This window comes from Canis lupus, chromosome 32 (genome assembly GCF_003254725.2).
Source record: "Canis lupus dingo isolate Sandy chromosome 32, ASM325472v2, whole genome shotgun sequence".
Classification (NCBI taxonomy): Eukaryota; Metazoa; Chordata; class Mammalia; order Carnivora; family Canidae; genus Canis; species Canis lupus.
Window position 1 is genome coordinate 3,460,096 of NC_064274.1, and position 144,179 is coordinate 3,604,274.

Below are 144,179 nucleotides of genomic sequence, written 5' to 3' on the forward strand. Positions count from 1 at the left end.
CATGGCCCTCACTATGTGCCATGGCCTGGAAATTTTCTCCAGGTGGTATGCTGGGGCAAATTATAGGGCTAATCTTATTAAATTAGCTGATCTCTCACTGCTTGATTTCCAATATATTGAGAACCATTGTTTTACATATTTATCCAGTTTTTTAGTTGTTCAGAATCTTTTCTCTATAACTCCATCTTGACCAAAAGCATAAGTTGTGTTTATCATATTTTCATGCCCTTATTTGTCATTCATATATCTACTTTATGAAATGTCATTTTTTGCCCATTTAAAAAATTAAGTAACTCATTTTCTTAATATTGTGCTGTAAGAATTTTATTTATATTTTGGGAAACTTTTGATGCCCACAGTTTTAATTAAGTCCAGCTTAGCAAGGTTTTCTTTAATAATACTTTAGGTCCTATCTAAGAAAACCTGGTATAAACTTCATCCTTAAGCAGACTCCCTGCTGACATTGGAGCCCAACATGGGCTTTCACCCCAGGATCCTGGTATTATAACTTGAGCCAAAATCAAGAGTTAACTGCTTAACTGACTGAGATACTCTGTAATATAATTATTAATATGGTTGAGTTTAGTTTTACCATCATCCTATTTGTTTTTTTTATCTTATATATTTTCTTTTCCTCTTTCTTCTGTTTAAGTTTCCATATGAATTACTTTAGTTTCTTGTAGTATTTATTTTAGCTATATATTTTTATTATTAGAAATATATCTGTTTTATTTTAGTTTGTGCATTATTTACCTTATAATCTACTTTCAAATAATTCTACACTTTTTTATATATTGTAATAATCTTAGAGTTGTATACTTCCATTCCCCCTCTAATCTTTTGTCCTATTATTGTGCATATTTTCCCATGTTTTAAACCTCAAAATACTGTTATTATTACTTTTAAATATTCACTTATTTTTTGAAGAAACTTTACACATGACTAAAGTATTTACTATATTTGCTACATATTTACCATATTAGCATGTATAGATTTTTTTGTGTATATTGAATTTTCCATATGGTTTTATTTTTCTTTAGCCTGAAGAATTACTTTTAACATTTCTTTAATTAACATTTGATGGAAGAAAATTATCTGAGGTGTAGTTTTTTTTTTCTAAAATATACTTCTTTGCTTTCATTTTTGAAGATATATTTTCCAGATATAGAATTCCAGTTTTACCATTTTTTTTCAGTGCTTTAAAAATGTCATTGCACTGTCTTTTGGATAGCATTGCTTTTTGACATTTGAAGTTATTCTTATTTTTGTTTTCCTATTTTATGTAACATGTCCTTTTCACTGGTTTCATTTACATTTTTCCCTCTATTATTAGCTTTTCAGCAATTTAATAATGATGTGCCTTGATGGGGTTTTATTTGTGTTTATTTTGCTTGTGTTTGATTCTCTCAGAATGTAAGGTGTAGAATTTTATAAAATTTTGAAAGGTTTCACCATTATTCTTCAAATATTTTATCCCACATCCCCTCTGGTTTCTAGATTAGACACAAAGAAATATCTATGATATGTTATGATATATTGTTTGTTCTGAGAAATACTAATAACAAAAGAACTTCAATTTTAATATTGGATTATCATTTGCTAATTTTTTGACCTATAGTTAATATATTAATTCAAACAATTATAAAAATTAGTCCACTCTGTTAACTGTCATGTAATTGAGGGTGATAGACACAAAGAAAACATTACAACAAATATGTTTTGATATGTTATTACAATGGAGGTTTGCATTCTGCACAATGAGAAAGGAGAAAAGCTCAATAATGAAGCTCTAATCATCTGTTTTGGGGTGGCTGGACAGACAAGGATGGTGACACTTCAGCTGGGTATTAAAGAATGAATTTAAATATACCAGCTGGAGAAGAAGGGAGGAATAATATGTAGCTAGAGAGAAAATTTGAAAAGTCTTGGATCTTTCAACAATTTTTTCTTTGAGGAATGATGAAGCATTTGTTGTTGCAGAAGCTGGAGTACAAGAGCTGTGCAGAAAGCCATGTTAAATAGTTGGCTTCAGATTGTGAAGGTCCTTGAGGGCTATGTTAGCAAATTTGGATTTTGAACTAGAGGTAGTATATTGTGCTTCCTTTTTATGGTAGTTTATTTTATACATATATCAAGGAAATGGCGAGTTGATCAAAACAGCAAGTAATAGTCACATTTTTAGCAACTTTGATACTGATGTATTCACAGGAGTTCTCTAGCTCCCAAATCCATCTCAATTTTATATAAACAGATGACAATATATTAGGCTTTCATTTACTTATTTCAAGAGTCCCCTAAGTAAGAAACTGGCAGAAAAGCTAGAAAACGGCCTTAGTCTTATTCTCATGGGACAGAACTCTTTCCCAGCATTTTGAGTTTGGGATACTTAGGATGTTGGTAATTTTTTTAGTTCAATGATTTAATTGACTAAGCTAGGAAGGAAATATCTGAAACTGACATGGAGTCTTGCCAGAAGATTAGTGAGGGAAATAGAAGATTTCCCAAAACTAGTGTCTATCTCTTTAAAGCAGATAATTTAGAGGAGAATAAAGAATCTTGAAAATTAATGGCAATTTTGAAAAAGAATATTTTGTCAAAATCAAATTCATTTCATTAAATGCTTGAGGAGAATGCAAAGAGTAAATGAGGTATGAATAACTGTAAGATGGGACAATTACCACCTCAGAAACAATATATTTATAAAGTTAATTCTTCTTGAACATGAACAATCCCCTTACACTTGACCCCTTTCTATTGCCTCTTCCATGCTTGAACTCTCCTTGAACTTTGAAGATCCATCTTGAGAGTATGATCCAGCCATCTCTTTTGCATCTGGTTATTTTAGCTCCAATTTGCAGCCCTAAAATGGCAATTATGGTGATATATTGCTCAAGTCACCCGACATGGATTAGTATCGGGATCAGCACATTTATGCACAGGAGTAGTGAATGGAGACTGCAGCTATGATTTTAAATGACTTGATTAATTCTGAAACAACATTTCAGAGTCCATTAGGTCCAGCAGGTGTTGGGGTGCAGACTGCTTTTTCCCTAAGCAGCATATTCGATTAAAATGCCAAAGTATTTTGGATTCACGTTTTATCTTTCCCAGAATAGTTTCCTTTCACTCTGTTAAATCCTCTTAACGCTCACTATACTCCTCCTGAAAGATCCTCTCTCTCCCAGTTCTGTCTCTCCAAGTTCTCTTTGTGTCAGTTACTGATCACCAGTTCTGTTTGAGCAACTGGAACAATGTGTTCTGTTCAGGAGGGCATTTACATGACGGAACTCCTTCTAAAAGCTCCTGCTGACTCAGGTCAAGATAAGGCCAATTGTGTTGTTTATTCTAAGAGCCATTTCATCCTGCAACCCTCTTGTCAAGGTTAGAAATGTGTCTGGTTAATGCCTTGGTTCAATGCTTTTTTTTACTACTAAATATACACGTACATGACATTATGCGTCTCCCCTCTGCCCTCGAACCCATCTAGGTCACTGCTCTATAAAAATGTGTAGGGCTGGGTTTTTCATTTAAGTTCTTTGGGGTTTCAAATTCCTCTATTCTTTGTTGATTTCATGGATTCTAAGGTATTTTCTTTGAAAAATTCTGACAATGGGCCCTTCATGCTTCATTACTTCGAGTTCTTTTCTTTATGACATAAAGAGCATTTCAATGGGTGTATGGTACAACATTTGTAGAATAATCTCAGAATGTAGCACCATGAATTGTTCTGTCGTCTGTTGCCCTGGTACAATGTACCTGTCTCTATTATTGCACAAATCATATGTATTCTAGCTATTTGTGTGTTATTACACTTATCCTTCTTACAGGTTATATCTTATTCTTCTGTTTTCGTGCCTATCACATATCCATCTCTCCATCCATCCATCCATCCATCCATTTATCCATTTACTTAACACATTTAGAGCCCTCTGTTATTATTGTTGGCATTTGCTAAACTTAATGCTGGATACCCAATAAATATATTTAATTATGTTTAATTAATATGCTCTTAGAAGTCACACTAAACACAGGTCATACAGTTTTAGTCACTTGCAATTAATAGTTCCTTGAAAGTGTGTAATATAAAGAGAATATAATAAATATATAAAAATTGTGTTGGAATAGGAGGCCAGACACTAATAGCAGCCTTTTTACTACTGGCTGAGTAACTTCGAGTCGTCACATAATATCTCTTTGTGAACTGTTTCCTATTAAAATATAGATAAAACTATTTGCTCTACCCAATTTATGGTACTGTTGGAAGGGTTGAATAAAAGAATGGAAGTGAATATTGTGAAAGCCATCCCAAAATACTATTTGATAAAGATAATGAAGATGATAGTTGAAAGTATACAGTTCTATTTGAAATGTGGTGTGCCTGGGAATAATGTCTCCCATAGCAAAAGAATAAATGTTCATTCTGAGGCTAGCTTAAATAAGCTGGTAAAAATATTTTATTTTCCAAAGCCCCAAATTATAAATATATGTATACAGTTAATGTACTGGCCAATACAAATTTCCTTCATAAAAATGGATACCAAGTTTAGCAATAACAATTTGAATTCTTATGTTTTACTAAAAGAAACATAGTATAAAAATGAAATACAGATTATTTTAATGTTGAAAACTTGGAGGCTGAGTTACCAAATAATTTTCTATATTGCTTTTAAAATCATTGTAATTTCAAAGGATAGTTTATAATCTAGAATTATTCAATACATAAGCTTAAAAATTGAGACTTCCTGTTCTGTTCATCTTTTTGTTGCAAATTTTGGAACAACGATGAGATAGGACACAGGAGTCAGACAAATAGAAATCCTTATTACTCATAAGAATTAAATTAGTGAACCTTACTTTATATTTATGGCCAAAAAGGGCTTGCTAATATATTACCTGATTTAAATCATTCTTCTCTCCTCAGAACTATAGGCTCCCCCTTGCAGACGTAGGTCTTGATCTGCTAGGCAGATCATGGGAGAATAGGCTTAAAAGTTTGTATTCTTCAGGCAAGCTGGCTCTCAAAGTGAGGGACTCAGAAGATTCGGAGCCAAATGTACTTAGTTACTTCAACTAAGTAACTGCATCAGTTACTCTTCTCAGGAGAGGAATGAGTTGAGGAAGAGGCTGAGTAGCTCTTCCTGGCTTTATTCCCTAAGGAATAGAGTGGAAATGCCCTCTTCTAAATGGAAACATGAGGAGGAGGAGGAATGTCCTCCATAGTTCATTACCATCTGCTACCCACTGAGTAAACTCTACCACTGAAATTCAGGCTGTGCTACTGGCAGTTCTCAACATTGACTAACATTCGAAGGAAAAGAGGAAAGGCCTTACTCCTTAATCCCTCTTCCCCAACTCCTGGACCCCTGCCCAAGCTTTGCTTTTTAAAAATCTAGATAAGAGTTTGGTCCTTTGTTTAGGAACAAAACAAAAACCCAAATCATTTCCTTAGCATATAATAATCTATCTCTCACTTCAGGAAGTTGGAACTTGTTAGTTGCTAAGAACTCTTTCTGTTGAAAATATTTAGTGACTCAGCAATTATAGATTTCATATAGGGAAATCATGAAGTTGCTAAAAAAACAATTTTATTTTTTTCAGTCAGGCTTTCTTCTTTCTTTTTTCATTCCAGAAAACGAAGATAGTTGGTTTTAAATGGTAGTTGATCAGATACTACAAATATCTTAATAGTTGTCAATCAATAGTGAATTGGTCAGTCACTATTAAAATGAATGAAAAATAGAAAAAGATTATTTCAGTGCATAATATTTTATGACTGTCATTATTTCAGCATTGTTTTACTTTTTTTACTTTTTACTTTTTTTAGGCAATACTTTCTTAGGTAGTTTTCCTAAGACTAATTAATTTTCACATACCTTAGTTGAACATCTATCATGTGCAAGGCATGGTTTCAAGTGCTGAAGAAAATAGAAAAAGACTAAAACATAATCAGTTCCTACCCACCATATATGAATAATTTTACCCACAAAATACATTTTATTCTATTAGGAATTATGTTTATAGAGTAGAATTATTTATAGAATATAGTTTATACTTATATTCTAGTTGAAATATACTGAAATAAATCCTGATACTGTAGGCCAAGAACACAATACACTTTTTAAAACAAAATAGAACAAACTATGAACTGCCTGGATTAAAAATAATGCAAAAGAGACTCTAACGCTAAAGATATGCATTCCATCTGGTGGGAGGTTATTAGAACAGATTGAACCACAGAATCCACCAGAGTATTAGATAGCTGGGTAATAGCACAAAGCCCTAAGTGCCTGGGAGGGAGCTTTGAATAGCTCAGTTAGTCTTTCAATTTGAATAGACAGTTTGGGACAGAAGCTTCTCAGGCCTTGGAAGAGTGGGAGGGAAGACGAGAATATATTATGAATATCTCATCCCTAGACTTTAAAATGAGAACAATGGGCTTCTTATCCCAACTAAATTGACATGACCACCCTATTCCAAACAGCCAAGAAACTGTATAACTTAGACCTGGACATCTTAATGTCCCAGGGAGTTTGCATAGATAGAATCACTTTACAGAGTAGTACACTGTAATTTCTTGACTTTTTTTCAAGTTTCTTTAAACAAAATTACTTAAAGTTTATGAAATTAAAGTTCACCTCTTCTTCCTGGTTAAGAGTTCACCTGATATGCCTTACTGAAAATGTCCAATAGGACTTAAGTTGGCCTTGAAGATGATCTTAGAGAAGTAAAAAATGCTTGTTAAATATCTCATTTGTTTGCTTACTTCATAAAATTTTTTAGCTTTTGCCTTGTTATAGAGTACAGAACTCTTAAAGTTTGAAGTAGTTTCAGAAATCATCTAAAAGTAATTTCTCACCCATTTCAGTAATGCCTTCTCCTAAAGCATCTTTCATAGCTGGTCATGGGAAGCACAGCACTTTCTGAGCAAGCAATAGTTTCATAGTTTTAGTGATTCAAAAGTTATTTTTTTAGGTTGAGACAAAATCTACTACTTTATGACTTCCACCTATTAATCCCATTTCTGACCTTTAGACAAAAAGAGCAAATTCTACATTCCCAATCTGTAGGTAATCTTCAAATGTTTGAGTGTAACTCTAATGTCTTTTTTCAGTTTCTCCTCTGAGCCAGTCATACCGAGGTCCTTTGGTTATTCATTGTCTGCTGTCTTTTCCAGGAGGATGTCTCAGGAATAATATATCTCTGTAATTTTTATTTCATTACCATTGAACTTGACACATCCTCTCCCTCTCCACTTTTTTTGGGACCTTTTCTACATTTCTTTTCCCATACAAAATTATTGCAAGGTGACTTGAGAGGCATAAACAAGAGCTAGGCTTGGCATGAACAGATAGAGTTTTAGGAGTCTGAGAGAGATTCAGAAAAGAAAGCTGTTTGCTTACAAAAAAGAGCCCCTCTGCAGACCACTGCCATGTGCAAGTTGCTCATTGGTCAACTTTTGAATGGGCAGGAAAATTTGGTAGCCCATTTTCTTAGCATTTAGTAGAAATTAGCACAAAACAACTGGTCTATTATATTCTACATGGCCATGTATGTGTACAACAGACCTTATGTCTACTTTTTATGGGCCAAATCAGGAAAAATATTTCCAAATGATTGAAGATAAAAATTTCTCTCTAAAGGTGTTTTATTTTGGACCTAATTTATCTAAGTTTTGTGAATGTGTTTATTTATTTCACAGAATAATTTCTCCTTTGTTGATTGTTTTTGTTATTCTTTATTTTTTTAAATTGAGATATAATTGACATACACACAATGGTCTAAACTTTATGTACTGCAATGATCACCACAATAAGTCTAATTAATATTCATCACCACACATAGTTACAATGTTTTTCTCATAATGAGAACTTTTAAGACCTAGTCTCAGCAACTTCCAAATATGTGTACAGTATACATATACTATCGTTAGCTATAGTTACTATGCTGTACATTACATCTCCCTGACTCAGTTATTTAATAACTGGAAGTTTGTACCTTTTGATCAACTTCACCTGTTTCACTCACCTCCACTGCCGCACCTCTGCAACCACTCTACTCTGTTCTCTGTATCAATAAGCATTTTTTCTTTTTCTTTTTTTTAAGATTACACGTATAAGTGAGGTCATATGGTGTTTGTCTTTCTCTATCTGACTTATTTAATTTAGCAGAATGCCTTAAAGTCCATCCATATTGTTGCAAATGGCAAGATTTTCTTCTTTGTTTTGACTAAATAATATTCTATTGTGTATGGAATATTTTCTTTATGCATTCATTCATCAGTGGACACTTAGGTCATTTACATATCTTGGCTATTGTAAATAATGCTGCAGTGAACATGAGGGTGCATATAACTTTTGAGTTCGTGTTTTTTTTTTTTTTTTTTTGAGTTCATGTTTTTGTTTTCTTTGGGCAAATATCCAGAAAATGAATTGCTAAATCATATAATAGTTCTATGTTTAAATTTTTAAAAAGATTTTTTTTATTTATTCATGAGAGATACACACAGAGAGAGGCAGAGACATAGGCAGAAACAGAAGCAGGCTCCGTGCAGGGAGCCTGTTGTGGGACTCGATCCTGGGGCGCCAGGATCACACCCTGGGCTGAAGGCAGATGCTCAACTTCTGAGCCACCCAGGCATCCCTATTTTTAAATTTTTGAGGAACCTCCATCATCTATTTTCCATAGTGGCTGCAAGAATTTACATTTCCACCAATAATGCTGAAGGGTTTCCTTACTTTCATTTTTCTTGAATGGATACTGCCTTAGAGTTGTAGTTAAAATACCAATTATTATCCAGAAATGGCCATTTAGTTGAATTTGAAGGAACCAAAACTTGGACTAGAAATATTTTGTCATTCAAAACTTCATTTCCCTGTGAGTTTCAAGGCAAAGCAGTCCCTAGTTTTAAGGGAGAGGATTATAAAAGTAAAAGTAAAAGTGAATGGGTATTCTAAATAGCTAGAGAAACTAATATGTGTAGTTGGAGTAATGCCAAGGGTAAATAGTGGAGTGTGAATTAGGGTGAGGAACTTTGAGTAAGAAGGTGACACGCAGGGGACTGTCTTGGATGACCATCCCTTAATAGAATGTCTGTGGCTGAAACTTTTCCCAAACAACAGTGACTTGTAACATGTTTTGTCTGAGGAAATGGGTAACCAAAACTTCACACCCTTCCAGAGACTGGAGAGTGGGAAGACTTCACGCCCTGATTCACCACAGAGGGGCCCAATCTTCAAGTCCACACTGAACTCTCCTGCAGCCTCCTCCAAAGCTTTGAGACACCAGCCTAACACCAGTTGTGTCTGTAATGAATGAGGAAGAGTGGAAACACCCCTTTCCCTGTTGCGGCCCTGAAAAATTCTACCGAAATATTTCATTGAAAGCAAAATCTGCTGCAGGCACACAGCATCCTTTGTTCACATTTCTCACTCTGCTCCCCCACCAAAGTGGATTTTAACACTAAAAACTGAAGAAAGATGTGCAAAACAGAGCATAGGGATATACACATCTTTATTTTATCAACACTGTAAATTCCATTTTCTCAGAATGGCCAGGTTTTTTTTTTTTGTTTTTTTTTGTTTTTTTTTTTTCCTGCCTAGCAGCAAAAATACAGTTAAAGGGACTTTTGGTGACATTCCCTTTGTTTAATGAAGCTTGGAGTTACGGGCAAGTGCCTTGAACTGCCGTTATTATCTGCATGACTGAGTAAGGGCTGAGGGTCCAGATCTGAGCAAAGAGTTTTATTGCAAATAGGGACATTGATCAGTCATAATCAGACCTACCAGGTCAGCAGTGCTCAGTGCCAGCAAGCCCTGAAAAAGCTGACCAAGGGAGCACCAGTGCTCACAGGTTAATGCAATATTCAAGCAGAATGAGATCTTTCTCTTCTTACATGCTTGTCTCTTGGCTTTCTTCTGACAGAGTAGAAATGAGAATCAAAACACATTTGAACCGTATCCCATATAACCAATCATTGAGTCATCCTCTCTTCCTCTGAGAGCTCTACATGTTTCCAGAGACTTTCCTTTAGGGGTATATTCCTTCTGTGTAAAGGTTTGAGCTTTAGATCTATCATTATCATACAATTTAAGGTATTATGGAGCTGCTTCACTGTAAATCATTGCTTTCTGATTTACTCACATTAGAGATAATATTCAGAAGAGAGCATTTCAAAGAGATTACTAGTTGAAGATTCAGAGTGAATGTCAAACCACATGTTTGTTTCTTTATCATTCCTTAGGTTAGTAAGCTTTTAAAATATATTTTTGTGTACACAAACATCCTATTTAAAAATTCAGCTTTGTGTAAGTTATTGCACTTGTGGAAAGGGATGAACATATTACTAACGTGATCAGTCAGAGAGGTATTTATTTCACAGCAGTGTCTTTGCATATTGGATCACTGACAATAACACAGGGACAACTGAAAAGGTGAGTGCCTTCTATTAGGTACAAATTTGGAAGAACTAGAAGCAAATGCATTTTAGATTTTATGCCTCCCAATTCTGCACAAAAGAGTAAAAAAGCTAAGGAGGTATTAATCACTAAGGGGCACAACCGTAGGTGACAGGGATGTAAAATTTGAGCAGAGTCTAAATCAAAGAGGAGGATTTTGAGATTAATAGCATATGGCAAAAGCATCAGAAACTTAATTTGATGTCCTGTGTTCACACAGAAAAATGATGTTGCTAGCCCTTTGTGAATTATTTTTCTATTGGTGATGAATTTGCAATGGTATATCCACATACAATCACTCAACTGACCTTGTGACCAATGACAAGCATATGTCAGATAGCTGGCCAGGGTGAGAGGTTTACTTAGCCATCTGAATGATGAACTCATGAGCTTGTTAGCTAATCAGCTATGTTTAGTGAACACAGAGTGCACCAGAGGGTTAAGAAGGAAAATGTGACCAACTTGATAATCACCTCTTCAGGGACTTGATTCAGGCTATCCTTGGAATTCAACTTAGGGCATGATTATTCCATCAGGTGTTGAGAAATAAAGAAGAATTTTTTTTTTTTTTTTTTTGAGAGAGAGAGAACACAAGCATGTAAGGGGGGGGGGGTGGAAGGGAGACAGAGAGGGAGAGAGAGAGAGAGAGAGAGAGAGGAGAGAGACAGAATCTTGAACAGGTTCTACACTCAGCATGGAGCCCAAAGCTAGGTGTGATCTCATGACCCTGAGATCATGACCTGAGCCAAAACCAAGAGTCCGATGCTTCACTGACTGAGCCACTCTGGTGTCCTGAGAAACAAAGAACTTTTAACCTAAAACAGCCAAATATATAGAGTTACAGATGAAAGTATTTTTAGATTTTTTTTCCATTTTGTCAAATAAACTTGAGATCATCACAAAAATTCAACTAACTTTATCATTGATTTGTGTTTAGTGAAATATTTAGTTATTATTTGGGCATGAGTAATTTGATTTAAACAATTAATTGTAGGAAGTTGAATCAGAATTTTAGAAATAGAAGGGACTTTATTGTTTAATCACTCACTTTATGACTAAGTAACCTTGAGGGTCAGGAAAGTGGGTTACTATTCTGAGGCTAGTAGGCTAGAGATTGTCAGACCTCAGGGTCCCAGTTTCTAGCTCAATGCTCTTACCTTATACTTTGTAATAATTTGTATTTTTTAAGTTTTGCACAAATTAATATTCATTTCTGATGCCAAAAAACCTTGAAGAATACAACTATTCTGGTAACCATGGTAATTTTGTATGAGACTTCTCATTTCTATGTCTTGTCATTTATTTGGCTAGTAAGCTTTTATAATGTATTTTTCAATACGTTCAACATATACTGTATTCTTTTAAAAATATTTTATTTGGAATTTATTTCATACTCAGAAAAATTGGAAGAAAAGCACAACAAACTCCTTTACCCAACTTTCATAAGTTTTAATATTTTATCATATTGCCTCATTCTCTATAATATATATTTATTACTTATTTCTAAACCATTTGAAATTGTTGCAGATATAGCTGCTTAGTATTCAGTGTATATTTCTTAAAAGCAAAGACACTTTCCTACGTGATCACAGTATAAGCATTAAAAAAAATCAGGAAATGGGCAGCTCTGGTGGCGCAGCGGTTTAGCGCCGCCTGCAGCCCAGGGTGTGATCCTGGAGACCTGGAATCGAGTCCCACGTCAGGCTCTGCATCTCTCTCTCTCTCTCTGTGTCTCTCATGAATAAATAAATAAAATATTAAAAAAAAAAGATTTAAAAAAATCAGGAAATTAGCAGTGACATAATTTCACCATCTAATCTACAGATGCCATTCAAATTTCATCTTTTGTTCCAATTATATTTTTTAGAGTTTCAGGATCCAATTGAGAATTATAGGTTGCATTTAGTTTTTATGTCTCTTAAGTCTTCTTCAGTCTGGAACAGTTCCTCAGTCTTTTCTGGTCTTTTACAACCTTGATGTTTGAAAAATATGGGCCAGTTACTTTGTGGAATGTCCCTCATTGGGGTTATTTTGAGATTTCATTATGATTAAGTTTAAGTTATGGGTACTAAGCAGGAATGCAACAGAAATGATGCTGTTTTATTTTCTGCATATCATACCAAGAGGTACATTCTTCCAAGTTTTCCCACTACTGGTGATATACACTTGAATCACTTGGTTAGAGTGTTATCTTCCAAGCTTCTCCATTGTAAAAGTATTTTGGACTTAGTAAAAGATAAGTAATAAGTATTTATGGGATGTTTGAGACCATGTAAGTATCCTGTTCCTCATAAAACTTTCATCCATTAATATAGTATCTATTGATGGTGTTTTGTCTGAAATTATATTTTTTCATAGTTACCAAATAACTATTTTCTAATTAAGATTTCTTCTACATTGTTCACTGGCATTTTACTAAGACCTTTCTAATCTCCCTCATTTATTTATTTAATCATCTATTTATATAAGTATGAATTCAAAGATATCAGTTTTGTCTACTGGAATATATTTTTATGATTATGATTTATTTTGTTATTCTATCACATATTCGACCAGTGGGAGTTCCTTCAAACAGAATTCCATGTCTTCTTGAAATGTGCCCTTCATTTTTTGGATACTCCATTAATTTCTGGCAAGCCATGACATTCTAGAATTATCATAGACTTTTTCTACCCCAGCCCAGAAATCAGCCAATTCTCTAAGGAACCCTGTTTTTTCAGTGGAGAGTGGTATTTAGAAACCAAGATCTGTGTACTAGGTGTGTTCATTGCTGTGTGGTATTAATGTTCCTAGGTCCTCTCAGCAGGTAAACCTAGGGGAATGTGTGTATGTGTGTGTGTACATATGCATATGTTTGTATATATGTGTGTGTATGTGTGTATGTATATATGTTATATATGTATATATATATACCCACACACACTCACATACATATTTATCTCTATTTTTTATCTTTGTATCTGCCTATCATCTGTATTACCTATCTTCAAAAAGAAACGTGAATTTACATTGATATCCTCAATTCCATTCTAAAACAACAGGTTTTTTTCTATCCTCCCTTTTTATACTTAAAAATTCCTTTTCTGACTACAAGAAAATTGGCTTTCATCAGCCACAGTATGTTTACTCATTTACTTAATCCCCTTACCAGTCTGAGAGACAGGTAAACCACCTCCTTGGACCTGACACCATGGTCTTCAATCAAATAGGATTCCTCCTTAGCCCTGGCCCCAGAAAATATACTAGTTAAGTCTCTTAATATGCTAGGAGAATCCCCCACTGGAATGTAATTTCCTGTCCCTCCCATCCCTTAACCTTTTCAAAATTCTGGTGGAGTCCACAACCAAGCCCTCTCTGACCCTGATCCTGGCTTAATGCAGTATATACCAGATGAATTCTCCTCAAAAAACCCCATAATTCTGGCAATATACATTTATAAATAATTCAAGTCCACTTTCAAGTAACACTATACCATTTCACAGGTAGAGTTCCTTATAACAACAAAATAATAACAAAACAATTCTAATTTCTCCATCTTATCTCTTATTCATTCATTTCACTTACACATAAGTTTTTAATATATATGCAAATGCATATATATGTAAATATATAAGCATAAATAATACAATACATTGTAACTGTTACTATTTGGAACAAACTGTTGTCTGTTAAATAAATTAAAAATAAGAATAAAAGTTTTTATTCTACCTTCATTTATTCCTTCTGAAGCTCTTAATGTAGTTCCAAGTTTCTTGCTTATATCATTTTCATTCTCTCTAAAGATCTTTTAATATTTCTTATAAGGTCGGTCTACTGGCAATAAATTCTCTTAATTTTTATCTAAGAAGGTCTTTTTTTTTTCAACACTATTGAATGATAATTTTGCAGGTTACCAAATTCTAGGTCAGCGATTTTTTTTTTCTCAACACTTAGTTCATTTTCCCTCTTCTTGTTTGCATTGTTTCTGAGGAGAAGCTGGGTATAATTCTTACTTTTACTTCTCTAGAGGCAAGGTGATTTTTTTCCTCTGCTTTCTTTTGAAAAATTTTTCTTTATCTTTTGACCTTCTTTGTTTTTTCTAAATTACATGCTTAGGTGTAGATTTTTGTTGGATTGTTGGATTGTTTGGTGTTTATTCTGCTTGGTATTCTCTGAGCATGTTGCATCTGTGATTTAGTGTCTGACATTAATTTAGCAAAATTGTTAGTCATTATTGTTTCAAATACTTCTTTTCTTTCTTTCTTCTCCTTCTGGCATCCCATTTGTGTACGTTACAATCTTTGTAGTTGTCCCACTATTCTTGGATATTGTTTCTTTTTTTTTTTTCTGCAGGTTTTTGTATGTGTGTATATGTGTGTGTGCGCACACTTTTCATTTTTGCAGTTTTTACTGAGATATGCTCAAGCTCAGAGATCCTTTCCTCAGCCATGTCTAGTATGCTAACAAAGTCCATCAAAGGCTTTCTTTCTGTTACAGTGTTTTTGATCTGTCATTTTTTTTTTTGGTTCCTTAAAATTTCCTTCTCTCTGCTTACATTGCCCATCTTTTCTTGTTTGCTGTCTACTTTATCCATTAGAGCACTTATCATATTAACCATATATTTTAAATTTCCAGTCTGAGAATTCCAGAACTTATGCTGTATCTGAGATTGGTTCTGATACTTGCTCTGTCACTTCAAACTTTCAGTATGTCTTGTAATTTTTTTCTTGATAGCCAGGCATGATATACAGGGTAAAAGGAGGTGTTCTAAATAGGTCTCTGTAATGTGGTGGTGAGGTTTGGGGAAGGGGAAGTGTTTTAAAGTTTATGATTAAGTCTCAGTCTTTTAGGGATCCTTTGCCTCTGGACTGTGAACTTCACAAGTGCTTCTCATTTCCCTCACCCAAACCTTAGGAGAAACAGGAAGGGAGAGTGGACTGGTCTTGGTTATTTCCTTTCCCCCAGGTCAGCTGGACTCTGATAAAACCTCAGCTTATTAGGCTATGGTTAACTAGTTTCTCCTGAGTTCAGGTCTTTTTAAGAATAGGGTGTAATGATGTATTTTAAAGTGGTTCCTTTCCCCCTCCACCTGCCTCAGTATTTGTTTTGAGGACCTGGTAGGGCTCCTATGTACAATTCACAAAAGCATGCACCTTCACCGTGATGGTTTCCTCTGGAGTTTTTGTCAGACTGAGCCTCTAGCAATTTGTCAATGACACCTCAGCTTTTCACATCCCAGCAATTGTTCCTGTGGAGGTTTTAGCTCAGCGGTTCTGCTCTGGTATGTTGTGATTCTCTCTGCTTACCTGTTGGTCTCTCCAATTTGGGGGACAGTAGTTTGTCCTGTGATCTCTTTTTCTTAATAAGAAGAGTTGTTGATTTTTCACTTTGTTTAGATTTTTGCTTGTTAGGAAGGAGTGGTGACTTCTAAACTTCTTAAAAACTGGGCTGAAAAAAACAGAAGTCTTTATTTGAGCTTTTAAAAATTTCTCTTGATGATGTTTTGTAGTTTCAAGTGGATAAGTCTTGCACACATTTTGTTAAATTTATCTCAAGGTATTTCACATTTCGCAAAGGGCTTTTTTTTACGATGTTAATTTGTAATAGTTTATTGATACTAAATGAAAATACAATGGTTTTTATATATTGAACTCGTGTGCTGCATTCTTGCTAGTGTCAAAAATCCAGAAATAGCTGAATTAAAATCACCAAATCAATAAATAGTATTTAGTAAGAGTATATTGTGCATATAAGAACAGTTCATGAACTGGGAGCTTTTAAAAATAAAAACTGATATGAAGCTCAGAGGCAGTTACAGAATCGCTTATAAAGTGACAATGAGGAAGTTTTTTACCCTATAAAATGGTTATCACTGTGGTGGTTTCCAAATAGCAGGGGATTGGTTTAAAATGATTATCTCATACCAGTTTTAGAAAGGTGGTGTTTTAGGAAGGTAGTTTCTTTTTGACTGTCAGAAGCATTTACAATAAATAACCTAAGTTAAGTTTTGTTTATGTTCATGAAATAAGATGTAGGTTTTGTCTTTTCAGGAAGTTCTCAGGTCCAGCCTCCATTTTGCTTTTAAATTTAACACTAGAAAGTAGCTTTATGTACATTCTTTAAGATTTAAGATTTTCTTCATTGATGATCATGTTATCTGAACAGAGACAAATTTTATTTTCTTCTTTTCCAACTCACATGCCTTCAATTTCTTTTTTCTTATAGTAGCTAGCACCTCCAAAGCAGTACTGGGAAGAATTGATGAGAGCAAACATTTTTGCTTTATTTCTGATATTAGGGGAAGTAGTCAGTCTTTTATCCTTAATTTTGACATTGGCTGTGAATTTTTGTATATGCTCATTATATTGATGAAGTTGCCTTTTTCCCTTGGTTTCCTGAGAGTTTTTAATCATGAATAGGTGTTCAATTTTAGCAGATGCTTTTTTTTTTCATCCCCTTTAAATGTGGCAATATATTGAATTATATGAACAGATTCTCAAATGTTAACCCAACCTTGTTTTCTTGGAATAAACTCTGCATAGTCCTGATTTATATATTCCTGGACTTGATTTGCTAAACTTTTAAAAGAATTTTTACATCTCTTTTTATGAGTATTGGATTGTAATTTTCTTATAATGTCTTTATCTGGTTTTGTTATCAGGATAATGCTGGCTTCATAAAATGGGTTAGGAAAAGCCCTGCCCCCCTTCTATTTTCTGGAAGCATTTGTGTATGTTTGGTATGTTAAAATTTTTTTTAAAGTGTTAGGTAGAATTGACCCAGGAAGCTATGTATTTTCTGGAATGGTTTGAATATGTTTGGTCTGTTTATTTTTTTCCTAAGTTTTGTTAAGACTTACCCAAGAAGCTATATGGGCCTATTGTTTTCATTGTGGAAAGATTATTCAAATTTTTTTTATAGATCCAGATGTCTCAGGTTATTTATTTACTCTTAAATAGTGCTTTCAAACTGTGTCCATTTTATTTAAGTTGTTGAATTTATTAGGATAAAGTTGACCTTAAAATTCCCTTATTACTCTGTTACTGTTGATGATAAGGTATTTAGTGATGACCCATCTTTTATTTTTGATATTGGTAATTTTTTTCAGTCATTTATTGGCAATCACTACAATAGTTATGATCTAAATTACAAGATATTATCTCATATAAGCATAAATATTTGATTAGTACTTTTTAAAATTAAGGTATTGTGAGGTTTAATCCGATTGGAAGTGAAATGAAATAGAGAGGCCAGGCAAAACTTGGTCAAAACAGGCTTTTAATGGGATGCACTCTCAGGGGGAGCCCTTATATAGGGTCTGGGTAAAGTATGGTTCAGGTTTCCTGCATATATCCAGTCTCCCCCTGATGATGTGTCTTCGGGTGGTCTGCGGGTGATGGGAAAGTTCTGAGGTGAAAGCAACAAAGTGGAGGATCCACCACCATTTTGTTGATGCCTCCGGATCCCCCTTGATCCCACCGGCCCAACAGGTGTAGTTGACACGTTATATTAGTTTCAGGTGTACAACATAGTGATTAGACGATTATGTATTATGAAATGCTCACCATCTAAGTGTAGTCACCATCTGTCCCCACACAAAACTATTACAATATTATTGACTCTATTCCCTACGCTGTACTTTTCATTCCTGTGACTTATTTATTTTATAGCTGTAAGTTTGTTCCTCTTAACACCTTTCACCTATTTTGCCTATCACCCACTCCCATCCCTTCTGGCAACCACTAGTTTGTTCTTTGTATTTATGAGCTATTTCTCTTTTATTGTTGTTATTTGTTCATTTGTTTTTTTTATATTCCACATATAAGTGAAATCATATAATATTTGTCTTTGACTTATTTCACTTAGCATAATACCTCTGGGTTCATCTATGTTGTCACAAATAGCAAGATCTTCTTTTTTATGGCTAATATTTTATTGTATATATACCACATCTTTGCCCATTTATCTGTTAGTGGACATTTGGGTTGCTTCTATATCTTAGCTAGTAGAAGTAATGCTGCAAAAAATTAGGGGTACATATATTTTTTTTAATATTTTCATCTTTTAAATTATGTTGGGACTAATTTATGGTCCAACATTGGATCAATTGTGGTTTCTATTCCATGTGTACTTGAATACATGGTGTAATCTGAGGTGGTGACATTACAATGTTCTTTAAATGTGAAATAGTTTAAGGTATTGTTGTTCAGGTCTATATTATTATAGATGGTTTTGTCTGGCTGGTTTATTAATTGTAGAGAAAGGTGAATTAAAGTCTGCGACTAAGATTGTAGATTTGCTGTTTTTTCCCTGTTTTTGCTCTATATATTTTGATGTTCTTTTATTGAGTCAAGTATATTATATTCATTTTATCTTCTTGATACATTGATTTTTATAGTGATCAAATATCCATCTCTATTTCTAAAAATCCTCTTTTTTCAAGTTTCTTATTATTTCAATATTCAGTTGTTCTTATTGTTAGCAAATAAATAGACAGCTTTTACTTTCAGCATTTGTGTCTTATTTTTAAAATATTAGCTCAATCAAGGCTTTTCTTTTTAATGTAAATGTTGACATAATTGCATTTTGACCAGCTTTTTTACTATTTGTGTTAAATTTTTGGATTGAGTTTTTTCTTCTCTCATCTTTCTTGCTTTTTAAAATTTTAATCAAATTTTCAAATGCTATTTTCATATTTGTGCTTGCTTTCTATTTATAACTGCTTATTTTTAGTGGTTGCTGCAGAGGTTGAAAGAAGTACTTTAAACCTGTTCAATCTATACTTATTTTATCTTTATCCAGTTACTCTAATTACAATAGATGAAGAGAGGTCAATTCACTTACTATTCTTAAACCTGAGTTTTTCGTTTGATGTAAATTTGATAAGGAGACTGTTTATAAAGGTATAGATATTTTATTACTTTTACAGCAGTTAGCTAGATATGTAATACCCACATTTTATTTGTTTTTTTAAAGATTTATTTATTTATTCATGAGAGACACAGAAAGAGAAGCAGAGACACAGGCAGAGGGAGAAGCAGGCTTCCTGTATGGAGCCACATGTGGGAATCAATCCTGGAATCTTGAGCTAACAGCACATAATCAACCATTGAGCCACCCAGGTGTTGTTTTTGAAGGAAATTAGGCAGTATTGCTTGAAATCTTTCCCTTGCTTAAATATTTTTTATTTAAACTTTTTAAGGTGTATATAGTTTAAAAATTTTAAAAGGCTCTAATATATTTATTTTTAAAAAATTTTTACTTAAATTTCAGGCAATAAGCATATAATGTATATTAGTTTTCAGGTGTACAATTAAGATATTATACCTTTTATAGAGGTCCTGTTCTTTAATCGTATTTTTTAGAAATTCAATATATTTTTAAAGTAAGACTTGTAAGATATGATCATATATGATTTTAAAAGAATTTTAAGTTTTTGTTTATTTCATGTAAGTATGGTATGCCTCATTGTTTCAAAGGCCAGTAGATCAAATAGGTAAATGATTTATTGCCACTAATATCCATTAAAAGTGATACAATGAGGAGCCCTCAAAAATTTGAGATTAATTAGTTGCATACTTTGCTTTGTTTATGAATTATAATCACAGAAATAGATAAAAGATATATATAAGCAATTACTACCCTGTACAGTATTTTATTTATGAAAACATTAAAAAAATATGCCTATATATTTGTAATTAAGTTACTGATTGAATGCTGTGGAAATAGTAATATATTATCTGAAGGTTTTCTAAATAAAAAGTATTTGAAAGAATTATATAGAAACAATCCACCTCATCTTTGTTCAGCAAATAATTTGATATATTTTATCATTAGATATCATTATGTTTTAGAGCTGAAAGGACATTAATAATTTTAAAAAACCTTTGAAATTAAGTTTGCTGTTCATTGCTTTCAATTTGTGATTTGATCTGACAATTCAAGTTAATAACTTAGGCATTTTACACTGGATATACATGCCTTTTTTGAGGAATTCGGTACTGTTTTTGCCATTTTACTTCTTTTATATTCACATCCTTTGTATTACAAGCATTTAGCAAAATTACAATAATAAAGGAAGGAAACAGTTTTTTAATGCTGCCCCCCTTTCAAATGCTGTGGAAATTATTGTTCATCACCAGATATTTCTAGCTCCCTTCCTTCTGCTTGCATACCAAGAAAGCACTTACCTGCCCCCTTTGATATTAGGTATGACTTAATATCTTGTAGGTTAGTGATGTGTATCATTTCCGTGTGAAAACCTTGAGAACCTGTGCATGTGTTGCCATGTTACTTTTTCCCTGTTGTAGAAGTTTTTATGTCAAGAATAAATCTTTATCATTCTGGGTCCTTGAAGGACTATGATGAGCATAGGTATTGCTGACCCCCACCTTGGACATGAAATAGACGTTTATGTGATAATCCATGAGATTTTTGTTTGTTACTCTGGTGTATTCCAGTTTATTCTGACAGATACAAAAATTATTACCAAAAGGAGATGTCATAAAGTCTAAAATATGTGACATTGGCTTAGATTTCTGGTAAGAGGCAACAGATGCTGCCTCTGGATGCTGGAATGATGGCAATCTATGTTATATGGTAACATAATATTTAATAAAATTGTGAAGATGTATCTAATGAACTTTTATCTCTAGGGTAGGAAGTTAAAAAACAGTCTTGTTAGTATGCATTGGGTGATGGCTGCATTTGATGAGAAATTATATGAAATGGACAAGTCAGAAAAGAATTCCCTTGAAAATAGAAATGAATGGAAGTCGAGTGTTTGAACTCAAGGTGTTGTAGAATTGAATAAGCAACTATTTCTGAATTCCCAATTAGTAAAACATAAAACTGAGAAGGATTTTGAGTCACAGAGGCTGACTAAAACTGGTTTAGTGAGAACAGTCAAATTAAGGTGTATGGTTTAACTTGTTTAGAACCTCTGGATAAAATGTCTTGGAATAAACTTCCAACTGAGGATGCAATACTCTTTAATTGTTACAAATGGACAAAATGACTCAAAGCTTTATAGATTACAGATGCCAATAATTAAGTTGCAAGACTACAGTAACACAAAGAAATATACCAATGTTATAAAATAGGACTAAAAAGAGTGTGATTATGGCTACTGGCACAGGAGGCTTGATGAAATTGATTAGATAAAAAAACTTACCAAGTTTTTTTTTTTTTTTCCTATGAGTTTTACTGAAAGTGGAAAGCCATGGCTTGCTGTTGTCAGAGAAGCCTTGTGGATTTAGATAACCTAATGGACAAATCTGATTTATTAACAATTGATACAATTCAACACTATTCACCTTGAATTTGCAAAAAGATTCATAATAAAATTCTTTACTATTAAGGATTTTTTATAGACATTATTTCTACCTGTGTTGCATTGGTAGGTATTTTATAACAGAACTGAAGTAATGACAAATTATTTATAAAAAATGCACAGTATGAAGAAAGAACTTATCAAGTGAATCAGAGGCTAATTTTTAAAAAGATTTTATTTATTTATTTATTTATTTATTTATTTATTTATTTATTTAAGAGAGAGAATGTGAGCAGGGAGAGGGGAAAGAGGAGAGGCAGGGAATGAGAGCAGAAGGAGGGGATGGGGGAACAGACAAGGGTAGATGGAGAAGCAGACCCCCTTGCTGAGCTGGGAACCTGATGTGAGACTCCATCCCAGGACCCTGAGATAATGACCTGAACCAAAGGCAGATGCTCAACCAACTGAGCCACCTAGGTGTCCCAAAGGCTGTGTTTTAAAAGCATGTAAAATCTGTATACTGTATATTTTTCTGTAACATCAATAATAATTATACTGCAACACTTTCAAAACATCCAATGATAGCTAATAAAACTCTACCAATAATGACTAATATAATTTTCAACTAACATAAAGATTATATGCAATATGAAGACTTGATTTTTAGATTTACATATTTCCTTATTCTGTTTCAATATTAAGAGAAGAAACACTTAAAACTATCAAGATAGTTTTATTCTTATTTCAGGATTCACAGAGCTACTAGTCTAGAATTCTGGTTGCTGATCTAGTTGTAGAAATCATGTTCTCTATGACAGTTGTGGAAATTAAGTATAACTTTTAATTATTCTCAAGTGAGGTTATTCAACCAAGGGCCAACGTTTTATGCACTGACAAATAAAATGTGTCCTAACAAAATGTGCTTCTGTGGTCCTTCTTAAAACATAATCAGGAATCTAAAAGTAGTCTTACTCTGATAAAATCCATATAAATACTTTTAGGAACCATAAATAAAAGCGTGGATATGTTTAGTCTTATTTATTTGGTTGATTTCCTCCCTTCCCTCCCTATCTTCTGCTACTTCTTGATCTTCCTCCTCCTCCTTCATTGCAAAAAAAAATAATAATTAGGCAACATTTACAAATTGAATAACAGTACTTATCACATTATTACTGCAAATAAGTCTATTATCTTTTTTTAAAAAAATTATGATCAGAGGTGTTAGGACAAAAAAGTTCATAATAATTTTGTAATAACATTTCCTTTATGAAAAATAAAAGGCTTTCCTGTGAAATAATGCTGGGGTCTAGTCATGCAAATCAAAGGACATTTAGACAACAATTGAACTCTCTATCTTCAACATGCTGCAATGAACTCATGAATATGTATGTGTCTAGTGGTAAGCACTATGACTTATAGGTTACTAAGTAGACCTCATTCTTAAAATAATATTTTAAAAATATGTTTGTATGTGTGAAACAGCCTTCAAGTAACAATTAATGAACTCCTAGTCCAACAAAGTTTGTAAGGCAAGATATTGTCATGTAGGTGCAGAGAAGGGGGAGAATATAGTAAGACTCGGTAAAGGTAGGTTGTGTCTCACTATTCTAACACAGTTGTAACAATAAGGCAATCTTACTTCTCAGATGAAACATCGACAGGGTCAGCTAAAGAAAGAGTGGATGCTGAGCAATGACAAATCATCCAAGGATGTTCAAACTGACCAATAATTATATAAAAAAATAGTGGATTATTCATAATTGACAAAAACTGGAGCTAACCAGAATGCTCATTAACTGATGAATATAAACAAAATGTGGTACATTTATAAATATTTATACAATAGAATATTATTCAGCCATCACAATTAATGAAATACTGATTTGTTACAACATGGGTAGATTTTAAAAACTTTATGCTAAGTGAAGGAAGTCAGACAAAAGGCCATACATTGTATGATTTCATTTATATACATAGTCCACAAAAGGTGAATCCTTATAAACAAAATAGATTGTTTGCCAGAATCTAGGTAGAGGGGAAATAGAAGTGAGTGTTAACAAGTAAAGGGTTTCTTTTGGGGTTAATGAAAATGTCCTAAAATTAGATAATGGTGATGGTTGTACATATTTGCAAGTATATTAAAAACCACTAAATGTACACTTTAAAGGTAAATTTTGTAGAATGTAAAGTATATCTCAACGAAAAGAGAAAGGAGTGGAATGAATGTGAGCCCTCATTGAACAGGTAACCCTTGAACCAACAATCTGGAGGTGACTATCTTTTAATCATCATAAGTACTATAGGCATCAGTTTTGATGATTTGTGAGTTTGTTTTATTGCTTTACTTTTCTCCCTTAAACAGTCATATTGATGTATTTATGGTTAAGATTGGACCACTGAAATAAAACTATTAACAGTGGTAGATTTTGTGATAGTCAGAAATGACTTGAAAATTTATGTCATCTTTCAGACACAACCGTGTTTAACTACACACTAGCTGTAGGTACTGAGGAGAGATTTACGATTTGGGCAATAATGGTTTACATCTTGAAGGATACAAAAATGAATTGAGTAGCTGAGTATACATCTAGGAATCATGGAATTACACAGAAGTTTTAAGTCAGAGCCCCTGCATTATAGGTTCCCATATCATCATCATTAACAATAACAGCAACAGCAGCAACAACAATAACTGCTGCAAGTACACAATCTAACCTCTAACAGAATTAGTGTGGGATGTGCAAAGGCTGGGTCCTATTCATGAGTCTGATATGAGCACTAGGGCTAGTCAAGAAATAAGGATTAGAGAAATGGAGAAAACAATTGTTAATGACCACAGTGTCTATATAGAAAAGGGGGAAATTTGGCAAGGAAGAAGGCCAAGAGACTGTTAAGATTATCTTAAAGCTTACATTTAAGTGCCCCCATCCAATGCACAAGTTGAACTGGGTTCCTACTAAATTGTTAATTATATTGACAAAACACCATAAATTCTGACTTAAAAAAATCTATGACTGATACTTAAAATAACCCTTGCTCTCTCAGCTTTCAGGAACCATCTGAAAAACTGTCTTAAACTCCAAGAAGGGAATATTCTTCAGTGCTTACTTTGTATGTGACCTAGTAGGATAATTGAAAAGGAAGGACCTCCCATTGAATAGAAGCAGAAGTCACAGAGAACAGTGGATTGGGGAAACCTTCTGTTTGACCAGATTGAAGTCTAGTCCAGAAACATTTCTTGGTTTAAGGGAGGGGATGTACAAAATCTCTAGATCTTCTTCTGATATTCTGAATGACCATATTTATTTGATGACCAGAGGGCAGAACATGAGTAGTTATTTTACTTTTCACTAAATATTTCCTCCTCTAAAACTTTTGGGCATATAAAATTATACTTCCTGTCTACTTTAGATAAGCAGAGTCATCCAATTTTATTTGATTAATAAAATGAGAATAGAAGTGATATATGTAACTTCCAGATGAAAATGATATAAACCAGTATGTGATTTTTATCAATATGCCAGTGTGTGATTTTTAAATATAGAACTTCAGTGTCTCTACACTCTCCATAATTTTAGTAAGTGCCTATTGTGACTTCTGGATTAATTTTCTAAAATATGTAGGTAATATTTCCAACAGAATCAATTGTCCATTTACTGACAAGAGCTTTCTGTTTTGCTTTTGCATAGAAACTATTTGCTATGGTCTAAAGAGGTCTCCTTAAAATGAATATGTTAACTAACATTGTAACTCCCAACAAGCTTGTATAAGGAGCTGGGCCTTTGGGAGGTGATTAGGTCATGAGGATAGAGCACTCATGAATAGGATAGAGCATCCTTATATGTAAGAGATCTCAGAGAGCTCCCTTGGCCCTTCTGCCATCGAAGAATATAATGAAAAGCCTACAACACAGAAGAGGGACCTCACTTGACCATGCTAACATGCAAACTTCAGACTTCCAGCCTCCAGAACTATGAGAAATAAATTTCTGTACCAAAATCTGTGTCAGGTTTCTTCAGAGACATGCAACTAGTAGGATATATATGTGGATATATATAAAAGGAGATTTAGTATAGGAATTGACTCATGTGGTTATAGAGGCTCAGAAGTCCCATGATCTGCTGTGTACAATGGAGACCAGAAAAGCCAGTATTATTCAGTCCATCTGAAGGACTTACCTAATAAAAGTAAAAACTGTAAGATTTATTAAAATAATAAAATTAGTTTATTACCTGAGTTACTTAGAAAAGATCAACCCAGACAAAAAATACTGAATGAAGAGGTAGAAAAATTATACTATGCAAAAGAAATGAGGCAATATTATTTCAAACAAAAGAATTTAAGGTAAAAGCTTTAGTAGGAATTAAGAAACATGCAACATAAATGATGAAAAAGAAAATCCACAATGAAAATATAATAATTGAGAATTTGCAAATCTCCAAGTACCTAAGAGGTAAACTCAAAATGTGCAAAGCAACAATTGATAGATCAAAAATTTGACATGAAAAGGTCAACAGTCACAGTGGGAGATTTCAACAAACTTCTTTTGGAATTTGATAGGTTGGAGGGAAAAGTGAGATTCAAAGAATACAGAAGACATAAGCAACAAAAACCTGCACTAAATACAGAATATACATTGATTTCAAGCCTACATGGAATATTTACTAAAGAAAAAATGACTACTTACAAGATTGTAAAGAACTCTCACTTCCAAGTAAGCAATAGGTTAATGAAAAAAATCCAGTGCATCTAACAAGAATGAAAATACCATGAATCAAATTTGTGGTTTGAAACTAAATAAAATACTTGTAGATTTATAGCCTCGTGTACATTTCTTAAAACCCAAGAAAGACAGAAAATAAATAAGTTCAGATTTCAAGCCAGGAAGCAAAGCAGGAGAAAATAGAATAATCTCTAAGAAAGTTGGAGGGAATAAATTATAAACAAAGTGGCAGAAATTAATTAAATAGAAACCAAGGAAATGAACTAGCTTTATGTGTCAAATAGCTCTTTAAAAATCCCCAAACCTCAGTGTTGAGTGAGAAAAACCTTAGCACAATATGCATGGAATATTATTTATGTTATTTAAACATCAAATATATATACCATTTATTGTTACATATGTAATATAGTCAGAAAAAATAAAAGAATACCAGTACAACATAATGAAGGTAGTTGTCACCAATGAGAGAGAAAGAAAGGAATGAGAATGTGAAGTGAATTAAATAGGCCTTAACTTTATCGATATTGCTATATTCCTTGAAGCAAAAATGGAATGATATTAACAATAATTAACTTGGGGCAGTGAGTTTGTCATATTTTCTATATACATTTTACATAAATTTTTATGAACACATTTATATTTTAAAATTCAGAATATATGTAAAATATATATTAAAATTGCACATATATATAAAACAGTGCAAAATAAGAAAAGAATGCAATTTAAGATCACTCTAGAGATGTTGTAACAGAACAACTGGGAAGACGTAAATAATATATTTTGAATGCCAATAATAATGAGAATGAGAATAAGAGGATATAGAATGTTGTGGGGCACCTAGATGGCTCAGTTGGTTTAGCATCTGCTTTCAGCTTAGGTTCTGATCCCAGAGTCCCCACATGGGACTCTCTGCTCAGCAGGGACTCTTTCTCCCTCTCCCTTTGACACTCCCCACCCAACCTCCCCCCAGCATACTCCTCTCTCTCTCTCTCTCTCTCTCTCTCAAATGAATAAAGTCTTGAAAAAAAAAAAGGAAGATATAGGATGTTGTTACTGACTTTATCTTATACCCTATATCCAACCACCTCATATTTCCAAATTTCATTGATTCTGTTGTATTCTTTTCCATTGATTTTATTGCCATCTAACAACTATATATTTTACTCCCCCCACCCCCCACCCCCAATTATCCATCTCTTCCACTTAGAATGTCCTCCTTGAGGAAAGCTATTTTTGACTGTTTGGTAACTATTATAATCTTCAGCACTAGAACATTTCACAAACATGGCAGGTATTAGTAAATATCTGGAGATTGAACGCATGAATTATCAAGATCAAATTCTGAATGCTAATGACAGAGTTGAGAAGGGAGAGGAGAGGAATAGGGAAGATGAAGTGATAACTTGAAATTTCAAACCTGGGTAACCAGAGAGTAGACCACCATCACTGAAATAGGGAGCTGACTCTTCTTTACAATGCTTTTACTTCTAATGATATAACTAATATTTGCTCATTGTAGAAAATTCAGTAGAGTGTAAGAAAGGAGAAAATAATCATCACTCAGAGATGCTCATTATTGAGGACCCCTACTCTACTGCCATCTTGCCCCCTCCTCAAAGTGCTCATTATTGATCTTTGATCTATTGCAGTAAGATTGAGATTATATGTATTCATTTTATGGATTTGTTTTTGGCTTTGTGTATTGGCAATCTACCCTAAACATTTTTTCATACAATTATTTTTGAGATTCTACATATAAAGATAGCATATTTTCCATTTTGTAAAATTAAAATTTACACACTTTTTTAGTAGATGTGTGTTGTGTCTATTTATCCACTATCCCAACTAATGCTATACTGAATGTCTTTGTTTCTATAATTAAGTTTTTATTCCTAGAAATAAAATTACTAGTGAGAAGATAAAGGTATTTCTAAGCCTCTTGAAGTAGGTTGTAAAACTATTTTCCAGAAAAGTTTTATCATTTCATTCTGACAGAATACCTTTTTCTCTCATAGTCTCTAATATTGACTACTATTCTTTTTAACTCTTTGTTAACTTGAGAGTTATATGAATGATATCTCAATTATATTTGCATTTTATAAAGAAATTAACATTTTTTCTTATAGTTTTCTGATGAATACATATAGTTTAAAGTGCTCTTTACTATTCTTTTTGCATTTGTATGCTACCTTGCATATAGTAAGTTTTTACCCTTTTGTATTTCCCCAGTTTTATGTTACTCTTGATTTTTAATATGATGTGTCTATTATAGAATACTTTCATTTTTATGTAATTAAACAAAGATATGTCTTTCTTTTTTGTCTTCTCTACTGTTCCACTTGGAATTCTTTCCCAAGGAGAGTTAAATATTAGCCTATATTTCTTCTGTGTGGATAGTTTGATTTTCTTATTTGTTAAAATCATCTAAAATTTAATTTTGTCTATTACATGAAGTGATATCTCAGTAAGTTTTCCCACATTGCTTATATTTGATTGCAATACCATTGCTTAGAATTCCTCACTATTTGTATTGCCACATTTCCCAAATGCACAGAGTACTTCTCAATTATCGTTTCATTTCATTTATTTGTCTATTGCTTTGTCAGTATCATATTAATTATTATGACTTCATGTTTCTACACTTGGTGAGCTTATTAAAATTTTTTTAATAAAGATTTTATTTATTTTAGGGAGACAGGGAGAGGGAGAAGCAGACTCCCCACTGAGCAGGGAGCCCAATGCAGGGTTCAATCCCAGGACCCTGGGATCACAACCTGAGCTGAAGGCAGACACTTAACTCACTGAGCCACCCAGGTATCCTGAGCTTATTAAATCTTCATCACACTTCCTTTTCAATACTTTTTAAATTTAGTCTTTAACATAATTTTGTCATTTTCTTAAAAAAATACAAAAATTCTATTGGCATTTTGACCAAGAATGCATTAATTGCATAGATTGGTTTGAGTAGAATTAACAATTTTGAAGTCTTAGTCTTCCTGTTTAGGAGAATATTATCTTTCTTCTATACTTCTCTGTCTTCAAATAAGTTCTCCACATTTCCTGATAACATTATTCTAATGTGTTTTATGATTTTTTCCCTATAATACCATAATGCATTTTTACTAATGCAACATCATAATATAGTTTCTTATTTTTATAAGTTGCTATTCTAAAAATAAAAATAATTTTAATAATGTTAATACATATCAATTATTAGAATCACTATTGAAAAATATATTATTTAGAATAGAATTTGTTTAGAATAGAATTTTAAAAACATTTTATTTATTTGTTTATTTTAGACAGAGAAAATGTGAGCTGGGGGAGAAGCAGAGAGGGAAGGAAAGAGAGGAGGAAAGAATCTCAATGGATTCTTAGCTGCTGAGTGCAGAGCCCTAGGTGGGGCTCCATCTTATGACCCTGAAATCATGATCTGAGGTGAAACCAAGAGTTGGATGCTTAATTGACTGAGCCACCCAGGTACCTCTAGAATAGTATTTTAAACTTTTATCAGTCTTTTTATATAAAATTAACTCATCTTAAAAATATTCTGGAGCCCAAAAGCTATTGACATTGAGCCCCGAAGCTGGATTTAACATGGTGGCCCTCACAGCTCCTTGATGCTTTACTCTTCTCAGTAGCTTCTGTTTGGCCCTTTGTCTTTTTCTATTTCCAGTTTCCTGCTCAGACAAAAGGCCTCAACATATCATTTTCTAGGTAAGGAAATGGCAAGACAAATGACTTTACCCTAGCTACAAGGATATTCTGGGTAAGAAACAGGTAAGAATTCTGTTTTTTTTTTTTTTTTCACTTTAGCTCACTGATTAAGCAGTGAATTGAGACACCAATTGTTTCCTTTACTTTTTTAAATTTTTAAATTTTTCAAATTTTATTTATTAATGAAAGACACAGAGAAAGAGGCAGAGACATAGGCAAAGAAAGCAGGGAGCCTGATCCAAGACTCGATCCCAGGACCCCAACCTGAGCCAAAGACCAGATACTCAGCCACTGAGCCACCCAGGTGCCCTGCCATTGTTTCCTTTAAAAACGTCTTATTAGGATGCCTGGGTGGCTCAGTGGTTGAGCATCTGCCTTCGGCTCAGGGCATGATTCTGGAGTCCCATGATGGATTCCCATATCAGGCTCCTTGTGTGGAGCCTGCTTCTCCCTCTGCCTGTGTCCCTGCCTCTGTGTGTGTGTGTGTGTGTGTGTGTGTATATACACTATATATATGTCTGTGTGTATATATATACAGAAACTGGTTTCTGTACATTGATATTGTATCCTGCAACTTTACTGAATTTGTGTATCAGTTCTAGTAATTTTTTACTGCAGTCTTTTGGGTTTACTGAATAGAGTATCATGTCATCTGCAAATAGTGAAAGTTTGACTTCTTCCATTTGGAGGCCTTTTATTTCTTTTGGTTGTCTGATTCTTGAAGCCAGGATTTTCAGTACTATGTTAATTAACAGTGGTAAAAGTGGACATCCCTGTCTTGACTATAGAGGAAAAACTTTCAAGTTTTCCCAATTGTGGATGTTATTAGCTGTGGATTTTTGTGTATGGCCTTTATAATGTTTAGGTATGTTCCCTCTATCCCTACTTTGTTGAGAGTTTTTATCATGAATGGATGTTGTACTTTGTCAAATGTTTTTTTCTACATCTATTGAGAGGATCATAAAGTTCTTATACTTTCTTTTATTAATGTGTTGTATCACATTGATTTGTGAATATCGAACCTCTCCTGCAATGCAGGAATAAGCCCCAGTTGATTGTGGTGAATGATTCTTTTAATGTACTGTTGGATTTGATTTGCTAGTATTTTAGTGAGAATTTTTGCATCCATGTTCATCAGAGATATTGGTCTGTAGTTCTTTTAGTGGAGTCTTTGTCTGGTTTTGGAATCAGGGTAATGATGGCCTCGTAGAATGAGTTTAGAAGTTTTTCTTCTATTTCTATTTTTTGGAATGATTTGAGAAGAATAGGTATCAAGTCTTCTTTACATGTTTGGTAGAATTGCCCTGTGAAGCTAAATGTTTCCTTAAAAGTTCATTTTATCTGACTTCTGAATTTTATATTTTTTCCCTCTGTCTATTTGGACCTGAAGAATATACTTTACTAAGCTCAAAATTTCATTGAGCATGATTTTCTTTATAGTCTGTTAACATCCAAACATACAACTGTTGACAGTTGTATATTTTTGAAGGAACTTTGACATATTTAGTCTGATACTTCAGTATTCATACATAAACATTAGTGAAGGTCGGTCACTAATACGGTCACGGCTCCTGGATCTTTCTTCATCTCTTCTTGCTCCCTGTTATCCCACTGTTTTCCTTAGCATGGTCACTATTTCCCAAATACAAATGGTAAATATAACATTGGAAACTTTTCAAAGTTTGTTTCAATCCCAATTACAGAACATTTACAGAAAATGAATCTGTATTACTATTCAATTAAGCTCGTTCTAAACTTTTTTGTTGTTGTTGTTTAATTTTAGATTGGTATTATTTTCTGAAGATATTTTAAATTAATGTAGTCTGATAACTTAACACAACCATACTAATGGGAATTCAACCCCATGAACATGGAGGAGAGGTATTGAGAATAAATTTGAAGAATATTGATGGTAGAGTGGATCATAATAAGTAAGAGAGGCGAATTCAAGCAGTGGCACATTTTATTTCCATGATAACTACATGTCTATTTATAATAAGGTAAGCAATAAGAAAATTTAGGTCATTGATAAGTTTAAGTGCTGTTTTATGATTTCTTCTTTCCACTACTAGGCTGGAATGAATTTTGAACCACTAGCGGTGCAGCTAAAGATGTCATAGCCTGAAGTCCATTTGATTTAGAAGTTCTTATTGAAGAGAAATATTCTGTCTCACATGAAGCATTTGTTTGGCCATTTTCCTTCTCAGTTCTTTCCCCTGTGTGTTAATATAATTTCTCCCCTGTTCCCTCCCTCACTTAAGTCTTCTTATTTTTACATCAATGTTGTGAGACCCTTCTGCCTGTGGCAGAGGCAAACTGGGCAGGCAGGCAGCTCCAGAGGGCCTGGCCAGCTGCATCATCTCTGACCTTCCTTATCTGCTTATCTGTGAACTTTGGATAGGTTTCTGCTGCACCACACCACACTGAGTTCTGTTAAGTGTCATCCCTTAAGAGCATCCACTGAGGAAACCAAGCTAAGAAAGACACTCTATTGTGTAGCACAAATTAATGTACCACCTCTCTGTTCTTGGCAATGACACTTTAAATGGCAGATGGTCTCTACCAGAGTATCATCATCAGATAGCTGGTAAAATCTTTTATTAACATGAAGACAATACATTTAAGATTTAAATGTTTTTGTCATTTATGGGTCTCTATAGTGGGGAGGAGTCAAGTGATTAACTCTATGACAGTTTCATTCTAATCCCATGTATCTGATTAAGGGAAATAAGTGTGTAGCTATAACATTTTTTTAAAGATGATTATGGTTTCTAAAGCATTGGATTAGTCTGAATTATTCATTGTATGTATAATTAAAAGCAGGAATTATAGTTTAGAATTGTAATATGTCTGCCAACTTTCTGCTTCTCTGTGCATTCTCATATCGCCTTAAACTTCTGGAAGTATGGGAAAATCTTTCCTTGGAAGATGTTAGAATCAGATTTGCTAGAGGGACAAGAAGGGATGTGGACCTTGAAGGCAAAGTTGCTTGCAGCAGGAGAGGACAAAAAAAGAACAGAAGATAAGCAAACCCATAGCTTAACTAAAATTTTGGAGGGCAGTTGGGACCCATAATTATTTGAGCAGGATTGTATGATTATACTTTCTATGATGATTAAAATTTGTGTTTTTTGGCTAATATTGCAGAATATCTAGAATGGTGAATATGTTTCACAATTTCCTATCCCTTTTGAGATACTATTAGAATGATAAGTTTGGGGATTTTTGATAGTTACAAGGGCTGCAAATCTCCTGTCCATTATGCATTTCTTGTGATAAGGAAGACTGACTCTTCCCTATCTGTACTTGGCGCTTCTCAACTATCTTCATCAGAGTGTGATAGAGTTGGAAAGACAGCTTCATTTGGCAAATATCCTCAATTCTTGAGAACTTAAAGCTATAGCACTACAGGATATATTCACAATTATCACGGTTACAAAATTTTAAAAAATAAAACCTTTCCTTATTCTAGGGAAGTGAGGTTATTAATTATAAAGAATATAAAATTTTTTAATATTTTAGTATACCTAAAACTATACTGTGACCCAGTAAGTACCTTTTAATGTTAATACTCTTAAAGAATAACTGTGTAGGATAATTTTGAAGATTAAACAAATTGTCATGGGGATTTATACATTTGTTAACGTAGCATTATGAAGCATAAGACTTGAGTACACTGCATCCTAATGACTCAATTATTTCATTTGTGGCTCTGTTCTGCTGCTAGTTCCATTCAGAGAACTAAACTGAACTGTTCTCTGACAGACATTTTTACTCTCACTAAAGAAAGACATGAATCAAACTGATCAGCTCTATAGTACAGGGGTGATTTTAGACATAGAATTCTACTCTCTGGTTATATTTTATTTGTATAATTAGATAGTTTTGATGATTTGCTCCAGTTCTATATTCTGCTATTTTATATAATTGCTGTGTGGCAACATTTATATAATGTGTGATAGTAAGAATAATGACACTAAATCTGGTATGTTCCTGAGGATTCTCTTTCTCCATCAAGGTGTGGAGAACCCTATTTTCTGCCAATTATTACAGTATGAATGACCAACTGGCAGAGATGACTCTCCTACATTTATCCATATTGTAAAGTCATAATTAAATTTGGTCATAAATTTGCAGATGGCAAATTATCAAATTGAAAATCCACTTGCTTTTAATCTAAACTTTGGAAGTAGGCAGGATTACATCCAAGATGTAATCCCTGGAACTTTCTATAAGTTATTTTAAAGGTGTCCTGTGTTTCTGGGTTACCTCCTCCCAAATCTCTTTAACTTTCCAATAGAAATAGTGAATAACAGAAGCATCTTCTAGAATTACATCATGTGGTCTTGAGATATTGTGTATTGTCAGTGAAGACATAGTAAAAATACTAATTCTTTACAAATAATTCAATATAGAGAAACAATTTCCTTTTTCAAATGTTTATTATAAATGATGAAATATTTGAAAATAGTGTTCCCCAAATGTGATAGCATCTATAAGCACACAATCTTGATGAAACAAATATCAACATTTTGCTGTAACTACTACAGATTCCTATTTATTTTTATTCAAGTATAAACTTATGGTATTATATTAGTTTCAGGTGTACAATATAATGTTTCAACAACTGCATACATTTTTCAGTGTTCCTCAAGATACATGTACTTTTAATCTCCTTTTCAAAGCCACCCTCTCCATGTGACCTGGAATTCCTCACAACATAGCTGCCTCAGGGTTGTTAGACCTCATATAACATGACTTGGCTCCAAAGCTGAGTGTCCAGGTAGAATCCAGTGAAACCTGCATCACCTTTTGTCCTACTTTCAGAAGTCACATCACTTTATTCTGTTGGTCACAAGTAAGTCACAAGCCTTCCCAGTGTCAAGAGATCACATCTCTTTATAAGAAAACATTGTTCCCTCTGGCCAAAGATGAATTATACTCTTATCATATGTAAAATGCAGTCACCTGCTCTCCCAAGACTCCCAAAACCTCTCGTCTCATTATAGCATCAAGTTTAGGTTAAGATGCAGGGTTGCATCATCTAAATCAAGTTCAGATGTGGATAAGATTTTTCAAGTGTTGTTCCTTTGGTACAACTCCTTTACTGAAGCCCCTCTTGATCTAAAGACTTTTGAACTAAAGAGACAAGAGTATCTGCTATCTATACATCCAGTATACAGTGGTTACATGAGTTTAAGATGATTGCAATAGAAACTTGTTCAAAAGGTGTGATGCATATAGCAGTCTTGGTCCAGAGCAACTGTGAAATTTATTTAAGCACATCTTTCCAGTTTCTGGATTAGGGCTTAGTCCTACTCTATGTGAGCTTTTCTCTGGAGTTATTGACCCTATGTTCTAAGTCATCCTTCTTTTTCTATAATAAATGGTCCATGATTGCAACTTGGATATCCTTCTTAGCCTGCTTTCTGCAGAAAAATTCTAGGAGTTCAAAGCCTTCTTTGCATTTTGTGCTGTTTCATTTCCCCTTAGTTGAATTTGGTGATATTTATGCCAATACAATTCTTGTAAGATTTAGTGACTCTTATTGAATATTCATTTGATTGTTTTCACCTCTAAAGACTAGCTTTGGAATATATTACCATTCTACTGTTTTTCTTTTCGAATTCATTAATTTATGCTTTTATCTTTACTATATCCTGTTTTGCTTTCCTTAGGTTTATTTTATAGTTCTTTTTCTTTTTTTTTTTTTTAACGTAAGTACTTCAGGGTATATATTTTCCTTAGACCATTGGTTTGGCTGTAGTCTTTATATTGTCTATGCATATACATTCTCCAATTTTGGTTTGTATTTCCTCTTTGACATATGATTTGCTTAAGGTACAACTTATTTTTTAAACTTTTCCTTTTTGAAATTTCCAGAAGTAGTTTTTCTAATTTTGTAATTGTCAGTTGTTAACTCCCTGGAAGTTCACCATAAAACCTGAGGATAAAGCAAAGCTAAGTTCATATGACCTACTGCAGTAAGAAAGAATACCACCTTGATATAACCTTTGAACTATATTGGAAGGAGGAGATCATAGGAGGATTTGTACATATTTTCAGTCCTGGGCTTCAGTGGTATAATAAAGTAGGGAAATGTGGGGAAAGGTGGGGAAATGATTGGAATTGGTCAAAGTTAAAAAAATAATGGTTTAATTATTGCTGGATACAACTGGATACAATGAAGAGAGAGAGTCATGAAGAGAGTCTTGATAAGTAAAGTGTTGTTTGATAGGTAAGGTATTTGCCTACATAAGTATCCTGTTGTAATGATACACAAGTTATTTGCCCAGATGAGTTAACTAGTTGTCTGGACAGATTGATTTGCTGGAGTTTCTGAATTACTGGAATTACTGGAGCAAACAGTAACTTTTTGGTTTATAGCTTTATTTTCATGCTCAGTAATTTCCTGATACAAATAGTGAAGTCATGTCAACACAGGTGGCCTCTGTTTCAGATTTGATAATTAAGATATGTGGAAATCGGTGGTCTCAGTTTTTATTATTGACATCTAATTTTATCATATTGTTAGAAAATATCATCTATGTTATTTCCATATTGTTAGAATTTAACCTACATTGTCTTTTTCCTGCTACCTGACATTTCTTAGGATTTCATTGATTATTTCAAGTTCTTTTTATATATGGACAGCCCTGCAACCTTTTCCTCCAAACTGTGTCTTCCGACTTAATTTATTTACTCATTCACTAACAATAATTTATTAAGTGCTTACGAGGGTCATTGTACTATTGACTGAACTTGACTCCAGTTAAGATATTTCTATTCTAACTGGATTTTTGAAATGGATTCTTTTCCTAAATTAGTTTTTTTTTAAGTTAATGGTACTACTGTATCACTTAGATTCAACTGAAGTTATCTTTGATTCATCTTTGTTTCTCTTTATTATTAAATCTATTAAGTATTCCTTCCAAATATCAGTTTACTCTCTTTAGTCCTAGTGTCAAAATTGTTGATCAGCATTTATTATCTTGTACCTAGACTTTCCATAATAGTCTTCTAATTGAGACATTTGACTCTAAGACTTTTCAGTCTCCCTAATTTCATGATTTACACCAAAGTTTATATTCATCAGCCTTCTCATTATCTACAAGATAAAGGGTCAAGATAGTTTGGCTTTGGTAATCCTTTTCAAATATCAGTCTTCTACATAAAGTCACTATTTCATGCTAATGGGTCAATTTGCCAGCTTTCAAATTATCTTAGTCTTTCCAATCTCCTTAGCTGATCCTTAGGGGGGGTGTAGTAAAAGCTGGCTACTAATAATCACTTGAAAACCATCTTTTCATACTCTTCTTTGAATTACAGTTTTACATTGGGTTATAACCCAGTATTGTTTTTTAAATTTTTAAATTTTTAAATTTTTTTGAATTTTATTGTTTTATTTGTTGCTCAAATCATTACACCTGTGGCCACTGGGAGCTCATGTTCTTCTGTGATATATCCCCATCAATATTTGTGTGCATGTGTGCATGTGCGCATGCTTTTGCCCATGAATATGCGCATGCACACACTTCCTTTCTGGCACCTAAAGATGTTTCATCTTATCTTGTATATTCCCTACCTCAGTCCTAGAACCAGTATTTCTTTAAGGAGCCATGGTTTATTTTATTGGAGAACAGTATTAGAGGCCAAGGTCTGGGTGCAAGGTGTGCTCAATGCTACTGAGATGTCATTTCTTTTATATCCTTTGAGTGGATAGAGCAAAGAAATATTTATCTATAAATATGTATGTAACCCTCTGTATATATATATATATATATTAAATTAAATATGAGTTATTTTGTTTTTCATAATAATCTATGACTACCTATATATTTCCATTCCAACAGTTAGAAACCTGACTGCTATCATCAACCATCCATTTAATTAAATATTAAATCCTAGTATACATATATAGTAGTTTCAGAATTGTTAACCCCATGTGTGTGTGAAACAACTTTATCAATTAGACTACAGTGATTATATATAGTTTCTTTAGCCTTTAGTCTTATAGATTCTATTAACTTCCATAGCTTCCTAGAGGTCAGTATTTTTTCTGCTAACTCCTTCAGAGAGATTGTTTCATACACTTGTAATACAGTTAGATTCTCCTGTCATTCCTTCTTAGAATCCCCTGACCTCCAAAATGATTTTTTCAAAATTTGCATAAGTTGAGGTTCACTCTTTGTGCTGTCAAGTTCAGTGGATTTTGACAAATGGTCATGTATCCACCATTACAGCATTATACAGAAATAGTTTCACTGCCCTAAGATATCCCCTGTGTTTTACCTCTTCAACCCACCTTTCTTTCCCTGAGCCCCCTACAAATATTGATCTTTTTATTGTCCCTATAGTTTTTCACTTTCCAGAATGTCATATAATTATATTTGGAGTCACAAATAAATAGCTCTTTCAGATTGACTTCTTTCACTTACCAATATGCTTTTAAAATTCATTTATATCTTTTTGTTACTTGATAGCTCATTTCTTTTTTATTACTAAATAATATTCAATTGAAAAGATGTGCCAGAGTTGTTTTATCCATTCATCTACTGAAGGATATCTTAGTTGTTTCTAGTACAGAAGGGTTTTGTGTGGGATAAAATGTCAAACCAGATGGATAAATATCTAGCTAGGAGTGAGTGCTGGGTTTTATGATAAGATTATATTTAGCTATGTAAGGAACTGTCAAATTGTCTTCTATAATGGTTGCATGTACTTCACATTTTTTGAGATCAAATTTTTTCAACAACTTTTCCATATTACCTTTAAGACAAAATAAGTCATAGAATTGTTATGGTGTAGTTAATTGCACAGGCTCTGAAAGTACACTTTTTGGGTTCAAGTCTTGATTTTGCCATTTATTAAGTATATGACTTTGAGCATTTGGGTAACCTTTCTATACTTCAGTTTTCTTCCCTTTAAACTGAGAATTATCTTTTAGGTGTTGTTAGGATTAAATTAGATAGCATGACTTTGGTAAGAGTAAGACACTAATTGTTGTCATTTTTCTTTCAGTGCTTTGCTTTAGATTTTTAAAAGCATTTCCCCGCTCTTCCTCATTTCCTTCCTCCCTAACCACTCAGGAAGACAACTTGGTCTTTATTCCTAAAGTTTAGTTCCTCCTTAAAGTTGGTAGCAGAAAAGGCATAATAGCTTTTTGTTTCAGAGCCGTTAAGGGAATTAAATGTATTGTTCACAGTGGAATCCACCCTAGAGGAGGTTGAGGGGAGAGTGGCCTAAATTCAGAATGGTATTACCTGGGGGCAGGCCCACCACTAACTGACTTGTAAACGGTTTCTGTATAAAGTTACAAAAATACTCTGTGAGAAAATTAGCCCAGAGCCAAGACGCAACCCTTAGCCGGAGAAACAGTGCTGGATTTCAGCTCTCCCACATACCACTGGGTTTTATTGTGTAGTTCACACACTATGCAACTTAAGTATTGGGTCTGCCTGGGGGATGAGAGAGAGGATTGTGGGTTCCATGTAGGATAAACACATGGACTAAGTACATTGGAACACAGCATCTCAGAAGTTCTTGGACATCCATCCCAAAGAATGCTGTGAGATAAGAAAGTGTGAGTCACTAAGGACTGTGCTTTGGGAAGAATTAGGCTACTTTCAAAAGCCATCAGTCAATATAAGTTTCACATGTTGTCCCAGCCAAAAAGCTAAACACATGAGAAACATTGCAGACAGAATCACAAAGGGGACAGATAGTGGAAAACCAATGTCTAAACAAGCATTGAGTCACCATGTACAGAAAAGGTAAAGTTGGTTATAGACTGAGAGACTTCTGTGATGCATCTAAGTCTTAAGACTTTCCTAGAAAAATGAAAGGTTCCCCCCCCCCACCCACCCAAGGAATGATTGATGAGAATTCCTGTAGACTTTAGAGGGTGAAAAAATATGATTTGGAGAACAAAAATAAATGGGAAGTTTCTTTCACCCAAGCATTAAACCTTGGTATAAATAAAATTTAGACCTATATATTTTAACCAGACTCTAAGAATCAAATTTTTTAGCAGTTGTTTATACAGACAAGTTGAGTTCTACTTGAATTCTCATTTGGCATCCTCCAAAGTATTGTTATTTCTAAGTTACTAGAATCCTTCCTTTAGGCTTCTTGTTAAGTGGGAAATGTAGTACAAATATTTTCAGATGAGTCACCTCCCTTTATAAGTGATTTCTTAATATTTTGACTTTCTGGTTGGGAGTCTGTCAAAACAAGGGATTGTCAGAGGATGAAGAGGGTACATGTAGAACACATAAGATATTTTTTCTATAAAATAACCACTCAACTCTAGCTGAAAGTATCAGGAATCCTATTATTCCCATAATCTATTTTTAGTTCTAGTATGGCTTTTTTTAATGCGAAAACTTTTATTTCATTTTAGCCAAAGACACTTAAATTTTTTTTTAAATTTTATTTTGGTGTATTTATTCCCATTACACTGTCAGGCCAAACATCTGTCATTATATTCACAGCTTACTGCTCTTTTGGATAGTAGACATGTAAGAATCTAGCTTGTTATTGATGCCATATAGCATTTTGCAAAAATATTTAAATATACCCCTTTGGAAAGACATTTGTTTAGACCATCTAGGAGCCCTGACGTTCTGTGGATATTTCTGTAGCAGAGAGATATAAACTTGTGAAAGCTATGCAATTTTCTCCTTTTGTTTAATTAACCACTTTGGGGCAAGAGTGTAACCCTCTTATATTCTATAATCTGGATGTGCCATTAAATGATACATAAGCCCAATAAATTAATTTAAAAATTAGTTTGGTTGCTATGAATTCTCTCATTATTATGAAAATCATGTCCTCTTACAGGGAGGTTTTGACATTAGATTTGATTTCTCACCACAATATACAGATTCAGCATTCTATGTGAAAATGCTGCTTAACACATACCAGCCTTTATATACATGTTATATGCTGAATGTAGCTTGTTATTTATAAAACATCTAATGAGCATGTGAGATATGGGACATTTTCAGGTAATCCTGTAATATAAACATAAGGAGATAATATTTATTGAGCAGGGATTGATTACCAAACAGAACTGTTTGGGAAACATTACAGAGAAAACCCTTTGTACACAATTTCAAAACTTAATCATTCAACGCTGACCAAATTATCCTGCAGATTGATTGTATTTGTTTGAAAACCCATCTGTTCTTATCAGATAGCACTGTATTTTAATGGATGTGGTTTGAAACAGACTCAAAAGAATGTTTGAAAGTTTCACTTACTATCTTTTATCTCTCACAATTTCATTTTAATTCATCCATATGAAACTGAGTTACCTGTACAAAACCAGTCTCTTTTTCTCTATACTAATAATTCATACAAGTAGATGCCTGTGAACTTTTAGGATAAGTGGGAATTAGCTGGTCTAGGAGGATGCAGAAGAGTGTATGTACCGCTGAAATAACATTTAGGTCTAGTATGAGGAAGAGGAACATGTATATTTAAGAAGTACAAATTTTATGCTCACTTCAAAAATCTTTTACAAAGGAAATTGGGAGCCAGTTGAATATAACGGTAGAGTGCTGTATTAGAAGAAACAATTTTCAGGTCTAGTATTATCTACAATTCATTTAGTCAATAATTTTGTAATGAACATATAGTATGTGTCACGCATTGTACCAAATTCTAGGTACTCACAACCCCATAGTGAGTAAGGCGCAGTTAGTCCCACCTCAATCACAATCTCGTAGGGGATATAGACAGAATTCCCACATAACTTGGGGATCTCATTTCTCCTAAGCCTCCTGAGTTACCTAAGAATTCCCAAGTATGTTTCATAATGTGCTCACAGAATCCTTCAGTGTTCTTTGAGTTCCTGCGAAGGTACTTCTCCCTGACACTATCACTGAGAGAGTTAGTCTGTGTTAATGTTGCCTGCCCAGTGTTCAGTTTCTCATATTCTCAACCCTGCAAAATCCTTGAGCCACCACTATGTTGCCATTGGATTGGTGTGACACACTGTTCTTCAACAGAATGTAAAACATGCCCTGAGCCGTGTCTCTGTTGTACTTTGTCACCTGAACTCCTAAGCAGTTCTGCTTATGACCCAAGGCTCACAAAGTTCTCTGTCAGATCCAGTGCCTGAGGACAGGCTGGGGAAAAGATGCATATTCTGTTCTCCCTTTCCCTCTCTTTCCTCTCCTTGTTTAAAAACAAACAACTTCACAGATCTTTTTCTCCCAATAATAATTCACACAAATAGGTGCTTGCAAATATCAGCTAATAATTTAGTACACAAAGAAACATCCCACTTTGTAAATAAACAGGTAATATACTGTTTACAATAGACTATGATAAAAATTATAGCAGAGTTCACTTATCAGATTTTGAGTGGCACATATAGGAAGGGCCCTGGACCCAGGCTCAGGGAAGCAAGGGTGGGGGCCAGAAGTCTCTCTGAAAAACATGACAACAAAGCTGAGAATCTAAGGATAAATGGGAATTAGCTGGGCTAAGAGAATTCATAAGAGTATATATGCAATTTAAATAGTGTTTTTGAAGCTCTGAAATTGAGAACACACTTATTTAAGAAGAACCAAGCCGGAGATCTTTTATAAAGCTTTTTCCTCTTCTCATTTATATATTTATACTCTCTTTCTGTATTCAATATATTCAATCTTCTATTATAAATATTTGTAAGCATATCTGCCTATTATTAGAAGATAGGCTTATTGTGGGTTCTGCTAAATTACTTTTCACATCCTCCATATTAATAGCCACAATGGTTTGCATATAACAGGTGGTTAATTAAAACAATATGCTTGTAGTGGTTAAGGGTGCTTGGGATAAATAGATTTTTCATGAGCTAACAGTGGCATTAAATGATTTGAACAAATAGATGCAATAGAAAGCACACTGGTTCTAGATAAAAAGGAAAGGCTGGATCTTTTCTTATCTGTTAGAATAATTTCTTAGTGGTTAGTGTCACCAGAACATTTATGAAGCAGTGACCAACAGAACTATCTCTTAGTTCTTTGTACTGTTGACCCTTAACAAATGGGTTTTAACTGCATGGGTCCATTTAGATGTGAATATTTTTCAACAGATACATTTTTGTACTATAAATATATTTTCCTCATGATTTTCTTCATTTTCTTTTCTCTAGCTTTAGTACAAGAATACAGTGTATAATACATATACAAAATATGTATTATCGACTGTTTATATTATCATTGAAGCTTCTGGTCAAGAGAAGGCTATTAGCAGTTAAGTTTGGGGGAGTCAAAAGTTATATGTGGATTTTCTGCATGATTTCTGCATGATGTGGGTCTGTGCCCCTACTCCCTGCACTGTTTAAGAGTCAGTGGTGCCACTTTTTTTTATTTCAAAAAATTAATGAAATAAATCAGACAAAATAATATGTAGCATATACATAAATTTAAAGATTAATAATAAAACAAAACTCAGGTACCTGACACAGAGCTTAAAAAATATAACTAAATATTATAATGAAAAGTTTATTCTCCTAACAAAATGGCAAACCAACATGGGCTGCTGGATTCCTCCTTCAGGTATGGGGAAAGTTTAGAACTCAGAACTAAAATTGCAGATGAAATTCACGTAATGGGATGGAGGAGACTGAAGAAATATGACAGCATGTGGTAACATTTGTCTTATTAGGGAGAAAATTCAAATCAATTATAAGTTAAATCCATTATCATAAGAGCATGTATAGAAAACATGACACAAACAGAATAACACGCAGTCTACTTGATGGAAAGCAGAAATAGAGAAAAGAAAAGCAAAGAATGTATAGGAAATGGAAAAAAATGATAGCAGAATTAGATTCTAAAATAATAGGAATTGCAATAAGTATAAATGGGTTAATTTAGCCTTTTAAGTCAGAGACTATAAGATTTTATTTAAAATAATCAACATTCTCTATGAGTCCCAATTTTAAACAATATTAAGAGAATGTTAAAAATAAAAGCATAGATCAATTTGAACCAGGGAGAAGGGGAGTAATAACCTTAAATTTTGACAAAAGAGAACTTCAGGCAAAAATATAAGTGACTAAGAAGCATACAGTATATTTAAGAAAGAATAGACTAAGAGGAACAGATATGTATCTATAAAGCCTATAGGCTACTATGTAAATATGAAAAGAAACACCATATTAACTATAGCTTTGAAGTCCACCTTCACTGATTGCATCCCACTCTCTACCTCCTAGAGGTAACTACTACAAATTTTCTATTTATTTCTATATTAGTTTTTTATTCCTTTGTAACAAATTACCACACATAGTGGTTTAAAACAACACACATTTATTGTCTTTTAGTTTGTGTGGGTTAGGGGGGCCAGAATAGATTAGCTGGGTCCTCTGCTCAGAGTCTTACAAGTCTGCAACTGAGTCAGGTGGACTACATTCTCATCAGAGGCTCAAATGGGGAGAGATCCACCTCTAGCTCCCTTAGTTTGTTGGCAGAATTCATTTTCCTGTGGTTGTAGGACTGAAGTTCCTGTTTTCTTGCTGCCTTTTCTTGGGGTCATGCAGCTCTTTGCTATGTAGGCTTTGTCTTGGGCCTTCTCAGCATGTCAGCTTACTTCAGGGCCAGTAGGAGAATGTCATATTTCAGCTGTTACTCTAGAGTCTTATATAATGCAATGCAATCACTAGAATGGCATCTCATCACCTTTGCTATAGTCACAGATTCCACTCACACTGCAGGAGAGGAACTTATACGATGGTGCTACACTGCATTGACTCACTTTATTTTTTGCCGAAATATGTATTGTCTGGTTTGTATATGCTTTTGAATTCTACATAAATGGAACCATTCGGTATTATTCTATAATTTGTGTTTCTACTCACATTTTTTGATGTACCCATTATTGATGTGTATTCCTGTAGTTTGTCATTTTAATTAATATATAGTAGACCATGGTAAGACTGTCACAAAGTTGATCTATTATTCTGTTGAATAAAGTCTGGTCTATTTCCAGGTTTTGCTAGTATGAACAGTATCGTTATGGGTATTCTTGTTCATGTTTTTGCTGTAAATGTGTAAGAATTTCTCAAGGATTATAATCCATTCCTCATTTATAACCAGGGTAGGGAGTCTTTTAAAAATATAAATCAACTTTAACTCTTCCAGGTCTAAGTGACATCTCACTGTACTTTGAACAAAATCCAAATTTCTTTATTGTAATTTATAAAGTCTGATATGCTCTGGCCTGAGTCCATGTCTGTGACTCCTTCTTGGGCTAGTCTTACCCTTGCCCACTACATTCCACATAGCTTTTTTCTTTCTCTCAAACATACAAAATTTATCATTCTTTCTTGCTCTTTGGATTTTGTACCCTCTTACTAGAATGCTGTTCCTTGTGTCCTCTGAATTTTGACTCCATCTCATCATGCATGAATCATCTCTGAAAGCATCAGAAGGCCCTTCCCTAGATACCAAATCCAAAGTATCTTCCCATTCACTCAATCTCCTGACTCAATTTTAATTCTTTTCCCAGAATCTATCACTATGATATTCTTATTTCATTTATTAATTGACAATCTGTTTATCTCCCCATTTTGAATGTAACTTCTCTGACAGCAGGACTTTTTCTACTACTTAAATGTATATCCCTAATACTGGTATGTATAAAGTACTCAAAAATCTCGGTGAAAGAGTAAAATAATAACTGCAGTATCAGAACTTATGAAAGCCAATGGCACAGAGATAAAGAATGAATATAAAACAACTTTTCTATAGCCTGCAGGTGGGCTAAGAGGATCTGCCTGCCCGGTATTCTCACTTGTTAAGGAATGTTTCCAGAAACCAAAATACAGAGTTTTCTTTCAGACATTTTCAATTCTGAACTAGGAGAGAGTGACATACAGTGTTGGAAGATTTCATCTGGGGAAGCATTGGGAAATGCTGTCTTTCCAGGCCTATCATTGGGCTTTTTAGTTGTTGACAGCCTTCCAGGCTCACTAATTAGAACTGTAAAATTTCAGGTGAGTGACAGTAGCTTATACACTAATTCTGCTTTTTGCAGCTGCAATTGCTGGGCAGGTAATGCTATAATTGATGGATGCTGCCAGTTGCTGAGATGGATGGAAATTAATACTTAAATTACCATTGTTAGAGGTCATAATCACATTTTCAGTTGCCTCCATTAATGAAACGATAATTTTGGAGAATAAAGATGCCATGTATAACTTGGATGTTGAATATTATAAATATAGATATAAATATTTACATTAACTTCTAAATTTCAGTATATAATGTATGCAAGTTCTATCCTACCCCCAAGTAACAGTTCTTTAAGAAAAATACAAAAATAAAATAGATAAATAGATAAATCTTCAAGAAGAAAATTACTTGTCCCATAAGGGACTTTGATTTTGTCTTGGAACTCTAAAATTATTCAACATATCTGATTAAAATCACATATACTTCACCATGTTTTAAAGGAAATGAAATTTTGGGGAACACATTTTCTCTAGTAGGGTATGGAGAGCTAATGATTCTATATTGGTGAAATAAAGCTTGAACTCTTGAAGTGGTAGTCAAGAATTTCTGAAATGATAGTACATCACAGCATTAACTTTTAAAACAATGATTATGTCATATTCACTCTATTCTAGTGAATACAATTGGGAGTATGAAGGTAGTGTCAGATTTTCTTTTTTATGGTTCTCCTTATATGTTTCCGACCCTTCCTTCCTTCCTTCCTTTCTTTCTTTCCTTTCTTTCTTTTCTTTCTTTCTTTCTTTCTTTCTTTCTTTCTTTCTTTCTTTCTTTCTTTCTCTCTTTTTTTCTTTTTCTTTCTTTCTTAAGATTTTACTTGTTTATCAGAGACAGAGAGAGAGAAAGAGAGAGAGAGAGAGAGCAGGGGGAGGAGCATAGGGAGAAGGAGAAGCAGACTCCATGCTGAGCACAGAGCCAGATGTAGAGCTTAATCCCAGGACCCTGAGATCATGACCTGAGCTGAAATCATGAGTTGGATGCCCAACGGACTGATCTACCCAGGCATCCCTCTGACCATTTCTTTTTAGTTTTTTCCATGGGCTTGCAATCTTAGGTTCCTCCTTATTTTCACCTACCCAGTAATTCCAGACCAAGGCTATACCTCTCTAAGGTTGATTTAAGTGGTTTAAGGTGATACTTGGTCATAAGTATCTTTTTGATTGATTCTAATATGCAATCAGAGTTGAAATCCAGTGTTTTATACTACTTTCTTGGGTAGTTTATTCACTTATATAATTTGAACTATTATACTGATGATTCTCATGTATATCATCAGCTCTAACCTGAATTTCACTTGAATATGAAAATACATGTTTTTCTTCTCTCCTTGGATGATCTCAACATGCCAGTACTGAACTTATCAACCACCATGTCTCCTCCACTTGCTCCTTGTCCTGTTTCTTATCTGGAATCCTAGAAATAATTATAGTCTTCTTTCCATGTGCCTTTCCAACTCTATTCAACGATCCTGACAAATTTTCTTCTAAATATTTTTCAGGTCTTTCCCATTTTCCTCACCCTAAACATCAAGTGTTCCCTAACACCCCATGTTTTTGTTCTTGTTCTGATTTTTGTCTAAAATTATCTTTCCTTTAAACTGTCTTTTAATCTCTCCTTACTACTTAACTCCTCATATCCTTGCAAAATGACTTCTCAGACTTGCTAGACTTGGATAAATGTCTCTCTGTCCTCTCCAGCATTCTGAGAATTCTCTTATCATAGAATTAGCCAAATTAAAATCAAATAATTTACTTACTTATTGCCCTCTCCATTAAAATGTAAGCAGGACCTGTGTCTTCCTATCTTCATATCCTCAGTGCCCATGTGGAACTTATACCTGGAAATTAATTACACACTTCTTGAATGGAATAATTCCTGATGGCTCCAATAAGTCACCATATATCCTTTAGGCACTGCAACTCAATGAATGTGTTTTCCCACTCCTGAATGGATTGATGAATTACTGTTAAAATTAGTTTGTGATAGTTCTATTAATATGTTTCAGGAAGCATCAGGTAGTATTAATAAGAAAATGTCATTTTATTTCACACTTGTTCCTCTTTACTCGCTATTCCTTTTAAGGCATTCCTAGTGACTTATGTGTGAAGCTTTCCTTACCTAATGCTTAATTGCATTCTTTGCTTTTTGCACAGTCAATTCTTGATTATCCATGGTCATGGTAGAAAGGGAGAGCGTGAAAAATCTAAAAATCTCATTTGCATCAACTGCCTCTCTCACCAAATCTTTTGCCAGAGATAGTAATGAGTGCAGCAAAGCTGGTGGAGGTGCAAATGAGCTGTGAAATGGCAAAAACTCCTGTTGCCAGAAAAATTGAAAATGAAAAGCTCTGAATAGTACACATCTGGATAGTCACAGAATAAAATAAAATTGACTATATTAAAAAATAGAATTTAGTGTATGATTGATGAAGACTAATGCCTTTGGTTCTGTAAGGGTATCTGGTTTTGTTTTACTCATGGGCAAAGTAAGTGGTTGCATACATACTATTGTGTCAGGTGTTCTAGGTTGATGCTATTTCTCCAAATGTCACATTCACTCTCTTGCCTCAGTGTCTGAATTTTCACCATTAAAATATATAAAGTGTGTTAATTAAAAAATAAAATAAAGTATTGTTAATTAATAAAATAAAATAAAGCTTGCTGAAAATGGGTACGTAACTGGGTGTGCAAAAAATAAAAATAGATTCTACACCTAATTTTCTTAAGTCTGGCTATCCTTAGCTATATAAACATTTGCTTTCAGATTCTGATCACAGAGACTTTTAGAGACCATTTTATTTCATTCCCAGCTTTAGAGGACAGCTATAAAGCAGATAAATCGATGAAAGTAATACTTCTGTAGACACTTTTCCCAGTGGAATTGATAAATTGGAACTTCCAAAATGTTCTGTAAGTTCCTGTAACTTTCAATACCCATATGGTTTTGAATGTTGTTATTGTTGGAGATAGAAAAGTCCTACATTTATTAAATAAAGAATAGTTGCATGTGATTTTGGAGAATGGAAAGTCCAGAATCTGCAGAGTGGGCTCGCAGGCTGAAGACCTAGGAAGAGCTGATATGCAAAGGACATGTGCTAGCAGAATTCCATCTTGCTTGGGGGAGACCAGTCTTTCATTCTATTCATACCTCCAAATGATTAGAAGTCCATTCACATTATGGAAGGCAATCTTCTTTATTTAAAGTTCACTTGTTTAAATGTTGATCTCATCTATAAACACCCTCACAGAAATATCCAGAATAATAATGACCACATAAATGGACACCATGGCCAAGCCAAGTTGACAGATAAAATTAATCATCACACTCTTCATCTGTTAGATGATAAAAGGGGGAAATAACTTATCTGAACATCGAGTAATTGAGCTCAGACAAGTATCCAAAAACTTCTTGATATCTTAATTGGCACCTTTTCTACCATAGAGCACTGATTTTTTTTGTAACTGTGATGAGAAAAAAGCAATAGGATTTAGCTCAGAAATAAATACCAACAGTGTTTCATTAAAAAAAAAAAAAGTCTATTGAACAAGGCTTTCGTAATATTTCAGAATGTCTGGCATACTCTGTCCCTGCCTAAATTGCCAACAGTAGGGTCTTATTTTTTCTTAAATAATAGTTTTTTATTGAGATATAATTCACATACCATACATGTCACCCTTTTAAAGTGTAAAATTCAATGCTTTTTAGTATATTCACAAAGTTCTGTAGCCATCACCACTATTTGTTTCTAGAACATTTTTATCACTCCCTATTCTCCCTCTCTCCATTCCTTGGAAACCATTAATTTCCATCTCTATAGATTTGCTTTTTCTGGACATTTCTTATAAATGGAACAATATAATATGTGGCCTTTATGATTGCTTCTTTCACTTAGCATAATGTTTTTAGGGGTCACCCATGTTGCAGCATGTATCAGTACTTCATTGCTTTTTATTGCTAAATATGTTTCCATTGTATGGATATACTGCATTTTTATCCATTTGTTAGTTGATGAATATTTGGGAAGTTTCCACTTTTTAGCTAATAGGTATAATGCTGGTATTAACATATGTGTACAGATTTTTGGGTAGACATGTTTTCATTTCTCTAGGGTGGAATTGTGGGGTCATATGGTAACTATGTTTAACTTTTTGAGATGCTGCCAGAGTGTTTTTTCACAATGGCTATACCATTTTAAACTATTAGCCATGTATGGAGTTCCAATTTCTCTCCATTCTTTTGTTCTCCACAATATTTATTATCTATATTTTCATTTAAAGCCATCATAGTGGGTACACAGTGATCTAATTGTAGATTTTATTTGTATTTCCCTAATGACTAATGATTTTGACCATCTTTTCATGTGCTTATTGGCTATTTGTATATCTTCATTGGAGAAATACCTGTTCAGGTCTTTTACTCATTTCTTAATTGGGTTAGGTTTCTTTACTTTGAGCATAAGAGTTCTTTATATGTTATAACTACAAGCCTACTTGTAGATCTATAATTTGCATGTTCTCCCATTCTGTGGTGTTCATCAAGGATACTTTCCTGATGATATTCGCAAAGTATAAATGTTTTCAATTTTGGTGAAGTCCAATTCATATTTCTCTCTCTCTCTCTCTCTCTCTCTTTTTTTTTTTGCTTTTGTATTTGCTGTAATATCTCAGAGATCATTGTTTAATCCAAGGTTACAAAGATTTACTCATATTTTTTTTTCCTGAGTTTTACACTTTTAGTGCTTACATTTAATTTTATGATCCATTTGAGTTTTTGTTTTATTTATATGTTGTGAGGTAGGGATCTAACTTCATTCTTTTGCGTGCAGATATCCTGTTGTCCCAGCATCATTTGTTGAAAACATTATTCTTTCCCATTCAATGGTCCTGACATCCTTATCAAAAACCTATTAACTTTAAATTTAGGGCTTTATTTCTGGATTTAAATTTGATCTCATTGATTTTTTATAAGTATTATAAAAATAATACCATTATACCATTAGCACACTGTTTTGATTACTGTTGCTTTGTAGTAAATCTTGAGATCAGGAAGTGTTGAGTCCTATACATTTTTTTCTTTTCAAAGGTCATCTTGGCTTTTCTAATCCCTTCCATTTCCATATGAATTTTAAGATCAACATGTACAGGTCTGAAAAACAGGAGGTTGTGATGTTGATAGGGATTGCATAGATAGTGTAGATAAGGCTGAAGAGTATTTCCATTTTAACAATGTTGAATCTTTCAATCCATGTACATAAAATATCTTCCCTTTTGCTTAGTTCTTCTTTAATTTCTTTCAATGATGTTTTATGGTTTTTAGTATATATGTCTTGCTCTTCTTTGCTAAATTTATTCCTATTTTATTCTTTTTCATGCTGTAATAAATGGAGTTGCTTAATTTTTTTGTTAGCAGGTAGAAATGCAATTGATTTTTGTATATTGAGCGCATCTCTTGCTATATTGGTGAATTTAGCAAGATAACTAGAAATTTTTATAACTAGAAGTTACTCCCATATGTTTCCAAAAGCTTGTGGATAGGGGAAGGTGGTGTTCTGCCCAGTGAGAATCTCAAATGAAGAGAGCCTGAACTTGGTTTGAAAGGTGAGGGTTGAATTCCAGAGAACTAAAGGTTCTGCCTAATAAAAAACTGAAGCTGTTAGAATTGCCAGTTTTCAATGCTGGAAATTGGGATTGGTCAACCTCTTGACATGGAAGAGGAAAGATTAATGACAAGTATACACTTGAGAGAGTAGACCTTTATTTAGAAGGAATCATTATTATTTTATATGGTTTACTTGTTTCCAAAGAGCTAGGATACTGCAAAATATATTTACATTAAATGTTTCCTGGACTAAAGAGGAAACATGGTAAAGTGTTGATAACATAGGAGAGGAGGGGAAAGATAGAGAAGGAAATACTCTAAGAAGTGTTTTTTATAGGCTGTAATATATTAATACAACATATCTATGCTATAGGAATTGTCATCACCCATTTCACAGATGCAGAAACTAAAATTCATAGAAATTTAAAAGTTATCTGGGGGTAATGCAGCTAGTAAGTGGCCAAATCAGGTCACTAATTCCAAAGCCCTCCCAATCCTAAAATTTGTATGGAAACACAAAGGACCCTGAATAGACAATGCAATGTTGAAAAAGAAAAGCCAAAGCCGCAGACATTATGATTCTGATCTTTAAGCAATATTACAAAGCTGTAGTCATCAAGACAGTGTGATACTGGTATAAAAACAGACACTAGATCAATGGAATGGAATAGAGAACCCACAAAAGACACCTGGGTGGCTCAGTGGTTGAGCTTCTGTCTTCAGCTCAGGGTGTGATCCCGGTCCAGGGATCGAGTCCTGCATTGGGCTTCCTGTGAGGAGCCTGCTTTTCCCTCTATGTCTCTGCCCCTCTCTCTCCCTGTGTCTCTCATGAATAAATAAATAAATAAATAAAATATTCTTTTTAAAAAAGAAAAAAAAGGGAAAAGAAAACCCAGAAATATGCCCACAACTATATGGTCAACTAACCTTTGGCAAAGCAGTAAAGAATACCCAATGGTAAAAATATCCAAAATCTATTTAGAAAAAAGACAGCCTCTTCAAACAAATGGTGTTGGGAAAACTGGACAGCAACATACAGAAGAATGAAACTGGACCACTTTCTTATACCACACACAAAAATAAATTCAAAATGGATGAAAATGGATGTGAGACCGGAAACCATCAAAATCCTAGTGGAGAACACAGGCAAACAACTTCTTTGAAAGCCCTCCCAATCCTAAAATTTATATGGAACGTCTTACTAGACATATATCCAGAGGACAGGGAAACAAAAGGAAAAATGAACTATTAGGACTTCATCAAGATAAAAAGCTTCTGTACAGAAAGGAAACAATTACCAAAACTGAAAGGCAGCCTACAGAATGGGAGAAGATATTTGCAAGTGACATATCCAATAAAGGGTTAATATCCAAAATCTATTTAGAACTTACAAAACTCAACAACTCAAAAAGCCTGAATAATCCAGTAAAGAAATGGGTGGAAGACATGAAGTCAGAGAAAGACAAATACCATATAATTCCACTCATGTAGTATTTAAGAAACAAAACAGATGAACATATGGGAAGGAAAAAAAAGAGAGAGAAAAGGAAGCAAACCATAAGAGACTCCTAACAATAGAGAACAAACTGAGGATTGATGGAGGGATGTTGGGGGACGATGGGCTAAATGGGTGAAAGCACTGTTATGGTGAGTGCTGGCTGTTATATGTATGATGAATTATTAAATTCTACTTTAACAAGTATTACACTGTATGTTAACGAACTAGAATTTAAATAAAAATTTGAAAAAAAAAGAAAAATCACTATAAAAACAAAAACCAAAGCCTTTCCTATTTCCACTGTATTGTGCTGCTTTTTAGGGCAGCTCTGTTGCCCAAATGCTGGAGTGCTATTCACATAATACAATGTGCCTGGTGCCAGCTAGAGTTGGCAAGACAGTTCCCTGAAAAGGAAACAAGATTTTGGTCCTAGCTATGTGATCTGGGAAAGTCATTTGCCCTTTCTGAGTCTTAGTCTCCATAGCTGTACCGTAGGGATCCTAATATCATCTCTTGATGACTGCAGTGGACTTTTGTGAACCAGAAGAGATAATGTAAAGGGCGCCTGAAAAGATATAAAGGTAGGTAGAAATAAGAAATGGTGAAGAAGATGCGGAATTCATGTCAATGTCTTAACCTATCATTTGGTCATCATGACAAACATTATTTATCATTATACCAGAGATATGTGTTGGCTCCAGCACCTGAAGAGTTTTAGTTAACAGAATCCTGACTGAAAGAGGGTTTGCCACCAGGCATTTTCTGTGGAATGAAAGACTTCATGATTACAAGGCTGCCCAGCTATATCCAGATTCTGTATTTAAATGTGTATGCTTGGAAGACAGCTGGAGAGGCTATGCTTGACTGGGAGTCTGGCAAGCTGCTTAGCATCCTCCTGAAGAAATGAAAAGATCCTGTAGCATGTTCTGTCAGGGGTCTGCAGAAAATGGGAAAGATCGCCCTATTTGTTATTTTTATTGGAGATATTATTATTTGTTTTATGCTGTGTGGAAGGAGGGCCAGAGCTATAATCTATTGATCATTTAGTTTTATGAAGTTCTCAAATGAGTGATCTGGTATTTTTCTGACAGAGAGGCTATGGTTCCTGAACACCAGTAATAAGATTGTCATGTCATTTTCTTCTCGTTGGTCTTTTTATTGCTTTTTATCTCTTTGCTGATATTGCCTCTACCCAACCTCACTTCCCCCATCCTTGCAACTGTATTTTTTTTTTTTTACCCCTCAGGTCCATAGTTAGGACCAGCTTGACTCATTTCATAGAATCTGCCCCCACGCTTTTAAGAGATTACTCATCTTTGCTTTTCATTTTCATCCTCTAAAACAATCTGCCCACTGCAGTCACTGTTGTAAAGTCTTCATTGTAAACACTGGAATGTAACTTGGGAAGAAATAGGTCAGGGAAGCAGAGACCAAATGTTCATTTTGTAGCCACAGTGTGAGCAGATGGATCACAGAATGAGGTGGCTCTCTTTGTGGACCTCAATTTTCTTTAAACTGTTTCAGGATCTCCTAGGATTCATGCTCCTTAAAGATCCCTGAGAGTTTTGAGCAGACAAATATTGAGAATGATATTTTTCTAATATGACACCAAAGTTATTATTTTCCTTTCAGTTCTATTATTATACCAAGAATAAATTTGATGGGCATACATCCTTTCTGCATGTTATCATCTAAGAATGCACCAAAGAATACAAAATCTCTTTGGGAAGCAGCTTGGCTCTCAACTGGTGACAAATGAGGGTCATTGCCCCCAGGTGGTCACCAGTGGCCACAACATGGATGAAACTCAATTCTGCCCTCATGCCAGGCAGTCAGCCTGATGAGGTGGTGGTTCTAACTCATTCATAGGCTGGTTATGCCTTTACTCCCAAGGAACACGGAGTTTAAAAGCAGAAACTGTTCAAAACAAAGATAAATCAAGGAGTATACCTTTAAGGAATAGATTGGAATGCATGCAAAGATAGCAGAAAGATTAGCAACAGCAGGCAGCTAATGTCCAGGCTAGTGAAGAGTTAAGCTCTGAATGTCTGTGGGAGGATGGTGTTATGGCTGGGAAACAACTGCCTAATGTCTTTCAACTGGACTGTTTCGCAAAGCTTCATTATGAATGTAATTGTGTGCTTGTGCAGGCACACCACACGGAGGGAATGCTCACAGTAAAGGTATGATTGTATTGCCCGCTGCCATGCCAATTACTGGATATTAATGGCAGGATGGCATGCATATGCCGGAGCTGGGAAGCAGAAGGTTAATAGACGAACAGCACCAGAAGAGCCCATTTATCAGTTTCTATTTATCTCTCCTTGGGAGGTGGCAGGTTTACAGTAAATACCTTCTGTCCTCCTAATTTCCTAATGATGGGGATAATGATGGAGAATGGTGAAGTCATTAACTGGGACAGGCTCTGCACATCACTCTGTCAACCACATCTCCCCAAGACCTGCAATGAGAAGTGATGGGCTCCAGCTGTTCACCAGAATCTGAGCCCCTCCTCCCATCCCCTTCACCTTAATCTGCAGATTTGGGAAATGTCTTCCCAGATGAAGAAGATGGAGGCTCTGGGTGGGTGGAGAAGCATGAGAAAAAGAGAGCAAGTCTCTTCAGACAGGAGTATAGCTTTTCCTGCCACTCCCCCTTTTCACAGAACGTGGAGAAAGCACTGCTGACACATGCTGGAATGCTTCTCCAGTGATGCCAAAGCTACTAGGAATTATGTGTAGAACTGGATGATGAATCAGTAATTGAAGAGAGTGTGCTGGGGGATGGTGGAGAAGCAGATTTTGCTAAATGTTCTTTTCAAAAACTGGGAGAAATTAATAATTTATTTTCTCACTCCACCTCTAAATGGACTAGATATATTGGAGGAAAAATAGCCTTTTGTAGAAGCAAGTTTTTACTTTAAAATTCTAAAGGCAGACTAAAAAGAGCTTAGATCAATTAGCTTGGATGTGCTTTTCTTCCCCCCTCATAGTAATCACGAGGTATCTATTCCATCTAGTTATTGTACATAGAATCTTTCAACCTTTCATTATTGCCTAAAAGCAAGTTGGTTTTGCCCCCATAGCTTATAGAGCTCTTGAAAAACTATGAGCTCAGTTTTTAATCTTTTTATTTGGTGAGCCCTTTGGCTGTTTCTAGAAATTTGCTCTCTATTGGTTGAAGAAAGCTATCTATTTTTATTTTTTTACTTATATATGTTAGGAATGTTTTGCTAGCAAATAATGGATAATGACTTGGGCCAACAATAGCAAAACATTAAGGTATATTCTAATGATATATAGTTCTCTCAGGATAAGGGATATAGTTGGGCCTCAAGAATGAACTGAGAAAATTGATATGAATTCTGTTGGTACTCTCTTTCTCTTGCATGTCTTATTGCTCTTTACCCATTTAGTTATTTTTTTCTTTGTATAAATCTATTCTTTTCAGAATACTGGATGGGAAATAGAGCTGCCCAGATTTGTATATTTCAGGTTCAGACCCTGAAGATAGATCAAATCAACTGATCTTTATTTGTTTCTAACTCTCTTTCTGCCTTCTATTCCAGGGGTGAGTCTCTGTTCTAGTTATTTTTCCGTATGGCCAGGCCATTGGAATCAGTCATATGAACATGTATGCTGTGAGGATGGAGGGATGGGGAGTCAGTGGAGAAAGAGAAATTATGAGCTATGAAGACAACCTTTTAGGTGCCCTATACTCTAGTTAAACCTTATAGAATGACCTGGTGGTAGGAAATGGGGAGCACAGTTCATTGGCATTTGTCTCTTGGGAAATTTCCTTCAACAACACTGACTGAACAGTGACAAGCACTTTTAGCGTCAGATCAGATCAATTCCCTGTTCTGTTACATATTGACTATATGCACTTTGCATCTGTCATATCAGCTCTGTAACAGGGACAATAGCACTGTACCTACTAAATGTCACAGGGTTAAATGAGGTGATGTCTCTGAGGTGCTCAGTGGCACCTCACATAGAGAAAGTTCTCATATGATGTGGATATTATAGTTGTCAGTAAGAATTTTCCAAATTTGACAGGTTTTTGTCCTCCAGAAATGAACTAGCTGTTTATAGCAAACATGTGGCAGACTATATTTTCAGAAATGACCATATCAATTATTCCCAGCTCTACATGCTCTTCCAGATCTTGGTCACACCAAGATGTGGAGTTATTTCTCTTCCTCTTAAAATTGGGTGGGCCTTTATGACTACTTCAATGAATGGAATGTAACAGAAGTGATGCTGAGAAATCCTAGATCGTAAAATACAATATGGCTCCTACCCATGGCCAACATCATCATGGACATGTGACCTGTGCGGTGGTACAGGGCCCTGAATTCAGAAGGTCCCATCCTTGATTTAATGCTCTATTGTTGTCATCTTGAAATTCTTACTAATTTTTGAGCAAGGAGCCCTACATTTTCAGTTTGCATGGGCCTTACAAATTGTGTTGCTAGTCCTGCTTTCAGAAGGTTCTCTATCTCTTGGGACACACACCTTGGTATCCCTAAACTGAGGGCTAATAAAGCCAGCTCTGCTGAAGACACCATGCTGGAGAGGCCGCATGGAGATTACATTGGGTTAGAGAGCAATGCCCAAGGAGCTCCAGCTCCTCTAGCCATCCCCTCCTCTAGTCCTCTATTTGAATCTTCTCAGCTCAGGAGGCAGATATGTGAATGAACAAGTCTTCAGATATTCCAGAACCAGACTTAAAGTCATTCAGCTGACACTGAGTGGAGCAAAGACAAGCTATATTGGTATAAGCCTACTTAGGTTGTAGATCTATGAACAAAATAAATGTTGTTGTCTTAAGCTTCTTGGATTTGGGGTCATCAGTTGTATAGCCACAGGTAAGAGGAACAAAATGATTTCTGAAAATAACATTGAGAAAGGGGTTGTCTTAGTTACTAGAAAGGTACAGATGTGAATGATTAGTTTTTCTAATTCCTAATCTGTACATTAATACATACTAATGTTAATATTACATGAAACATTGTTTTCATTTTCATCCTAAGTTTTCAAGACCTTTTGTGTCACAGTATTATTATTACTAACATTAGTGTATATTGTTCTATGAATGTGAAGACATAATTTAGCAAGGGCAATATAGAATATTAAAGATTAAAATCAGAAATGCCTAGACTCACTGGAACATAAATGTCATATAAATGATACTAAATATGACTGGTTTTTTAAATGTAATTCAGATCTTTCTGAATGTTTATTATATATTGGGTATTGCACTGGGTGCTGGAGATCCAAAGGTAAATAAGACAAATGTGGTCCCTGTCATCATAGAGTATATTCAGGTGTGGTGGGGAAAATATAGTGAACAAATATATACATTAATGAATTTATAAATAATATAATATAAATAATATGTGCTATGAAGAAAAAGAAATCAATGGAGGACAACATGAGAGAGAACATTCAGGAAGGGCCTTTCTAAGGAGACACATTTACAGTGGGACATGAGGAACGAAAAAGAGCCAATTGTGTGAATGCTGGGAATGTCTCTGGCAGAGACTAGAGTGTTCAGGGCCTCTGAGATCAGAAAAGACTTTGCATTTTGGCCTAGTGCCAGAGATTGTGTTGAAGGAGTCTTTGTATAATTGGTAGGAAGTTTGGATATGAAGGCTTAGAAAAATATTAAGAAAGCTTGAGGAAATTTATTCTTCAAGAAAATAAGGTATAGAATTTTTAATTTATTTTTTAATTTTTTTTGATTACTAGACTGACTCTCCTTTTCCTCTGTTCTCCCTTCTCAATATTTTTACAGCTGTAACCTATGAGACTTCTAGTAGGGGGTATTTTTTTTTTTAAGTTCTGGCTTTAAAAAAAATAATTATGAATACTAGAGGGGAAGAAAAGTTTTATTTTGGGTAGATACAAGAAAAGCATACCATTGGCTAATTGAGATTGTTCTGTGAAATAATGTTTAAATAGTATAGCATTCACTAGAACCTAAGCTGTGAAACATTCTTTTAGAGTTGGCTCATTGATTTGGTCAGTACATACCTGCTAGGTTCCTATTCTGTGGCTGGTGTGATGCTTGGCACTGGAAGCAGTGTCTGCACTCTTGATATCTAAGTATCTAGATATATACAATCTAGATGCTAACCTGTAGATAAAATATAAGTAACTAAACAAGAGGTAATTTTATGGTTATCCTACAATAAAGGCTATGAAGGGGTAGGTACAAGTGCTGAAGCATATAATATGGCTTGGGAATGAAATCAGGAATTATTTTAATGTGAATATAGCACCATTATTGGAAAATGTAACATAAATCTTGTAATTTTAGTAAAAATGTTCACAGATTATTTACTTTGTTTATCCACGATCAGTGTTTAATTTTAGTTGGCCTCTCTCCTGATTCTAGGATGTTTATTTAGGAATACTTAGCAAATGATGATTCAAAGGACAAATCTATAAACACTATTAGCCAAAACGAAGACCAGAGTAATACAAATAACATTTGGTTGATCTGCAGTTTGTAGATTCTATGTGGGAAAATGCCTAGCACCAAGTCTAATAAATATGCATTAATCGTTAATTTGCTTAGTTATTTATATTGTTTTCCTTTATGGATGTAGAAAGTTGAACACATTCAGAAACTTAGAACACTAAGCAGAATGAAAACACTATGAAAGGCAGAAATTAGTAAAATTAACAGAAAAAAGTGTGAAATCAGGAGCTTGGCAGTTTTGCCTTGAGCTTAAAATTCCTTCATTCTGAATCATAATTCCTGATTTAATCATTTAAACATTGGGAAAGTAGCGTTTTCAATGATTTCATGACTGCACTATAAAATATAAAGTGAAAGGAAATGTTAGTGGGAAAATGCTATCTCTTAATAGTACATATTTCCTTTATAAAACCCATTTTCTGACATTGGAAGAATTTCCTTGAATCACTCTTGAAACTATCTTTTTTTAAAAAAATAGTAAGCTTCCCTAGTTGCATTGCAAAACTATATATTAACTTATTTTAGGAGGAAAAAAAAAGTTTTACCTTAGAATACTTTCTATAGTTTATTGATAGGCTTTAAACACTTCTCTACAGAGACCAAGCAGCTATTTATTTTGTGGATTTTTTTTTCAAGTCTCTGCTTGTCCACACAAGAGCTTTATTTAAATACGTGATGAAAATCAACAACACTCAAGGCTTATTTCAAGAATGGTCCTTGACAGCCTCTCCTTCATCTACAGGAGAGATTCTCAACTCTGGTGGAGGACAAAGGTTATTAGAGTCACCTATGGCAGTTTTTTTCTAGTCCTCCATGTCCTTTGAGCTATTCTGTATTTAGAAGCATGGATGTACACTAGTAGAGACTGACTCCTGCCTCTTTCAGCTTCCCCCAACCCTGTATCAACCTCAGGATGAAAGACTAGAAACTGTCTCTGTGTGGCTAGTTCTCAGGTATTCCTAAATAAGGGGCATAGTTCTAAATCAGATTTCTGCCTGCGCTCCAAAGTCAGATTATCACTTACTAGCATTATAATCTTAGTTAAGTGATGAAGAATTGCTGTGATAGATTGCACAAATCCTCTTTTGGAAATTAAAGACTGTATCCCCCAGAAGGGCTCCTGGCGTGCAGCTCTCAGAAATAAAAAGCACACATGCTAGAGTAAGTATCTTATGTTAGACTGGAAACCCACCAGAGGACTGTGTTCTATGGGAGACACTGATGCTATACTCATAAGAGAGGTACCAGTATCACTTAAGAGTTCAGCTGTGGCTGCCTTTTGTAGGACAGGGCTGAAAGTAAGAGATGCTATGGTGAAATGGACCCAATGAAAGCAGCATTTTTGGGCCCAAAACTAGATAGGCAGAGGAGTAACATGATACAATTTATATTTTTAATAATTCTCTGTCTGTGGTATTGAGACCAGACACTAGGGATACGAGACTGGAAGAAAGAGAAAGAGGGTGTGGCAATAATCCAGATGAGAAATTATTGTAGTTTGGATTATGGTGACAACAATGGAGGTGGTCAGAGGTGATCAGAATCTGCGTGTGGAGGGTAGAACTTTTAGAATATGCTGATGGATTATGTGAGGGGTAGAGAAAAAGAGGAATCAAACATGACTCCCAGTTCTCCCCATTTGGCCTTCCTTACCCCAAATGCCAAGGTTGAGACATCAAGTACTTTCACTCGTTCAGACCAAATAAATCTCTAGGTATCAATGAACCCAAACAAATACACTAATGCAACATAGTAATTGTGATGGTTAATTTTATGTGTCAACTTGACTGTGCTAAAGGATGCCTAGATAGCTGGTAAAACATTATTTTGGGGATATGTCTGTGAAGGTGTTTCCAAAAGAGATTAGCACTTCAAATGATAGACTGAGCAAAGAAGATAACCCTCACCAATGTGGATGGGTGTAATCCAAGTCATCGAGGGCCCCAGTAGAAGGAAAAAGCAGAGGAAGGGCTAATTTGCTTTCTTTCTTTGAGGAGGGACATCCATTTTCTGCCTTTGGATATCAGTGCCCCTGCTTCTCTGGCCTATGGACTCTAAATTATACCACTGGCTTTCCTGATTTTCCAGTTGGTCCACAGCAGACTGTGGGACTTCTCAACCTTATAATCCAAAAGAAATTTCTATCTATCATCTATCTATCTGTCTTATCTACCTACCTACCTACCTACCTACCTACCTACCTATTTCCTATTGGTTTTGTTTCTGTGGAGAACCCTAACAAAGTTGTCAACTTAATTACCATTGATATTTATTAGGTTTTTATTAGGAAGTGGTATTTAATTAATTATTCAGTAAAGATACTTAGAGGTATATGCAAAACCAAAACAAGCAAGCAAGCAAACACACTACCTCATTCCTACTTCCCAAGACTGAAAACTGTAATCAGAATGAGTTGGGCGGTTTTGTGATAATAACAGAAATCTAGTATCAAGCATAGAGTAATTAGGATACTGACAGGTTTGGAAGGAGCAGTCGAGGCAATCTCGTCCAACCCTAGTTTTATAGTTAAGAAAGCTGAGGCACAGGAAGCTTACATAACTCAAGTTTGGCTGAGCTTCAGGCAGAACTGCTGTCTCCTGACTCCACATTTCATTCCTCTCTGTCCACAAACCCTTAATCTCTGCTCTCTTAGCTCCCATTAGACAGTGAAAACTGTGCCATATGGGACCTTTAAGAAACCAAGATGGATATACTGGTGTGATGGATATACTTTTGTGTATCTATACACATAGATAGAATGTGATTTTGAGATAAAATGCTGCTTGATGGAGACTTTGAAGATAATTTTTTTTTTTTTCCCAATGAGAGAGCAATGTGTTGTGTCTTTGGTCCGTGTATTTCTTGTGAGTCTGGTGGTTAGAGAATAGGGCAGCAAGTGTGAAGAGCACAGGCAGCACTGACCTGCTCCAATGCCAGTCTCCATCCATTCAGGCAACTGTGTAGTGAACTGAACTCTGTGGGGCTAATCAAAGATCATAGGATACTCCTGGTCTAGTATCACATTATATAATCTCACTGGGAGGTGCATAAACATGTATGAAATACACTGAAACTAGATAAGCTTGTCTCTCTTGTTCACTTTTTATCTCTATGACATAGAACAGAGCCTGGTACATAGTAGGTGTTCAGTAAATATTTACCTAATGAACTATTACACATAAGATTAAGAAATCAGGCAAGTAGAACAGAAAATAAAGTGTCTAGGAGTTTGGAGGAGTAGTCATTGTAGGCTGAGGTCATTTGGGAAGGCATCACAGAAAATGAGAGCTTCAGGTAATCAAGAATGAGAAGGCTGAGATTATCTGGAAAGGAGAAGGTAACCAGGTTGGGGGTGGGGAATAAAGAGGAGGGAACACAGACAAAGGAAAGGAGGTTGGCATTAGTAAGGCATGTTCCCAGGACAACGAGAAGACAAGTTTAGCTTTATTTATATTTCCTTGGAATAACACAAGCTGTTATTTATAAGGTCAAGTCAGATTTTTGCAAGGTCTTTATGCCTAGGCTGGCCCTGGAACTAGAAAGAGCCATTGAAATTTAGAAGATAGGTAATGATAATGATATCCTTGGGCTACAGTGGAGCTGGGCTCCTAGGGCCATAGCACTTGGAGGAGATAAGAGGATAGAAGAGGCCTAAGACACACAGGAGGAGGGAGATTCCCCACCTACTGGCCTGTCTGGCTAGTCCTGGGCACTCATGTTGCTCACCTCTTGCTACTTCTCATTCCTTCTCAGCATTTAGGTAGGGGCTTCTGTGAAGAACACGTTCTTTAGAAATTGAAGGAACCTTGGATGAGCACTGTAGATTAGATAGAATGTGATTTTGAGATAAAATCATCCGGTTTTAGAGAAAAGTTCCATAGAGTCTTTTCAAAAAAGACGAAGAAATGGGCAATTTCTCTGAGAATTAGACATTCTGAAACAATATATTTATATCTTTTCACATGTTCCTTAAATACAACATATTCCTGATGCTAAGGCCTTTGTTACAAGGGAGAAGTGGGAGAGAGTGGGAAAACAGTTCCCTAATGCTATTCAGATGCACCCTATGTCCACATCTTTGAGAGGCTGTGTAAGAATCCTGTGTTGTGGACCACTGGGAACAATTTAAGGTCTCAGAGTATGAAGTTTGTCCTCTGCTGTGTTTCCCTTTCTTTAGAATTTACCAGCCAGTGCTAAGAGACCAGAGGAAGCAGTGGGAATGTCTGTATCTAAAATCTCCAGACTACTCTGGAGCAAAATCACCATGACTGAGTTACAACCAGATGCACCCGCTCATTTAACAGTTGCCTCCTTAGCTTTGAAACATTGAATATGACATGAATCAAGGTGCATATTAACAGGGATGATATAAAACATCTGTGGATTCTAAATAAGGAAAAAAATCACATTAGTCACCATGCAAACAATGTATATGATAATTTCCATAAAAGCAGAAGGTATTCAGGAACCCAGACAAAAGAGCTAAAAGTAGAGCTTTTATCCCAAAGCAAATAATGTACAAAAGGAACCAGCTATTGTGTATCTTCCCCACACTCCCAACCCCACCCACTAGAAAGTAAAGGATACTTAAATAAATAGAATGCTTCCACTTCTTTAAGACAAACAGATTCTTCTTAAAAGAAAGGGAAAATGGTTTCACTTTGAAGCACCTAATTGCTGGCAAATGATCCTCCGAGTGTCTAAGTCACATGCTGCCCATTAGGAACAGTATTGTTGCCCATTGTTCAATGTTGCCCACTGGAACAGTTTGCTGCTTACTTCCAGACACAACTTCTGTCTTTAAAATTCTTGACTAAAGTCAGTTTTGCAGAAAGGTGAGCCCTGAACACCCCATAAAAAAGACATGAGAATTCATATCCAGGCCTGGCCATTGTAAATATTTTTTGGCATCAAATAACTTATGTGCCTAGTTACATAATGTTCTCAACTGATATATGTCTACTAACATCAAAAGAAACCAAAGATGGTTGATTGTGTGCCTTGTGAAGCATTAAGGGAAATTCCCAAGTTACCATGCCCTTTCCTTTTCCCTGGATAATAACACCTGACATTAAGCAAGTAGCCTTAGAAATTACAGAAGGACAGTTGTAGGGATAAGAGGCAGGTCTCCTTCTTCCTTTGTCCTTAAAATCATAAAACTTCTCATTTCAACAACCACTGTACCTGAAGTTAGCAGTTTGTTTCGTCTGTAATTTGTGCTGTATAACAATGAGAATGATGTTTTCATTATTCGTGGTATATCAGTCTGTTCCTTTCCTTGCCCCCATTAACAATAAAAACCCATGCAGTTTTCAGCCATTATCATTTTTCTCCTGATAAACCATCTGTGACATGGAGACCTTGAAGCTGGGAGTTCTGGCCACAATGCTCAATAGACTGTGCACACAGCTTTTTCAGAGGTAACTGCTGTAAAAAATCAGCTCCACTGTTATTCCTTTCTGTTATGATTTTTCTCTCTCTCCTTTTTATATATCTAGTGTAATGGAGTTCACAGGGATTCAGCTAACAGTGTTTTACCTGACAATAGAAATTACATTTAAGGTTCCTATTGGGTGCTAGAGTTGTCCTTTCCCTTAATTCCAGTGGCTCTTGCTGCTAAATTTAATCGAGAGGCTAGAAGGAAAATGTTCTCAGTACAAAGCTACTTTGTCCATCTTTTTATAGACTCTTTTCTTATAGGGTTTGGGAGCTATGTGCCTTTTGAATAGACTAGGTCCACATGAACTAACCTAGCCACAAGTAAATGAAAAGGAATCAGATGAAAAAGTCTCATCCTCAACCAATGGGCTTCATAAATGAAAAAGCATATTTAGCTTTAGTGCTCCGGACTCTGCTGGTTTTGACTTTTAAGTCTTATAAAGTTTAAGTGATAATGGCAATATGAAGAGAATATTTAAAAATCAGTTATAAAAATAAATTTAAAATAGGTGTTAATAAATCAACTTTTGTGTCTGTGCATGTATTAGGGTTCTCCAAAGAAATAGAATCAACAGGAAATATATATATGTAGAAAGTGAAGCAGAGAGATTAAGTAATTGGCACACCCAGGACTGTGGAGGTTTAGCAAATCTAAAATCTGATGGGGGAAGGCTGGAGATGAAGGAAAGAGTTGTAGTTTGGATACAAAGGCAATCTGCTAGAAGAATTCCCTCTATCAGGAGAGGTCAGCCTTCATTCTATGAAGGCCTGTAACTAATTGTGTGAGGCCCACCCACATTATAGCAAATAATCTGCTAGACTCAAAGCCACCATTTTAAAGGTTTATCTCATCCAAAAACACCATCATGAAATACCTGGGATAATTTTTGACCAAACATCTGGGGACCATGGCCCGGTCAAGTTGACACATAAAATTAACCATCATCACACACATAATAATGTTCTGTAATAATGTATTACAATAATAATCTAATGTTATGTATAATCCCTATAATTAGATCTCACTTTGAACTCAGAAAGTCATTTGGACAAGACAGTGCTTTTATTTCCCATAAATATCCCCAGGACAAGAGATTATAGGTTATATTTTAGTTACAGTCACTCTATGTAACTATATATGTAGATACCGTATTTAGTTATGTAGTTACTGTACTTGTACAGTCAGGAGGTTTGTACAATCAGGAAGTTTTCTCCTTAGTCTATGCTAGTTTGTGGTACCTGGTTTTCTGTTGTCTTTGGGAGAAGCTTTCCTGTATTATTGAACACATGTAAGGCCATTGTAAACTCACTCAACTCTACTCAAACAGGAAATTAGGTGTTGCCCCAAAGATAGAACTTATTTTATATATATTTTTGGAATTATAAAATATGGACATTGTGTATGCATGTATGTGTGTGCGTGTGTGTGTGAATTTTTATTTTTTAGCAAGTCATTGAGTGTCCATAACTGGAAGAAACTCTGTGTTCAGCTCATAAGGCTTTGGGGACGAACCACATTTTATCTTTTTGGTTGAATTTTATTTTTTTCTCTGAGAGCATCTGCACCAGTGATGAAATGGAGTCCAGAAGAGGGGGTCTCACCTGTTACCTCCTGGACTCTCCTCTGTTCTCTTCTTTCTTAACTAAGCTGTGAACCCTCACCGATTTCTTCTTTACCTCAAAATAAGAATGACACAAACATGGAAAGAAATATCATGTGGAAGAAGGAAATGTCCATTTTGAGGGAAGAAAATGTCCTCTCATATATTATTTGAAGATGGAAGCCCAGTGCTCCAATGTTCTTAGAGCCATCAGCTCATTTGAGGGATACAATTCATATTAATGGTATGTAAATGAAGTTAACATAATTGTTTCTCCTAAGTGGGTTTGTAATAGGCCTAATTTGGTCTTTTATCCCATGAGATTTTTATGTTTTTAGTGATGATAAGAACAGGTCAGATCATACTGTACAAAGTTGAGAGTTTAGGATTCTTGGTATTATTTCTTTGAAGTAAATTATCTTCTTGGTATTATTTCTTTGAAGTAAATGATCTCTTATAGCAGTTTAGTTCCTGGGAAAAATAATTTCTCTCAAATGAGGTAAGAGGAAAAGTTTATTACCTGCCTTATTCTACTTGGGACTAGGTTTCATACCAGCTATGCTAATAACCAGATAAAAACATCACAGAGATGTAGATGTTAATACCATTTGGGGAGGATTAATAACTTTTGGAAACATTCCTCATCTAGTCTGACTTGAGTGTTCTTATAGATGAGAGATATTATCAGCATCTGAGTTGAACATGAAAAGTAAAATCGAGCACAATAAGAGACAAATAAATCAATCTTTTGAACAATAATACTTAGAAATATTTCTAATTTAAAGTTTACAGTGAATTTTAAATCTCATTTGTTAGTTGCCATGGCCCAGAAACTTGACTATACTCAAAGCTGCTTTTATTCATGGTTTTCTCCCTACTTAATGGTTAGGTAATTCTTTGAATCACAAATATTTTTCACTTGCAAAATAAATGATATGAATCTGACATATGTATTAGGGAACTGGCAAATACTGTATCAGTTGTGTGGTTTGGGAAAACATATCATGATACAGATATTAAATTCAGGATATTTAACTTCTTCACAGAATATGAGTATTACTAAGTCAGTTATTGGATATTTTCAAATATTTATTTAGTTAATTTGATATAAGGCCTAGAGATTAATTCAAATGATGATCTAAAATATTCAGGAAAAAGTATATTAGGTAGGATAATGATAGGTAATGAGAGCTTCTGTTCATCCCACAAATATTCACTGAGTGCTTGACATGTGCTTTTAGGTCCTGTGCTAGGTACTGGGCATGTTGTTTTTATATAGCAGAAGCCTCGTCCCTGCTCTTACAGAACTTCAAGTCTGGTAAGGTTGTACAATAAACAATCAAGAGAAACATACACATGCATATACACTGTGATAAGTTCTGTAGCATAAAAGGACTGATGCTGAGACAGAATAATCTTTGTGATAGTTGCGGTGATGCAGGTCTACCTTAGATTGACAGGTCAGGGAAGATGTCTCTAATTTGACACTAATATGCTAACGTGTTAAGGATGAGAAGACCGCCATGCAGAGAATGACAGAAAGCCTTGCAAAAAGAAAGAGGAGCAAACGTGAAAGCCCTAAGGCAGGAAAGATCCTTGGGAATTCCTGAAATTGAAGGAAGGCCAATGAGACTAGAGCATGGGGAGCAAGAGTGACAGGGCCTGGTGGGGAGAGGGAAGGGAGGGTGAGGGGAGAGTTTGGATTCACGCTGTCCAGATTGTCATAACTGTTTCAGGCATTAGGGTCTTCCACAAGTGGAACCACTGACAGGTTTTGTATAATGGTAAGTGTGATATGATCATTCAAACAAATTTGAAAACTCGTGATACTTATTTCATGACTTTAAAAGGATAGATTTTAACCTTTTTTCACATATCATGTTCCACATTCTTAGGTTTTGTTGTTTGCCCTAGAGTCATTTTCAGTAGAGAAGTAGCAGTCATCTATAATAATTAGATAATATTTAGGAGAGAGGAAAACTTCTGCAGCTTCATACTGGTAAAGTTGTTTAGCCATTCTCTTCCCTGCTAGCACTCTGAACGTTAAAAATAAAATATGGTATAGTAATTTTAAAGCAGCAATCTAAGAATATTTTCTTTGAGGTGTATTTACATTTTGTCGTATTACTGATTATGTTCTTTTTAAAAACCTTTAATAAGGGGTGTTATCTTTCAAAGATAGTCCAGAAATATACACAATGGTTTTCAAATACCATTTTAGCAAAGCCATTGTCTACTGCTCCCTGAGTGACCTCACAGTGGTGTAAATCCTTTAGAGCCTCTTGGGTCAGGCAAGGGAATGAGAGCAAATACTGAGGCTTGCATGATCAAGTAATGCTTTTTGAGAAAACAAAAGGAAATGTTCTTTCGATTCAGACCAAGCAGAAACTGAGGGCAAATGCACTAACAATAACATGCTATTTCTCCATAAAAGATGATGAGATATTTTATGGTGATTTTGAATGCGTATGTGTTCTTCCACTTGTTGAAAATGAAAGAATGGAGTTTATCACTTTGGCTGAAAGAATACAAATACTAAACTCTACCCTTAACAGAAAATGAGATGTGTCATACTAGTAAAAAGAATCATTAAATATAAGGCAATATATACAAACCACATGTTTTCTCTAAAATGTAAAATTCTTAGGAGTTCACAAATTTACATTTATATAACCAGCTATCCTCCCCGGTTATAGGTGGATGAGGTCAGAATTCTTCTCTGCTTGCTTGCAACATATTCCTACTTGCTATGGACAACGTGTCTTGGCATCTGGATTCTGTCTCTGCTAACCTGTGCCCACTGCTCTAGTTCTCAGCTTTCTCCTAGGAAAAAGCAAAGACGAAGTTGCCAGAGGGCCACCCACCGTCTATGCACTTGTCCCTAGTGCACTATGTGGGTGGCACATTCCCGATGCTGCTGGCCAGCTGCTGTGGACTCCGTGCCCTACTGCGGTGAAGCCCGGTTCCCAGAGATTTTCCTTCACTCCTTAGAAAGTTCTAGGAAGAAATTACGCATGCTGTGGTCATGATTGATTACACTGAACGGGAAGGAGACTGAAAGACCATAAGGTGGTTTACATTAAGGAGGAATTTTACTCCAGGGGCACATTATGGCTAAGTTTCTTGGTTAACAGTCCTGTAGTTTATTAGTCTCTGACCTTGTGCTGCTGATTTGAAACTATGTAACCTGCTCCTGATTCTGTGTTCTCTTGCCTTGCCTACTTTTGAAAGAGGAAAAAGGTTAAAATATTTAATTTAGGATGATACTAATTTTACACTAAAATGTGGAGTTGAAGTTGGTGTGTGAGTGCTCTGGCCACTTCAGTCTGTGCCTTGGATAGAATTCACTTAAGTAAAATGTAGCCCTTTTATTCAGGCTCATCTGCTACTACTCTTAAAATTTTATCACATGCTTTGGATAAAGCGTCTGAGTGGAAATACTTAGACATCTCTTTGGTGAAGTTGTTTCATGTATGTCCTAAATTAATCCTTAAAGAAATTCCATGAAGTAGATGTATTGCAGTTTTAGAGACAAAACCAAGGATCAGAAAAATTAAATGATACATACAGAATCACAAGCGATAACTGCTGGGACAGAGATTGTGCTGTGGATGCAGATTAGTAATCATGGACCTATTGGTTTCCCCCTTGCTTCACCAGCGAGCTAAATTCATCATTTTCGCCATATTAAATATGAAGATAACGAGGGCACCACACAATCAGGATTGTAGCATCAATGTTTATTCTTAAGGTATTTAAAGATCTCTGTTGTGTATTCATAGCAACAATTAAGCTCCTCGCAAGGCCAAAGGGTGCAAATATTTAAATGAATCTTTTTCTGCCATCCATTATCAAACTGGAAAATCAATACTAACAGGGGAAGCACAAGAGCAATGCCCAAGTTTGTTACACGTGATCAGAAAATGAAACACATCTACCATGTTAGTGTCGCTTTCAATTTATGGTGACATTTACGGAAAATATTCTGCAATATTTGGCAAAGTTAAAAGAGAGATTGCTCCCCAATTAACCAGAGGATCAAAGAGGGAAGATTAGGGAGGGAAGTGTTGTCTTTTTTTTTTTTTTTAAGAAGCAAATGTTTGGAAAGGTCAGGCTTTGAGTTAGCTAACCTCTACCACTTTTAGTATTCAGGTTGACTAATGAGCACTTCACTCAGCATTCTAATGGATGCATTTATGCAGAGAAAGAACAATAAAGTGCTTTTCTATTAACTGGTACCAATGGCACCTCTAATCACAGAAGCTAAATTTCTCTATTATCTCCTTTACGTCTAAAAAGTCTGCAGGTTTGCTATAAACTATAATTTTAATACTGTAGTATTTTGTATTGAGTACTTTGAGATCATTAATTTAACCATCATTCAACCAATATTTATTGAGCTTCCGCTATGTGCCAAGCTCTGTTCTAGGCTTTGTAGAAACAGTGCCGTACAAAGTCCCTAACCTTTTGGAGTTTTTACTCTACAGCGTCTTTACAGGAATTATCTGGGTATAGTTAAGAAAAGTTGTTCTTGTGGTGATAACATTTTCCCTCTCTGAACATAGATTTGGAATGTTTTAAAAGGATCTGCATAGATCTCAGCACCATCTCAAGTAATGTCTGAGTCTTCTCTGTATGAAGAAAATTTTAATAGCTGTAAAACTTTAAATCTTCAGGTGGTTGCTAGGGTATACAACTCCTACTCTGTCCCCTACTTTCTTCTTAAACATTATGTTACCTTAAGAAACAAGTTCCAGTTTTGGTATTGCCAGCAATGACAGGGATCTAAAATGGAAGAAACAAAATCTTTGCAAAAGTAAACTAGAACTCTCATGTTTTTAAGTGCTTTCTATTTAGGTGGTAAAGTTTAGTTAGAAACAACGGGGCCTCAGAGAACCCAAGTGGCTCTGTCAGTTAAAGTGTCTGACTCTTGGTTTTGGCTGAGGTCAAACCCTGATTCTCAGGGTTCTGGGACTGAGCCCTGTGTCTGGCTCCCCTCAGTGAGGAGCCTGCTTCTCCTTCTCCCCTTGCCCCTTCCCCTGCTTGTGCTCTCTTGCTTTCTCAAATAAATAAACTAATATAAATAAAGAAATAGTGGGGCCTAAGAAATTACAGTAGTACTGTCATTTTTCAATGATTTCTGTGGAGCGTTAATGCTCACGCTGGGTTAAAGTTATTTCACGTTCAAATAAGCTGGAAACTCAAAATAAAAGCCTCTTGCTGGGAGATTTATTTTGCATCTTAATATATTATGCTGTATGAAGTCCTGCAATTGAGAAACCTCTTTAACCCAATGATTCTTAACCATATTTGGCCAGGGAAATATTTTCATGTATCAATAGTTAGCAGTTGGAGAAACTCTTCTCAAATAAAAGATGAGTTCTTAACCAATGCAGAAAGAGGATTCCTTCAAGATTTCACTAGGACGATGTCTTGCTATATATTCTAATACCCTGGGGAAGTGAGTAATTATAATACAGGCATACCTCAGAGATATTGTAAGTTTTGGTTCCAGACCACTGCAACAAATTGATTATGACAATAAAGTGGTCAAATCAAATGTTCAGTTTCCTAGAGCATATAAAAGTTATGATTATACTATACTCTCTTAAGTGTGCAATAGCATGTGTAAAGAAAACCAATGTAAATATGTTAATTAAATACTTTATAGTTAAAAAGTGTTAACTGTGGAGGCCGAGAAAAATTAAGGCCATCCCACCTCAAGGTTAGCATTAGCACAAGTACAGCCATCTTAGGCCCCTGTGAATAAGAGCTGAACTTTATGGGAAAAACTGCAGAATGTCCTCAATGTCCTCAGCAGGTAATCCCATATCAGAAAGACAACAGAGCCCACGCCCGTGGTAGAAAATCCCATATTAGAATGAGAACAGAGCTCAATGCCCTTGAAAGCCCCACATCAGAATGTAAACAGAACTTAGAGAAATTCTTCCACCCCTTCTGAAAATCCCCTAGACCAGCCTATAAAAAACCCAGCTGTAACCCACTTCGGGGTCCAAGTCCCTGCTCCACTGTGTCGGGTATACTTGGACCCAAGCTCGAGCTTGCTAATAAACCCTCGTGCGCTTGCATCGGCGTTGGCTCCTTGGTGGTTTCTCGGATTCACAATCTTGGGCACAACATTAACCAATGTGGAAAACAATGGTAGAAGAAAAAAATTAAATTTCCTTACAACTTACAGCCCATTGACGAGTCCTTGAGACAGGCAGAGTGACCTTCCTCTAGGAACTCAATTGCCAATTTTAATACTTTGCTAAAGGCAAAAGGCAATCTTAACACTATCCCGAACTCCAGGATCCTGTATTACTTCAACATATAAAAATTCCTTTGTATACTTCCTTTATCTCTAATCCCCCAAGATAAATGTTTGCTGTCGTTCCCCAAGCATATAGCCTACTGATATACATCTGGAGGGTCTCATGACTCAGGGTTTACTAGACAGTATTAAATGACCTTTTCCCAACAATAGCTAGCCCCCTCAAATTTTGCTTCCAAAATTCCATAGAGACTTCTACTATCCCTAATCCCCCCCCAACCTGAAAGTGTTTAATCAGTTGCTCTTCACAATCTCAGCACAGCTCTTTCTGCTCAGGGGGCCTGTCCCTGTGCTTTTATAAAACCACCTATTTGCAGCAAAGACATCTCAAGAATTCTTTCTTGACCATTCACTCCAATCCCCAACATTTCCACATCAGTAACCATCATCTGAGTTTTTGGCAAGTTGTAATAACATATCATAGATCACCATAACAAATACAATAATAATGAAAAAATTTTAAAATATTGAGAGAATTACCAAGATGTGACACAAAGACACACTGTGAGTAAATGATGTTGGAAAATGGTGATAATAGACTTGCTCAACACAGGTTGCCACAAACCTTCAATTTTTAAAAAGTGCAGTATCCAGGAAGCATGGTAAAGTAAAACAATAAAAATGAGATATGCCTATACTGCCCATCTCCAATGTCCATAATTGGCTTTTATTCTAGTATGACTGCTATCTTTTTCTGGTCTTGAAAATACAAATCTGTTTAGCCTCCGTTTGTTACTAAACCAATTGTTTTATTCTTCCTAAGTAAAATTCAATCCATTGTATTTTACTTAGGAAAAATAAGTAAATTCTGTGTTTTCTTTTTCTTCGATTATAACAATGTAATATTTATGATTTCTGGTTTTCATCAAAAAATATTTTTAAATGAGGATTAAGTTTTATCACGTGCTGAGTTTTATCTTTCATAGTTTAAAATCTGTTCTACCTGGACAACAGTATTTATTGTAAGCATTCAAAACACTGGCTCTTATACTGTTCACACCATCTACATTTCTGTTAAGAGTCATGTAAGTTAGAGATGGTTTCTGTCTGTTATTTAAAGATCAGATGATACTTTAGCAATAAAAACATATCCAAAGTTGCTTCTCCTGGCAAATTAATGTCTGCAGAGCACTTTCCCAATAGAGTGAAATATTGCAATTTGTTTTAATGAAGCCCATGTTATATTAAGATAAATGCCAATTTTCAGGTAATCCTATAGTCATTCCCATAAAAACAGCCCTTTTTTTTTAATGGCAAAGAAGTTTTTAAAATATGATGAACAGCTACAAGGATAGCACCTAGAATTCTTATGCAGAGATGCAAAGTAGCCTAGAGGAAACAAAGTCACTAAAAAGAATTCCTAAAATAAAAGATTATTGGATGGAAAAGAGAAAATATCAGATAAGAAGGGAATGGGTGAAATAGGATAAGGGGATTAAGAGTATATTTATCATGATGAACACTGAGTAAAGATTATTGAATCACTATATTGTACATTTGAAACTAGTATAACATTGTATGATAACTATACTGGAATTAAAATTAAAAACTTAATAAAAAATAAAAGCTACAAAAATACAGATGAATTAGTGCAAATTAGTCATCATTAAAATAAACTTTTTCAAAGAATTAGTCATTTTACAGAAAGAGAACCTACAATGTAAGAAATATTTCGATCAAGTAGCATGCCTTTTTTTTCTGTTAAGACAAATGTAACATATTAGAATTTTTTAAATCACTAATTTTATCCCCATTATAACAAAACTATTTTTATTTTGACATATTATATCCCGACTTTGTTGTCTTTCTCATTAATAAGTATACATTTAAAAATAGTTGCAATTAAAACAAATAATAAAGCCAGTTATTACAAAAATTGAAATCACAGGTGAATTGTTGACTGCATAGTATAGATCTTTTGATTTAGTCTGTTGCATTCACTCAGATCTCTGTGGGTCTGAAACACCTTGGAACCCCTGCCTTAATTGCTGGGCGCCAACTAGAGAGAAGAAAGATCTATTGTTTTACGTTGGATCTTAATTTATGCATTGGTTAGAGCTTACTCAGGCTCCTTGAGTCTGGGAAAACAGAACAGTATTCTGGAAGAACAGCTGTTTCCTACCAAATGTTGTGCATAGGTGTTTTTGCTAAGAGCTCCCCCCCCGCCCCCGCCTCCATCTATGGCAGTGAAAAATGACTTTTGCGGTTATAAATACATATATTTCTAGAAGACAAATAGAAGTGGATATGTAAGTTCACTTCCTCTATGTAACATAGACATTTGAATTTACCTGAAAACAGCAATTGTATCAAGTCAGTTAACTGGCAAAAAGTGAAAATTTCTTTTGATTTTGCTGGCCAAAATAAATATTTTATTGCCTCCATCCTTTTTTTTTTTTTTTTCTTTATTTACTCTTGGATTTCTGAGTGGGTGTTTATCATTGAATAAGCTAGATAAAAATTCTTTGTAGATAGATAGGATTTCTTTGTAGAATTGTTTTTGTATTGAATTTTACATGCTTAAGTTTGTTTTTAATTGTAGTTTGGATAATATATTCCATTTGATATGGTTAATATAAGAGCTTTTCTTTCATTTTATGTTCTCTCTTTATACTTCTTTTACTCCAATAGGCAGTATTTTCTACACTTGATGCTTTTATTCATGTGCTGCCATGTTTAACAAAACATTGGTTCAGTTTCATTTCTCATTAAAGAAACCAGCTAAACATCTAACAAAGTCACAAACTTTCATAGAATGCACAATGACAGGACAGAGGTCTTCTCTGCATTTCCTATCAGCACTTTTCTTCCCATAATTCACATATAGGAGTCTTTCTTTGGGGTTTTGAAATTTAATGGTTAGTGATGTCATGACGGGAAGACAGTATATCTTTAGAAAGCAGATAATGTGGCACACTGATACTTTTCAAAGAACTGATTGCAAGGATGCTGGGATGTTTGGGGATTGAGTTTGGAATCAGGAATTTCCTAGATGATCCTAAACTCTTTGGGGGAAGTTGCTATTTTAATGGATAAATAATTCTCTTGTAAAAAAACAGACTTGCTGTTTCTTTAAAAAGCTATTTCTATGTCTCTCAGTCCAATTAAAAATCTCTCATTGTGTAGATATGGCTTTAATTTGAAGCAATATGGTATTCTCTTTTTTCCCCCATTCTAACTAAACAAACTCTGTAAGAATTAGCTTTGAGTTATTCCATCTGTGGACTTTTAATTTTGTCATAAAAACACAGAAGCCTGGCAGGGAACTCTTTCCAACTGGCTACATGTATCATCTTGTCTGAAAGCTGGTTAAGTAAGTATGGCATTTAAAATGAAATAAAAAAACTTCATTTATGGAACTAGTTCACACGAAGTGTTTGCCCACTTCTTTGACCATCTGTTTATGTTGACAACCACCGCCCCACATTGTGCCAAAGTGCCCTTGGCTATTAAAAACAGTGTTTTGTGTGTGAGTGGTGTGTGTGTCCTCACACATGTATGTGTTTCTGGGGTGCCATTTTCTTGAGAAATGTCTTGTTAAAGGTTTTATATGATCCATGTGGAGATATTTCAGGTCATTTGCTGTTCAGGAAACATTGCACTAAAAATACTACAAGCCCTCTCATTTTTTAAAGAAGCTCTCTCATTCCCTTCTCTCCACCCCCCTCCTTAGATATTGAAATGTCTTCTAAAAGACTATGAACGTATTATCAAAATACCTGTTGAGTTTGGGCTAGCATGGTAATGATATTATGTGTTGAAGGAGAATTCAAATAGGAATCTAAACATTTCTGAGTACAGAAATACTTTGGGAATGGCTCAGGAATCCTAAACTCTTGGCAAGATTCTTTCTGCCAACAGGAAAATCTGAGTTGATTTTAATTCCCCAGACAACAGGGTAACCCTTCTTTTACATTTAACAGTGTAAATAAAGCCTTTGGGGGCAAGATGGCCACCTTGCAGATGAAGAACTAGGACACAGGAATTGCCAATCTGGTATCATCATTTTTCATACTTTGAGCAGCTACTTATCAAAATTTTCAAACACAACTTATTAAAAGACAGTGCACAACACTAGTTTAAGCTGAGTTGGAGAAATAAAATGGCACATTCTCAGTTGTACCAAAATGACAATTCTAGTGGGAAGGAGGAGACATGGTTGAAAAGATAAGACAACTAAGAGATCTTGTTAAGTGGAGATAAAAATTTTTAAGAGCTCCAAGAACAGAGAGGTTCTGGTGAGCTGCTGAAAGTCAGTGACAGGTCAGCTTCTGTGCTGTAAGGGCTTCGTCTTCTCTTTCCTCAAAGACCCTAAATGATCTGGAATGTACATGGGAGCAAATGAGAAGCTCCTAACTTCCCCTGAGCACTAAAATGCATATGATAGCACCAGAGGAGCAGTATGAGAGCAGTCATATTTATATACTTGAGTAACTCACAGGGATACAAATGCATGATTTGGGAACTAGTGTAATAAACTGTCACAGAACTCTTTTAGATAAGGTTGAGTGAGTATCCTTTGTCTGGCTCTAATCTGTAATTATTTTTATTATTACATTTTAATCCTCTAAGATGAAGTGAGGATTTTATTTTACTTTATTTTTACCATTTGTTTTTAAAATAGGTTTGCTTTTTCTCAAATAATTTTCCATGTGTTACCATCAGTTGCCTTAGAATTCTTTCTGAGAGCCTGGGCTGAGCTGAATAACAGATATCATTTCTGACAGCTGTAAAGTGAGGCTAACGAACATCCCAATGAGGATGTACAGTGCCAGGCTCATCCATCCAGCTGAATTTGCATTGTGAGTGCAAATAGCTGCATGTCATGGCCCACTGCTGCCCAGGGCTGGAGTCATTTATTTAATAGCTCAGTTCACAAGCATTATAGGGTAACTGCAGCAGTTCATATTATTGAAGACAAATAAGAAATCAGAAAATGCTGCATAGAAAAAAGTAATGTCTTCGTTGTTGTTCTCACTGACTGCAGCTGTTTAAATGCAGAGCATTACAGTTACTCCTGAGGAGTAAAATGTGAACAATTTTTGCCAAGTGTGGAAGCTGTATTTCCATCTGTGTCACTTGATGGCATGCAGTTTTTCTTTGTGTTTGTTGGGAAGGGTATTTAAGATGTGTTTTTTTGTAACCTTCAGTATTTAACGTGCAGACCATTTATGCATTTTAGCAAACTGAACTTGCTTGTAATAGTTGATAGTTAGAAATACTTGTGAGAAAATGCATTAACAACGAGAACAAAAAAAAAAAAACAAAACAAAATAAACAAATCCACTGTTAAATATGGATTGTTTGTTTTACTTGGAATGAATTTTCTCTCCTTTCATTGGATCTCTTCCCATCCCCTCTTGTTCATCCATCTACAACTAGTTTAGGTATTCCACATCTACAACTAGTTTAGGTATTCATCCTTACTTGGAATATTACAAAGTTATCTTTGAAACAGCAAGCTATAAGCAAAACAAAAAGAATTATCTTCAAAGGGAGGCAAAAAGAGTGTTAAAGTAGCAGAGTAAAGTTACTAACTTTAATTTAAAATATATGATCAGGGGCACCTGAGTGGCTCAGTCAGTTAAGCATCTGACTTCGGCTCAGGTCCTGATCTTGGGGTCCTGGGACTGAGCCTCCCATGGGCTTCCCTGCTCAGTGCTCAGGGCTTCCCTGCTTCTCCCTCTCCCTCTGCTTTTCCTCTCACTTGTGTGCTCTTTCTCTCATTTAAATAAAACCTTAAATATATATATATATATATATATATATATATATATAATTATGATGTTAATGATGAAAAATTTTACCCCTTGGAAATGTAAATGTGGTAAAAACCTCCTTTTGTTTTTATGATTTATATCTTAGCACATCCTATTTTGCATAGTAAATTCTCAAGACTTGTTGAAATGAATGAATGAAAAAAAGATATACCTTTGTGATAAAATCACACCGATGGAAATAAAGAAAAAGTCTGGATTTATAAAGTGAGTCTTAGAGAATATCCAAAAACATCATGTCAAGACAACCAAATCTTTTAATTTGTTTTTCCTAAATAAAGATATTTTCTTCCAAAGAGGATTTTTGAGTACTTAAGAGCAAGTCAATATTAGAAGAGTCCAATATAAGGTGCAATTTGTTTTCTCTTCCTACTATGAACTTGTACGTCTATGTAACTACGTCTCATTTAATCAAATGCATAGCTCTACACCTGGCTTTAAAGTTATCTGTATTCATACTGAGGGGAGCAGAATATGCCACCCCAAAATATGTCCCTTTGGCATGTAGATTATTTTGAGCTGAAAACAATCAGGACTCCGCAAACTCAGTAAGAGTCTTCTTTAACCACCTAATTTAGATAGAGGGCCTATATCAGGAAGAGAGCTATTATAAGAGATAACTTTTTATATCAAAAAGCATTATCGGCATGGCATGGAAAACATTTGTTTACCAAACATTTGCTCTTTTTGTCTTCCTATGTATTGTCTTTCTCCCTTTAGAAGTGCCAGACTCCCATCCCCTTCTCCTTAGCTCTGGGTGGTATAACAAGCCTCAATTACCAAACTGTCAAGGGGAGTCTCATATTTTTATGGCATTCCCCTAAGTAGGAAATTTGTTTTTCTTCTGTTAATCTCTTATGTCAATTTAATTATTAGACCAGACAAAAAATCCGGAAGGGAAGAAGGAGAAGGTTTTCTGCCACTAATGTTCCTTCTGAAATAAAAGCTCCTTGAGACAAGTCTGTGTCTCCTTCATTCTCATTGCTTTGTACCTGCAGTAGCTCAGTAATTGTTAAATAACGGAAAGCTTGTTTCCTTGTGGTCTTTCACAATATTAAGGTTGGGAGCCACACACTACTCCTATGGGCATTCCTTAGTTATACATGAAGCACATAAAGCAAAGAATAAAGATACTTAATCATAAAAGTAAAACAAAGCATTCATCATTTGTTATGTTGATATTAGTACTTTATAATTTGGGAGAAAATCCAGATTCAAACATAAAAGAAATGTGAAATTTATTCCTCTGTGAATTGCAAAACTAAAAAAAAAAAAAAAATACCCAAACAAAAAACCAAACTGAATGTGTTTATAAGGGGAAAAGTTCGTATTCTTCTTGGATTGTTTTTACAAAGATGAAATTTCACAAAGGTATTTTAAACATCTTATTTCTATCTGGCCTAATACATGAAACTATTAAACAACAGCAACAACCAGGGGCGTCTGGGTGGCTCATTCAGTTAAGTGGCCAGCTCTTGGTTTTGGCCCATCTCAAGATCATGAGATGGGGCTCTGCACTGGGCTATGTGCTCAGCCAGGAGTCTACTGGGATTCTTTCTACTGCCCTCTGCCCCTCCCCTCACTTGTGTGCATACATGCACAGTCTCTGTCTCTCTCTCTCTCTCAAAATCTTAAAAAAATATATAAAAGCACAGATTAAACTGTTAATAACTTATCTTAATGTCCTGATGACAAGAATTAGAATAGTGATTCCTTTATTTAACATTTCCCGATAACTTAATCATGATAAACAGTTGCTATGCAAGACACTGAAGGTAAGCCAAAAAAAAAAAAAAAAAAAAAAAAGTCAGTTCTTCCCCTGGAAGAATTGTTTGCACCTTAGTAAAAGGAACATACTTTTAAAGAAATAATTACAGCATAGTGTGAGGAATGAGAGGTAAGAGTCATTCTGCATGATGTAATGTTGAAGGTTCCGTGTGGGTCTTTAAGAATGAATGGAGATTTAATAATGTGACTCTGGAAGCCTAGAATGGGATGAAGTAGGGCAGAGAGAGTGGAGGGGGGTGATGAGAAATGAGGTGAGAAAGAAAGTAAAGAGCCCAGTTTTGAAAGGCCTTAGGTGGCATGAGTATCGGGATTATGTTTTGTTGTGAGGATCAGAAAATCCTACCCTAGGCGATTAAGCAAGTATAAGATTAATTTTTCTCACATGCCTGGCAGTCTGGGGTGTTTAGTTTTTAAACACTACCATGATGACTATTTTCTAAGCACATTATAGAAATTAACTCCTCTGATGCTTAGAACAACCTTTAGTGTGTCTTATTTATATCCCTATTTTACAGATGTAGAAACTAAGACATAGAATAGTTAAGTAACCTGCTCAATGTTACATGAACAAGTGGCGGAGTCCAAGTTTGAATCCAGGTTGTGTTAAGGGTGCCCTGAGTGACTCCACTCTGCTGTCAGGTAGGAGAGGCTTACCATAAAACAGCAGGGCAAACAGCGAGACACTGCCATATCCCCAAACTCCAAGGAAGTAGAGGCTAAGGGGACTGGAAGGAAGAAAAGAGTCCAGTCTTATCTTTAGTATATAAGAGTGAGAGATTCAATTGGAATAATACATTCTCATCGTTCAAGATCTTGTGCTTCTGATAAGAATGAGATAATGTTATTTGACAAATACCTAGAGCTTTGGATTCTGCTTATAACAGAGAATAGACCAGCACCTACATGATTGGACTCTCATGAAAGACTTGACAGCAAGTGGTGGATAAATAAACAGGTGGGCAGTTAGAGTGAGGTTGAATATAATTTGGGGTTGGAAGTTTTTTTAATTCTCTAAAATGTATTTATATGGATGAACTTACTCAGTTTATAATTCTATTTTATTTTATTTTAAAGATTTATTTATTCATGAGAGATACAGAGAGAAAGAGAGAGGCAGAGACACAGGCAGAGAGAGAAGGAGACTCCATGCAGGGAGCCCAACATGGGACTCGATCCCAGGACCCCAGGATCACACTGTGGGCCCAAGGCAGCACTAAACCACTGAGCCACCCAGGCTGCCTTGTAATTCTATTTTAAAAAGGGAGTTTGAAATATGTTTTTATCCTAAGTAAGTGGACATTTTTACATACAAAAACAATAAGCTTAGATGCAAAAATACTTTATTCTTTTCTTTTTTTTTTTGGATTTTTAGATCTTTAAGAAAACTATTTTATGCTGATTAGCTATTTTAATGAAGAACTACTGGCTAGAATGTTAGACTAAAGCAGGTAAAAAGAACTTTCATTATTCCTGCAGTATCTTTGTAAAACATATAAAGCCTATTATATCATTCCTTTGCTTAATACAAAAAAAAAAAAGGCATCTCTTTTGCCTGCAGTAGACACCACAATTTGGTCTTGCTTTACGCTTCCAGCCTCTTCTCCTGCATCTTTATACTCTGTCCACATAGAATTTCTCTCCATTCTCTGCATGGCTGATGCCCTTACATAACAGATGCCCTTTCAACCACTCTGCCCTTTGCATTGGTTCCCATGACTAGAATGCTTTTGTCCTTATGCCCTAGGGGCATGTATGCCTAGATCTCATCTCCTCCATGAAGCCTCCATAGCCACCTAGAGAGAATTATTAATCACCCTCCTCTGTGTTCCCATAACACTGCTAAGCTTTTACCTCATTCTTTTTTATGATGATGAATTAGTCTTTAATCTCTTCTCACACTAAGGTTTAATTGTACTATATTCATAAAATCAAGGGAAAAGGAACCTTAGAGTTCAGGTAGGCAACCTTTTCATTTCACTGGAAACAACTGAAATCTGAAGGGACTGTCCAATATACTATTTCTTGTTAGTTCTAAGATGCAAACTAAAACTATTTCCTGAACCTGTGCCTTTTCCATCATATGTGTTATAGCCAAGAGATGAATAATTGTTCTAACCTCCCCCCACCCTCCACCTTAAGATTTTGACATTCTACTCCATGTGAATATGTTAGGTTATATGGCAAAGGGAAATTAAGGTTGTCTGTGGAATTAAGATTGCTAATTAGCTGAAATTAAAATAGGGAAATAATCTTGGTTTATTTGGCTGTGTCCAGTGTAATCACCAGGGTCCTTTAAAGGTGGAAGGGTCAGGTAGAAAAGTGATATGACATGAGAAAGACTTGACTGGCATTCACTGGCTATGAAGACGGAAGGGAGCCATGAGCCAAAGAATGTGGACAACCTTTAGAAGCTCAAAAGGCAAGGAAATGAATTCTTCCCTAGAGCTGCCGAAAGGAAAAAGGAAACCTGCTGACACTGAATCTAGCCCAAGGAGATCCTTTTCAGACTTCCAACCTCCACAACTGTAAGATCGTATATTTATGTTGTTTTAAGTCACTAAGTTTGTACTAGTCAATTGCAGCAGCAACAGGAAATTAATACAGGCACTTAAGCCCAGTAAGGTAAAATAGATAACTCAAAGCTTGGTAAAGAGGAATTTAAACACCACTATATACATATTTTTAAAAGTATATTCTATTTTTACAACTTTGGATCTATTCTGAAGATTTCTGGTTTTATTTATTTATTCATCCAACAAATCACTATTGAATGAGTGACATTTGCTGTACTAGAACTGAAGGAGATTGGATTATTAGTCCTAATGTATTCCCTTCTTCCCTGTATCCATATCCTTACCATGACCTCATTAGAGGTGCAGTGTACTTTTTTATCCATTGACTTTAGACTAGGCTATCTGACTTTGGCCAATGATATGTGGGCAGAAGTGACAATGTGCCAGTTTTGATCCAAGTCTTACAAGGCTGCATATAGTTCCTCTTGCTTTTGTATGCTTTTGTCATTCCGTTGCTTTAAGAAGAGCTTTCCCTTGTCTTTGGTACTTAGCTTGAACAACACATGAAAAACACTTGAAACAAGAGTACTGACCTGACCCACGTACCAGTGAGTAAAATAAGTGCTTATTGTTTTATGCCACTGATATTTACTGGGTTTATTATGCTGCCTTGTTATGGCAGTAGTTGACTGGTACTATTATATAAGGAAATGATCTAAATACATTTGCATAAAGATTTTGGTAGAGGAATATGCAATATAGTACAGGTATAATTCAGTATAATTTCAGAGTATAAAAGAGAGCCGTATCACAGCACCTACCTCTGAGAGAGTCAAGACAGATTTCCCACATGAAGTGACATTTGAGCTGAGTCATAAAAGATAAATACAATTTCTGTAGGCTGATAAAAGGTGTAGTTAGGTAGATAGGAAGGATTATGCAGGGTAATTACAATACTTTTAAGTGAATTTAACAAGAATTTAGAGTTTCAGCTGAAGAAGCTGGTAAATATGCCTCTGGTTTACTTTGGTTTTGCCTTTTAAATAATTTTTCCATGGGCCTTGCAAAGTAATATTTCGCAGGTAGTTTGTTAAACAGGTATCATATCTGCTTTTGTGATGATAATCACAAAATTATGGTAAACTCTCTTTAAGAGAGTAAGAAAGCAGGAAGGGCAAGAAATGAAAATGGACTGGTTTTGAGAGACTCCCCTTGATCCAGGCAGTCTATGTCTCCTTTGTGGGGATGAGGGTTGTTTCCCTATCAATTTTCTTATGCCCCAGAAAACACTACCTAAATTATGCCTCTTTTTCTGAGAGTATTTTTAGTGAAAAATTGTACTTTCCAGCTGCTCTTGGCTCACTTGAACTGTCAAGTGTTCTCAATTAAGCATGGGATCAATAACTAGCAAGAATTAATGGATTTTGAGAAGATTATGACTATTATTTGTAAACAATGTCATGAGTGGTACTAATGAGCCATTGTTTAATGTCCTCATTATTTTGGTTTTTACTAAGTTCTGGGGCTTCTTGGTATACTGCCTAACCCTAGTTAGCTATTTCTCAAATGCACACTTGAAGTCACACAGGAAAAGAAGAAAGTGCAGAGTCCTTCCCTTCTAGGAAGAAGAGCATAATTTTCCAAATGATCCTTCATCAGTAGTATTTTTATCCAAGATACATATATGGTCATGATTACTATTTCAGCAGAGATTTTGAATTTGTTCAAGAGCGATTTTGGGAATACTTAGAAGCATGTGCACATTGCAATGTCTGTTGAACTTCCCTCTATCAAATCTGAAATTTACAATTTTAATTCATATGTAATATATTTTTGCTACTTAAAAAATTTCATATTCACTTACTCAAATTCTATGCAACCTGCAGGAAAACATGCATACTCTTTCTCTATGGGAAATGACATGCAATTCTAGCCTAAGCAGAGTTGAAGATGTTAATGCAGAGGGATCTGCAAGTGTAACTAATATCTTATATTTAAACAATTCACAAATAAATACTATGGTTGGATTTAGATACCAGATGTCAAACTACATAGTAATACAGATACAGTTGCTTGCCTCCCTGTCACTGGTCGCCAGAAAGAAACAGATGGTTAAAAAGATATGTAGCTAAGGCAAGGCATGGAAATAGGAAACCACAGAGCAGAAATTCTGCCATTTAAGCAACAGTAATTTTCTCGTCTGGAAAACCTGGCTGTTTTATACCTCCGCTTATGCACTTAAGCAGTTTAAATGTGAAACATAGCAAAAATAGTCCAAGCAAGGTTGGCAACGTGCAAATTTTGCAATGCATAATTACATCTCAAAAATCTTGGAGGCAGACGCACAGCAGTAAAAAGTAAACACTTGTATGCAGTTGAACACAATTATGTGGTGGTTATTACCTAAGCTCATTATAGCTTCAGAGAGGGCTCTGTGAACTTGTGCTCTAACTAGCAGGTCAGGCAAAATGCAAATAAGTACAAAATTTGAAAGCAAGTGATAAAAAACCAGATACAATTTAGACTAGGAGTCTATAATTTGGCTTTTAAAAATAATCCTCAGCAAGAATCATCCTCATTACAATAATGGCTTGTTTATTCTGCACAACTTGTTTGCAATTACAGACCCTCTTTCAAAGCTGATTTCAACAGGAAATAAGAGCATGCGAAAAAAGGGAGAGCTTTGTGGTTGGTCAGTTGTTGTAATTAGAGTGGATGCATATATGTATCATAAAACTGTTTACGCCTTTACTCCAAATATTTTAATTTTAGATTCCTGTCATTTAAATCGAAAGCCTCTAATAGTCTATTATTCTAAAGAAATCATTATAATTGAATTTCTAATGAGGGTGTCTACGGAGCTTTGTTCTTGGTATTTCCATTATAGGATTGGAGTCCTATGCATCTATTATGATCAGGTGACCATGAAATGATGAGCTACAGCTGTTACAAGTCATGTCTCTGCTGGTGCTTAATTCATGGCAAATACACATTTTATTGCTAATGTATTTCTTTATTCATTTCTCCAAATATTCGTTCAAATATTCATGGGATACCTATAACAAGGAGGCTTAGGTCATGATTTAAGATGCCAGGCTGCCTGAGTTTGAATCCTGGCCCCATTACTTACTATAGTTGTATGACCTTGGCCTTAAAAGGAGGGTGATTTTAATATCCTCCTGTAGGAGTGTTGTGAAAATTAACCCAGTTAATACACCTAAAGAGCTTAGAAGGGTACCTGGCATATTGTAATATGAAACCTATTAGTATATTTGCTGGACCTTGGGGACAGAGTGGTGAACAAGATGGAGATGGTCCCACCTTTGATAAAACGTATGTTCTGGGTAAGAAGGAAGAAGGCATTAAGCAACCAATCATTCACTTAATTATTTAATTACATTTGTGGTAAGTACGATAAGAAACTGTAAAAGTGTAAGGATATTGTATAACTGGGGACTTGACTTGTTTTGGTCAGATTTTTGGTTTCTAGAAGGAAGTAACATTAAAGACCTAAATGATTCTCTATTTAGGAGAACAGATATTAGGTGAATATTTAGGGAAAATGTTCCCTTTATAGAAACCATAGGAGAAATGGAGATAGATTCATGTGAGAAAGTATGTGAAATTCATAATTAGAGATCCTGTAACTGGAAGAAACTCAATTATAAAAATGATTTGCCCTTAGATTGAATTTCTTTCTTTTTTTTAAATATTTTATTTACTTATTTATGAGAGACACAGAGAGAGAGAGAGGCAGAGACACAGGCAGAGGGAGAAGCAGGCTCCATGCAGGGAGCCCAATGTGGGACTCAATCCCAGGACCCCAGGATCACACCCTGGGCTGAAGGCAGGTGCTAAATCGCTGAGCCACCCAGGGATCCCCTAGATTGAATTTCTTATCATTGATTCCTCTTTCTCTTCCAGTTAGACTTTGATCCTTTGCAAACTGTTATCCATGTAATTCCCTGTGAAATCCTTGTTTTTCATTGGTATAGGTTTGTCATTTTCTTACGAGTTCATGACAGAGTTGTTTTCTGCTGTACTTTGTTGCTATCCAGAAGTCAAAGTTCCAATTCAAAAATGCATGAAAATAGATGTGTAATAAGCTGTATATAATAAATATACTTGTGTGTATGTATATACAATTTTGTATTAAATTTATAACTTTTTTTGCAAGTTGGCTTCAGGAGGCCACATATCCTGGTTTTTCCTTAATATTTTCCATGAAATTTTTTGGAAGTTTTATGGTATACCTTGAAAATAAGATTTTTTAATAGTTTGAAAATATAACATATGGCTCTACTTTATCTTATTTATTGACCCATTAGACAGTTACAGTGTTTGCCAATTTTCACTCTAAAAAGTAATGCTGTAAAAACTTTTTAGAACTCTTTGGGCAAATGTTAGGTTAGATTCTTAGTAATAGTATTACTGTATCAAGGCCTGTGGACTTTTTTTTTCTTTAAAGATTTTATTTATTTATTCATAAGAGGCACAGAGAAAGAAGCAGAGACATAGAGGGAGAAGCAGGCTCCTCGCAGGGAGCCTGATGTGGGACTTGATCCCCGGACCTGGAATCAAGCCCTGAGCCAAAGGCAGACGCTCAACTGTTGAGCCACCCAGGTGTCCCAAAGCCTATGGACTTCTTTTTAAGTTCTCTGTACATATAAAAAATTGCTTTATAGAAACATCAAATTTACCAGAAGTGAATGAGATCACTAGTTTCAATGTTTTTTCAACAATTTGTGGAGTACTGACAAATGGAATCTTGTTTTAATTTATAATTACTTTGATAATCATTGTTTACTGTATTCATATTTATTTTGCTTTCTCCATGAATCATCAGATTTTGTCTTTTGCTTTTTTCTACTTGTATACCATTTTTTTTTTTTTTTTACACTGGTTTGTTAGAGCTCTTTCTGTAATAATCCTTTGCTTGGTATATATGTGGAAGAATTTTTTTTTTTCACTTTTATTTTGATGATTTTTATTATTGTTAGTGTTTAGGACTTTTTAATCTTTATTTTTTTCAAAGATTTTTATTTATTTATGAGAGACACACACAGAGAGGCAGAGACATAGGCAGAGAGAGAAGCAGAGAGAGAAGCAGACTACACGCAGGGAGCCTGATGTGGGACTCGATCTCAGGACTCCAGGATCACACCCTGGGCCAGAGGCAGATGCTCAACCGCTGAGCCATCATCGGTTTTAATCTTTATGTGGTTGAATCTACAGATGATTCAATTTCGTTTTTTTCTTTCATTTGCTTTTGTGGTTTAAATCTTCTTCACGTGTACTCTTCAACTATTCCATGTAAACATTCCATTTTATCCATCAGTTCTCTAAAATATTGCTTCTAAATTTAGACCGAAATTTATAGACATAGGATAAATGATGCTTAAACCACCTTCAAGTGATTATTGAGTTATTTAGAGATGTTTCTCATCGAGCGCTACTGTGAGGCTATCAAGCCAATAATGTCAGCCTGTGGTATCTTTTCTAATACCTTTGTTTTCATCACATTTTCAAACAGGTGAGTCCTGTAATGTGTTGGCCGTATTTACACTTGCCTGAGCTCTATAGTATTTTTCTGAACTGAACTACAGGTTTCTGGTTTTATGTGAATATAAAATGGAATTTCATCTTTCAAAAGTCTTTTTATTGGCCATTATTGGTAAGGAAAAGCATCAAAATAATTGAACCTGCTTATCAATGTAGGAATGTTGCTAATATGTTTAGAATTATAGAAGTTTATATACATGTTATCATATATCTTCATTGCAGTGTTGCACTCAAAACAGTTGAAAGCTAACTGGTTTCTGTAGCTGTTTAAGTTTTTCTTAGAGCAATACAATCATCTGGGTGCTGTATAATTTTGCCTTTTATTAGCTTAATCAACTATGAATTTCTCTGACTTCAATGAACTTTTCCTGCATATAGAATGTAGGTGTTTTGAAAATATTAAATTTATGTATTTCACGACAGATTTTATTTGTTGATAGATAATAACTTTATACAAATATTTTAAAAATTGGGATCCCTGGGTGGCGCAGTGGTTTGGTGCCTGCCTTTGGCCTAGGGCGCGATCCTGGAGACCCGGGATCGAATCCCACGTCGGGCTCCCTGCATGGAGCCTGCTTCTCCCTCTGCCTGTGTCTCTGCCTCTCTCTCTCTCTCTCTCTCTCTCTCTCTCTCTGTGTGTGTGACTATCATGAATAAATAAATAAAATCTTTAAAAAAAAAACAACAAATATTTTAAAAATTGTATCTATTTTTTTTTAAAAGATTTTATTTATTTGAGAGAGAGAGCACAAGTAGGGGAGTGGGGGAGAAGGAGAAGCAGACTCTCCACTGAACAGGGAGCCCAACGTGGGGCTCGATCCCAGGACCCTGAGATCAGGACCTGAGCTGAAAGCAGACGCTTAACTGACTGAGCCACCCAGGCACCCTTGTATCTATTGTATTGTTTTTCTTCCTGAGGTTTCTAATTATCCCAATAATGTTATTTAGCACTGACAGTTTTAGAGCTTTGCTTTCAGAATTACTTTAAACCAGTTTATAAACCATGGAAGAATATCCAGGTCTCAAAGAAGAAAAGGAAAAGTTAACAACTGAGGTTGATTTCCTCTCATTTATTAGGTTTGATCAAATGATAAATATCTGACTCAAAGTAGTCAAATAGATGTATTCTAAACTTTGAGGTCATTCAAGGCATCTTGCAATACACATACAGGCATACACTGTTAAAGTCTCATAAATATTTAGGGAAACGGACAAATGGAAATAAATATGAGAAGATAGTGAAGGACTGTATAATGCTACAGAAGTGCACATACTTCACAGCTTCTGAGGTTGTTAGAGGTAGATTATAAATTTGTTTCTAAGCTTACTTGTGGTAAGAGGAAAGAGAGAAATAAAATCAGTTACATAATGCACAATGCCCATAAAATAAAAACACACTATTTTCCTGGAGGAGTGTCCTTTTTCTGATACTGTGACCTAAGTATTTAAAATATCAAAATATATATGTATAATAAAAAGAAAATAAAATGGAAAAACATTGAAATAGCTGTGACACTCAAAGAATTAATAGTTCTCATGTATATTAATGACAAAAAGATGAACCCTCTGATAGAAAAAGAAATAAGGACCATGAACAAGACATCCTCAAAAGAAGAAATACGTATGACTAAAATATATTTTTAAAATCCTGTTCTTGGGGGTGCCTGGGTGGCTCAGTGGTTTAGCGCCTGCTTTCGGTCCAGGGTGTGATCCTGGAGTCCCCGATTGAGTCTCACGTCGGGCTCCCTGCATGGAGCCTGCTTCTCCCTCTGCCTGTGTCTCTGCCTCTCTCTGTGTCTCTAATGAATAAATAAATAAAATCAAAATAAAATAAAATAAAATAAAATAAAATAAAATAAAATAAAATAAAATAAAATAAAAATATTCTGTACCTAATGTTATGGACTGAATTGTGTCCTTCTCTCCTCCAAATGTATGTATTGAAGCCCTAATCTCCAGTGTGACTATATTTGAAGATAGGACCTTTCAAGAGGTAGGTAAAGTTAAATAAGGTCATAAGGGTGGGGCCCTAATCCAATAGAACTGATGTATTTGTAAGAGAAAGAGATGCCAGAGATGTCTGTCCCCAGCCTCCCTACCCCTCAACCCCCATGTGCACACAAAGAAAAGGCCATATGAGGATGTAGCAATAATACAGTCATCTGCAAGTCATAAGATTGTCAACCAACCTTGCTTGACACCTTGAACTTGGATTTCCAGCCTCCAAACCTGTGAGAAACTAAATTTCTGTTGTTTAAGCTCCGTAGTGTGTGGCATTTTGTTATGGTAGCCAGAGCAGACTAATACACTCTGTACATTCCTTAATATATTAGCATAGGAAATTGGCCAAGAAAGTTATGATCCAAAGGGTTATCATTAGTAGCCACTTGGTAGTGGGAGATTGTGACTGTTTTAAACAGTTTATTTTTTATACTGTCTTCTGTTTTTTTCTACAAAGACTAATATTGTTTTGTAAAGAAAAAAAAACACATTGTTTTTTATTTAAAAAACAAAAGAATTTTCTTTCGATGGTGATGATATCTTCAACAATCTTTATATAATACAATTATGAATTTTATATCCTTGTAATAATGATCTGCAGTGTAGGTTGGTGTCTAACATTGAAGCATAATTCTTTTTCAAGCAGTTGTAAAAAGGTAAAATTATAAACAGCATTCTGATCAAGTTTGAACTAAAAATATTTAGAGAATTATGAGAACTGCCTGGCCTTCAGACAATCTTCAACGAACAAAGTTCATAAAACTTGGCTTCCAGTAGGGATCGGATAGGAATGGCAGGTACAAGGTGAACAAAGTCTCCACTTTTGCGACTAGACATTCTGGTTCTTATTCCCATTTGGCCTCTGACTAAGACATTTCCAGAAAGGCATTTAAACTCTCTAAGCCTCAGTTTTCTCATTTAAAAAATAGTATAATATTGGCTCTCGCATAGGATTGTTATAAGAATTAAGTGTGATAATACATAAAGACCCTACCATAAGACTTAGCTGCTCGGGCAAAACATAGTAAATAATAAATGTTAGTTATAAAATTGTAGGATTAGTTGAGATTTCAAGATTCTGTATTTTCTGTAAAGGAAATATTCTGTGAATGAGTTCAAGTATAGCTATTTTCCATTTCTGACTGAAGCAGTGTAGATGATTTTCATTATATTTTTAGCTCACATGTAAAATAAAGCCTTTAATGTCTACAAGGAGGGCACGTGATGTAATTAATGAGCACTGGGTATTATAGAAGACCAATGAATCACTGCCCTCTACCTCTGAAACTAAAAATACATTATATGTTAATTAATTGAATTTAAATAAAAAACATACATGCAGAAATCTTAGGAAAATTCATGTATAACAACGTACACAAATCTTATAGGTGCTTTCTTATTTTTTTATTGTATTTTTTTATTGTGAATAATTTTTTTATTGTGAACTTGAAAATAAATGTTGAATTCCAATTAAAAAAAAAAACAAAAACAAAAAGTAAAATAAAGAAAAGAAAGACTCTAAATTGAACTAGTTCTTGAATAGTCACTCTGCCTTCATAAAAAAGGAGATTAAGCCCAGGCAGTAATTCTAGACTATATTTTTAAACTCAGTTTTGTTCCTAAGTTAATATCCATAGTTTTATAACTTAATATTTTATAACTAATAGTCACATCTGCATAGGGTTATATATATTTTACAAATTGCAGTACTTTGACTATATGGGATAATATCTCTTGATAGGAATTCCTTCTAGATTGTGAGCTTTAAAAAAATGAAGGAATCATACATAAAACTAATAATTTGGATTTTTATCAGCAATGATAAAAAGCCCCCCAAATCTAGGGGTCAGTAAATTGTCAGTGACCTTAACAATTATCTGTATAACTGCTACAAACTGTCCTTTGCTTCTGGAACATAATTTTTAGGCTTGCATATATATTTCCTGGCAATACTATACTTCATTTAATTTAGGAATTATGTACTAAATAGCTATCTGCCTTCCTGAAATTTGTAAATGGACAAGCTGGTAAAAAGTTTATGGGATGAACAATTTTTTAAAAATGTTGCCTGAATGGACCTTTTTCTGAAATATATTTGACAAATCTTAACAGCACCAAATGACCTAAATGAGTTAGGATCCCTCTTCCAAACCCCTAAATTAGTATCAGGAAACAATTTAGGCACCAAGGAGAATTGAACTCAGTGTGTTAGTTAGTGAGAAGAATAATTGAAGCTTTTGAAGTGGGTGATAGATCTTAATTATTACTTTTATTTATAAATTCCTAAACAAGAAGTCTTTATTGAGATATGGTTGGAATAGCTGCCATTTGTCACTTGGCCTACACATGCTTCATCATCTGTATTTTCAGCCCACTAAAGGCATATTCAGTATATTGGAGCAGCCAAAAATAGTTGACCCATCCATTGAATAACCAATCTAAATCCCCTAGGAGGGCAACATAAACATTGGGAAGGAATTTGGCTTAATGTTGTCTTTCTGAGCCAATAAACCATTATTATCCCTATATCCCCATAAGTTTCAGTTAACGTTAATATATCACTAGGAAAAATACAGGTATTTTTGCCATTTTAATTCTCATTTAAATTTGCATTGGAATTATAGGAATTATTTTTAAAATGAAGTTAAAATTTTATATCAGACTTAATGTAACTGGTGCTGCAATAATGCAGTTTAGATTACATTGATTGGTCAGACAGTGCGTCATGAAATGTATTAACTGCTTACGATAAAGGAATGATACAAAAAGAATCTAAAAAGAGTTTAGCTTCCATCACCCAGACTAGCATCATAAGCTTTTCTATTCCTATATGGGTAATACATGCTTTAATATTTGTGAGCTGTTTTAATTTACCTTGAGCAAGAGGCAGCCTCAAGTGGTAGTTAACAAGACAGGCTATATGGAGGGATGCCTGGGTTGCTTAGATGGTTAAGAGACTTACTCTTGGTTTCAGCTCAGTTCATGGTCTCAGGGTCATGATCTTAGGTCTTGAGATCAAGCCACTTCCAGCCCTGCATTGGGCTCCCCTCCCTGTTCAGTGCAGAGTCTGCTCCAGATTCTCTCTCCCTCTCTCTCCCCTTCTGTCCTTCCTCCCACTCATGCCTATGCTCTCTCTCTCTCTTTCTAGAATAAATAAATTTAAAAAAAGAAAAAAAAAAAAGGTGATGACAGGCTGGAGACAGATATGTCTGGCCAGATCCTGGCTCCTGGGGTCAGTTGTTGAACCTCTCTAAGCCTGTCTCTCCTCATCTGTAAAATGGCAAGAGTAATGTGGTACCAAGCACACAGGGGCATGCCGAGGAGTAAAGGACACAGTAGGGGCCAGGGCTTTTGTGTAGTGATGTGCATGTAGTAGTCATTACATATAATTTTCTCTTATTGAATCTTCTCATTTGTTTATCTACTCATACCATGCTGTGCTTTTTTGTGCATTCCAGCACCTACACAACCATCCTATAAGCATTAAGTGTTGATTTGGCTTCTTTAAGCCTTCTGACTACATTAGCTGTCAGACCAGAACCAGCTCAGTGATGCTGGCTGAGCAGTATAAAATATGAGATTTAGGGGAAAAAAAAGATCTTTTTATATTCATGAAATATGAAATCTATATATTTTCTTAAGGTGTATGGGCATGTTTTAATAAAGGCAAGCAGCAGATGAGAAGAATTTATAATAGCTAAATTCCATATATTCTTAATTCTACTCGATAATTTGTCTGTGGTAAGCATGTAATTTTTTTTCACAGTAGTTATTCCCAGCTGCATATGCGTGCTGCAGAAAGAAAGAGCATATGGAATATATACTGTGTATATATACATATAGAGATATTCTGGCACCGGGCATGGGGATTCACAAGCATCTACATGTGCACACTCACATTATCAGTCTATGTATGTCTGTATGTACAGAGAGACAAATATATGTATAGATATCTATCCTTCTGCTCTTTTCATTGTGTTACGCATGTCAGAGGCAGGAAGAGTTCTGTTCTCCTCCCTGTTCCCCACCCCCCACAAGCTGGAGGGCCAGAAGGTAGGGCGGTACCTCAAGATAATGGCAGCAGAAGGCAAAGGGAGCAGACAGCTGGCAAGCTCTGCCCCAATATGCTTCCCTGAAAGAGGCGAGGAAATTTCAGAAGATGCAATGCCTGAATGGCTCACTTTGCAGAAAAACAGAAGCAGCAAGGTAAAATTCCTTAGAATGCCCTCCATTTTAAAGGGTTTAGAATTTACCATCTTCTTTTCACTACTTGGTAAACTGCCCCAAAGCCATGAGTTTGTAAACACTTCATCTTGGAAAATAGTCTAGAAAGAAATGTCAACTTTTTTTTTTTTCTCTCTCTCTCATGAGAGTTATTCTCAAAAGCTTAAAAAGACTGCCAATGCCAGGTGTCTCCCTGGAATTTTCTAGAACAAAAGTGTATGGTGAAGCCTCTGTACACTAGGAGCATTAGAAATTCTGGATAGCAGATCCCCTGTCATAAACACTACAACTTCACTATTTCAAATGAAACAGTTTCAAAGCTAATTTTATATGCCTCCTTGCCATCTTAAGCAGATTATTCTAATTTCATTCTTTCTTGATGATTCAGAGTCATCATTAAGAACAATAATTAAAACATAGTGCTCTTAGGGGCCATTGAGATATGTAGGATTATTGCCCTATTATTAAAGGTTTTCTTTTTCTTCGTTTTGCTCTGGACCATTATTTCTCTCAAGATCTATTTTGTAACTTTTAAATCATTTGTCTGCCTCAATTATGTAGCTTAGTTTGTTAAGTTATTGTAAAAATAGGAAATAATCTCCAGGTGGGGGCTTAAGGCTTCCCTTTTTATAAAGGCCTTGGAATGTACCACATGATAAAAGCTTTTTTGTGCTTGTTTCCTGGGTTATAAGAGGTAAATGATTACAGGCTAAATCTCAATAGATAAGAAATTTCTGTCTTTCTCAATATTATCATTTGTATAGGGCCTTGTAATGTTTGATTTTGTCCAAAAATCGTAATCTTATCTTCACAATTAAGTTGTAAATGTTTTGTGACAGGGACCATATTGCATACTATTTTCATCATTCTTTATTATACTCTACACATAAACCAGACACTCACTCACTTATACATTGATTCCAGGGTATTAAAAAAAGTATCCTGGTTAGTTATTATCACAGTTACAGAGGTATTAGGTGGAGCTATCAAGCTAACAAATTAATTTCAGAAACTACCAAAAGCACAGGGAGATAACTGTATGGTTGAGCCTTGAACAACACAGGATTTAGGGGTGGTAACCCCTCACAGAGTTGAAAATCTGTGTATAATTTTTGACTCTTCAAGAACTTAATTACTAATAACCTACTGTTGACCAGAAGCTTTGCTGATAACATAAAGTAGTCTATTAAGACATAATCTGTATGTTATATGTATTCCATGCTGTAAAAAAAAAAAAAAAAATCCACATGTAAATCAACCCACACAGTTCAAACTCAGGTTATTCAAGAGTCCACTGTATTTTGGGACAGATAGGAGTATGAGTAAAGTAAGAGCTATGGAGTTCAGATATTCAGTCTATGCTGAAAATATTCACAGGCAGGCAAGTAGGTATCGGTCAGAAGTGTAGATAGTAAAATTGACTGGTAGATGTGATTTGTAGCAAGAGTTAGCTTTCTTTAGGGTATGAATGATCAGTGCTAATCTAAGATTTGGGCGTACAATTTGGCCTGACTTTCATTTTGAAAGTATTTATAAATTCAGATTTGCAAAAGCCCTTTTTCCTAAAGTCAATATTTGAAGTTTCGTGGGCATAATCTATCCCATTCTATGTGTACTATGGTAAGGAAAGCAAGATTTAGGATTGGATTTTATATGGCTTTATTTTATGTGCCAGAACTTCATAAAGTGAAAACATAGCTAAACTCTGATTTATTTGTATGTTTTCAACATAGTTGAATATTTTCTAGCTTACATGTGGGAGAAGGGGTCATTTAGCTGTTTATCTTTCTAAACAAGATCCAGCTATTTATTTTCTATGTCATGTTGGTTTTAAATTAGGTAAGAGTCAGTGCATAACTTTTGTCCCTCACTTTTGCACTTGTTTTTGATATGCTTGCAGTAACTAACTCCACCCAGTTCCAATTGCTATCTTCAGAGGCAGTGTTCCTTAGGCAAGAATTAACTTCCCACCATTCACATTTGTCCTTCTGTAGGTGCCTCTGCTTGATTATGAGAAGGAAGATAATACTATGTTTCACCACCTCTATCTCATTTAGTGCTCTTTTCACAAGACACTTAGGTACCCAAACCAGAAAATGTGAATTTTGTAGCCAGCTTTAAGGATTTATATGCAGATAGGTAAGCCTGGCTAGAGCTACTAACTAGGTGTATCATACAGTTTATTGTATTGTCTCTGAGTTAAAGCCTATATCAGTTAAGATGCTTTTGGCTTCCAAGTAAAAGAAAGCTCCAGCTCTGCCTGCTTAGACAATGATGGTGTTGATAGTTTCACAAGAGATTTAGTGTAAATGAGTGGCTCAGAGGTATTATCAAAGACTCCTGGTGTCTTGTTTTTCTTTGCCTCTCTCAGCCTCAGCTTCATCCTAAATCTGTTTCCACTCCTGGTTTCAAAAGGACTTGCTTTGGCAGTCAGACAAGTCATTACATGTTTCTCTGTTCACAAACAATAGGAGCATTAGAAATGCACTTCTCAAAGTATGGAGTCTATATTCTTCTCTTTAGTCTGTTCAGGTCAGAGTAAGTATGTGCCCATTTTTTGACCAATAATAGTATTAGGTGAAGGCCAAGCTCTTCTTTATGTGGATGCATCAGAATGTCCTCTCTAGAGTAGGAGAAGGAGTGGACAACATGCATAATCAAGTTCTTTTAGGAGAGAGAAATGGGAGAAAATAGGGGTGGCTATTGACAACAGTGTCCCCCACAACATACATATTGATGGCATCATTTTAGAAACAGAACTGTTGATGTTTCTATTTATTCATGGCATGCCCAGTTTTGCAAAACATGCAGTTAGGCCCTTAATAAATAATGATGTGCTGGAGCGAGCTTGTACTTGTTTTTGTGAGCTGATTGTTATGTGGTCAGGAATTTTGCAATCTGATTGATAAATCATTGGTAGCTTTAAATTAACCATGGTAGGATTTTTTATAATAGCAGTCCTTGATTCTTAGGATTATTGAGTAAGCGTTAAATGAGTCCATACATATAAATTAGAACAACACCTAGCAAAGGGCAAGTATTACACACCTTATCTATTAGTATCATTAAAAAAATACGTTTTAAGAAAAATCGCAGACTTCGATAAACAATAAATATTATCCACTCATAGTTATCAAAGGGAAATATACATGAATCACATGTTCTTAACTGCTCTGCTTTACTATTTTTATATATATTTATACACGCAGAACACCTATTAACTCAATTATTATCACTTTTTAAGCTATGTCCAGTCCTCTGGTGAGCAAAGTAAGATATAAATGAAAAAATAATTGTACATTACAGAAAAGTTGGGGAACATAAATCAGAATAATAAAGGGAAAGAATCATCCAGAAACCTATTATCTAGAATATTCATTAATACCATTTTAGTTTAGGGATGCCTGGGTGGCTCAGTGGTTGAGTGTCTGCCTTCAAGCTTAGGTCATGATCCCAGGGTCCTGGGATAAAGTCCTGCATCAGGCTCACTGCAGGGAGCCTGCTTCTCCCCCTGCTTATGTCTCCTCCTCTCTCTGTGTGTCTCTCATGAATAAATAAATAAAATATTTTATAAAATCACTGTTTTAGTTTACTTATTTCCAATATTTTTCCTAAATATTTGATATATTTGAGATCATAGTGTATCACCCTTATTCATTTAATTTTACATCGTAAGCATGTGACCTAGAATTTTTCCTATATCACTTTAAGAAGTCAGTGAATTTTGAAAGTCTTTTTTTTGGGTGGGGAGGATATAATTTACCTTTTTAATTAATAATATCAATCAGCAAAACTTCTACTTAGTAGATTCATCAAATAACTGAAATGGCATTGTACATTCTTGATGTCTGTATAGAAGGATTCAGTGACTTTTTAGTGCCTCAGGCTGAAGTTCTTTAAATGTATTTTAGAAAATACATATTTCTAGCTTTATCCTCTGAAATGACATTACCAAACATTGAAAACTTACTGTTATTAATTGGAAGCAAAACAAGAAAATTTGCTTCCATTATTACTTAGGTTTTTTTTTTTTTTAAGATTTTATTGATTTATTCATGAGAGACACAGAGAGAGAGAGAGACAGAGAGAGAGAGGCAGAGACACAGGCACAGGGAGAAGCAGGCTCCATTCAAGGAGCCCGGTGTGGGAGTTGATGCCAGTACTCCAGGATCATGCCCCAAGCCGAAGGCAGATGCTCAACCCCTGAGCCACCCAGGCTTCCCTGTTTACTCAGTTTTTGATACCTTCTTGCATTTCTTACCAGCTCTTAACTTCATAAGTTTCCTATTCACTTAAGTCTTGGTGGATGGCTGGTGAAATTGAGAATATGCCCATGCCAGTATTGATGGAACAAAATGGCTTCAAAATAAGGCTCTCTTAAAATGTATTCTGTTTTCCTTGCAAATTTGTGAGTTTTTTTCCTCTAAACATATGCATATCTGAAATTCAAATTGAGTACTCCTTACCTCTTGCTCTCCTCCGTACCTCTAATGAGGTGGAAAAATGTACATTAATGATGGAAAGTTATTTAGTGCTGAACAGAGTTAATTGCTTCTAATCACTGCTTACATCCATCTGGTTTTATGGTAGACAACAAACCTCTTCATTGGGCTTGCACATTAGACATATTGTAAATCACAGAGATGCACTGGCATCTCGCATATTGTGCTTCTATTAGTGAGGCTGCATTTTCATATAGCCCCGATGGCAGGCATTGGGATGCAGATCAACTTGTCCATGTTCTGGTAGAACTGCAGGGAGCCCTGGTGAACTGGCCTCCCCAGGCTCACTTGGAAAGCAAAGGAAAGCTACTGCCTGTCAAACTCTGGATCAAAAACTATGAAGAGTGCCAGAGATTGGATAGCATGATGTCTTTGCCATAAAATTGGACTTGAGGCGGTAATATTGTTGATAGTCTTTTTTTTTTTTTCCTAAAAGCATAGGGTTAAAGCCATCTTCTACTATGAGTTGGCAGGATAAACAGGGAAAGTATTGTATAAACAAAGAATCAAGGTTTAAAACTAAACTAGATACAATCTTTTATCTTGTGTCTAATGCTAATAGCTTTTTAAGGTTTGAAGACTTAAACAATATTTTATTACAACTTTAGGATCATCAAAGGAAATCCATAAGCACAAGAATTGTGATAAGGAATAGCTTTATTACAGCATAATAATATTTAAGCTAGAACAAATTTAGAATGTTATTAGTACAAGGATGCCATTGGCTAAAATCTATTGATACTAAGAGATTTAGGCAATTAGTATGGGAAATAAGACCTGCAAATTCTGTGACAAGCTAGGAAATTTGATAGGATATTATAATTACCATAACATCCTACAGTTTAGGTGATTTTATCAGTTAAATGAGGAATAATGCCCAAATATTAAAAAAGAAAAGGAATTAAGAAAAAGTAGGAGAGGAAGAAGGACTATTTCCAAGAATCTGATATCACTTTTGCTTTCTTTGCATTTGCCTGATTCCTTCATGATAAAGGTGAATAACTTTAGAAAGAGATAACTAAGTCATAAAAGATACAGAATTTAAAGCTGAGTAGTAATTTAAGTATTATCTGGTAATATATGCTCTCCTCATTTCATAAATGACAAAACTGAGGCCCAGAAAGATGAAATGACTTGTCAAAGACAGGTCAAAGAGTCATGCATGGTAATATTAGGGTCAGAGAACAGATCAATGTCATGCATCTTCACTCAGACATCCATTAATTTGTAATCCAGATTACCAGTGACACACAAATAAACACTGTGTGCTCCTTACCTCCATATTCCCTATTTTTGTATTCTATTTTTATGAAAGAAAAAGAAATGACAAGTTCTTATCAGCTTTTTCATTGAAGAAACTACTTAGACAATATGGTGTATGATAACTACCTATACGGCTGAATTTCTATACATAAAATTGTGAAGTCCTGGAAAGCTTTCTGAGTCATGAACGAATGATTTTGTAGATTGGAGTAATAATTAAGCCTAATTTAAATATTCATAAGGCCAATTTTTTTTTTTTTAGGACAAGTTTTATTAAAATTGGTATCTCATGTATGTCATGCATAACTATTGTCCCAAACGCCTTATTATCTATCAGGGGTGTGGATATAGATAGATATAGATATAGATATAGATATAGATATAGATATAGATAGATACAGATATATAGAATTTCACCATAGTTCAGTTTTTTGGAATAATTATCCCAATCTTACTCCTGCTGCTAATATTTTAATGCTTAGACTAAATTGGATTTCTGAATCTTTCATGCTTTCTCTGTTACCTTTATATATGAGCTGAAACTGAATAAATTCAACCTGATTTGAAATTACTTTGAAAAGATTTTCAATACAACCATACTTTGGTCTCAAGATTTTGCTTAGATTCTCCAAGGCTCAAGGGCAATATGTGTTCAATTTATGTCTGCTTAAAATGCTCTTCCTTTAATTCTAGACTACCTATGCAAAAATTTTGCATTTCTAGTAAAAGATGCACAGACTCATCTTTATTCTTCTTTCTCTTTTGGGAAGATGGTGTGTGTATGTGTATGTATGTGTACATGATGTATAACAAATATACATATATATATAACTGAGTTATTAAGGAACTTACTTATAAATGAATTATGCCCTCTTTTTTAGTCTCTACACTGATAATTCATATTTTAGTTGTAACTCACCACCTCACTAATGATTTGATTTGATTTGATTTGATTTGATGATTGAAATGAGATTTTAAAAACTCTATTTTGGCAGTATCTTTTCCTCCTTCCACATCTTTAGCATTCAACATGAGTGGAAGGCCAATATGGGCTTGGTTGATTGGATGAGGGTTAAATGAAGAGTAGCCATTATTTCCATTGCTTTAATTACACCATCTTCACGCCATGATGGACCTTGCTCCATTTCCCTCCGGTAGACCTGACACACTATAACTGACCTAATTGATACCAGATGACAGCTCAAATAAGGCCTAATAAAGAAGTAATCACACTAATCTAATGAGCAAGCTGTTATGATATTGGCTTATAGGAAGCTGTTTTTTAATCCCTCCATTTTTCTTTTATTCTCTATAACCACTACTCAAAATCTCCTTTTCTGTTACTATAGAATCAGAGCACTAAAATGGACCTTGTGGGGAATGTCAGCTGCAGTTCCTGTTCCTTGCTCTATTAGATGTACATGGACATAATTTTTTCCATCTTTTATATATATAAACTGTAAACATACTGGAAAGTTGGAAGACTAGTACAATGATCCTTGTACCTATCATTCATCTTCGATAACTGTAATTATTTTTGCCATGTTTGTTTTGCCTGTATATGTATATATATGATATATACTTTCTGAATCATTTGAAAATAAGCTCCATACATTATAATATTCTGTCTCTGAATATTTCAACACATATTTCTAAAAAGTAAGGCATTCTCCATTTGTACAATGTCATTAGCAAATTAACAATAATATCCAATTAATAGTCATATCTTTTCATATTTCCCCAAATACCTTTTCTTAAAGAATCATTTTGCTTTCAAACCTATCTAATCAAAGTTCCATTAGCATTTGAACATTTGCTTGCCTTCTTGCATAATAAAATGTCTTAGGTTCACCTTGTACTTTCCTTGTTCTAGATCTAAAGCCAATCATTGTTTCAGGGAGCCCCAGATCAAGATCTGGACTATTACGCTCATTGCTATAGGAACATTGTTAATTCCATAACTTTTCATTGGAATAGCTAGTGTGTGTATGTGTGAGTGGCACGTGTTGAATTCCAATTAATATTTCCATTTCCATTTTAATATTATAATGTTTCTTAACTTTTGGATTATTATACACATGATATACATTTACAATATTTATGCAGAAGGTGTTGGTATCAATGGCATTAACACTATTTACTTTTTTGTATAATCATAAAATAGTTTCTAAATTACAATACCAATATCATAGTTTGCATATTATATGCATATTATATGCATATAATACCAATATATATAATACCAACATATTGGTATATACCAACATATATATAATATATATATATATAAATCAAGTTAAAGATTTCTCTGTGCATGGCTGTTTTTTCATTTTTGTTTTTTTAGACTGTATCCCACTCAGTAGCTATAGGCAAAATATTGTACTCAAAAGTCACTTGGAATAATATTTTTATGCATGATTAGGTTATTCATTTGAGTATATGAATGCATATGTTGCTTCCAATTCTGGGGTTTTTATTTAAATGTATGTTTTGATTGTGTAAAATTTACATGGCTTAGAAGTCTATATATAAAATAATATCCATGGATTTGTTTCTTCTATTCTTATATGTCTTACTATGTTTCTCCCAATTCCACCCCATATAGATAACAATTTTAGTTTCTGTTTTATAATTTCAGTGTTTTTTTTTTTTTTTTTTTTTTTAAAAATAAGTAAACAACTGACCACAGGGTGTCAATTCCTCTGCACTTTGAAGTTACACATGAAGGGCAGGGTTCTACATCTGGAAGTCTAGGAAACAATAGGGCAATAGTCAAGAAGGGCCAAGTGTAGGTGTGAAATGAAAAGCAAAGCATGGCCAGGGGACAAGACTGAAAGAATATGGCCCCAGGTGGCATGTGGTGCCACTGCTGTAGATGCCAACTATGTTGATGCCAGTGTTGCTTTTTCAAAGGGCAAGTCACAAAATGCTGTCTACTACCAATCTCAAAAATTTTCAGTATAGACAACATAAACTCTTTTCCTGTTCATTTGTTTGTTTCTTCATTTAAATACCTTTATTTTTATTCATATGAAGACTTGAATATCTTTAGGTTTGAAGATCTCTTCCTAATAAGTATAGTTTTTCAAATCTAATTATTATTGCTATCATTTGAATCTTTCCCTATTTCATTTCACTTGAGAAGCTAAACTGATATACTTTAATAAATATAAAACCTCAATACTCATTATTGATACTTTTCTACTCTAGCATTTGAAGAAAGAATATTTATTCCTGATTTCTGTTCAACACATATGGAATATCTACCAGATTCTTTTTAATTCCATTCTTAGAAATGAGATATTTGAGGGGCACCTGGGTGGCTCAGTCATTTAAGCAGTCTGTCTTCAGCTAAGGTCATGATCCCAGGGTCCTGGGTTAGGGCACTGCGACAGGCTTCCTGCTCAGAGGGGATCCTGCTTCTTCTTCTCCCTTTGCCTGCCGCTCCCCCTGCTTGTGCTCACTCTGTCTCTCTCAAATAAATAAAATCTTAAAAAAAACAGACAGGAGATATTTGAGTAATTTTTATTTATTCTATAAATTACTACGTTTATATGTCTTGATTTGCTGTTTTTAAATTTTGTCTCCACTTTTAAAAATATTCCTTTATTACACAAAATAGTACATATAATTTGTGTAAATTTTAAAAAGATGTAAAAAGGGGGAAAATTGCTCTCCCCCTTATATCCCTGTCTTTCTGAGATATCTGGTATAAACTCCATATATTTATGCTCCCCTATTTTTACCTGCTTACAGAAGCATACACACACACATATATGTAGGACAATTTATCTTCCTTTTAAAAATATGGGATAAACTTTTACACATCTCCTGATAATTTTTTTCACTTAATTGTAACATCTTTCCTGATCAATAAATTCAGATCTAACTTATTGTATTTAAATAGCTATGTGACATTCAGTATCATGGGTATATATAATTGTATCAAACATTCTCTTTTGTTGTACTATCAGATTATTTCCAGGTTTTGTGATTTTAAATAATTTTACAACAAGAACTCTTACACATATATCCTACACACTCACACTCTTATTTTTGACAGGTGGATTCCTAAGATTGAGAATGCTGGGTCAAAGGATATGTATATGTAATGTTTTAATAGATACTCCCAGATTGCCTTCTGTTTTGATTTCTCAGATGGCATGAACACATGGATGTTGTCATAGTTCCCCTGAAAAGAAGCCTTGAGATAAAGAATTGGGGACAAGTAGTTTATTTGGGACATTAAGCCAGGAAACTGAAGTGAGAGAGATGTTAACTCAATCTACTTCAAGTCCACTGTCTCTGGGTTGTATACTGCCCTCCCAGTATCAGTTCCAGATATGGCTTACCATGGTCCAGCAAGGACCTTTGCATGGAACTTTCACCAAAACTTCATTAAAAGCAGTGAGGCCAAGGAACTATGATGTAATACATTATAAGGGCCTGCTATACATGTTGACAGGGGTCTCATAATATTTCTACTGTTATTAGTTCAATTCAAATATTTAAGAAAGTGTTACTTTAGTTCATTTGTATTTTATTCGACAACTGTTTCTTGAGGATCCACTCTGTGCCATGCACTACATTAACTAGCAGGGATACTTTATAAATTGGGTATAAAGCAAACATAAAACATAGTCTTTTCTCACATGGAGTTTATAGTTTAGTAGTAAGTAAATGCACCAACGAAAAAGAATATGATTCGATTCTAAAGAAATGTAAGACAAAAACCCTCTAAGCCTGACTTGAAAACTGGTAGTTGTGAGAAATATTTGCTGAGAAAGTTCCTTGAGCATAGATCTGAAATATGAGCAGATGCTCATCATATGAAAGTGGAGAGTGAAAGTGACAAATGAATGTTCCAGAGAGAGAGAGACATATTTTTGAAGTGTCCATGGCACTTACAGATGGCCAGTGTGGCTAGAATTTTGAGAATGAAATGAGAAATGGAACAAAGTAAGGCTAGGACCACATGACAGGTGAACATCAACAACGTTAAGTCACACTGCCAGTACGTATCCTTGGTATTATATGATGGAAACGGCACATTACCTCCACGGTCATTCTCTCCAAAACCCATAACCCCATACTAATCATGAGAAAAATAACAGACAAACCCAAATTTCTACAGGTGTTCTACACAATACCTGACTATACCTCAAAACTGTCAAGATAATCAGAAACATGAAAAATTGAAAAATCTGACAAAACGTCTTATGGAGACAAGATGACTAAAAGTAGTGTGATATCCTAGATAAGCTCCTGGAACCAAGAACAAAGATATCAAGTAAAAATTAAGGAACTCTAGAGTGCCTGGGTGGCTCAGTCAGTTAAACAGTCTGTCTTTAGCTTAGGTCATGATCTCATGGTCCTGGAATTGAGCTCCACATCAGGTTCTCGGCTCAGCAAGAAGTCTTTTCTCCCTCTCCCTCTGCAGTCCCCATCCAGCTCATGCTCTCTCTCTCTCAAATAAATAAACTCTTTAAAAAAATAACTCTAAATATATGTGCTTTAGTTAATAATAATGGTATTAGTTCATCAGTTGTAACAAATGTATAATATTAATATTAATAGAGGAAATAGCTTGGGGATATATGAGAACTCTGTATTTGCAATCTTTCTGTAAATATAAAACTATTCTAAAATAAGTTTATTTTAAAAATGTTTGGAGAGGTAGTAGCTGGGTGTTAGACTTTGTAGGGCCTCATAGACCATCTGAGGTTTTGGTCTTTTTTCTAATATATTTGAAGAGCTGTGGTCTTTTAAACAGATGTACCATGATTAAATTTACTGTATTTAATATCACTATAGCTGTGATGCCAAGCACTGAATGACAAGTGTGGAGCAGAAAATCTGATTTTAAGGCTGTCTTAATATTCCTGGCAAGCGATGATGATAACATGGGTGGGGCAGTGGAGACAGCATGAAATGCACAGAATTGATACCATTTTGTGGATAAAAATCACAGCATTGGATGGCTAGCTTGACATCATCAGAAACAATAGGCTTGAGAGAGAACATAATACACTTAATCTTATGTCTGCCACTAGGCTGGCTCCCATTTTCTTGTGTAGAGGACCTACATGGGTTTAATGGAGGAAGCTTGAAAGAGGCCTACAGTCTTATTTCCTGTTCTTTGGTTAGTAGTAACTGGCTTTTCCAACTCTACAAGGCTCCAAGCTAATGATTACTAATTAATATAGCTTCAGGCATTGCGAATCTTCCTTAAAGGAGCTGCCTTTAAATAGTGTGTCAGTTTACATCTCTCTTACAGTGTCTTATTAAAAAATGTCAAGGTGCAGTCAATATACATGTACCTTCTGGCTCTTTCCAAGTGCTTTTTCCCTCATGATACAGGTTCTATAGGAAAGTGATGTCCCTTCCAAGTTAGGTCAGGTGACAGTTTTACAAAACATTTTTACCATGGTATAAAGAAACTTACCAGCTTCCAAGCTTACAGAATCTGTGCTTGTGTGTGTTTGTATGTGTGTGTGTATGTGTGTTGTGGCACTGACTTCCTGACTATAGCAAGTGATTGCCACATATTTTAAGTTTTTTTTTCAGCAAAACTCTATTATTGAGGTGCCTGAGTGGCTCAGCTGTTTTAGCATCTGACTGGTGATTTTGGCTCAAGTCATGGTCTCATGGGTCCTTCTCCAATTGACTTACTTCACTCAGCAAAATACCCTCCAGTTCCATCCACTAGAAGCAAATGGTGGGTATTCGTTGTTTCTAATGGCTGAGTTATATTGCATTTCATTCATAAGGGGAATATAAGAAATAGTGAAAGGGATTATAGGGGAAAGGAGAGAAAATGAGAGAGAAAAATTAGAGAGGATGACAGAATATGAGAGACTCCTAACTCTGGGAAACAAACAAGGGGTAGTGGAAGGGGAGGTAGGCAGGGGGATGGGGTGACTGGGTGATGGGCACTGAGGGGGGCACCTGATGGGATGAGCACTGGGTGTTATACTATATGTTGGCAAATCGAATTTCAATAAAAGAAATATATATATTTAAAAAATTTAAAAAAATAAAAAATAAAAATGATCTTATGGGTCATGAGATCAAGCCTTGTATCTGGCTCCATGTTCAATGGGGAGTCTGCTTGAGATTCTCTCCCTCTGCCTCTTCCCCCACTCATGTACATGCATGTACTCTCCCTCACAAATAAATAAATAAATCGTTAAAAAAAAACAACTATTAGGTATCAGAATTTTCCTTTATTAGATGTGGGGTAAACTGACAATAAAGAATGACAAAAAATATGATGATTGAAACAAGATAGAAATGAATTTCTTTGGACAAACTGTCCAAGGAGAGCAGGCAATCAGGATGCATGAGCAGCTCTGCTCCATGGGATTGGTCATGGACCCAGGGTCAATACTGTAGCCCTGTCACTCCTTCAGGTATGCTACCTTAGCTCTTCACTAGATTTTCATTCACAAATGAGGAAAGAAATGGAATAGAGGTTAGGACTCCCTTTTAAGAAAATGACATGAAAGTTGCAGACATCTTTTTGCTTGACTTAGGCACAGACCAAGCCATAATGGAGGTTTTAGTGGCCATGTGCCCAGCTAAAATTTTATTTCCCCTGAAGAAGCAGAGAATGGATTTGGGGAGCCAACCATCAGCCAAAGGAGATGGAGAAGGACAAGAGGGTTATGAATAGTGAATATCACAGAAACCAAAGATAGAGAATGTTGCATGAAGAATGAGATATTGAGTGCAGCCTAGAGCTCACTTGAGAAGAACTGAGTATCATGCATCAGCTATGGATGGCAACATGTATTTCACTGGTGACTTTAGAAGTATTGTTTCTTTTATCTTTTTTATCTATCTTTTTTTTTCTTAGAGATTAAGCATGGGAGGGGCATAGAGGGAGGAAGAGACAGAGAATCTTAAGCAGACTCTGTGCTGAGTGTGGAGCCTGATGTGGGGTTTGATCTCATGACCCTGAGATCATGATCTGAGCTGAAATCAATTAGATACTTAACTTACTGAGTCACCTAGGCACCGTGAAAACATTGTTTCAATGAAGTGATAAGGGTTAGATTTAGGATCGAGTAGGAAGAAAGAATATAGGCAATCTTTCAATGAGAGAAAAAGTGTAAGTGGAGAGGGACTACTTGTATGTTTTAAATAGGAGATATTTGAGAATGTTTTGATGTTGATGGGAAGAATAGAACAAGCACACAGAAGTCAATTTCAAATTGCTCTAGTATTTGACATAAATTAGTTTGAGAGTGTGAGTGGGTCTCTCAAGAAACAATTTGACATCACACTAACAAGTTGGGTATGGAATTCTTAAGTGAGACAAATATCATACCATGGGTAGGAGTGGACATTGATTCATTGATTATTCAGACAGAGCACTGCCAGTTCCCTCAATTCTTTTTTTAAGATTTATTTATTTATTCATGAGAGACAGAGAGAGAGAGAGGGGCTGAGACACAGGCAGAGGGAGAAGCAGGCTCCGTGCAAGGAGCCTGATGTGGGACTTGATCCCAGGACCCCGGGATCACACCCTGACCCAAAGGCAGATGCTCAACTGCTGAGCCACACAGGTGTCCCCCTCAATTCTTTATATAACAAGGTTTCACTTTGGTGAAGTTCATTTCCTCATATAACAGATAATTTAGGATCTACTTTAAAGGATAGATACATAGATCTAATAGTTCATAAATCAACCCAGACATATATACTCAATTGATTTTTTAATGAAAAAGTAAAAGTTATTCAATGGGGACAGTCTTATTAGCAAATGATGCTGCAATAATTAGGTGTCCATAGGCAAGAAAAACAGTGTATCAATCCATTTTTCACACTATACAAAAAATTAATGCAGAATACATCATAGATTAAATGTAAAACCAAAGTATAATTTTTTTAGGAAAAAACATAAGAGAAACACATTGTTATCTGAAGTAAGGCAAAGATTTCTTACATATAATACCAGAAGTACAATCCATATAAGAAAATATTGATATATTGGATCTCATAAAAAACAAAGTATCTGCTGTGTAAAAGACACTGTTAATAGAAGGAAAGGACAACCCAAAGATTAGGAGAAAATGTTTGTAAATCATGTATCTGATAAAAGACATGTATTCAGACTATATAAAGAGGTCTCAATACTTATTAAGAAAATAAATACCCAGAACAAAAGATGGGCAGATGATTTAAGATGAGAGTTCACTGAAAAATATATAAAGATGGCAGTTAAGCGTATGGCAAGCACATGAAAAGATGTTCAAAATAATTAGCCATTAGGGAAATGCAAATTGAAAGCATAATGAGATAGTACTCCACATCCACTAGAATGCCTGAAATCAAAACAATACCAAGTGCTGACAAAGAAGTGAAGTAACTAGAACTCTTATACATTGCTGATGAGACTGTGAAATGGTGCAGCCATTTTTGAAAACAGTTTGGTAGTTTCTTATTTGGTTAATCAAACATATACTTACCATATAACCCAGTAATCTCACTCCTATTTACCCTAGAGAAAGGAAAACTTATGTTCACCCAAAAACCTATACATGAACATTTATAGTAACTTTATTCATAATTGCCAAAAATTTGAAAACAATCTAAATGTTCATTGGTGAATGGATAAAACAACAGTGGTACATCTATGTATGAAGTACTATTCGGCAATACAAAGGAATAAAAACATGAATGAATTTCAATGAATCATGCTAAGTGAAAGAATCCAGACTCAAAAGTTACATACTGTATTACTCAACATATGTTCCATTCTGGTAAAGGCTAAATTACAGGGATAGGGAGTGGGGATGGGGAAGGAAATAAGTCTAAGTGGCTAAACAAATTTTGTTAAAACCTTTGTGGTGGTGGCTACATGACTGTACAAGCTCAGTGACAGCTACAAGCGCCAAATTATGGAAAGAGTCCAAACGTCCATTAACTTACTGATGAATGGATAAAGAAGATGTGGTGCAGGGATGCCTGGGTGGCTCAGCAGTTGAGCGTCTGCCTCCGGCTCAGGGTGTGATCCCCTGATCCAGGATCGAGTCCCACATTAGGCTCCCTGCATGGAGCTTGCTTCTCCCTCTCTCTCTCTCTCTCTCTCTCTCTCTCTGGGTCTCTCATGAATAAATAAATAAATAAATCTTTTTTAAAAAATGATGTGGGAAAGATGGCGGAAGAGTAGGGTCCCCAAGTCACCTGTCCCCACCAAATTACCTAGATAACCTTCAGATCATCCTGAAAACCTACGAATTCGGCCTGAGATTTAAAGAGAGACCAGCTGGAATGCTACAGTGAGAAGAGTTCGCGCTTCTATCCAGGTAGGAAGACGGGGAAAAAGACATAAAGACACAAAAGGCCTCCAAGGGGGTGGGGCCCCGCGAGGAGCCGGGCTGAGGCCGGGGCGAGTGTCCCCAGGACAGGAGATCCCCGTCCCGGAGGAGCAGGAGCTGCACCGATCTTCCCGGGCGAAAAGGGGCTCGCGGGGAGGTGGAGCAGGACCCAGGAGGGCGGGGATGCCCTCGGGCTCCCGGGGACACTAACAGGCACCTGCGCCCCGGGAGAGTGCGCCGAGCTCCCTAAGGGCTGCAGCGCGCACGGCGGGACCCGGAGCAGCTCTGGGGGCTCGGGGGCGGCTCCGCGGAGGGGGCTGCGGGGGGGGAGCAGCTCGGGGGGCTCGGGGGCGGCTCCGCGGAGGGGGCTGCGGGGCGGGAGCGCGAATCCACCAGCACAGGCCCCGGGAGCACAGGGCGCCGGGACACAGACCAGGATCCGGCCTCCCCCCGGGACAGGCAGAGGCCTGTAGAGCCCAGGACAGCGAGGACACTCCTGCAGCCAGCGGCCCCTAGATGAGCAGATCAGTGGCCCCGCCCCGGAGTCTCCAGGCCCTGCAGACGGAGAGCTCTGGAGCTACTGCAGGAGCTGACTCCAGGGCTCCAGCGCTGGCCGCCGCCACTTGTTGTTCCTCCTGGGGCCTCACGGGGTAAATAACCCCCACTGAGCCTCACAGTGGCCTCACAGGATAAGCAGCTTAAACAACCCCCACTGAGCCCTGCACCAGGCAGGGGGCTGAGCAGCTCCCCTAAGTGCTGACACCTGAGAATCAGCACAGCAGGCCCCTCCCCCAGAAGACCAGCTAGAGGGACAGGGGAAAAACAAGTTATTGACCAAGCAGCACTGGAAAGTTCCAGGGGAAGTCAAGGGACTTACAGGATACAGAATCAGAGGATACTCCCCCTTGTTTTTTGTTTTTTGATTTGTTTTCTTCCCCTCCCCCTTTTTTCTTTTTTTCTTTTCCTCTCTTTCTTTTTTTCTCTCTTCTTTTTTTTCTTTTTCTTTCCTTCTTTCTCTTCTTTTTCTCCTTTTCCCAGTATAACTTGTTTTTGGCCACTCTGCACTGAGCAAAATGACTAGAAGGAAAACCTCACCTCAAAAGAAAGAATCAGAAACAGGGGGTTTATCCAAGATCTATAAAGAAGTTATTAAACTCAATAGCAAAGAAACAATCCAATCATGAAATGGGCAAAAGCCATGAAGAGAAATCTCACAGAAGAAGACACAGACATGGCCAACACGCACATGAGAAAATGCTCCGCATCACTTGCCATCAGGGAAATAGAAATCAAAACCACAATGAGATACCACCTCACACCAGTGAGAATGGGGAAAATTAACAAGGCAGGAAACCACAAACGTTGGAGAGGATGCGCAGAAAGGGGAACCCTCTTACACTGTTGGTGGGAATGTGAACTGGTGCAGCCACTCTGGGAAACTGTGTGGAGGTTCTTTGAAGAGTTAAAAATAGACCTGCCCTACGACCCAGCAATTGCACTGCTGGGGATTTACCCCAAAGATACAAATGCAGTGAAAAGCCGGGACACCTGCACCCGATGTTTCTAGCAGCAATGTCCACAATAGCCAAACTGTGGAAGGAGCCTCGGTGTCCATTGAAAGATGAATGAATGGATGAAGAAGATGTGGTTTATGTATACAATGGAATATTCCTCAGCCATTAGAAACGACAAATACCCACCATTTGCTTCGACGTGGATGGAACTGGAGGGTATGATGCTGAGTGAAATAGGTCAATCGGAGAAGGACAAACATTATATAGTCTCATTCATTTGGGGGAATATAAAAAATAGTGAAAGGGAATAAGGGGGAAAGGAGAAAAAATAAGTGGGAAATATCAGAAAGGGAGACAGAACATGAAAGGCTCCTAACTCTGGAAAACGAACTAGGGGTGGTGGAAGGGGAGGTGGGCGGGGGGGTGGGGGTGACTGGGTGACGGGTACTGAGGGGGGCACTTGACGGGATGAGCACTGGGTGTTATTCTGTATGTTGACAAATCAAACAGCAATAAAAATAAATTTATTAAAAAAATAAACTGGAGTTTAAATTAAAACTTTAAAAAAATCATAGCAATATTTGAAAAAAAATAAAATAAATATAGTGCATTAAAAAAAAGATGTGATGTATATATATACAATGGAATATAGCTCAGCCATAAAAAAGAATGAAATATTTACAATGACACGGATGATGCTAGAAAGGATAATGCTAAATGAAATAAGTCAGTCAGAGAAAGACAAATAAATACCATGTGATTTCACTCATGTGTAGAATTAAGAAACAAAACAAACAAAACAAATGATCATGAGAGGAAAGAAAAAAGAGAGAGAGACAAACTAAGAAATGGACTCTTAACTATAGATAACATTGATGGTTATCAGAGGGGTGGTGGATGTGGGGATGGGTGAACTGGGTGATGGGGATTAAGGAATGCACTTATGATGAGCACCAGGTGTTGTATGTAAGTGTTGAATCATTAAATTGTACACCCAAAACTGTATGAGCTTATCAAAATTAATAGAACTGTACACCTAAAAGAGTCAATTTCACTAGATACATTGAAATATATATTGAGTGCTGCCTAGACCTCAATATCAGTATATATTGATATATACAAATCATATCAAAATAAAATAAAGAATTCCAAATTCTTAAACAAACAAACAAAAAAAGGTTTTTAGTGGTGGGAGTTGTATGGTAGCTATGATAACAGTACTAGATTTAATATTGGAAAATCCAGTAAAACATTACTAATACTCCTCCAAAATGTTCAGGAATTAGATATCCCCAAAAAACTTCCCTGACACCCAAAATTGTAGCAGAGATTCCCATAGTGTATTATAGCATTCTCTACTTTCTTAGCAACACTTTCTATATTCTAATTCTTTTTAAATTTCTATATGTATATTTTCTGAAGCATGTTGAGAGGGTAGGATTGTGCCTGTTTTGTCACAACTTAGCATAACATACAATGTATATTAAATATTCCAGAAATGATTTCAACAGACTGATGTAGAAAGCAATTGAGGCCACTAGTGTAACTTGTTCCTTGGATACTTTTGCAAGGGAAGCTAAATGTTGGATATGGCAGATCACTCTAGAAAAAGAAGCCGCCTGTTGGTCTGGCATAGAACTCATTTTATAACTAAATAAAATTAGCAACTTTCTTTCGGTGAAACAATGGGGGAGAGTATTGGAATCATAGAAGGACTTGCTAATGGAGAAGTTACTGGTACTGAACTTTATTTTTTCCACAATTCTATTAAGGGTATTCCAGAGAAGTTGCCTTCCCAGTTCATAGTGTGGGACTTTAGGGTTTTTTTTTTTTTTAACCCCTCATTTGAGAATATTTGTGGCTAAATCCCGTGTCTGAAGATTGTAAACCACAGCTAGTAGTAGGGAAGTTGTGTTTTCCAAAAAATTTTTTGTTTGTTTTTGAAACTGTGTCAGCTTGTTTTTTGGAGGTTTATATGCACCCATAAAAGTAATCCCACACTTTTTAGTGGATGAGTCAGGTTGATTAACATCTGAACCAATTAATCAACCTTTAACGTTATAAAAAAACAGATAATCAGATAATGTGCCTTCTAATGAGATGCAATAGGGAGATAAAACACATGATTTTTATAATTTATTATTGCCAAAAAATAATTAAACCTAAATCTGATCAAGCGCTTACATCCCTTACCAGTTTATAGGAAATACAAGGCAAAAAAGAATGTGTTAAGTAACACCATGGAGATGCATTCAACTAAGTCCTGAATATAAAATATTTTCTAGGACAAATCACATGTATCGATGTATGTAATACATATATATGACATAATCAGGGATATTTGAACAATAAGTGGCTATTTAGTGACACTAATAATTTATCATTTGTTTTTTCAGATAGGTTAATGCTGTTGTGATTATGTTTTTTAATAGTTATTATCTTTTAGAAATACATTTTGAAGAATTTTTAGATGAAGTAATATGCTGTGTGAAGTTTGTTTTAACATAATCCAGTGGGGGGTGGGTATTGTTAAGGCTAGGTAAAACAAGATTATTATTATTTTTTTTAAGATTTTATTTATTTATTCATGAGAGACACAGAGAGAGAGAGAGAGAGACAGAGACACAGGCAGAGGGAAAAGCAGGCTCGATCCCGGGTCTCCAGGATCACGCCCTGGACTGAAGGTGGCACTAAACCGCTGAGCCACCAGGGCTGCCTGTAAAACAAGATTAGACAAATGTTGATAATTGTTTAAGCTAGGATAGGATAAATGACATAAACAATGCTTCTCTACTTTGTGTAAGTTTGAAATTTTCCATAATAAAAAATGACTTGTAAAAAACCACTAAATAGTGATCATGCATTTGAAAATTTCCCTTTAGCTCCAAAGCAGCTATTCAATTTTCCACAATTCTCCTAGGTATATTTTCTAAAATTGTTCTGTGATACATTGAAACGCATAATGTTCTTCCTACACCTATTCAGGTTTCTTTACTATGTGTTTATCAGCATGCTTCAGAAGCTTATGAAGTTTCATTCATAAGATGAAAATATTTACGTCAAAAATAGTTGGATTTGACATTTGTGTAGCATGTACCTGGCAAAGTCAGGAAAAGAATCCAGTTTTTCAGCCCCTCTGTTGTCCTCTATTTACTGGTACAGAGGACTACTAAATTATGAGCCAGATGACTCATATAAACACCCAAATCCTTCGGACATATCCTATGAAATGAGAATTTGTTCTCGAGGATAACATCTGTTAGAGAGACTTTTGTATAATACCTGAGAGCCCCAAGGTTCTTTGGATACTGACAACTGCCATGGATCAGTAACGGAGCATAGCAGCAGGATAATCAACACTGGATTGATTCATACTCTGTTCATCTCACCATGGATTATTTTTTGTTTTTCCCAGGGAAGACAGTTGTCACCTGTGTTGAGAAGGAACATGCCTGGTGGGTGGCTCAGTATGGATTGAGTATGGGTGGCTCAGTATGGATTGATTCATACTCTGTTCATCTCACCATGGATTGTTTTTTGTTTTTCCCAGGGAAGACAGTTGTCACCTGTGTCGAGAGGGAACATGCCTGGTGGGTGGCTCAGTGGTTGAGTGTCTGCCTCCACCTCAGGTCATGATCCTGGAGTCCCAGGATCAAGTCCCCCATCAGGCTCCCTGCATGGAGTCTGCTTCTCTCTCTGCCTATGTCTCTGCCTCTCTCTGTGTGTCTCTCATGAATAAATAAATAAAATATTTTTTTAAAAAGAGAGGGAGCATGGATTCAGATGCTAGCTCTACCTCTGTAACTTTTATGGCTAAGGCGAGATCCTTACCCTCTTTGAGCTTCATCTGTAAAATGGTGATCATAATACTTATCTCACAGAGTTGATGGTGAGGATTAAATGAGATAAGAATATTTATTTATTTTTTTTAAATTTTTTTTTTATTTTATTTATGATAGTCACAGAGAGAGAGAGAGAGAGAGAGAGAGGCAGAGACATAGGCCGAGGGAGAAGCAGGCTCCATGCACCGGGAGCCTGATGTGGGATTCGATCCCGGGTCTCCAGGATCGCGCCCTGGGCCAAAGGCAGGCGCCAAACCTCTGCGCCACCCAGGGATCCCGAGATAAGAATATTTAAAGTAAGTAGGACAGTGTGTGTGTGTGTATATATACATACATACATACCTATGTGTACATAGGTACATACATACCCTGGGATATATATATATTCCTTGGTTTTCTTTTGAGAATTACTCTTTACCATTTTCTGATCCATGTGAGGAGTTAGCAAACTTTCTTAAATGGTCTGATAGTAAATAGATGTTTTTGTGTTTTTTTAGTAAATGGGTTTTACAGATTATATGGTCTCTGTTGCAGTTACTCAACTCTGCCATTGTAGCATAAGAGCAGACATAGTACATGAACAAGTAAGCATGACTATGTTTGGTTTATTCACCAAACCAGGTAGCTGACTTGTGGGACATAGTTTGCTGACCTCTGCTCTAAGACATTTGGATGGAACTACCTTTCCCCTCTCTTTCTATTTCAAGTATAGGCACATGAGGTGGAACTGGCTAAGTATATTTTATCCATCTGACTGTTGTGATAGGCTCATGATGGACATTTGATTTAAGCTGGACCAGTAAGATTTATGCCCAAGACATTTACTATTACTACTAAGGGAGATATATACTCTTTTAATTGGGAGAATATATTCCTGGGGTTATTGGTGAGCATCTTGTCACTAGAATGAGAACTTCCAACTGAGGTGGAATTCCACCTAAAGCCAACACAGAACACAGAGCAGAGAAAAGATAAAGAGAACGGAGACCTCCTGTGTCAAAAAGAGCTAGTTCGTTTCAGGAAAACTTTTCCAGAAAAGAAAAGATCACAAAACTAATAAATTAATGTTTGTGTCAAGTGATGATTTCTTTAAAATCTTTCCAGGATATTTTTATCTTTTGCTGTAGAAAGTCAGGGCTTTGATTGCAAATATGTCTCTCCATAGGTAGACAGATAGGTAGATAGATACATAGATGATAGATAGATAGATAGATAGATAGATAGATAGATAGATAGATAGATGATAGATAGACAGATCTCCTTCGGTCTGGGTTAGACCCAGAATTTTTATTATTTTAGGAAAGTTTTGTTCCTATAAGTGGCTATTCCCTTGCCCCATCACCCACTCCCAAGAAATCCCATAGCTTTCTATTTAAGCACATGTCCTGTTAGTCGTCACATTTCCTAAAACGATGTCAACCCTGATTACTCCCAGGATGGATGGTTACCAGGGCATATGGGTCTATATTTAACTGGCCTAGAAAAAGAGCTACAATCCAGATACTTTCCAGGCAGCATAAATTAGAACTCACTGACATTTATTTTGGGGTTAATGAAGACAATAGAAAACTGTGAATTTAGTTTTCAAAATGTTTTGCTTTTGTTGAACTATATCTCAAAGCTTTGCTATTAGTTTACTGAAGGTCATTATTAGAAGTGGCCCCATGGAATCTGTTGCAGTTACTGAATGGATATCATTAAGGATTTACTGTCTATATCAGGCAGTGTCCTTTTAATGAGAGTCCATGAGAAAAAATTCTTTCAAATCTCAGTGCCAGGAATATCTGATTTTTTTCAAATCAATTGAGTAGGTTTTTTTTTTTTTAATCTTATGAATGCCATTAATCAACTTCTCTCTGAGCAAGCTAAGGTACTCAGTGTTCTGTTTATGACTCACCTCTACTGAAAGTATAAGATCTTAAAGCATATATTTTTGAGAAATACATTTCAGTCATCTTTTTTCCCAGCCATTATTTTTCTTTTATCCTTATTTTCTAACTATATTAATGTATCACATAGCACTGTGAAACAGTATGTCAATATCTACTGTATATTACATTAGTGAATAGTGAAATGTTAACTATGAAAGGAGAAAGGAACAAGGAAAGAAGTGGGAGGGCACCAGAGGCTGGTTTTTTATAATCAGTTTAATTCTGTGTTTTGCCTGAACTACCAGGTATCTTTTCTGATAAGGGAGAAGCCATGAAGGTGTTCAGACTGTATTGCTTCTAAATATGTGCCAATTCTCAGAGACCCCATCTTTTGGGGGACCTAAGCCTTAGAGTTGAGAGCACCCATAGGATTCACGCTTCCCTGACTCTGGGGTTCTCTTTAGGTCTTTACCAGATGGAAAACTAGCACCTCAGAGCCAGTAAGGTGGTGAGCTAACAGGCTTTATCGACAGATGGAGGACCCCAAGTGTGAATGAAAACAGCTTCAGCTTGAAAAGAAAAAAAAAAAATTCTGAATCCAGTCTATGTAAGCAAATCTCATACCAAACCAATTATCTATAGAAATTGATCCAATGGCTGCTTCTGTGACTTCACATAACAGGTATTTACCTGTCCACTATCTTCTTAATCCTTTCGAATAGATTATGCTAGGTTGACAAAGAATGGTGTTTTCCTCTTTTAAATGTGAACCTAATGTAGAGTGAAGAATTCCCTTTTGTTGTTGTTGGTGCTAGGATAGTTTTTGACAATTTAGGGCAAATAATTCTAGGCTAACAATTTTATCACACATTGTTTGCAAAACCTGAAGTGTATCCCTATATTCATGATTTATCTGAATGTAAAGAAATAAATGTATAACTTGGATCATATAGAGAGATCAGAGTCCCATCATTTAGAAATAGGACTACAGTTATGAAATGTTTGTCTAAAGGAAGAAGTCTCCTATCCAATACTTCTAACCGTTTAAATTTTTTCTCTTTCCAGAAATACTAACATTTATGCAAAGAGGATGTTTCTAGTATCCTTAGTTTTTATTCTTATTGTTAAATACTTCTTATAGATTAATTTCACAACATACTTGTCAAAACTATACAAATCTTATAAAAATGGATCTTTTCTTGGTTAACATTTTGTATTTGTTCTATCCAATGCAGAGAAAACATTGACAAAATTCTTATAGGTATTTTTAACTTCTTCTTACAAACTTCTATTTGTTTCTCAACTTCAAAAGGAGTCCAGATATAAATATTACATTCTACTGACCACCATTTCACATGTTCTTGGGTTTTTAATTGTCATAAAAGTTGAAAAGTATATATTTTGGGGACTGTAGTCTATGAATGTAAGTATGCTTAAGATAAAAATCAGGTGTACCTGGGTGGCACAGTCAGTTGAGCACCTACCTCTTGGTTTTGGCTCAGGTCACCAGATGTCAGGCTCCACACTCAGTGCAGTCTGCTTAAGACTATCCTTTTCCCTCCCCCAACCTCCACCTCTCTAAAATAAATAAATAAATCTTTAGAAAAATATAATCATAAATCTTTACCTAACTTTAAAAGGCTTTCAAAAGAAAAGGGGCGGGGGATGCCTGGCTGCCTCAGTTTGTACAGCATGTGACTCTTGATCTTGGGGTTGTAAATGTGAGCCTTTTGAATTGGGTGTAGAGATTACTTTAAAAATTAGAAATCTTAAAAAACTAAAAATAAACGCATAAATAAAAGTTTCTCTAACAGTTTAATCATCGACAAAATATATTTTTCTTCCCTGAGGGTCAGACAATCTAAATTTCATTTTAAAACTGACCTTTAAATTCTGAAGAAATTGTGCATCAACCTGAAGGGTGATTTATATTTTAAATGTTTAAATTTGAAGAACATTCTTTGAGACCATAAAATTTTAATTGTATCATAGATACCAATAACACTATCAGAATTCTTTAGTTAAAGCTGAAGTATTCAAAACCCTATTGAAGTTCCCTTTCTGCCACTGGGAACATGGACTATGCAGCAGAGTTGTAAAGGGCCACACAAACAGAGCCATGTCTGTACAAGTAGCAACACTGTATTGGTCGTGATGGTCGATGGTCTGCCATCTGTCTGATAAAACAGCTCAGTGTGCTAAGTGCTATTGACAGGAAGATGGGCAAACTGCCTCCTTTTGCAGGGCTCTGGCTGACCCTTCCTCAAAGCCTGGCAAACGTTCAAATGTCTGTTTCTTCAATATAAAATACCATCAATCTGTCTGCCTCAGTATTTCCGTTTTCTTAGGGTACATGCAACATTCTTTATGAAAGGAATGGCTATTAGTATATTGCGCTGATCAAAAATGATGAGACTTAAGGTACCTAAATAGGGTCATGTAAATGAGCTTTTTACTTATAGATAAAATGTACCAGATACCAGAGGGACATCTAATCAGCAATGGTGGTTAATGACACGATGGTTCTAGTGATTACTTCCAAGTTATAAGGATGGTGTTAAGGCACACAGTAAGTAGGCTGAACAGTCACATTCAGCTGCTCATCCAACTATGCAAATGTAGATTTCTGGAGACAGCTAGTTTTAAGTAGTTAGGGAACAGATGTAGAATTTCAGGGCTTCGGAGGAAGGTACTCTTTTCTTGACAATCACCTGTAATTTTTTTCTTTAAAAAAAAAACCAGCTGTATTACAGTATACTTATATACCATACACTATATATATATGCACATACACATATATATGTAAATAAATATAATTTATATTTCACCCATTTTGAGTATCGGCTTCAATCATTGAAGCACTATCACCTATCACCTATATTTTTTACTTACTAGACAATCTGCTTCATTCTGACAGTGTTTTAGCTAGGAGTATATTATGTTGATTTCTATTTACTTATGAAGCTGCTAGCAATTATTGAGAGAAGTTTTACAATTATTGAAGATTAGTGAAACCAGAAACTTAGGTTTAAGCATTGCATAAAAGCTGGTTCAAGAGTGATCCTTAAATCTTTACTTCTATATAGACTTCATATATAGGTCTCATTTTCCTCATCATAACAGAATATGTATAGTTCATTTGGTGCTATAATTTGGATTATTCATTATATGTCTGTCCAGTTTCCACAGATCAGCAAATCAATTCATCATATATATATATATGTTGGATAGAAGCTATATGGTGAATTTAATGGCTATATGGTCTTTGTACTAAAAAAGACAAAAACAAAAACAACAAAAAACAAACAAAACACATTTTTTTAAAGACTCTACAGAATCCCACTTTATGAAGCCTGTATCCCAGGCAACTTCAAAGCTTTGTAAGGAATGCCAAATAGACAGCTGCTATAGCTACTACCAAAGAACAAATCTTTGTTCACCTTGGCATCTGGGTTTTCCATTTGTTGGCCAAAAGAAGCACAATTTCAGCATTGTCTTTAGCCATCCAATAAATACCAGTGGGTAGGGCTACTGGGAATACTGATGAAGAGCAGTTGTTTGGTAAATGCCATAAAAGCCATTATTTTGGCTGTTAAAATCAATTTTCTGAGTAAAAAAATATAATAATCCGTGTTGTTTAACTGAGATTTTTCTGAATTCCTTCCTTTTCTCGTAGCTCACTAAACCTCTGATGGAAAGGTATGCTATAATTTAGAAATTATACAACTTAAAACTTGAAATAAATTATGGAATGAGATTCCAAAGTAATTTTGATGGCCATATATTAAATAAAATTAATTTATGGAACTTCAATACAACAGAGAAAACAGGAAAAATACATTAAGAACATTACAAAACAACCATGATTTCTCTTTAAAAAAATCCCTTATAGTATTATGATGTATATTAGCCCACTTTACCTAGAAAACAGAGCTTGAGACAAAGCTGATGTGCTAATGCTTTCCTGGAGAATACAACCCCAGTTAATAAGAGTGAAGGAAAACGGGAAATGAGATCAAGAGAAAGGAGAGCAAATAAAAATCATTTGTGGGCAGCCTGGGTGGCTCAGCAGTTTAGCGCCACCTTCAGCCCAGGGCTTGATCCTGGAGACCCGGAGCCTGCTTCTCCCTCTGCCTGTGTCTCTGCCTCTCTCTTTCTCTCTCTCTCTCTCTCTCTGTCTGTCTCTCATGAATAAATAAATAAAATCTAAAAAAAAAAAAAAAGAAAGAAAGATTCTCTCTCTGCCTTTGACTGAAGAATTCCTTTAAAAAATCATTTGTTAACTACTCAGTTACAGATTCAGAAAACACATATGGCCAGCTGCTTGGTCATAGGGAATGTCTCCTGAGATGATGTCAGGAATTCCTGTGCATTAGAATAATCAGCAGGAGGAAAGGAAAGAGTTTGTCAGTTCTTACCTGTTCCTGTATCACTCCTGGTCAAAATTCTTGCCATGGACACTAATGTCAATGCTCTTCTGGGTTGTGTTACTTGGCCATTTGGCCATCTTTTGGGGAAATCCAGGTCATACACCTCATAGTGTGATCTGTTTGAGTTGGACAGGAGGAGGTACATTTGCTTTGCTTTCTCCTCTGACAGGAGCCTTAGAGGTGTGCCTAAATCCAGACCTCACTGTGGGAAAGATTAAGAGAATAGCATTAAGTAAAAACTGACAATGGCAGCTGCCAGGAATCCATTGATTAAGTATACAAGGCCCGGGAGTCAGGTAGGACTAAATGAATCTAGGAAGTCTCATAGCTGTATTCAGGATGGAATGTTATTTGCTTTGTAGAAATCCAGTTTGTATGCATCATTAACATTTCACCAACCTAATTATTTTGGTTGTCTACTATGTTTTGAGTGAGAGATAGCCTGAATTACAGATGCAGTGATTCAGGTGCAGTTGTTAATTGTTTGGCTAGATGATCAGGACTTAACAAGCTATGGGAAAGGAAGATTGGTAACAAGGGGGTCTAGTGGACTTCTTAGAATGTGAAGATATTTATTTCCAATGTTACATCCATCTTAAAAGCCAGGCGTAGGGCAGCCCCGGTGGCTCAGTGGTTTAGCGCCGCCTTCCGCCCAGGGTGTGATCCTGGAGACCTGGGATCGAGTCCCACGTCAGGCTCCCTGCCTGGAGCCTGCTTCTCCCTCTGCCTTTGTCTCTCTCTCTCTCCTCTCTGTATATTCTCATGAATAAATAAATAAAATCTTAAAAAAAAAAAAAAAAAAGCCAGGCATGGAAGATGACAAGTTCTCAGGAGGTTGGTCAGCTTTTTTTTCCCCAGGTACCCTATTGCTTGTTTGTTTGTTTATTATTTTAATTTTATTTTTTTAAGTAGGCTCCATGCCCAATGTGAAGCCCAATGCAGGGCTTGAGCTCATGACCCCATGATCAAAACCTGAGCTGACAGCAAGAGTCAGATGCCCAACCAACTGAGCCACCCAGGTGCCTGCTTAATTAATGGGCTCATGCACAAAGTAGCCGTGGTATCAGACATAGGATCTTAACATCATGGCATACCTTTACCAGGGATGAGCTAGTTAGTACTACTGCTGAGTGCCTACTCTCTGACAACAGAGACCAATACTGAGCCCTTGATATGGTGGTACCAGTTCTCAAGGTTTCCAGTTAGACCCTTGATAGGAGATTAATTACATTGGATGTCTTTCATCTCAAAGAATAAATAGATTTGTCTCTTGGAATAGACATATTTTAGATATAGATTTGCCTTTCTTGCCCGTTATGCTTCTGCCAACATTGGACTAACAGAATGACTTGATCTCTTCATTACCTTATTTCAAGGTTAAGTCTGGTTAAGGGACTCATTTGAAAGCAAAAGAAATTCAGCAATAGCCTCATGCTGATGGACTTATACCACATCCTGCATTACTCAGAAGTGGCTGGCCTAACTAAAAGGTGAAATGGCTTACTAGACCAATCAGTAATAGTATAGTTAGGAGACACTTCCCTGAAAGGATAGGGCTCTCTTTTTATAGTACTCAGTATATATGTTGAATCAGAGACCATTATATGATAGTGTTTCTTCTATTGCCAAAATACATGGATATGGGAAGCAAGAGATAGATTTGTGGTACTCTCCTCAAAATAGCACATCATAACCTACCCATAGAAGTTTTGCTGCCTGTCCTTAAAATTTTGAGCTATGTTCCTTTGTAGATCTTAGTCCCCAGTTGGATGGGAGGCAAGGGGTCAGGGGTGGAGAATGCTTCCATTTGTAGGCATAGTAATGATTCCATTGAATTGAAAGATGAGACTGTCATGTGGTCATTTTGTGCTTCTTATTCCACTGAAAAAATAGGTCTGGTTGAGGTGATTGATTCAAATTATCAAGGAGAAATTGGGTTGCTGCTACACAATGGAATAAGGAGGACAATGTCTGAAATTCAATGGATTCTCTGGGATGCCTCTTAATACGTTCATCCTCAATAGTAAAATTCATTGGGAAACTATAGCAATCACAAAGAGGTAGGGTTATTGAGGACTCAGACCCTTTGGGAATAAAAGTTTGGATAACTCTACCAGCTAAAGAACCCTAACCAGCTAAGGTTCTGGCTGAGAGAAAGAATAATATGGAGTGGATAGCAAAAGAAATGATAGATATCAACTGTAGCCTAATGGCCAAATGCAGAAACAAGGAGTTTTATATATTCTTTTTACTTGTAATATTTTCATATACTAACCATTTTCTTCTTCTAATGGCCAAATGCAGAAACAAGGAGTTTTATATATTCTTTTTACTTGTAATATTTTCATATACTAACCATTTTCTTCTTTCTTCTTCTAATTTTATATACTAGTTAGTAGAAATTAACTTTATAATCTGGTCTTTAAGTAATGGCATATTCAGTTTGAATTATGACAGAATTTGAGGAATTACTGATATAGCCAGCAATGGATACAAAGAATGCTAGGATTATGTCTCTATTCACTTTGGGGAAAGGGCATGAACTTCATCACTTGTAAATAAGATAGCTAAATTTTTCTAGGTGGAAATACAGAGTTGTTGTATGGACTTCAAATGTGTTAGAAGGGTACACATGGAAACCAAGTAGCCAAAGACATGGCCTCATGGTCTGTGATGTTAATAGTTTATTGCTCCACAGCCCCTGATCTGCCACTCATTGCCTGCCTTGCAATAATTTAGATGGACCCTAAAAGCAATTCTCTTTTGCATTAAACATGATGTTAAACTTTGTCAATAGAGAGCACGTGAAGGAACTTTGCAACAAGAATGGGATTCCATCCCTGGTTCCAGTGTGCTCCCAGATGCTTCTTCTTGTTTCTTTGTGCCTGGCTGACAGTGATACATGTGGGAGACATTCAGTGGTACTCATTCCCACTAAGTTTCATTGACAATCTTGTGGATGGCTTCATATTAAGTTTGTGTGTGTGTGTGTGTGTGTGTGTGTGTGTGTGTATGTGTGTGTGTTTGGAGGCGTAGAGGGGCAGAGGGAGAGGGAGAGAAAGAATCTTAAGCAGTCTCCACACCCAGTGCAAAGCCCAACATGGGGCTTGATCTCATGACCCTGAGTTCATGACCTGAACCAAAATCAAGATCTGGATGCTTAACTGACTGAGCCACCCAGGCGCCCCTTCCTATCAAGTTTTATAGGCACCCCCACAAGTGGATTCCTAGCTGAGTTTTGTAGGGCCTCCAGCAATCAGCTTCACAGCAGCAGGTTACTTGTGCCTTGGAGGGGAATTTCCTGCTTGTTAGTTCCAATCTAGTGTCCTGCCTGCTAGCCTCAGCTCACCTGCACCTGGAAGGTCTTTCTGGCTTGACAGTTCTGGCCACGATTCCCTGTCCACCAACTTTAGCTCACTTGTGCTCTAAAGGAGTGTTTCCTGATTACCTAGCAATTATGGATCCACCTGGCCTGGGGAAACTCAGTGAAATTCTCTGCCATTCAGTGGTTTCTAAAATACATTCTCCAGTGAGTTCTGGAGTTAGAGGGTAATATTTTCCTTCTTTGGGTGTACTCTCTCAGCCCTAGAGTATTTTTTAGTGTTCTTTTTATCCTATTGTAGTAAACTATGTTTAAAATCTTTATATTAAACTTTCCCTCTTCAAATGACTTTGAATACTAGTAATAGTGTTTTCTGTCTCAGTCGTTAGTAATTGATAAACTACTTATCTATGAAATCTGGAAGAAATTTTGTATGATAGTTTTTTTTTTTAGATTACCCAAGTCATTTTATGGGACTGGACCAAATGGGAAATCTCTGGGTAGTAGTCTGAGATTGAGGTAGGACTCTTTCTGGTGTTTATAGTAGTTGAGAGAAAACCCTAGAGCACAACCCACCAAGAAAGACTTCCTCAGGTTCTGAAGACTTCAGGACCCCCCCTTGACCTTCATATCATGGTCTTAGTTGGAAAATGGGTACCTTGATAGTTATCAGTAGTTATACCTAGAGAAGCTTCAAATAAGGTGAATAAATTAGAGAAGGTGCTCTTTTTTACTCAATTATCTTAAGATCTTGACAAAATTGTCAGTTTTAGCAAGAAGGAAAATAAGAAATGTGGGATTCATATCTTTCCCCCTCATGAAAACACTTATACCAATGAAGCTTGGAAGATAAGTAATTGGTAAGTAATTTAATCTTTCAAATTATCTCACTCATTTTTAAATTTTTTATTGCATGTTCTCTGCCTTTCCCCCACCACTAAACTATAAGCTCCATGAGAGCAAATATCTTTTCTGTCCTGTTTACCACTGCATTGCTTGCATGCTTATTGTATTCTCTGTGAGACAAATTCACTTAGGATACTTCCAGTAGTACTAAACCATGAGACATTAGTACATGTTTGTTGAACGAATGGCAGATATATTGCCTAACTTTTCATTTAGCACATTGTCTGTTATCTTTTCCACTTATTATTTATCTATTATCTACTTATTAGTAAAACAATATTTGGTACACGGAGGTTGGGATAATGTTAATGTTTCCATTATAGTGTGATATGTTCCCAAGACAAAATTTAAGAGCTAATAATTTTACAATGCCATTTAAACATTCTATTGTAGCTCTTGAAAGAGAACTTAAGCAGTTTCTTTTTTTAAAGATTTTATTTATTTATTTGAGATATATAGAGAGAACACAAGCAGAGGAAGGGGAGAGGGAGAAGCAAACTCCCCAGTGAGCAGGAAGTGGACTTGGGGTTTCATCCCAGGATGCCTTGGGATCATGACCTGAGTCAAAGGCAGATGTTTAACCAACTGAGCCACCCAGGCACCCCTTAAACAATTGCTTAAGAGAAATGCTAGAAATGCTCTAAATATTAGTTTAGAAGAATCTTTCAAAATATAATTAAGTGATCAACACCAATGGGGTAATCTGTCACATGGACCCTCTGCATCCCCCAAATGAAAATGAGGCTACCTAATAAGACCCCCTGCCCTTCCCCATAAGGGAAGGTGACATTGCCTGGAGCAATCTTTTCTTTTACTAACAACTTTCTTGCTCCACCCACCCTCGTTCCTATAAAAACTTTTCATACTCTACAACCCAGCAATTGCACTACTAGGTATTTACCCAAAGGATACAAAAATACTGATTCAAAGGGGCATATGCACCCCAATGTTTATGGCAGCATTATTAACAGTAGCCAAATTATGGAAAGAACCCAAATGTCCATTGACTAATGAATGGATCAAAAAGATGTGGTGTATGTATGCAAAGGAATATTACCTAGTTATCAAAAAGAAGGAAATCTTGCCATTTGCAATGAATGTATTATATTGGTGAAATAAGTCAATCAGAGAAAGACAAATACCCTCTGATTTCATTCATATGTGGAATTTAAGAAACAAAACAGATGAACCTAAGGGAATTGGGGAAAAAGAGAGGGAAGCAAACCATAAGAGATTCTTAGCTATAGAGAGCAAACTAAGAGTTGATGGAGGAATGTGGGCAGGAAATGGGCCAAATGGGTGATGGGTTAGGAGGGCACTTATTGTGATGAGCACTGGATATTATACCTAAGTGACGAATCACTAAATTCTACTCCTGAAACCAATATTACCCTATATGTTAACTAACTAGAATTTAAATAAAAACTTGAAAGAACAAAAAAAAACCTCAAAAGAACAAAAGATAAAGTATTTGATAAATAGAAAATGAGCAAATAAAAAAACTTTCATTTTATTAAGTTCTTAGATCTCTACTAGCTCAATTGGATGCTGCTCAACTCATGAATCATTTAATAAAATCAATTAGATCTTCAAAAAATAATAAAGTATTTAAACTAAAAAGACATTTAAAAAGAAAGACCTAGTGATATCTTCAGAGAAAAAGAGTAATCCATTTATTAAAAGTAAGTAGCAATTAAATATTTAAAACAGACTTATTTAACACACTTCAAAAAATCTGATTAAATTCATCAATTGAACCTGCTTACTTCTCTGTTCCTAAGGCAGTTTACTAAAGTGTACTAATCATCACAGCATGTGCTAAATAGTGAACTAAACACTTAACATGCATTATTTCATTTAATTAATTAGTATGCTGTGTAAAGAATGCAAAAAGACCTTGAATTGACTGAATCTACTGATCATTGGTTTATAAATTCATTATATTCACTTAGAATTCAGATTTCTTTGATCTAGAAATTTGTTCCCCTTGCCCCAATCTATCAGAATTTCTCTCTCTTAAGACAATCATGTCTGGCCCAATGAGTGCCACCTGAGTGATGAGGGTCAAGTTTTGGCTTCTTGAGGCAGAGGTAAGGCAAGAAGACTCCCACAAAGACATGGGCTCTGGAGGTCTGGAGTCCTAAGTCAAGTCAGGGGTATGAGGTGGGGGGGCTTGTTTAAACACCAATCATGATAGGTGCTGCAAAAGTAAGATCTGAGACTTTGATTCCAAAACTAGAAGTTCAGAAGTGGGTGTAGTTTATAAAGCAATGAAAAAACAGATGGTAAAAAAGCTCAGGACTGGAGGGATTTAATTTGATTATTGCAACTATCCATAGATATTTTGATAGCTCATCTTCATTGGTCCAGGGGAGAGTGATGTGTTTATCTGGTTTAAAAAGCTATATATAGGGAAGATCATTACTAGTTCTATATCATAAATATTTGGTTGTTCTCTTGGAAGCCTCAGTTTTTCTAGATATATTCTCTCACCACTGAATTTCAGAGAATTTCATACTCTTCCCTCTATCTTGCCTCCCAGTTTTCCCTGGAGTGGCTTCTTCACAATATATTTATTCCAATTCCTTCCTCATTTACCCATATTCTCCCAGACATCCACTTTATAAGAAATTAAAGACCATTAGTATTTCTTTTTTTTTTTCCGTTAGTATTTCTAACAAGAGACAATGCTTAATGACTTAGAACCAAAGGATCTGAGAATAAGAAGACAACTTATTATTAGATTATTATCCCAGTACTTTAATTTAAAAAATTTATCATTTATTGAACACCTAAAATGCACTGGGTACTGTTTTAGAACTGGGGAAATAAAGTTGAATAAAAGATTAAATACTTGTCTTCATGTAACATACATTTTATTAGGGAAATAGATAATAAACAATTAAATACATATAGAAGTGTAGTATAAATTATAGATAAAAGCTATAAAGAAAAATAGAGCATGATAGTGGCATAGAGAATGATGGAGGGAAGAAAAGTGATTGAGATCTTCTAAAAAGTGAAATTTGATCAGATAAATAAAATGAGGAGAAAAGACTCACATTGCTGCTCTGAGAAAAACATGTCTAGGGAAAAGGTAAAAAACTCCAATTTTCTAGGTCAGAAAAACATTTGAGGGTCAGAAAGGAGGCCAGTGAGACTGAAAAAGAGTGGGAAGAATGGAAAGAGATGATATTAGAGACAAAGAGGTCAGATCACATGGTCACGGTGAAGAATTTGGAATTGATTCCAGTGCAGTAGGAATTAAACTATGTTAAGCAAGAGAAAGACAGATATATATTTTTTAAAAATAGATTTTAATGAACCATATATTGAAGAAGGGCAAGAGAGAATGCGAGGACACCAGTTAAGGGGCTCTTGACGTTGTCAAAGTGAGACATGATGAGAGCTGGGATGAAGGCAGTAACAGTTGATGTGGTGAGAAGTAGTCAGGCTTGGAATGTATTTTTTAAAGTTGAAGTTGACAGCGCTTTTGGTTGATTTCATAGGGACTAGTGAGGACAAGAGAGGGGTCAAAGGTGACTGTAAGGTTTTGGATATGAGTGGCAGTGTATATCACATTTAGTGAGATGGGAAAGACTAGGAGATAATTATGTTTTGAGGGGCAACCAATAGTTTAGATGTTTTAAGCTTAGATACTTTTTAGGCACTCAAGTGGAATCATCAAACGCAATGGATATAAAAATATGGAATTTAGGAGAGGTACAGGATGGAGTTATCAAACTGTGGGAATCTGTTGAATGTTAATGGTATTTAAAGCCATTAGACCCGATGAGATCACCTAGGGAGGAGGTATAGAGAAGAAAAGTCTGAGGACTAAGTTTTTGAGCACATCAACATCTAGCAGTTAAAAAGAAGACAAGAAACCAGCAAAAGGGATTTGGAAGGAATGTTCAATGAAGTAGGAGGAAAAGTCATGGTTTTCTAGAAGCAAAGTGAAGAAAACATTTGAGAGAGAGAGGAAGGAGAACTAAAGTTTAGTTATTGGACATGGCAAGACGTATGTTGTTGGTGACATTGACATAAGTAATTTCAGTGGAGTAATGAAAGTCTGACTGGAGAATATTCAAGAAGAAATAGGAAATGAAGAAATAGTTTTCAAAATAGAGATCAGAGGAATGGGATGGTAGCTACAGGGGATGTCAACTCTAATAAGGATTTTATTATTTTTTTTTAATGAGAGGTATTAGAAAATGTGCATATGCTGACAAGAATGATCTGTCATGCCTCGACTTTTGAGTTTGAGAGGAGGGCATATTGTCAGACTTTTATTTGTCAAAACAGATGAGCTTTGTGTCAAGAGAGGAGGTAGTTTTTGTTGATGTCTTCATTAGAATCAATAGCATTGTTTATGAATAGCTTCAGATTTGCTCTTTTAAGACAAACATAAATAACTTCTCAGGGCTTGCTCTGCCTTACGCAGATTCCCAGGCATCTAGGCATGTGGCAGGAGTGGCAGACCTGCCAAGTAGTGTGTCTGGCCCTGTGTGATGGATTGGTGGGTTTGATGAATGGCCTGTTCCAGGAAGCACCATTAGAGCTGACTGGCTCCAGCAAGATTAATTGTTTTAGATTGTACAGGCAGCTTTCAAGAGGGAAGTATTTCTGTATATCTATCTTCTGTCCATCATGAAGGGGTCCTTTGCAGCTTGTCATAATCTATAAAGAGGAACAAAACATTTTCATACCCATAAAGAACGCTTTCAACCATTTCCTCAGTTACTTTTTAGATCCTCAGGGCCAATATGAACATACTGATTTTCTTGTGGTTGTTAAATTATCATTGTAAGTTATCCCTGGTACCATTGAGGAGTGAAAATTAAAACTGAAAGGTCTAAACAGCTTAATATTATGGTTTAATCTAGTTTGTAGAACATAGCAATTATATTATAAATATTTTTCTACATGTCTTAGTTCCCTTGAGAGATACCATAGGGCCTGGAATATATTTATTCAATAAATATTTGTTAAGTGAATTAATTTATGAATGAGATACATAATACTATTTTAGAGTTAATGGTACTTTAAAGGAATATTTAAAAAAGCTTTGACCTTTTCTTAGAAGAAACAAATTGATAAAGAAAATGTATTTCCAAGTCACATACATACTATTTATTTTTTTTCATACTATTTATTTTTAATCAAACACTTCTTTTCTTTTCTTTTTTTAAGATTTTATTTATTTATTCATGAGAGACACACAGAGAGAGAGGCAGAGACTCTAGAGGAGGGAGAAGCAGGCTCCTTGCAGGGAGCCTGATGTGGGACTCGTTTCCAGGACCCCGGGATCACGACCAGAGCCAAAGGCAGACGCTCAACCAACTGAGCCACTCAGGCGTCCCTAGTCAAACATTTCTATAGAGCTTATTATATGGCAGGCAGTATAATAGTTGCCTTACAAATATGAGCTGTGATAATTTCTTAAGTCAGTATTATTATCAATGCTTGGTAATTGATTTAACGTAAAATATTTTTCAGAATCAATTGCTCTTGACCAGGAATAAACTATAATCAGAATGCTGCACTTGGAACTGCTTTGAAGTGTGAGAGATTCATGTTTTGAAGTCCACAAGACAAATAATTACTGTTCAGTATATATTTACTATTGCCAGGTATCATACTAGGTTTTTTTTTTTTTTAAGATTTATTTATTTATTTTGGAGAGAACAAGCAAGGAGAGAGGCAGAGGGAGAGGGAGAAACTTCAGCAGACTCTGTGCTGAGCGCACAACCTGGCATGTGGCCTGACCTCAAGACCCTAAGATCAGGGCATGAACTGAAACCAGGAGTAGGATGTCCAAACAACTACACCACCCAGGGGCCCTATGCTAGGTTCTTTATATGTACTACCTCAATTCTTAAATGATGAATCTGAGCAATAGTTTTTACTCTATTTTATAGATAAGGAAACGAAAGTGTGAGTGGAAGAACTGGACATCAAACCCACATATGTCTTATTTCAAAGTCAAGGCTCTATAGAATGACTCAGCTAGGAAAATAAAAGGACCTATTTAAATAAGTCAACTTTGTAGAGAAGATAGAACCAGCTGGGTTGAACTACAGTGTTTTTTGAAGTTGGAATTGAATTTAAGATTGTGTTCTGTAAAAATTCCATTTCATAACATGTGAAAATAAAAATTTCCACTATTTTTCATTTTTATATTTTGATTAATAATTTTGTGTAATTCAAGTAGAAAACCATGGAGAACACAAAAAAAGAAGTGATCAATAACAATAATAAAAATGAAAGTATGTATTCTTAGCAGAAAAACAACTCATTGCTTTTGTCTTCTGAAATTTATTCTTACTAGGAATCAAGAATTTTGGGCTTTATCTTCTCTTGTCCACCTACAGTTCTATCAAAGTTATCAGAAAATAATAACTGACCTTTAATCTACCTTGGCTAGCTGCCATGTAAAGTACTTTAGATGCACTGCCTAATTTAATCTTTATAATAACCCTATTAGTTAGATACTATTATTATTTCATTGATTAGGTAACTGAGAACTAGAGAAGTAATCACTTGCCTAAATTCTCTCAGATAATAAGTAAGAGAAGTGAGATGTTAATTATGGTCTATGTGATTCTAAAGATCATTAAGCATATTTGTTGTAAATTACAGCACCCAATGATAACTGCTTAACTATTTAGCAAGCACTTCCATATCCTTTATCACATTTAATATGATCAATTTTGTGAGGTAGGTAAGTCAGACAAAAGAAAGACCAGAAATATCTTCAGTTTGGAAAAGCTTGTTTTTTAAATGAACAAAGACTATATAAAGTTAAGTACTACTGTTCACCAAAAGGTATATTTAAGAGAAAGAAAATGTAAGCCACAGAATGGGATAAAATAATCTCAAAACCTAAACCTAACAACAACAACAACAACAACAACAAAAACTCTTTAAAATTAATGGAAAATAGGCAGATAACTTAGTAGAAAAATTAGGAAAGACTTTGACAGGCACTTCACTGAGGGTATCAACAGACCAATAAACCTATGAAAAGGTGCTCAACTTGATTTTCCTCAAGAAAAACAAATTAAATCCACAATACAATACCATTTTGGCTAAAACAAAAAAGTGTTGGTAAAGATATAGAGTGGCCAGGACCCTCATACACTGGTGGGAGAATAAATTTAAGATATTTTGAAAAGCTATTTGGCATTTATCTACCAAAGCTGAGTATATACATTCATACCGCATGACCCAAGAATGCCACTCTTAAGGACATACTCAACAGAAATGCATATATATGGGCACCTAAAGACATGCATTTATATTCTATAGAAGCATTTTTTGTAATACTCTAAAACTGTAAACTCTCCAAATGTTCATTGACTGTGTCAAATGGAGAAGTATGTGCGATATATTCACATAATGAAATGCTATACAGAAATTATAATAAAATGCAATTTCGCACAATGACATGAAAGGATCTCCGAAACAAAATGCAGAAGGAGAAAAGACAGATACGAAAGAATACATGCCATGTAGTTCTGTTTATATTACACAGAGAAAACTAATCTATACGGTTAGAAGTCTTGGTAATTATTGGAAAAAAGTATGAGAATAGCATGTGTTAAAACAATGTATTCTGTTATTGATGGATATTTGTGTTGTTTTCCATTTGTGGTATTATGAATAGAGCTGCTCTGAAAAATTGTATATACATCTTTTGATGGATATACATGTTTTAGTAATATTTTTTACTTTATACTCTACTGATATTAATATAGTCATACCCATTTCCTTTTTGTTAATGTTTGTGTGGTATTTTTTTCATCCTAATTATGTCCTTAGAAGACTATATCATGGGAACAACCTAAGTGTCTATCAATGAATGAATGGATAAAGGAGTTATGAGATATGAGATCTATCTGAATACTTATATATAGATCCAAATGGATATATGCAGTGGAATATTATTCAGCCTTACAAAACCACAAGGAAATCCTACCATTTGTGACAACAGGGATGGAACTTGAAAGGCATCATGCTAAGTGAGATAAATCACAGAAAGAAAAATACTGTATGATTTCACTTGTATGTGGCATCTATTTAAAAACACATATACACAAAAACTCATAGAAAAAGAGATGGGATTTGTGGTTATCAGAAGTGTGAAGTGGGGGAAGGGGAAATTGGAGAAAGGTAGTTAAAGGGTACAAAATTTCCAGTTATAAGATAAAATAAGTATGCTAGAGATGTAATGTATAATATGGTGACTATAACACTGCTGTATGATATATAGAAAGGTTAAGAGAGTAGATTTGAAGACTTTTGATCACAAGGAGACTTTTTTTCTGTGTAATTATAGATATTCTTCTGACCATGTCAAAAAAGTTAAAAGGAGCTTATAAAATTAATTTTCATATGTTTATCTATATCTTAACACAAATACAAAATTATCATTTCTATATGTATTCAATATAAAATCATTGAGATATTTTACAATCTCTTTTTTTGTACTAAATCTTTGGAATCTGTTGTGTATTTTATATTTATATCACATCTTAATTTGGACTAGCCAAATTTCATGTGCTCTATAGACATGTGACTATGAACTATCATGTTAGATAGCACAGTTTTAACTCTTTTATGTTTGTAAATTAGCTGGAGTAATTTTATAAGAAGATGCTTCTTTCTGATCATAATTTTCAAGTTGATAGGGGAAGATAGATATAGAATATCTAAGAATTACTGATTTGCTTTATTCAGCTACATATACAAGGCAGTCTCAGCAAACAGTACTATTATCCCACTGTAATTATTTAAAAGAATTAAAACTTCTTTTGCATATTCTCTCTCATTTCGTCCCATCTTTTAGTGTTTTACCATTTCTACATTAACAGAACATATGTCCATTACCATATACACTCTTCCTTTTACTTATTTAATCTTTGTTCTGCTAGTAACCGTATGTTTAATGCTGATAAGTGTGCTGATGTTTCTCTAGTCATTTTGGTTGTCTAAATGAAGTTTGTTTTCTAGAAGATGCCTCAAGTAGGGTCCTGGGAACAATATTTTATGATTACTTGAATGTTTCTAACAAATATTCTATGCCCTTTCTCTTTGAAAGTAAGCTTTTCTGGAAGTGAAATTCTCAGCTCACTTTTTCTTTTCTTGAGAATCTGTTGCTCCTCCCTTTTATTTTTTGGCATTCGGTGTTGCTTTAAAATAATTTTAAAAAATATTTTAGAGAAGTTTTCTTGGATTTTGCCTTTAGTTTTTGTTTAGTTTAGTATTTAGTTCCCTTGCTTTGATTTTCTTCTTTATGTCTCTTATTACTTATAACTTTGCATTAATCTGCATAGATTAATATGCATAGATCTTCAATAGGTGCCACTTTTAAGACCTTTTTATCTCTTTCTCATTTCTTTTTTTTTGGTAAAGATTTTATTTATTTGTTTTTTTTTTTTTTTAAGATTTTATTTATTCGTGAGAGACACAGAGAGAGACACAGGCAGAGACACAGGCAGAGGGAGAAGCAGGCTCCATGCAGGGAGCCTGATGTGGGACTTGATCCCAGGTCTCCAGGATCACACCCTGGGCTGAAGGCGGCACTAAACCGCTGAGCCATCCGGGCTGCCCGATTTTATTTATTTGACACAGAGAAAAAGAGCATGCGCACAAGCAAGGGGGAGTGGCAGGGAGAGCGAGAAGTAGGTTCTCCTTTGAGCAGAGAGCCCAATGTGGGGTTCTATCCCAGGACTCTGAGATCATGATCTGAGCCAAAGGCTGATGCTCAATTGACTGAGCCACTTAGACACCCCTCTTCATTTCTTTTTTATTCTAACATTTCCCCCTTTTTAGTTTATATTTCTCTTAAGTCAATTTTTGGTTATGTTTATATGCTTTTGTATTACTTCTAGTTTGATCTTGATTTCTAAAAATTTTTTATTTCTAATTCTTTGAAGTCTGTCACATCATTTCTGAGCTTTTCTAATTCTAAATTGTGCTATTTAATATCTTATATAATTTTGTTAATGCCTTTTAGCTAATTTTAGAATGTATGCTGCTACTTTGATTTATATTTGAGCATGTTTTCCTGGCATGCTTTCACTGTCTGCAGGATGTTATCCTGGCTTTGATTCTCTCTCTGCCATATATCCATACCATTACATTCATTCAGTTCAGATATCCCTGTCCTACTGTTTTTTATTCCACTCCCAGAAGTTTCTTCTCAGTATGGGGACTTATCTTGGAAAGAAATCCTAATGGGTCACTTCTGAGAGTTCATAGGGCCTAGAGTGCAACAGATACTTTATGCCTTGCTACAGGCTTATTAATTTCACCCTCTATTGGATTGGGCAAAACACTTTACAATTTTAGATGCTCTGTCAAATGCATTCATTGCACTTTCCAATGAATACCTGTTTGATATTTTGGGGTTATCTTAATCTGAGGTCCATCAGACATCCTATTATTTCCTTCTGCTTTCTTCTGCACAGATGCTAGTAACACACAAATCTTGGGGCTATTGGTAGTTTGTCCTTGTCCACTTTTACTTTGAAAATAATTGGGATACTTTATCATTTAGCTTTGTTGTAAATGTCCTTTGGTTTTTGTTTTACCATCTGTTTTAATGTGGAAATTTTGGAAGGTGCAAAAACTATGCTGCCATCACAGTTGCCATCTTTCTGGAATATGGTGCTATTTTAAATTAGCTTCCTGAATACCAAATTCCAACAATGAACACTTGATTGACACCTGGCTAGGCCATTCCTGTACCTTCTGTAGAGTAGAATAAGATGAATTTGGGCATTAAATATAGTATACATAGAGTTTTGGCTTGTGAACACCTACTATCCACCATCTGGACTAGGAAAGCATATTCAAGGTTATAGAAAGCTGATTTCTATTTTTGATGAACAGTGATTGGGACTAAGGAAGAGCAGCCATTTGAACACAAAAGGCCTGGAAAGAACTCTTAATAAGAAGGAAATGGAAACTCAACTCCATCCAGAAAACTTGAATTGAAATCTTCATGATGCACTACTATCTCTTTGACTTTGGGGAAGTCATTTATACTAATTGAAAATTAGATTTTTTTTTTAATTTCTAAAACACTTTCTTTACTTGACTAGGAATATGGGAGGGGGGAAGCAAAAGATGCAATGTTTTAAAGAGATCCTTTAAAGCTAGCAAGTCACTTGTTTAAATTATTTTTGTTACATCTTTTCTAAATATTACTTCTGTGGTGTTATAAAAACCAGTTCTGGGGTCTCTTTAGCTTTAGGGCTATATGCCACATTAGAACTATATCAGCAGGCATTGACGTGAAGATTAAAAGGAGAGGTTAAGAATTGCATTACTAAGCACATTGATACGTGATATAAATAAATACTGTTCGAAAGTGATAAAATGACATCACTGAGACATGTGAGGGTCCTCTAAAAATGACTTTAATAAATAGTCTAAATACAACTTTTTTTTTTTTTTTTTTTTTTTTTTTTTTTATGCAGCTCTTTGTTCATGACACCGGTAAATTTTGGCTTCTACATTCAATCTGGCTGGAAACTCTTGGGCCAGGCAGCCATCTGCCTTGGATGCTTCAGGTGTTGTTTTGGCTAAGTGTGAGACCAAATGACCTTTGAAACACCTTCTGTGATTCTATTTCATTAGGAAGCAGGAAGCAGTGTATATCATTATAAAGTTGTATTATACTATATTCAGTATAGTATACTTTCCAAGTAAAAGTTCACTTGGAGTAAATATAGTTTACTTCAATATTACATATTGAAATAATATGCATTACTTCAGTGCATACTGAAGATCTATGCATATTAATGCAAAGTTACAGGTAATAAGAGACTTAAAAAAGAAAATCAAGACAGGCAGTCTTGTCTTTATTTCATATATATATATGAAATATATATATTTTTTGTATATATATATATATATATATATGAAATAAAGTCCAAGAATTATTGGAATGGAAAAGCTCAAATGATCATGACTTTCACATTAATTTGTATCAGTAATGTAGGAGAAGAGGTAGGGATAGGATAGGGATACAGTGTGCTTATGTCCTGGACTCGAAGTAAAACTTTGCATATGGATCAGCTAGAGAATAGATAATCACTCAGAAGTTCAACTTTGAAGAATATAACTTTGGGGGAAAATATGGGATCATGAGGTTGAACCCAGGTGATACAATTCTGTTTTTATAATTTTAAGTCATTTAAGGTCCAGAGTTCTTAGGTCTTCAACAGAAATAGGCAACTAAGTGTCTAAAAATATCTAGACCAGCATGATGAAAGATTTTTCCCTTCAAATATTCTCTCTCCGGGCAGCTCCGGTGGTGCAGCGGTTTAGTGCCACCTGCAGCCCAGGATGTGATCCTGGAGACCCTGGATGGAGTCCCATGGCAGGCTCTCTGCATGGAGCCTGCTTCTCCCTCTGCCTGTGTCTCTGCCTCTCTCTCTCTCTCTCTGTCTCTCTGTCTCTATGAATAAATAAATAAAATCTTAAAAAAAAAACAAATATTCTCTCTCCAAAATGCTCTCTGAAAAAATAAATCCTGTTAAATATTAATAAATAAATCATGCTAAAAATATTAAAAAGCACAGCTTGTTATGTGCCCCTTTTGGAGATTTGGCAGGATATTAGCATATTAAAAGCACTGAAAAAGACCAAAGTTTAGAAACCTATTTATCCATCTATAATCTAATATTTCTAGGTGACACCCCTTACTCTCTTTTTATTTTCAAAAAGCTATTAATACTTTGGAGACAAGTGGCTATCTGAGGCAAACTAAGTCTTTGGATCTAACGGTATGGACTGAAAGTTGGTGGAGATAGAAGTGTCATGGATTCGATTTCGGGCTTTAAGCAATCCTAATAGTATTCAAGTGCCTGAAACTGGATAATCATGTAGCCGAAAGTACAATTTCCAATTATATTAGTGGATACAAGGAAGAGCTAGAACCCCCGCTGAAAATCATGGAAGGACAGACTTGTTAAACGTGAGGACAAAAAGAGTTCCCACATACAGGAAGTAGCATACTGTGACATTGCAGCGCTGGGAGATCTCTGCAAAGAATGAATGAGCTTGCTTGGAAAAAAATGAGCTGGACAAATATTATTAACAAATATTTGGTTAATATAATTATTATTCTTAATTCCTTCTGCCTTTGCCACCTCTTACTATAGAGGTTGAAGAAATCTAAATAGTCACTTTCCTTGCAGCTATGGCTGGCCATGTGACTGAGTAATGGCTGGTAAAATGTAAGGGGAAGTTGGGAAATTTGTGAGAAACACCTTGCTGTATAACAAGAGAGAGAAATGTCTGTCTCTCCCAAATACTCTCCAGCTCTGCATCTTCTCTAAATGAGCTTGCCTCCATAAAGTAAGAAGCCAAGGAGAAAATGATGGTGGAGTCTATGTCTTTGAGTAGCCCAATCAATTATAGGTTCTGCCTAATTGTGGACTTTTATAAGAAAAAACAAACTCTATTTGTTTGAGTCATTAGTAGCTGAATATCTGTTATTTGAAGCCAAACAAAACCTAATTGGTAAAGTAAACATGTTCTAAAGGGTGTAAATATAAGACGTTCTGTGAACTCTACCATTTCAAAGATAGGCAGTTCCCAAGTCCTAATGAGGTTATGATGCCACCAAGTATTTAATAAATGATTATTCTACATCCAGCACCATACTAAGGATATGAAAGAAATACAAGACTGTCTCTGCTTTTTAGAGACTTAGACAGTGACAAGGATGGCAAGATTTAAATACATAAAACATAAATAGTCAAAAAAAATATATTCATATTATAAACTATAAATACTATAAAAATTCAGGCAAGGGAAATAACAGTGTTGTGTGGTTCAAAGTGAGAGCAAGGAAAATCATGATATTTTTATCCCTTTTAAATGGAGTGGTGGTACCAGTGACTGGTACATAGTAGCTATTCAATAAAAATCTATTAAATTGAGGAACACCTGGGTGGCTCAGCGGTTAAGCCTCTGCCTTTGGCTCAGGGCGTGATCCTGGGATCCAGGATCAAGTCCCACATCGGGCTCCTTGCAGGAAGCCTGCTTCCTCTCTCTCTTTTCCCCCATGTCTCTCATGAATAAAATAAAATCTTAAAAAAATCTATTAAATTGAAATATGATTTCCAAAGTCTTGAAGAAAGTATAGGATATAGATGACATGCAGAATGGGAAAAACATTTGTCTGTGATCTTAAATATGTTGTTGCTTGTGTGTATGTGTATACATATATGAGAGAATTAACAATAAAGAATGACTTGAAGAATTGACCCAGTGTGTGCTCAAGATTGAGGTATGACTCTGGGTGAACTTACATGGCAGGTTTGTAGAGCAGAAAGGAAGCACCATGATTTCCTGGGCTAATTGAATGAGAGGTTTTAGCAAGATTAATGTGGTTATAATACACAGATACATTGGCAAAGGGTAGTCATTTAAGATAGTATTAAAGCAAATAAGACATTTAACAATGAATGCTTTTACAAGAGCAGAGGCAGCAGGACTGTAGGAGAATAAACTTATCTGAAAAATGTTACCAGAAAAGCACTTTCTCCTCTCTTGCCCTCTCTCCCTCTCTCATAACCTCTTTACCCCTGGTTAAATAACTCTTCTATTCCATGTCTGCATTCAAGAAGGCATGTATGGTTGAAAAAAAAATATAGACAACAATACCAACTGAACTAACTTTAAATTCATGGCTCCAAGTCTCAAGCAAGTCTACTTGGCAATCCTACTAGACTTTCTGAGTCAATTTATACCCTCATTCTTATAGACTACTTGTTAATCTTGCCTCTCCTCAATTTCCCAATACTCCATACGCCATTTTCACCTACTCTGTGTTCATGGAGGAAATAAAAGCCAGTGGAAGAAAACCTCCAACATCCTTCCAGAAGTCTACTCTCCTCGCTTCATCTGATCCCATATACTCTGGCTTCCTAATATATAATTTTGGATTATTTCAGTCAACATTTCCTCTTGTGAAGTGGATCAGCCCTATTCAAAGTGCAAACCGTGGACTACTGCTGGTCATAGACTAATAACTTATCAGTTTGTGATAAGACAAATACAAAAATGGAGAATAAATATACAGAAACTTTTATAACAATTTAACAAAGTTGACTTTATGTCAGTTTCATATTATTTTTAAAAATGATATTTTATATGATGTGACTATGATTTCTTTCATTATTCTAATATTGATTTTGTGTTGTGTTTAACAAAAGCATTGATCTTGGACAAATTGAGGGGAGCTGGTTTTTTTCATCACTGGATAATTTGAGAAACACTGCACTGATATTATTCCCTTTGAGGACATCTCTCTTGCAATTGTTCCCTATCTTGGAACATCAATTTTTTTAAAAAAAAAATCTATCATTTCCATCATTATACAAATAAGCTGTACTATCTCCCATGGTAAAGTAAATTTCCCTGAATCCACCATTCCCCTTCAGCTTCTGCTCTATTTCTCTGCTCCTTTTACAGCAAAACTAATTGAAAGAGTTGTCTGTTCTCACTATCTCTCATAGATGTTTCCCTCATGTCTTTGCACCACCATTCCAGTAAGAGTCATCCACATGACTCCAAAATACCTGATTTTGTCATGCTCCTCAGTGATCTTTACATGGCCAGATCCAATGTTTAATTCTTATTCCTTATGTTTCTTAATCTTTCATCAGCATTTGGCACTGCTATTCACCCCTCCTCTTTGAAATATATTTTGTGTTTAGCGAAGCAGCATTCTTCTTGTTTTTATCACCTCATTGGCCACTTCTTAATTTCCTTTAATAGACCATTTTCACATTTCTCTAAATGCCTAGTTGTTTGAGGACGCAGACCTTGAGTTTTTTCTAATCTACATCCATTTCCTAGAAGACCTTCATTGAGCTCCATGACTCTGATGACCATCTCTAGCCTGATGAGACTCCAGCCACAACTTCCTTCTCGTTGCTACATTCCAATGAGAGTCTCATTCATAGAGTCTCTATGAATTCTAAATTTCATGTTGCCTACTCAACTTCTCTATTTGAATATCTGATTGACATTTCAAACTTAAAATATCTAAAATAGACTTCTTAATTTTCTCCCCACACTCTTTCCTCCCCTAGTCTTCCACATCTCAATAAATGCAGTCCCATCCTTCCACTCACTTGGGTTAAAATCTCTGCAATCATCTTCATTTTTGTCCTTTCTTAAACCCTATACAACTTATTAGCAAACTCTGTTGCTTTACCTTCAAATTATACTTCAAGTCTGACCACTTTATTCTACTTCTGCTAACCCCACTCCAATGCATCATCATTTCTTTTCTGGATTTCTTCAATAACCTCCACACTGGTATTCCTTCTTCCATTCTTGCTCCTCTGCAATGTGTTCAACACACAGCAAGAGACTGTTTCTGTTTTTTAAATCTAGGTCAGGTTAAGTCAGTCCTCTCTTCAGTACCCTCCTCTGGCACCCCTCTTACTCAAATTATTATGCTGGACCACTGTTCCTAATAAGACTGTCTTATCCCCTCCCTCTAGCTTACTCCCTTTCACCCGCAAAGGTGTCTTGCTGTTCTTTGAACACACTGAGCTCTTTCTTACTTGACAGTCTTTACTGTTCCTTCTGCCTGAGATGCTTCCTCCAGTTATGTGCAGGGCTTACTTACTCCCTCATCTCATCAGATCTGAGCTCAGAGACGTATTTATCAGAGAGGCATTTCCTGACTAAGTGTTAAAAAATAATGCTAATCTCCTCTACACCACTCATTTAACTCTATGTTATTTTTCCTTAGAGCACTTTTCACCCACCTATTAAAATGTTATATGTGTGTATTTGTTATTTGTCACTCTCCTCTAGAATTATTATGCTCAGAATCCTTGTAAAAATTATCTTTATTTCTTTAAATTAGTTGGGTCCATGCTTGGTCCTTTTGCCTGTTGGGAAAATTTGGTCTTAAGCTCACATTCTTCTGCTCTCCCTTTTCAGTGTTGTTGTCTACGCCTTTTAGATGTGACTCTCTCCCACCCACCTGCCCTCACATCCCCACTTCTGGAGCATCCATTACACATGCATTCAGTTTTATAACAGAGTGTGAGACTTGCAGGGCCTCTGCCAAAGCCCTGCTCACCCAGAGTCATTTAGTGAAGGAGTCCATTATGATCAGGACTTGCAGAGCAAAATCCCCTGTGATGGAGGCAGCCCACTCAAAGCAGACGCATTCTCCT

At 35.5% G+C, this 144,179-nt stretch overlaps 1 long non-coding RNA gene across 1 annotated transcript; it reads left to right on the forward strand.

The window, feature by feature from the left end:
* The first annotated feature begins 15,385 nt into the window (after positions 1 to 15,385).
* Positions 15,386 to 112,973, forward strand: LOC112647353 (uncharacterized). Its single transcript, XR_007407794.1, has 5 exons — positions 15,386 to 15,714; positions 26,266 to 26,419; positions 30,105 to 30,208; positions 110,958 to 111,057; positions 112,108 to 112,973. It is a non-coding gene; the product is annotated as an uncharacterized LOC112647353 (long non-coding RNA).
* Positions 112,974 to 144,179: the final 31,206 nt, after the last annotated feature.